The sequence below is a fragment of the Amblyraja radiata genome, chromosome 10 (assembly GCF_010909765.2).
Source record: "Amblyraja radiata isolate CabotCenter1 chromosome 10, sAmbRad1.1.pri, whole genome shotgun sequence".
In the NCBI taxonomy this organism is placed as follows: domain Eukaryota; kingdom Metazoa; phylum Chordata; class Chondrichthyes; order Rajiformes; family Rajidae; genus Amblyraja; species Amblyraja radiata.
Window position 1 is genome coordinate 61,940,305 of NC_045965.1, and position 144,179 is coordinate 62,084,483.

The 144,179-nt window shown below is 47.1% G+C and overlaps 1 protein-coding gene and 1 long non-coding RNA gene across 2 annotated transcripts; one reads left to right on the top strand and one right to left on the bottom strand.

Moving 5' to 3' along the window:
• Nucleotides 1–18,701: 18,701 nt before the first annotated feature.
• Nucleotides 18,702–110,179, top strand: st6galnac3 (ST6 N-acetylgalactosaminide alpha-2,6-sialyltransferase 3). Its single transcript, XM_033029024.1, has 3 exons — nt 18,702–19,120; nt 104,292–104,399; nt 109,628–110,179. Exons 1-3 carry the CDS (start codon nt 18,720–18,722, stop codon nt 109,857–109,859), a joined length of 741 nt encoding a protein of 246 aa, XP_032884915.1. The 5' UTR covers nt 18,702–18,719; the 3' UTR covers nt 109,860–110,179.
• Nucleotides 55,710–76,275, bottom strand: LOC116978029. The gene is made up of 3 exons (XR_004413356.1): nt 76,168–76,275; nt 63,401–63,405; nt 55,710–55,720 (listed from the first exon to the last, which is right to left on the bottom strand). It is a non-coding gene; the product is annotated as an uncharacterized LOC116978029 (long non-coding RNA).
• Nucleotides 110,180–144,179: the final 34,000 nt, after the last annotated feature.

Sequence of the window (144,179 nt, forward strand, 5' to 3'; positions counted from 1 at the left end):
GGGGGTAGAGGAACTGAAAGAAATTTTCATTAGGTGATAAATAGTATTGGGTAGGCTAATGGGACTGAAGGATGATAAATCCCCTTGGCCTGATGGTCTGCATCCCAGGGTCCTCAGGGAGGTGGCTCTAGAAATAGTGGACGCATTGGTGATCATTTTCCAATGTTCAATAGATTCAGGATCAGTTCCTGTGGATTGGAGGATAGCTAATGTTATCCCACTTTTCAAGAAAGGAGCAAGAGAGAAAACGGGGAATTACAGACCAGTTAGCCTGACTTCGGTGGTGGGAAAGATGCTGGAGTCAATTATTAAAGAGGTAATAATGGAACATTTGGATAGCAGTAAAAGGATTAGTCCAAGTCAACATGGATTTATGAAAGGGAAATCATGCTTGACTAATCTTCTGGAATTTTTTGAGGATGTGACAAGTAAAATGGATGAAGGGGTGCCAGTGGATGTAGTGTATCTAGACTTTATTCGGCGAACACCCGGCATCATTGACTGACATATCAGGTCATTGAAAAACTTGCGGCGTGATACGGCGTGTCGCGATGATGTATCGACGCGCGGTGTTTTTTCACGTTTAGCAACATTTTTTTGTCGCCGCTGGATTTTGAAATGTTCAAAATCGTTTGTCGACACTGATATGACGCCGGCAGTCGCCGAAAAAATCGCCAAGTGGGACAGGCCCATCACAAACTTCTTACAATCAAAGGTTGTTCGGGGAGAACTGAAATGTTAATGTTAAAGGAAATCACAGCTGCCTTCAAAATGGCCACATAATAAATGCAAATGCACAAAGTATTACCCAATCCTAAGTAGGTGTGATTAGCTTCCTCAAATCGGTGGCACAGCGGTAGAGTTGCTGCCTTACAGCGCCAGAGACCCAGGTTCGATCCTGACAACGGGGGCTGTCTGTATGGAGTTTGTACGTTCTCCCCGTGACCTGCGTGGGTTTTCGCCGGGATCTCTGGTTTTCTCCCACACTCCAAAGACGTACGGGTTTGTAGGTCAATTGGCTTCAGTAAAATTGTAAATTGTCCCTAGTGCGTGTGTGGGATAGTGTTAGTGTGCGGGGAGCGCTGGTCGGCGCAGGCTCGGCGGGCCGAATGGCCTGTTTCCGCGCTGCATCTCTAAACTGAACAATCACTTAGCCACTTCTATCTCTGGCATTTGTCCGACCGTTTTCTAATCAACCATCCTCCCTCAACGGTATCCACCTATCACTTACCAAGGTTTAGTGCCGCCCTCATCTCTCTTCCAGCTTTCTTCCCCCCCACCCCCCCCACCAGAATCAATTTGAAGAAGGGTCCCAGCCTGAAATATCATCTATCCATGTTTTGAGTGTCTAGTGTCTTGGATAGCGACCAGATCTGCACACAATAAAGTAATGGATGGATAGGAAACAATCATCATAATAATAATAATAATAATAATAATAATAATAATAATAATAATAATAATAATAATAATAATAATAATAATAATAATAATAATAATAATAATAATAATAATAATATCTTTATTATTAATGAATGTATGGGGAATGCAGCGTTAATTGTGGCCCTTAAAACAAAATTTGATAAGTATTTGGAGGTAACATACTTGCAGGACAGTACGAGAAGATTGAGAGGGCCTGGATAGAGTGGATGTGGAGAGGATGTTTCCACCAGAGGCCACAGCCTCAGAATTAAAAGGACATTCCTTTAGGAAGGAGATGAGGAGGAATTTTACTAATCAGAGGGTGGTGAATCTGTGGAATTCATTGCCACAGAAGGCTGGGGAGGCCAAGTCAATGGATATTTTTAAGGCAGAGATTGACAGATTCTTGATTAGTACGGGGTTATTAGTCAGGGGTTATGGGGAGAAGACAGGAGAACGGGGTTAGGAGGGAGAGATAGGTCAGCCATGATTGAATGGCGTAGACTTGACGGGCCAAATGGCCTAATTCTGCTCCTATTGCTTATGAACATAAGATAAAACTGAGTGGATTGTTGTGTATAGGACAGGCTGAATGGCCTTCTTTGCTTTAATGATCCCCTGACTCTGCTTCCAGTGTTTGGTGTTGCTCTGGTGATTTCAAAAGGCTTAGCTGAAAAGCTTCCAGTATCTTGGGGATTTAGAGGCTTCTAATAAAATATACATAATATGAGATTGTAAGGAGGTATCTTCAGTAACTTTGAACACAGCAAAATCAAAACCGTCTTAAAATGCAAATTGAAACGATCGTAAACTCAGCATTTACTTCAAATGTTTGAAAGGAGCGCCGGAGTTATTAAGGACATCTGACTGATGATACTGCAGTGAGTATTAACATGTGAGCTGGCGGAACTAAAAACAGAAACATTCAGAAGCAGAGTTCATGTTTCAGGTCGGATCCGATCCTAAAATCATTGAAACATAGAAATAGGTGCAGGAGTAGGCCATTCGGCCCTTTAAGCCAGCACCACCATTCAATATGATCTTGGCTGATCATCCTGAATCAGTACCCCGTTCCTGCCTTCTCCCCATATCCCTTGATTGGCGGGACTGTCATATGCTGAGAGAATGGAGCGGCTGGGCTTGTATACTCTGGAGTTTAGAAGGATGAGAGGGCATCTTATTGAAACATATAAGATTATTAAGGGTATGGACACGTTAGAGGCAGGAAACATGTTCCCGATGTTGGGGGAGTCCAGAACTAGGGGTCACAGTTTAAGAATAAGGGGTAAGCCATTTAGAATGGAGATGAGGAAACACTTTTTCACCCAGAGAGTTGTGAATCTGTGGAATTCTCTGCCTTAGAGGGCAGTGGAGGCCGGTTCTCTGGATACTTTCAAGAGAGAGCTAGATAGGGCTCTTAAAAATAGCGGAGACAGGAGATATGGGGAGAAGGCAGGAATGGGGTACTAATTGGGAATGATCAGCCATGATCACATTGAATGGCGGTGCTGGCTCGAAGGGCCGAATGGCCTTCTCCTGCACCCATTGTCAATTGTCTATTGATTCTGTTAGCCCCAAAAGCTATATCTAACTCTCTCTTGAAAATATCCAGTGAATTGGCCTCCACTGCCTCCTGTGGCAGAGAATTCCACAGATTCACAACTCTCTGGGTGAAAGATCATGTATCATGTGTGAAATCATGAGAGGAATAGATCGGGTGGATGCAGTCTCTTGCCCAGAGTAAGAGGGCGGCACAATGGCACAGCTGGTAGAGATGCTGCCACACAAGCGACAAGAGACCCAGGTTCGATCCTCACTTTGGGTGCTGTCTGTGTGGAGTTCGCACGTTCTCCCCGTGACCGCGTGGGTTTCCTCCGAGTGCTCCGGTTTCCTTCCCACAGCCCAGAGACGTGCAGGCTTGTAGGTGAATTGGCCCCTTGGAAATGTCCCCAGTGTTAAGGATAGGATAGGTTTAGAGGGATATGGACCAAGTGCAGGCTGGTGGGACTAGTATAGATGGGACATCTTTGTTGGTATAGGCAGGTTGGGCTGAAGGGCCTTTTTCCTTGCTATATAACCCTATGAGTCTATGAGCAGGGTGTGGATGAGACAACAAAGGGGCTGCACGCTGGCCCAGAAGACAATTGACTCTGGTAGCTCCAAGTTCCTTCATCCCATTGAACTTCAGCTGATTATCTTGTCCAAGTGTAAACCACACCGTCCATCAACCAAACAGCAGCAGGGTACAAGTTTGTATCCTTAGTATTGGATCCTCATTCCTAGGAGTTTAGTTTGGGAACAGCTGCATCCAAGACCATGAAGGTCCAAGACATTGCAGCGAATTGTGGATGCAGCCCAGACCATCACACTAACCAACTATTCCGCTCCTGGACGCTCAAGTTGCCGAACCAAGCCACGATGCAACCGGTCAGCATGCTTTCTACTGTGCACCTGTTGAAGTTCGAGAGAGTCCTCCTTGACAAACCGACTCTCCGTAATCTTCTCAGGAAGTAGAGGCGCTGATGTGCTTTCTTTATGATTGCATCAGTGATCTGGGAGCAGGAGAGATCTTCAGAAATATGCACGCCCAGGAATTTGAAGATCTGAGATCAGCATTGGCTCACAATGATGCTGCCTGAGCCGCTGAGTTACTTCAGCACTTAGTGGGGGTTTTTTTGTAAACCAGCTTCTGCAGTTCAATGCTTCTATCAGATAAACATTAGCTTTACTGCTTATACTCTGCGACAAAATTGATTTGATGCCAATGATGTTGAACTCCATTGGCGGAGTTCAAGCCACTGTTGCTGTAATGCATCAAGATGCATTAGTAGGTAGGATGTAATGGAATTATCAAATTGTTTTTATGGTCAGAAGGATGCCAATTAGTCTGTAATCTGTTCTTTCCTGGTAGTTTAGTGTTTAGCGCTTAAAGATAAAACATGGAAACAGGCCCTTCGGCCCACCAAGTCCGTGCCGACCAATGATCACTCCGTACACTAGCACTATCCTACACACTAGGGACAATTCATCATTTTACAGAAGCCAATGAACCTACAAACCTACACATTTTATGGGCCTGTCCCACTTAGACGATTTTTTAGGCAACGACTGGTTTGTCGCCACATGTTCGCCGGTGGTCACCGGGGGAGTAGTCTCCTCAGTCGTGGCGTCTTTCTGGTCACCGCTAAATTTTTCACCATGTTGAAACATTTTCGGCGGCAGTGGGTTTGACGCCAATGAGCGTAGCTCGACTTCTCCTGGCTGTCGTAGGCTGTCGCAAGGATGACGTAGGTTGTCGCCGGTTTTTCAGCGACCTTCTACGACTGTGACAGTCACCGGCAGTTGCCTAACAAAAAATTGGCAAGTGGGACAGGCCTATTAGGAATGTGGGAGGAAACTGGGGCATCTTGAGAAAATCCAAGCGTACAAGCTACGTACAGACAGCACCCGTAGTCAAAGGTCAAAAGGTCAAAAACTTTATTTGCCATTTGTGCTTACACACATAGGAACTCTTGTGCGGTTGTTCAAAGAGTCAAGTCAAGTCAAATTAAAAATTAAAAAGACACACAGAAGACACATAATCTATAAAAAGATATACTACTCTAGAAATTTTTTTAAAAATGCCTAAAACCCTATATAAAGGGGAAAGTGAGAGCATTGTAACTTGCACAAACCCTAAATCAGGACATCAGTTCATTTTGTTTTGTTTTGGCCAAGAGTCTCACTGGCAGGGAAGAAGCTCTTAAAAAAGCGTGTTCTGTTTGTGGCGATGCTGTCTGCTCGTCTGTGCCTGAGGTTGTATGTGCAGTTTTTGTGTTTGAGCAGGAAGTGAGCTGGATGTAGTGTGTCTCTGATGATTCTCTCTGCTCTTTTTTGACAGCGCTGTGTGTAGATTGTGTCCATGGAGGGGAGTTCCATTCTGATAATCCTCTCTGCAGTCTTTATGACTCTTTGCAGAGCCTTCCTCTCTGTCTGTGTGGTGTTTCCATACCACACGTGATGCCTGTGGTGAGGATGCTCTCTATCAGTCCTTTGTAGACCTGGGTGAGAGGGCGACAGTGCAGACCAGCTTTTCTGAGCAGCCTGATGATGTACAGTCTCTGCTGGGCTTTTTTCACTGTGGCTGCAATGTTCAAAGTCCAGTTCAGATCTGATGTTACTTGTAATCCCAGGTATCTGTAACTGTCAGCCCTCTCCACCACAGTCCCCTTGATGATGAGGGGCTGCAGGGGGGGTGGATTTTTTCTGAAGTCCATTATTATTTCTCTTGTCTTGTCTGTGTTGAGGCTTAGGTCGTTCACCTCACCATAGGCAAGAATGTCGTTCACCAGACTCCTGTAGCCCGACTCGTCCCCCCCCTTGATGAGGCCCAGTATGGTGGTATCATCCGCATACTTAATAATGATGGTATTTTCCTGGGTGGAGACACAGTCGTGTGTGTCAGGATCGAACTCGGGTCTCTGGCGCTGTAAGGCAGCGACTCTACCGCTGCGCCACTGTACCACCCCTACTGTAGCTCTGCATTGCTTTCTATACTGAAAACGGAACTCGTTAGGGCTAATAAAATATTTATTTTTTAATATTCAAAAGACCAGGGTAATGGGACAAAGCGGACATCTCTTTTGCAGAGTCAGCATCGGAATGATGGCCCAAATGGGGACAGGGCATGGAATTAGTACTGATGTGGATAAGCATTTCAGAGAGCTGGCATACCGTAAGTCTGGCAGGCCAATTATCCTCCTCTCTATATAGGAACATTTCTGCTGTTTGGAGTTTTGAAGTACTAGTGATTTCTTTTAATTTCCAGTTCACCGTGTTCCTCAGCCAGAGATGACGACATTATTGGCATACCTACATTCTACAGAATCTTGGGCATCCACAATCAGTAACCCGTGCCTGCCTTCTCCCCATATCCCTTGATTCCGCTAGCCCCTAGAGCTCTGTCTAACTCTCTTTTAAATTCATCCAGTGAATTGGCCTCCACTGCCTTCTGTGGCAGGGAATTCCACAACTCTCTGGGTGAAAAAGTTTTTTTCTCATCTCAGTTTTAAATGGCATCCCCTTAATTCTTAGACTGTGGCCCCTGGTTCTGGACTCCCCCAACATTGGGAACATTTTTCCTGCATCTAGCGTGTCCAGTCCTTTTATAAATTTATATGTCGCAGGGAGAACGTTCAAACAAACTCCGTACAGACAGCACGCCGTGGTCGGGATCGAACCGGCCGGGTCTCTGGCGCCGTAAGACAGCAGCTCTACCGCTGCGCCACTTATCAGCCAGATTGGATTGGTCCTGTTTTAATGAAGAGGAAAGAGCTGGCAAGTCGTCCGTATGTTTGTGTGCATAAACGGAGTCCTCAATGCCATTTTTTCCAATGACAGAAATGTTTTAAGTCGGACCAGATTATTAAACAGTACACTTCATCGGCAGTCCAAGGTCAGAGATTTGATCTCACCGGATTCTAATTTTGGTTAGTCATTCATCATAATTGAACGCAGGAACTATGCATTGCCCACAGCTGCTAGGAGGCGCGTTATTCCTGCAGTGCTTATTTCCATCAGGATTTTTATTAAACATAGAGATATTGGTGCTCAGACATCAGGGACTGTGGAGGAGCTGAGGGTAAATGGAATGATGTACGACATGTCACATTTTGCGTGGATCTGTGTTTCAGAGAGAGGTATTTCATGCATTAGTCTGGGGATGGAAAGAAATCTCTCTGTAAAATACAATTTCAAACTACTTTACAATGAGCTTACACCATACCCAAGGAAATCTACTTATTTATTATTGTCAAAATTCTAGTCAGCTGGAAAAAGGCGACTTCAAGCTTTCACACGCCCAGAGAGGCTTGCATGGAACTATTACCGCCCGTCCCACTCATGCTGATAGACCCCCTGTGTTCCCACACTCGACAAGGCTTACTGTTTACAGAAGGGAAAAGAAAATGCACGTCTACCACCCGGCGAAAGAATTTGATTGGGGAACTTAATACTGAGCTGAGGAAATATTAGGTGTTGCGTTTTGGGAAGTCTGACAAGGGCAGGACCTACACAGTGAATGGTCGGGCTCTGGGTAGTGTTGTAGAGCAGAGGGATCTATGGGTTCAGGTGCATGGTTCCTTGAAGGTCGAGTCGCAGGTAGATAAGATGGTCAAAAAGGCTTTGGGCACATTGGCCTTCATCAGTCAGAGTATTGAATATAGAAGTCGGGAGGTCATGTTGCAGTTGTATAAGGTATTGGTGAGGCCGCATTTAGAGTATTGTGTTCAGTTCTGGGCACCATGTTATAGGAAAGATATTGTCAAGTACGAAAGGGTACAGAGAAAATTTACAAAGATGTTGCCAGGACTCGAGCGTCTGAGTTATAGGGAGAGGCTGGGACTCCATTCCTTAGAGTGCAGGAGGATGAGGGGGAATCTTATAGAGATGTATAAAATCATGAAAGATATAGATCGGGTAGATGCATAGAGTCTCTTGCCCAGAGTAGGTGAATCGAGGACCAGAGGACATAGGTTCAAGGTGAAGGGGAAAAGATTTAAACGGAATCTGAAGGGCAACGTTGTCACACAGAGGGTGGTGGGTGTATGGAACAAGCTGCCAGAGGAGGGAGTTGGGGCAGGGACTATCTCAACATTTAAGAAACAGTTAGACAAGTACATGGATAGGACAGGTTTGGAGGGATATGGACCAAATGCAGGCAAGTGGGACTGCTGTAGCTGGGACATGGTGGCCAGTGTGGACAAGTTGGGCTGAAGGGCCTGTTTCCACACTGTATCACTCTATTTACGCTGGTGGTGATTTCCATAGACTTTAGAGATACAGCGCGGAACCAGGCCCTTCGGATCACCGAGTCGGCACCAACCAGCAGATACCCTGTACACCAGCACTACCCTACACACTAGGAAGATAGTCCCATGGGCAGCACAGTGGCGCAGCGGTAGAGTTGCTGCCTTACAGCGCCAGAGACCCCGGGTTCGATCTCGACTACGTGTGCTGTCGGTACCGAGATCTCACGTTCTCCCCGTGACCGCGTGGGTTTTCTCCGGGTGCTCCGGTTTCCTCCCACACTCCAAAGACATACTGGTTCGTAGGTTAATTGGCTTGGGTAAAGATTGTAAATTGTCCCTGGCGTGTAGGATAATGTTAGTGTACGGGGATCGCTGGTCGGCGCGATGGGCCTGTTTCCGCATTCTATATCTAAACTAAACTAAACTAAAATGTTACACAATTAACTACCAGTTAGCTCTACAAACCTGTACACCTTCGGGAATGTGGGAGGAAACCGAAGCATCCAGAGAAAACCCACATGGTCACAGGGAGAACGTACAGACTCTGTACAGACAGTGCCCGTAGGAATTGCTTTGAGAATCGGCATGCACTCATGTAAAAAAAAAATGTGGAAATATATCCTCTTAGTTGCTTTGTGTTTGAACTTTCCAAATGATGCATTGCTCTGTGGAACTTTCAGTAGCTCCACTGCTCCACTGAGTGCTTTAGTCAGACATCTGTTCCTCCTTGTCATTATACTTTAATGGAGAATTCGGCACACTTTGAAAGTGAAACATTGTGCAAAGTCACACTTGATTGATTTGGAACCAAATCAAACGACCTCATGGACTTCAGATGCCGATGTAACAGAATTGCAGCCATCAATGTTTGCTTTAGAGATACAGAGACACAGTGCGGAAACAGGCCCTTCGGACCACCGAGTCCACGCCGACCAGCCATCCCCGCACATTAACATCATCCTGAAGACGCTAGGGACAATTTACACTTATGCCAAGCCAATCAACCTACAAACCTCCACGTCTCTGGAGTGTAGGAGGAAACCGAAGATCTCGGAGAAAACCCACGCGGCCACAGGGAGAACACACTGTACAAAACTGTCAGGATCGAACCTGTGTCTCTGGCGCTGTAAGGCAGCAACTCTACCGCTGCGCCACCGTGCCACACTAAAATCCACCTCCAACCTCCTACCCATAACTTTAAATCTACACCTCTCGAATGTGTTTTCTCTTCTGCTAATAGAAATAATACTCTCCTGCTCACCGTATCTAGTCCCTTCAGAATTTTTTAATACGCTTTGGTTTAAGTCTTCCTCAACTTTCTGCAATGCAAAGAAAGTAGCCGTGTTCCTTCAGAAGTAAAACTTTGCTGTTTTGGCAACAACCTGGAAATATCTTGGCTGGGAAATAGCTTCATCTGCAGAAAGGTGCAATGAAAAGGTTTGAAGATGAAGACAAATGGTTTAGCATTATATACGAAAATGAATCAGCTGCATTCCAAACAAATGTACGTTGATGTCTGTTCAAGAATATATTGGCAAGTGTACCGCTCAAAGATAAATTAAACCCTTTGCACCGAGTCAGAGGATAGGGAACAAAGTGTTGAATGTGCATTTGGAACTGTACTGAGCAGCAGGCAGACTTGAGGAGACTGTGTTACACATTGTCCAAACCCTACCCCATGTGGATTTGGACCATGGCAATGATCAGTCTGTAGAAAGCATTGTACCGGGATGCATCACAGCATGGTTCGGGAACAGCTCCATCCAAAACCACATGAATTTGCAGAGAATTGTGGACGTGCGAACCAACCTCCCTTCTATTGACTCCATCTACACCTCGCTCTGCCTCCGCAGGGCCAGCAGCATAATCAAGGTCGAGTCCTGCCCCAGCCACTCCCTCTTCTCCCCTCTCCCATCTGGCAATGGGCACGGAAGTGTGAAAAACGCACACCTCCAGATTCAGGGGCAGCTTCTTCCCAGCTGTTGTCAGGCAACCGAACCATCCTATCACCGACTAGAGAGCAGTTCTGAGCTACAATCTACCTCATCGGAGACTCTCGGACTATCTCTGATCGGACTTTACTGGACTTTATCTAGCACTAAACGTTATTCCCTTGTCATGTATCTGTACACTGTGGATAGCTCGATTGTAATCATGTATTGTCTTTCCGCTGACTGGTTAGCACGCAACAAAAGCTTTTCACTGTACCTTGGTTTTCGTGACAATAACTCTAAACTCTAGGTAGACAAGATTAAAGTGGCAGTTCGCTAGTGAGGCTGATTTCCAGTTGGGAGAATTGGGAGCATATGGGGTGGTGGTGGGCACATACAATAGTGGGGTACAAGAGGCTTTTCAATAGACAATAGACAATAGGTGCAGCAGTAGGCCATTTGGCCCTTCGAGCCAGCACTGCCATTCAATGTGATCATGGCTGATCATCCCCAATCAGTACCCCGTTCCTGCCTTCTCTCCATATCCCCTGACTACACTATTTTTAAGAGCCCTATCTAGCTCTCTCTTGAAAACATCCAGAGAACCTGCCTCCACCTGCCTCCACTTCTCTGAGGCAGAGAATTCCACAGACGCACCACTCTCTGTGAGAAAAAGTGTTTCCTCGTTTCCGTTCTAAATGGCTTGCTCCTTATTCTTAAACTGTGGCCCCTGATTCTGGACTCCCCCATCATCGGGAACATGTTTCCTGCCTCTAGTGTGTCCAAGCCCTTAACAATCTAATATGTTTCAATGAGGTCCCCACTCATCCTTCTAAACTCCAGAGTGTACAAGCCCAGCTGCTCCATTCTCTCAGCATATGACAGTCCCGCCATCCCGGGATTTAACCTTGTAAACCTCCGCTGCACTCCCTCAATAGCAAGAATGTCCTTCCTCAAATTAAGGGACCAAAATTGCACACAATACTCCAGGTGTGGTCTCACTAAGGCTCTGTACAACTGTTTGGCACGTGTATATTCAAGGAATGGAGGGGTACGGTTCATGTGCAGACATAGGAGATTAGTTTAGCTTGACATGATATCTAGCACAGACATTGTTGGCTGAAGGGCCTGTTGTTCCTGTGCTATACTGTACTATATTCTGAGAGGGATCACTATCCCACTGCCCGCAAAAGGCATCCTAACCCAAGTCAATTCCCTGAGACTTGGATTGTTTTCTCTGGAATGCCAGAGATTAAGGAGAGAATTGATAGAAGATATAAAATTATCAGAGACACAGATAGGGTAGACAGTCAGAACCTTCTTCCCAGGGTGAAGATTTCCAACACTAGAGGGCGCAGCTGTAAGGTGAGAGGGGAAAAGTTTAATGGGGCAGGTTTTTTTTTACACAGAGGGTGTTGGAGGCCAGGGACGCATTGCCAGTGGTGAACAAAGTCACATGTGCATTTGGAAGTGAACCAAATTGCAATGAGAAGCAGACAGACTTGAGCAGAGCGTGCGTTAAACATTGTCCAATGTACGTAGTTAACATTGTCCTAACTGAAAGCCTCTTAAATCCCACTATTAGACAATAGACAATAGGTGCAGGAGTCGGCCATTCTGTGATCATGGCTGATCGTCCACAATCAGTGCACCGTTATATTGATCCCCATATCCCTTGACTCCACTATCTTTAAGAGCTCTATCTAACTTGACACCATTCAGATAATAATCTGCCTTCCTGTTCTTACCATTATTAAATCTGTCTGCGCCACCACCTCTTACGCTCCCTATCCTCCTGACTGGAATACCTCAGTGGTGGGGGGTGGTGATGGAGGCAGCTATGATAGTGGGGCATTTAGGAGGCTGCTAGATAAGGCACATGGAATTACACGGAATAGAAGGATATGGATCATGTGCAGGCAGATGAGGTCAGATGGAGATGTGCGGGGCAGGTTCTTTACACAGAGAGTGGTGGGGACCCAAAACCTGGTTGGAAATGGGTGGAGGCCTGTAAATGTAACCAGCATTAAGAGAGGCCATTCAGTCCAACATGCATATGCAAGACATGTTGCTCTTCTAACCCTTTTAGAGTCATATAGAGAAACAGCATGCAAACAGGCCCTTCATTCCATCGAATCCATGCTGACTAATCCTATCCTAACCTATTCTATTCTCCCTACATTCCCACCCACTCCCTCCTAGATTCTACCACTCATCTGCACTCGAGAGGCAATTGACAGTGGCCCTGTTAACCTTCTGACATGTTTTAGGATGTGGGAGGTAACTGGAGCACCCAGAGGAAACCCTTGCCGTCACAGCGGGAACATGCAAACTCCACATAGACAGCATCCACTTGCAACCGGGTTATTTCTTCTTCTCCCATCTCCTGTTGGGCAGAAGATACAAAACCTTGAAAGCATGTACCACCAGATTCAACATCAAATACTGAACACACATCTAATAATCTACTAAGGCTGCAGTCCCGATCTTCAGTTTAGTTTAGTTTATTGTCACGTGTACCGAGGTACAGTGAAAAGCTTTTGTTGCGTGCTAACCAGACAGCGGAAAGACAACACATGATTACAACGATCGATTTACATGGTGCAGATACATTTGAAATTTGAAATAATTTAATTGCCACACAACCAAGGTCGGTGGTATTTGGGTTGCCAGCAGCGGTACAATAATAAAGAACACAACCACAATAAAAATTTTACACAAACATCCACCACAGCATTCATCACTGTGGTGGAAGGCACAAAGCTTGGCCAGTCCTCCTCCATTTCCCCCCGTGGTCGGGACCACCACCCTCCACAGCCGTTGCTGCGGGCGTCCAGATGGTAAGGGACAAAGTCAAAGTCAAGGTGAGTCCAGGATCGGCTCTTCCCAACCAGAGACCGCGGCTTCAGGCTGGTGTAGGCCGCAGGCCGGCGGTCAAAGTTTTAAAAAGAAACATTAAAAACAGACTTTTAAACATACTATAAAAATAAAAAAAGTTGAAAAAAAGACGGACACGCTGCCGACAGGCTGCTGCCAGTGCAGCGCCCCCTACATGATAAGGGAATAATGTTTAGTGCAAGGTAAAGCCAGCAAAGTCCGATCAAGGATATTCCGAGGGTCACCAAAGAGGTAGATAGTAGTTCAGCACTGCTCTCTGGTTGTGGTAGGATGATTCAGTTGCCTGATAACAGCTGGGGAGAAACTGTCCCTGAATCTGGAGGTGTGCGTTTTCACACTTCTATACCTTTTGCCCGATGGGAGAGTGGAGAAGAGGGAGTGGCCGGGGTGCGACTCGACCTTGATTATGCAGCTGGCCTTGCCGAGGCAGCGTGAGGTATAAATGGAGTCAATAGATGGGAGGTACACAAACATGCTGGAGAAACTCAGCGGGTGCAGCAGCATCTATGCAGCGAAGGAAATAGGCAACGTTTCGGGCCGAAACCCTTCTTCAGAAGGGAGGTTGCTTTGTGTTTATGGTCCAACCTTCGATGTTCTACAGTGCATTCAGAAAGTATTCAGACCCCTTCACTTTTTCCACATTTTTGTTACGTTACAGCCTTATTCTAAAATGGATTAAATTCTTTTTTTTTAATCATAAATCTACACACAATAAATACCCCATAATAAAAAAGCAAAAACAGGTGTTTAGAAATTGGTGAAATAAAAAATGACTTTAATCCACTTTAAAATAAGGCTGTAACATAACAAAATGTGGAAAAAGTGAAGGTGTCTGAATATTTTCTGAAGTATATTCTATTTTTCTAGCCTAAAAAGGACTAATTTGTTTCATTAGAGAGATATGGAACAAATGAGTGAAAGATATGCTAAGATATGCTAAAAAGTAAAGGAAACTGGCCATTGTTAGCCATGGACCAAGTCAAATCTCGTTTCCACCTAGCCCACAGCTAACAATGTACCATTTATTTAATCATCATTATTTTTATTTGTGTGTCTTTCTATATTTGTTCTATATCTCTCTATATCACTGTCTATATCTTGTGTTTCCCTCTCCCCTGACTCTCAGTCTGAAAAAGTGTCTCGACCCGAAACGTCACCCATTCCTTTTCTCCAGAGATGCTGCCTACCCCACTGAGTTGCTCCAGCTTTTTTGTGTGTCTCTTCGGTTTAAACCAGCATCCGCAGTTCCTTCCTACTCATTTATTTCATGGTTCCAGTCGGGTGAATTTGACACTCTTGACTTGAATGGTGGATAAAGCACGAGAGAGAGAGTGTGACTGATTTCTGCTCCTGTACATTGTCTGATGTAGTTATGACCATCAGGGGACATGAGGAGCTTCAGTTATTCTCCTTGGAACACAAGATGTTAATGGGAGGGATTGTCCATCCTGTGCAGAACGGAAACCTCATCACTTCTCAAACTTTGAACGGAGATTTGGAGGAATTGCTTTAGCCAGAGTGTGGCGAATCTGTGGAGTTGACTGCCACTGACGGCAGTGGAGGCCAGGTCGTTGGTTATTTTTCAGGCGGGGATTGATAGGTTCTTGATTAGTAAAGGCGTCAAAGGTCACGCCCCTGATTTCATTATTGATTTAATTGTACGGAGTTTGGATGTTCTCCCCGTGATCTGCGTGCGGGTTTTCTCCAAGTTCTTCTTCTGTCCCCTCCCACACTCCAAAGACCAACAGATTTGTAGGTTAATTGGCTTGGTATAAATGTAAATTGTCCCTGGTGTGTGTAGGATAGTGTTAGTGTGCGGGGATCGCTGGTCGGCGCGGACTTGTTGGGCCGAAGGGCCTGTTTCCGCGCTGTATCTCAAAACTATATTAAACTACAGGGGGGGGGGGGGTAGTTTAATGGACCAAATAGAAACATAGAAACATAAAAAAATAGGTGCAGGAGTAGGCCATTCGGCCCTTCGAGCATGCACCGCCATTCAATATGATCATGGCTGATCATCCAACTCAGTATCCCGTACCTGCCTTCTCTCCATACCCCCTGATCCCTTTAGCCACAAGGGCCACATCTAACTCCCTCTTAAATATAGCCAATGAACTGGCCTCAACTACATTCTGTGGCAGAGAATTCCACAGATTCACCACTCTCTGTGTGAAAAAATCTGTTCTTATGTCTCATGGTCCCATGTATGATCTTTTGATCTTAGTTATACAAATTCCATGAGATACTTCTGATGAAGACCAAAATAGTTCTTCTCACCATTATTTTCTCTTATCCAAAATCCCTGTAAGAAATGACCTGCTGCTTATTACATTGCTATTTTTGAAAGCTTGCAGTGGGCAAATTGGCTGCAGTTCCCCAATATTACAACAGAGAACAAAATGTTCTTTTTTTTAAGGGATAAAGCATGGAAACAGAGCGTTTGGCCATCCAAGTCCACACACCGACCATCGATCACCCAATCACACTTATCCCACTTTTGCATCCAGTCCCTACACACATTAGGGCCAACTAGCCTATAAACCCATACGTTTTTGGGATGTGAGAGGACATTCTTGCTATTAAAGACATTGAGGGAGTGCAGCGGGATGGCGGGAACGTCATATGTTGATAGAATGGAACGGCTGGGCTTGTATACTCTGGAATTTAGAAGGATGAGTGGGGAAACTTATTGGAACATATAAGATTATTAAGGGTTTGGACACGCTAGAGGCAGGAAACATGTTCCTAATGTTGGCAGAGTCCAAAACCAGGGGCCACATTTTAAGAATAAGGGGTAGGCCATTTAGAACGGAGATGAAGAAAAACCTTTTCACCCAGAGAGTTGTGAGTCTGTGGAATTCTTGGCTTCAGGAGGCCAATTCTCTGGATGCCTTTCAAGAGAGAGTTAGATAGAGCTCTTAACGATAGCGGAGTCAGGGGATATGGGGAGAAGGCAAGAACGGGGTACTGATTGTGGATGATCAGCCATGATCACATTGAATGGCGGTGCTGGCTCGAAGGGCCTAATGGCCTACTCCTGCACCTATTGTATGTTGAAACCGGAGCACCCGGATGAAACCCACTCAGTCACAGGGAGAACGTGCAAACTCCACACAGGGCCGGAGGTCGGGATTGAACCCAGGTCTCTGGCACCGAGAGGCAGCGGCTCTACCAGCTGCACCATCATCGTTGCCTTTCACTGGCGTAGGGAAGCTTAAGGTAGGGGTGGAAATGGGTAGCGGCCTGAAGATGTACACAGCATGAAAAGAGGCTATTCAGTCCAACATGCACATGCAAGACAGTTTGCCCTTCTAACCCCTTTAGATAGCAATGTTACAACATTTTGAGATTTAAAAAATCAAGTCTGCAATTTATCCCATCAGATAAAGCACAAAAATAAGTTTAATTTGACACCTAATTCACTTTCATATCTTCAGTATTAAAAAAGTTATGGTCATTTTCATACTCGGAAATTAGCATTGATTTTCCTTTGACTGAACACAAAAGCTGTGATCGAGGACAGTCAAATGGCCATAACTTTCTTAAAAATTAAGAGAACTGAAAGAAATTTTCAGTTATTATAGATTGAAGCATTCTGAAACAAATATGAAACAATCTTACTTGGATGACCTGAAATTAAAGCATATAATTAGTTAGTTACCCAATTGTAGCTAATTCCAAATTTCAATTACTTGATCTAAACATCTATCCATTTCTTAAGAAAAGATTAACATTTTTAAATAGCCTAAGTGTCCAAATAACATTCACAAAGAATTCACAATAAAACATAATTTTTAAATCTCATTTACATTAATTTATAGGCCAAATGGAAGGAATTTAGTGTTCAATTGCTGTAAATTAATGGCCATTTAAATCAGCTTCCGAGTGGGATCCTGTGGAACTCTGTGGAACGCGCTGGTTTGGAACGTTCCCATTGCGGTGAATTTGTACCCCAAATGCAACTTAAAACTTTGTATAAAGGGATCTTAAGAAGCCCTTTTTAATGTAAAAATAAACAACCTACCTTCCGTTGTCCCCTGTATGAGATCCGTCCCGTTGTCGGCGGTCGCGGGTTTAGAGGATAATTTTGAACCTACTATAACAATTAAATTAACCATTTAAATTTAAAAATAGCTGCAGCGAATGAACCTCGCAGCGATTTTTCGTCAGCAACTAAGTAGGCTGAACAACTTCGATTTGAATAGCCTAGGGAAAATCGCGTTTTAAACCCGCCCTCTCTCAACGGCGCCAAAATCACGCACACGGGCTGGGACAGACCTGCAGCCCTGCTGAAGGTAGGTTTTGCAACATACCTACTTTAGAGTCATCTAGAGAAACAGAGTGCAAACAGGCCCTTCAGCCCATCGACCATCAAACAGCCCGCGCGTCTTTGGGATGTGGGAGGAAACCGGAGGAAACACATGCGGTTACAGGGAGAACATGCAAACTCCACACACACACACACACACACAGACAACACCCTTAGGTCGGGAACGAACCTGGCGGTGTGAGGCAGGGATCTACCGCTGCACCACTGTGCCACTGTGTCGCCACTTTTATTGATTCCAAAATAATTTGAGATGTCATGGGTTTGGGGAAGGCACTATATTGATTGAATGACGGAGTAGACTCGATGGGCCGAATGGCCTAATTCTGCTCCTATCACTTATGAACATATTACATAACAGGGCGGCACGGTGGCGCAGCAGTAGAGTTGCTGCCTCACAGCGCCAGAGACCCGGGTTCGATCTTGACCATGGGTGCTGTCTGTACGGAGTTTGTACGTTCTCCCCGTGACCTGCGTGGGATTTCTCCGGCATCTTCAGTTTCCTTCCACACTCCAAAGATGTACAGGTATGTAGGCTAATTGGCTTGGTAAAATTGTAAAATTAAGATTGTAAAACTGAACTTAGTGTGTGTAAGGTAGTGTTAGTGTATGGGGATCGCTGGTCGGTGTGGGCTTGGCAGGCCAAAAGGCCTGTTTCCGCACTGTATGTCTAAACCAAACAAAAATATTAATTCTCTCTCTCCCCCTCTCCCTCTCTCCCCCTCTCCCTCCCCCTCTCTCTCCCTCTCTCCCTCCCTCTCTCTCTCTCTCTCTCTCCCTCTCCCTCTCCATCCCTCTCTCTCTCTCTCTCTCCATCCCTCTCTCTCCCTCTCCCTCCCCTCTCTCTCTCTCTCCTTCCTGCTCTCTCTCCCTTTCCCTCCCCCTCTCTCGATCCCTCTCTCGATCCCTCTCTCTCTCCCACTCTCATCCCTCTCTCTCCCCCTCCCTCTCTCTCTCTCTTGTTCCTCTCCCTCTCCCTCTCTCTCTCCCTCTCTTTCTCTCTCCCTCCCCCTCCCTCTCTCTCTCTCTTGTTTCTCTCCTTCTCCCTCTCTCTCTCTCCCCCTCTCTCCCCGTCTCTCTCTCCATCCCTCTCCCTGTCTCACCATCCGTCCCTCTCTCTCTCCCTCTCCCTGTCTCTCTCTCTCCATCCGTCCCTCTCTCTCTCCCTCTCTCCCTCTCCCTCTCTCCCTCCCTCTCCCTCTCCCTCTCCCTCCCTCTCTCTCTCCCTCCCATCTCTTTCCCTCTCTCTCTCCCTCTCCCTCCCTCTCCCTCTCCCTCTCTCTCTCTCTCTCCCTCTCCCCGTCCCTCTCTCCCTCTCCCTCTCCCTGCCTCTCTCTCCATCAGCCTCTCCGCATGCACTGTGAGCTGTGCAGCATCGTGTCCAGCTCGGGGCAGATGCTGGGACAGAATGCTGGCGTGGAGATTGACCAGTTGCCGTGCGTGTGGAGAATGAACAACGCGCCCACGCTGGGTTTCGAGAGGGACGTGGGGACCCGGACCAGTGTCCGTGTGGTGTCCCACACCAGCTTCCCCCTCCTGCAGCGGAGGCAGCAGCATTACTTCGGGGAAGCCAACGAGACCGTCTACATCTTCTGGGGGCCCTTGCGGACAATGCGGCAAGATGGCAAAGGGGCCACGTACAACGAGCTGCGGAAACTGGCGCGCAAGTACCCCCTGGCCAAGATCTACGTCACTACGGAGGAACGAATGAACTACTGTGACCAGATCTTCAAGCTGGAGACGGGCAAAGACAGGTAGGCCTTCCATCCTTGTCGAAAACAAACCCTTAATAAACCAAAGGTAGACACAAAATGCCGGAGTAACTCAGCGGGACAGGCAGCCATGCCCTTCGGCCCAACTTGCCCACGCCAACCAACAAGTACCACCTGCCTGCGTTTGGCCCAGATCCCTCTAAACCCTCTGGAGAGAAGGAATGGGTGACGTTTCAGGTCGAGACCCTTCTTCAGAACTGTGGTTTCATCCAGGCGAACCCTAGGCCTCTCCATTAACCGGTTCACCGCCAAGTCTCTTTTTCATTCTTGGCCACGACCCGAGTGTACTCAAGGTTAAAGGGCCGCACGCTGGCGCAGCGGGTAGAACTACTGTTTTACAGTGGCCCAAGACCCAGGTTCGATCCTGACCTCGGGTACTGTCTGCACAGAGTTTGCACGTTCTCCCTGTGACCGCATGGGTTTCTTATTGAAACATATAAGATTATTAAAGGTTTAGACACGCTAGAGGTAGGAAACATGTTCCCAATTTTGGGTGAGTCCAGAACCAGGGGCCACAGGTTAAGAATAAGGGGTAAGCCATTTAGAACGGAGATGAGGAAACACTTTTTCACCCAGAGAGTTGTGAGTTTGTGGAATTCTCTGCCTCAGAAGGCGGTGGAGGCCAGTTCTCTGAATGCTTTCAAGAGAGAGTTAGATAGGGCTCTTAAAGATAACGGAGTCAAGGCATATGGGGAGAAGGCAGGAACGGGGTACTGATTGTGGATGATCAGCCATGACGACAGTGAATGGCAGTGCTGGCTGGAAGGGCCAAATGGCCTCCTCCTGCACCTATTATCTATTGTCTTCTCCAATTTCCTCCCACATCGCAGAAATGTACAGGTTTTTAAGGTTAATTGGCCTCTGTAAATTGTCCCAAGAGTGTAGGATAGAACTGGTGTATGACTGGTCTGGGTGGACTTGTTGGGCAGAAGGGCATGTTTCCACGCTGCATCTCTAAACTAAACTAAACAAAATAGATTCATAGTCCTACAGCATGGAAACAGACCCCTCGGCCCAACTTGTCCATGCCGACCAACTTACTCCATCTACACTAGTCCCACCTGCCTGCGTTTGGCCCAGATCCCTCTAAACCTGTGCTACCGTGTACCTGTCTAAATGTTTCTTAAACATTGAGAAACTATATTGACTATCAGACTCATCTGGGACCAAACGCATGCCCAGGGAGATAGTATGTCTTGCCGAGTCTGTATTGGAATATGAGAACATGGTTTAATTTAGTTTAGAGATACAATGTGGGACCAGGCCCATTGGCCCACCGAGTGCATGCCAACCAACAATCATCCGTACACCTAGGTCACTAGGTCATAAGAAATAGGAGGCAGAGAATTCCACAGACTCACAACTCTCTGTGAGAAAAAATGTTTCCTCGTCTCCGTTCTAAATGGCTTACTCCTTGATTTTGATATCCACTGACTTGGCCTCCACAGCCATCTTCGGCAAAGAATTCCACCGATTCACCACCCTCTGACCCTCGATTCATCCTTGAATTTGCTGCTGGCCTTCCCACAGAACCTGTTTCTGTGCTGTATCTTTCAATCAGAAAAAACATCCCACACCATTCCATGCTCTATGACTTGATGACTCTATATGACTACTACACCTACAACAAAAATACATTGTTTCCATCTTCAATTGGCCCTCCACTATCTTTATGTTTTTGTACAGTTGTTTTAGTTATTTAATGGCCCTGCCGAGGCTGAAGGAGAAATGTATTGGAATGACAAGAGGAATAGAGAACTTCAATTGTGTGCATAGACTGAAGTGGCTGTGCTGGCTCTATAAACAAGTGGTTCAGTACAAGGAATATTGTGTGGGAGGGTTCAGGCAGTGAAGCATCTCCTTTCCCTGAACTCCTCCACGCAGCCAACTCACTCAGAGTTCACTTTAATTTAGTTTAGTTTAGAGATACAGCGCGGAAACAGGCCATTCGGCCCACCGAGTCCGCGCCGACCAGCGATCCCCGCACAATAACACCATCCTACACCCACTAGGGACAATTCTACATTTACACCAAGCCAATTCTTGGTTCTTGGTTTCTTGGTCCTCCAAAATATTCCAAATGGAATTTAAACTGGAGGTGGTGAAGGGAGGGCTTAAGCCAAAAAGGGTTATTGGGAATGAGGGCAACAGAGGCCAATTAACCTACTCACCTGTATATCTTTGGAGTTTGGGAGGAAACCGGAGATCTTGGCGAAAACCCACGCAGGTCACGGGGAGAACGTACAAACTCCGTACAGACAGCACCCGTAGTCAGGATCGAACCCGGGTCTCTGGTGCTGTAAGTGCAGCTCTACCACTGCGCCACTATGCCGCCCTCGGTGTTATCAAGTTATCAAGCCTTGCCTTGAATTAAAGCTTAAATCTTCAGGATGCTGCTGCCAGCAACTCTGGCAGGAACATTATTGCTGCCTGGCCTGTTGAGTATTTCTCTCATTTTCTGGTGTTACCTTCGATTTACAGCACCTGCATCATTTTACATGTAAAACATAGATGAAATATTCACCACCATCTTCTCACCTTAACTTTTCTGTCTTCATCTGGTCATGGATCATCCTTACCTTTATATCTTTCCAGAGTTAATAAAATATTCAATGCCATTTAGGGGGATGTCTAGGATTTGGAGAGGGTTTAGGTTAGAGATACAGCGCGGAAACAGGCCCTTCGGCCCACCGAGTCTGCGCTGACCAGTGATCCCCGCACACTAACATTATCCTACACACGCAAGGGACATTTTGCAATTTTATCAAGCCAATTAGCCTGAAAACATGTACGTCTTTGAAGTGCGGGAGGAAACCACGGATTCAGGAGAAAAACGCAGGTCACGGTGGTTAAGGTTTGTTTTACTTCAAACAGACAAAAATGCAATAAAGTTAGTAATAAAGTAGTAAAATCTTTATTTCGCACAGGCGGGTGTGGCAGTAAACTCTGCCAGTATGTAAACTACCGACTATAGAATCACTCTATCCCCACACAAAGAGGTAATGTTCAATCAGATATATTTATACCCCAATAATCAGCAAGTCAGCAATACTTTATCTTACAGCGCATTGTACAGCCTGTTGCCTGATAGGATTGACAGGTTCTTCTGAGAGAGGAAAGGTTAGCCCATATATGGTTATTGCTGAAGAAGCTGTTTTTCTGCAGTTGAAGCGCTTGTTTTTTTTACCTTGTTGACGCACACGTACAAACTCCGTGCGGACAAGCCCACCCGTAGTCAGGATCGAACCCGGGTCTCTGGCGCTGTAAGGCAGCAACTCTACCCCTGCGCCACCGTGCCCGGGTGTGGAAGGGATAATGAGTTTTGTATCAGGTATTTGACTAACGCGGGGGAGAGGATGGAAAAGCATCTCTGGAGGGCAGTGGTCAAAGAGAAGCTCGTTAATAGTGTTCAAAATCATAAAGAGATTTATTGCCATAAATGAGAAGCTGTCACAAGGGGTCAGGAACTAAAAACAATTGTAGATAATTGGCAAAAGAGCTGGAGGGAGAGACGAGGGAGGAAGTTCGGACACGGACTTAAAATATAGACACTGCAAGGGGAAAGAGCAGAACTAGTCAAGAATATCACTGGGGCCAGAAGGATTCACTGGTTCAGGCAGCAGCAGTAGACAGAGCAGAGGCCACACCTGGAGTTTTGGTCCCCTAATTTGAGGAAGGACATTCTTGCTATTGAGGGAGTACAGCGTAGGTTAATTCCCGGGATGGCGGGACTTTCATATGCTGAGAGAATGGAGCGGCTGGGCTTGTACACTCTGGAGTTTAGAAGGATGAGAGGGTATCTCATTGAAACATCCAAGATTGTTAAGGGTTTTGGACACACTAGGGGCAGGAAACATGTTCCCGATGTTGGGGGAGTCCAGAACCAGGGCGAACAGTTTAAGAATAAGGAGTAAGCCATTTAGAACGGAGACGAGGAAACACTTTTTCTCACCGAGAGTTGTGAGTCTGTGGAATTCTCAGCCTCAGAGGGCGGTGGAGGCTGGTTCTCAGGATGCTTTCAAGAGAGAGCTAGATAGGGCTCTTAAAAATAGCGGAGTCAGGGGATATGGGGAGAAGGCAGGAACGGGGTACTGATTGGGGATGATCAGCCATGATCAGCTGGCTCGAAGGGCAGAATGGCCTACTCCTGCACCTATTGTCTATTGTCTATTGTCAGAGGCATCAGAAGGTGTGTCCTTTTTGTTCTATGATGTCTCAGCACAGCTGGACAGAGACTTCAAATGACCAGAAAAGGCTCAATGGCTTCATCTTCCTTCCATATGAGTTTAGTTCAGAAATACAGCATGGAAAAAGACCTCAGGCCCACCGAGTCCAGGCCCACCACCGATCACCAGTTCACACGACATAGAACTCGGAATATAAAACAGTACGGTATAGGGAATGGCACAGTGGTGCAGCGGTAGAGTTGCTGCCATACAGCGCTCGCAACGCCACAGGCCTGGGTTTGATCCTGACTACGGGTGTTGTCTGTGCGGAGTTTGTACGTTCTCCCTGTGACCGCGTGTGTTTTCTCCGGGTGCTCCGGTTTCCTCCAACACTCTAAAGACGTGCAGTTTGTAGGTTAATTTGCTTGGAAAATTGTAAATTGTTCTGAGTGTGTAAGATACTGGGCTTTATCTTGCACTAAACGTTATTCCCTTTATCCCGTGCCTGTACATTGTGGACGGCTTGATTGTAATCATGTGTAGTCTTTCCGCTGACTGGATAGCATGCAACAAAAAAGCTTTTCACTGTACCTTGGTACATGTGGCAATAGTAAACTAAACAAAATAAAACATATCTAATCGAAGATAGATGCAAAATTCTGAAGTAACTCAGCGGGTTAGGCAGCATCTTTAGAGAAAAAGTGACATTTCGGGTCTGAGGAAGGGTACCGACCTGAAACGTCAACTATTCCTTTTCTCCAGAGATGCTGCCTAGGTTTGCCAGCTGTCCCGTATTAGCCGGGACATCCCGTATAATGGGCTAAATTGGTTTGTCCCATACGGGACCGCTCTTGCCCCGTATTTGACCGCTACTACTCGGGTGGAGGGGACTGTCGGGTCAGAGCGCCGCGTCCGGACCCGCCTCACCCGTCCCGACGTAGTGCAACCCATGGAGTGCAGCAGCAGCAGCAGCAGCAGCAGCAGCAGCAGCAGCAGCGCCTCGCCCGTGGCCCCGTCGGTCGACACCCGGCCAGCTGTCCGACTTTCGGACCTTCGCTTACCGCCGACACCACCACCTTCTCATGGCCGATCATCGGTTCACGAGTTGGATGGGGTGCGCGGCCCGGGCAAAAACTCCTCAGCTGGCCCGCCGGCTGGGCTTTGTGTGCAGTCCAGCATCCGGTCCAACTCATCATTCACCCAGCCACGGCCGAGTCGGTCAACGAATTGCCGTCGGGAATTTGTCCCTTATTTTGACCTTTTGTCCCTGATTTGGGAGTGAGAACGTTGGCAACCCTAATACTGCCAGACCCGCTGAGTTACTCTGTGTCTATCTTCGGTATAAACCAGTATCTACAGTTCCTGCCTACGCACTATACCTGATGGAGGTTTGTTTTAATCTACAAGGAAATGTGTTTTTTACAGACATTACTGCTGTAAGAAATTGATTCCACATTTCTTGGTTCAGTCGTTAGAACCATTTGAGGTATCCATTACCTGTGGGAGTGCTGCAATCATTGAGAAACATCCCAGCTGATTAAGGAATAAAAATAACCATGACATTACAAGTGATGTATCTTGAATGGTGGAGGACAGATTCACTATTACAGTCAGACTCAATGTCAGTATCTCAATTATTAATATTCATCAAAAGATTTGCATTTGGATCATAATGCACAGAGCAACAATTAAGTTTTTCCTGCAAGGACTGCAGATGCTCGTGAGAAGATGGAGCTGCCATTTTGTAGCGAGCTCGATCCTACAGTCAAAGGAAGGATTTGTTTTATTTTATTTTAGTTTAGAGGTATAGCACTGAAACAGGCCTTTCGGCCCACCGAGTCCGAGCCGACCAGCGATCCCCGCACATTAACACCTTCCTACACTAGGGGCAATGTTTACATTTACACCAAGCCAATTAACCTGCGAACCTGTACGTCTTTGGAGTGTGGGGGGAAAGCCAAGTTCTCGGAGAAAACCCACGCCAGTCACGGGGAGAAGGTGTACAAACTCCGTACAGACAAGCACCCGCAGTCAGGTTCGAACCCGGGTCTCTGGTGCTGTATGCGCTGTAAGGCAGCGACTCTACCGCTGCGCCACCGTGCCATCCTGCAGCATTTTGTGTCTTTCCTTGGTAAACCAGCTTGTTTCTACATCATCGTGTAGACTTCAGTGGTTCAATCTCACCACTATCTCCTTAAAGTGTAGTTTAGTCTAGGGACATAGCATGGAAACAGGCCCTTCAGCCCACAGAGTCCACGGTGACCCCTCCACACAAGTTCCATGTTATCCCACTCTCTCATCCACTCCTTTCACACTAGGAGCGAATTACAGAGGCCAGTTAACCTGCAAACCCGCACGTCTTTGGGATGTGGGAGGAAACCGAAGCACCCAGAGGAAACCCACGTGGTCCCAGGGCGAACGTGCAAACTCCACACTGATAGCAGCCCGAGGCCAGGATCGAACCAGGGTCACCGGGACTGTCAGGCTGCAGCTCCACTGGCCGCGTGAGAAACCAAGAGGAAGGAGCAACAGAACAAGGCACCAACAGAGGATAAACACCATTGTCACATTTTATTAACAACAGCCACATGATGGAAAACTCCGCGCAGAGAGATGAAATATCTCCTCGCGTTACCTTTTAGCGCAGCCCGTCTGTTTGAGAGTCAGGAGGGATGCTCGTGATTAATTAGTTCAGTGTTCTAATCAGCGGATGTTGAATAATCTATTAATTGCATTGGCCACGCGCCAAATCAGTTGGACATGGCCCAGCGATGCACACACGTTTAAACATTGCCGAGTGCTGAAGATGGCGAAAATACTGATGTCCCCGTTCACAAAGTGCGTTTACAATGCCATGCAGACAAGATCTGAGCCAAAAGGGTGGCGCAGCGGTAGAGTTGCTGCCGTACAGCGCCAGAGACCCGGGTTCGATCCTGACCACTGGTGCTGTCTGTACGGAGTTTGCACGTACTCCCCGTTTCCCACAGCCATCAGGCTATTAAACTCAGCTCGGACAAAACTCTGAACATTAATAGCCCATTATCTGTTTATTTGCATTTTATCAGTTTATTTATTCATGTGTGTATATATTTATATAATGGTATATGGACACACTGATCTGTTCTGTAGTCATTGCCTACTATGTTCTGTTGTGCTGAAGCAAAGCAAGAATTTCATTGTCCTATCGGGGACACATGACAAGAAACTCTCTTGAATCTTGAATCTTGAATCTTGACCTGCGTGGGTTTTCCCCGAGATCTTCGGTTTCCTCCCACACTCCAAAGACGTACAGGTTTGTAGGTTAATTGGCTTGGTGTAAATGTAAATTGACTCGAGTGTGTAGTGTTGTGTTAATGTGCGGGGATCGCTGGTCGGCGCGGACTCGGTGGGCCGAAGGGCCTGTTTCCGCGCTGCATCTCTAAACTAAGCTAAACTAAACTCAAATGCAGCTGCCTTCAGTTTACCGCATGGTTCACTTATCCCTTTATCCAAGTGTTTAAGAAGGAACTGCAGATGCTGGAAAATCGAAGGTACACAAAAATGCTGGAGAAACTCAGCGGGCGCAGCAGCATCTATGGAGCGAAGGAAATAGGCAACGTTTCATCCCGAAACGTTGCCTATTTCCTTCGCTCCATAGATGCTGCTGCACCCGCTGAGTTTCTCCAGCATTTCTGTGTACCTACCCTTTATCCAACTCCACCCGTTCATATTTCACTTGGGCAGCATCCAACCTAGCGGTATGAACATTGATTTCTCTAATTTCAAGTAACCTGCATTCCCTCCTCACCCCCCCCCCCCCCTCTCTCTATCACCCCCCCCCCCACCCCCCACCCCACTCTCTCCCTCCCTAATCAACCTACCAGTTCCACTGTTCACATCTCTGTTTCCCACTCCAGTCCAACAGTGGACCAATATGGACTCCACTCTTCCTGAAGTCATCTGTCATTTTATACTCGCCTTCTCTTGCCTTCATGTGTTCATAAGTGACTGGGGCAGAATTAGGCCATTCGGCCCATCGTCTACTCCGCCATTCAATCGTGGCTGATCTATCTCTCCCTCCTCTCCCCATTCTCCTGCCTTCTCCCCGTAACCCCTGACGCCAGTACTAATCAAGAATTTATCTATCTCTGCTTTAAGAATACCCATTGACTTGGCCTCCACAGCCTTTCGTGGCAGCCTTCAGTTTCCACCCCCCCACCCCCTCTATCATTCAGTCTTGAAGAAGGGTCCCGACCTGAAACATCATCTGTTCCCTTTCTCCAGAGATGTTGCCTGACCCGCTGAGTTCCTCCAACAGTTTGTGTCTTCTTCTTTGTTTCCATTTTGTATCTACAATCCATTCTTCTTAATGAGATCTATATATTGTCACCAGACCTAACAAGAGTAAGACATTCAAGGCTTTTAATGTGGGCAGTCTGACTTCCACTTGGTTTCTACTCATTCTGCACCATTTTTTCGAACAGGTAGAGTCAAGGGTCAAGAGTGTTTTATTGTCATTTGTCCCGAAACAGAACAATCAAATTTTTACTTGCAGCACCACAGATATTTATTTAGTATATTTAGTTTAGAGGTACAGCTGTGGCCCACTGAGTTCACACCGACCTGCGATCCCCGCACGTTAACAAAATCATAGAAACATAGAAAATAGGTGCAGGAGTAGGCCATTCGGCCCTTCGACACACTTCAATCCCACACACACTATGGACAATTTTACATTTATACCAAGCTGCAAAACCTGTATGTCTTTGGGAGTGTGGGAGAAAACCGAAGATCAATTCTACTCGGCCCATCAAGTCTACTCCGCCATTCAATCATGGCTGATCTATCTCTCCCCCCTTACCCCATTCTCCAGCCTTCTTCCCCATAACCCCTGACACCCGTACTGATCAAGAATCTATCTATCTCTGCCTTAAAAATATCTATTGACTTGACCTCCATAGCCTTCTGTGGCAAAGAATTCCACAGATTCACCACCCTCTGACTTAAGAAATTCCTCCTCATCTCCTTCCTGAAGGAACATTCATTAATTCTGTTGCTATGACCTCTAGTCCTAGACTCTCCCACTAGTGGAAACATTCTCTCCACATCCACTCTATCCAAGCCTTTCACTATTTGGTGGGTAGTGCTCCGGCTTCCTCCCACATTCCAAAGACGTACAGGTTTGTAGCTAAATTGGTTTCTTTAAATTGGCCCTAGTTTTAGAGATACAGCGCGGAAACAGGCCCTTCGGCCCACTGGGTCTGCGCCTATCAGCGATCCCCGCACATTAACACCATCCTACACCCTCTAGGGACAATTTTTACATTTACCAAGCCAATTAACCTACAAACTTGTACGTCTTTGGAGTGTGGGAGGAAACCGGAGCACCCGGAGGAAACCCACGCCCACGGGGAGAACGTACAAACAAGCGCCCATATTCGGGATCGAACCCGGGTCTCCGGCGCAGCATTCGCTGTAAAGGGCCTGTCCCACGAGCATGCGACTCCATGCGGCAAGCGCAACCTAACGTGGTCGCTTGAGCCGTGCGGCCTCGCGGGGCCGGTCCAACTTCGATCGCCGGAGCCGTATGGAGTTGTGTGGAGCTGGTCCCGACATCGCGCGGGGCTCCGAAAAACTGACCATGTTCAAATATTCCGCGCAGCAACGGCCTGCTGGCCCGCAGCCGCCTCAACACCGTACGCACCGCCTCGACGGGCGTGCGCAGCGTCTCAATGCCGTACGTCACGCGCAAACTTCCAGTGGACTTCGCTCGAACTTCACGTCACTCACTCGACCTCCGCGAGGCCCCCGCTTCCGGTTTGGTCGCGCTCGCCGCATGCAGGTCGCATGCTCGTGGGACAGGCCCTTAAGACAGCAACTCTACCGCTGCGCCACCGTGACTGTGTAGAGAGGATAGAACCAGTGTATGCGTGATCGTGGGCCGGTGTGAACCCGGTGGGCCGAAGGGCCTGTTTCCACGCTGTATCTCTGAACTAAATGAAACTTAAATTAAAGTCAAAGTTCTCAGAGATGTTGAGATTGTAATGTAGATTGATATGACTTCATCCATTCTCTGACAGCACATCCTACAATTCTAGGGCATTATTTCCCCGCGTGCATTCAAATTAGAAAGGGAGAATGGGCATATATATTTATAGAATCACTTGCATCCCAAAGCTCTTCACAACCCAAAGTGTGAAATGAAACTTACTGGCGAACATAGTGAAGGGCAAATATTGAGCTTGTTGAAAGATTGGCGAGGCTGTAGGATGATGAATGGGGGAATAAGCGCAGCGGTAGAGTCGATGCCTCACGGCGCCAGAGACCCAGGTTCGATCCTGACCCTGGGTGCTGTCTATACGGAGTTTGTACGCTCTCCCTGTGACAGCGCGGGTTTTCTCCGGGTGCTCCGGTTCACTCCCCCATTCCAAAGACGTTGTCAGAGGGTGGTGAATCTGTGGAACTCTTAGTTTGGGTTAGTACGTGCGTCAGTGGTTGTGGGGAGAAGGCAGGTGAACCGGCCCGTTCGCGGAGCTCGGATTCAGCCGCGGGACTGACATTACTTAGCATCGCCCGGCGGGGTCACAACATCTGAAGTCTGGATCGCCTCGGCGCAGAGGGAGAATAAGAAGACAAGAGAATAAGAAGACAAGAGACAAAGACTTAAGACTTTTGCCTTCCATCACAGTGAGGAGGTGCCTGGTGAACTCACTGTGGTGGATGTTAATTTGTGTTTATTGTGTGTTTTTGTCATTTTGTACTATATGTAGGACTACAAGGCAACAACATTTCGTTCAGACCACAAGGTCTGAATGACGATAAAGGCTACTTTGACTTTGACTTTGACTTTGAATGGGGTTAGATAGATCAGCCGTGATTGAATGGCGGAGTAGACTTGATGGGCCGAGTGGCTTAATTCTGCTCCTATCACATGACCTTATGACGTACAGGTTTGTGGGTTAATTGGCTTTGGTAAAATTGTAAATTGTCCTCCATAAGTAGGATAGTGCGGAAATCACTGGTCGGTGCGGACTCCGTGGGCCGAAGGGCCTGTTTCTGCGCTGTATCTCAAAACTAAGTTAAACAAAACTGAACTAATTTTTGATTCATCGTGCTGATTTATTTTGTGTTATTATAGAACATAGAAAAGAGAATGCTACAGCAGAGAAACAGGTCATTTGGCCCACAATGTCCACACCGAACATGATGCTAAGTTAAACTAATCCTTTCTGCCTGCACGTGATCCAGTGTTAGTGTGCGGGGATCACTGGTCAGCGCGATCTCGGTGGGCCGAAGGGCCTGCTCCCACGTTCTATCTCGAAAAGTACAAAATAAAGAATGATGGGCAGGCCCTTGGATTGGAAACTAGTGACTGTTGGAGTCTCACGAGTATACCCGCTGAGGCATTAACTATTCATTCTTATTTGTTAAAAAAAAAACTATATAGCACAACAGAGTGCAACATGTAAAGCCCCTGTCCCAGTCTCCCAAGTTACTCACGAATTCTCCCGAGTTTTCCCCTTGATTCCAACTCGGAGAATGTCCGTAGCGAGTCCGTAGGAGTCCGTAGATATTTCATAGCTACTCGTAATGCCACCCGTAGGTACTCGGGGCATCAGGTAAGTCGGGACGTTTTTTCAACATTTTGAAAAATGTCCACGAGTAAAGAAAATTGCCCCGAGTACCTACGGCTGGCTATTATAGTAATTCTCCGAGTTGGAATCAAGGGGGAAACTCGGGAGAATTCCTGAGCAACTCGGGAAAGTTGGACAGGGGCTTAACTCAGCGGGACAGGCAGCATCTCTGGAGAGAAGGTATGGGTGACGTTTCGCTTCGAGACCCTTCTTCAGAAGGCTGAAGAAGTCTGATGAAGGGTCTCGATCCGAAACCTCACCCATTCTTTCTCTCCAGAGATGCTGCCTGTCCCGCTGAGTTACTCCAGCTCTTTGTGTCTCATCTTCAGTTTAAACCAGCATCTGCAGTTCCCTCCTATGCAGACTGCTACAGTGTAGACCAGTGGTTCCCAACGTGGGGCGTACGCCCCACAGGGGGGCAATTTGATTTTTAAGGGGCGCATCAGGTAAACATATGTAGTTTATGTTTCAGATGTTATTTTGAGTAAATTCCATTTTCTGAGAATTATTTCTTTGTCTGCTCGTGCTAAAATATGGGGGGGGGCATCAGGATTTTAGAGGTGATTAGGTGGGGCATGGCCAAAAAAAGGTTGGGAACCACTGGTGTAGACTGATCAGATCAGTGGCGCGCTAAGTAGAGTAGATGGGAGCGTAACATTATGAAGAGATATGAATTGGCCTCGTGAGTCGGAGAAATCGTAGCAGATGGCTTACAACTCGGGTAAGTCTGAAATCATCCACCTGATCAACTGTAATTGCGTTGGATGTTTATAAAATGGTGTGGGGTTGATTACAGTGAAGGTTTACAGGAACTTAAGGGACATTACCAGTTAACAAATACTGATTAACTGTATCATTGGAAAAAGGGTCTGAAGAAGAGTCCCGACCCGAAACGGCACTATCTTTTTTCTCCCGAGATGCTGCCTGACCCTCTAAGTTACTCCAGCACTTTGTGTCTATCTCTGGTATAAGCCAGCATCTGCAGTTCTTTGCTTCTACAACAAAAACTTACCGTTTAGGTAGAAAAGTAATCACAAACACTATGAAAATATTTGTAGAGAGGAACTACAGATGCTGGTTTACACCAAAGATAGACACAAAATGCTGGAGTAACTCAGCGGGTCAGGCCAGCATCTCTCGAAACAAGGTATAGATGATGCTTCAGGTTGGGACCCATCTTCAGATTCAATAGGTGATGTTTCGGGTCGAGACCCTTCTTCAGGCAGACTATCCATGAAAATATCAGCCTTTGTAAATAGCTAGTCGGGATGTAAATGGGAGAGAGCACTGCTGCATGTTATATGAGCAGAATTAGGCCATTCAACCCATCAAGTCTACTCCGCCATTCAATTATGGCTGATCTACCTTTCCCTCTCAAGCCCATTCTCCTGCCTTCTCCCCATAACCCCTGACATCCTTACTAATCAAATTGTGCGTTCTGTAGACACAGGCACGGGTGGCACGGTGGAGCAGTGGTAGAAGTGCTACCGTACAGGGTGATACCATACGATACCTGGGACAAATAAAGTTCTATTGTATCGTATCGTATCCTATCACCCTCGTTTCACCTTAATGGGCCTGTCCCACTTAGGCGATGTTTCAGGCGATTACAGGCGACGAGGCTGTTGCCACATGGTCGTCGGGGTGCCGCCTGTATGGTCGTGAGTAGTCTCCTCAGTCGCCCAAAGAGTCGTGGCGTCTTTCTGGATTTTCAACATGTTGAACATTTTTCAGCGACAGTGGCGAACGTGGGTTTGACGCCAATGAGTGTAGATTGACCTAGTTGCTGTCGTAGGTTGTCACCAGGTTAACGTAGGTTGTCGCCAGGATGTCGTAGGTTGTCGCTGGTGCTGACTTCCAATCCAATCCAACTTTATTTGTTAAGCACTTTAAGACAACCAATGTTGACCAAAGTGCTGTACAGAAGAAAAAACAAGACATCATAAACAGACAACATAACAGAACATAACATAACAGCTCACATAAGGCGCATAAATCACATATGAAATACAACAATAAATCAAAAGACATAAAACATGAGTAAAAATAATAGCCATGCAATAAGCAATCAAAATAAGAAACCAATCAAGCAAATAAAGTCGACATCTTACTGTGTATCAAAGGCCACTTCGGTGAATTCCATTGTCGTAGTCGCTGGCAGTCGCCTGAAAATCGCCTAAGTGGGACAGGCCCTTAAAGCTGCTATCTCATTGACCACAGCAATGGTTATCTGTCCTGACATCTTCTCCGGAGCCTGATTCCGTGATGCATCTTGCTGCTAATTCTTTATACATTACATCATTGCACATTGATGCCCATTGTTGAGCTCAGCATTGAGGTAACTCCACCCTACCCTGGTCTAGCCACAGGTTGGGAAACCTACTGAAGCTGAAGTGACCCACAACCCAGCAAGAATTGCAACGCAGCATGGTCTCCGAGCAAAGGGATGAAATTGCGCCGCACAACATCAGAGACATCTCACAGCGGTGAACCTCTGTCTTACTTCCCTCCTGCACAGGGAATCTTCAGAGAATGCATCTAAAATTCAATTTGATATTGACTACTTTATGCAACAAAAAAAAACCCTCTGAAAAATGGAAAAAAGTGAATAATAAAGTTGCCAATGAATAATATATTGCATCCATAATTTAATGAACTGATGCATAATATGTATACTAAAGTTTCCATTCTGACGTGCATATAAATTGCCGTTCTCTTGTAGAAATTTGGTTCCGTATGAGTTTAGCAGTGTGGTTGAACCTGAAGACCTTAGGACACTTGCGCGGAAATGTTTGAACGTGGCAGGGCTGGTTATCAAAGCAATTGGAGGATGTAGGGTGCTGATCTTTTTACGTAGGGGCAGAGTGTGAAAGGACAGCGAGTTTCTCTAATCCTGGATAAAACACTTGGTTGGCACTGGCAGTAGGTTGGCTTCAGTTCTGCTCACCATGCATTAGAGACCTGAAAGCTTTAGAGAGGGTACAAAGAAGATCTGCTCAAACGATTCCAGAGATCGGGGAATTACTCTCAGTGGGTAGACTGGAGAAGACGAGGGAGGTGTTTGGAATCATTAACGTTTTACATTTAGGAAGTACGGAGCGCTTGTAAGAAAAATAATTCCACTGACTGTGCGGCAATGAAAGCGCCATCGAACCATAAAGAGAAACAATTTCCATAGGCTGAAGGTTTGATAACCATGGGATAGGGATTAGGGTGATTGGCAAAAGACATGGGCGGCATGGTGGCGCAGCTGGTAGAGCTGCTGCCTCACAGCGGTTCGATCGTCACCTCAGTTGCTGTCAATGTGGAGTTTGCACGTTCACCCCGTGACTGCATGGGTTTCTTCCGGGTGCGGGTTAGCTGGCCTCTGCAAATTGGTCCGAGTGTGTAAGGGGTGGAAGAGAAAGTGGGAAAGAATTAGTGATGTAGGCTCGGTGGGCCGAAGGGCTAGTTTCCATGCTATATCTCTAAACATAGAAACATAGAAAATAGGTGCAGGAGTAGGCCATTCGGCCCTTCGAGCCTGCACCGCCATTCAATGTGATCATGGCTGATCATCCAACTCAGCATCCTGTACCTGCTTTCTCTCTATACCCCCTGATCCCTTTAGCCACAAGGGCCACATCTAACTCCCTCTTAAATATAGCCAATGAACTGGTCTCAACTACATTCTGTGGCAGAGAATTCCACAGATTCACCACTCTCTGTGTAAAAAATGTTTTTCTCATCTCAGTCCTAAAATATTTCCCCTTTATCCTTAATCTGGACCCTTGTTCTGGACTTCCCCAACATCGGGAACAATCTTCCTGCATCTAGCCTGTCCAACCCCTTAAGAATTTTGTAAGTTTCTATAAGATCCCCCCTCAATCTTCTAAATTCTAGCGAGTACAAACCGAGTCTATGCAGTCTTTCTTCATATGCATAAACTAAACGTGATCTAAACTAAATTTGGCTTCAAACGATATTTGCATCTGTTTATTGCGCTCGGTTTCATCCAAATTATCTGTGTCAATGATAGGTGTCTGTTTTTGAGTCAAGTGATTGTGGGGTTTAATCCTGGGCTTGGGTTGACGTTTACGTTAGTGTCCCGTGCACCGAGGTACAGTGAAAAGCTTTGTTTTGCACCGCTAGCGAATCAGGACGGCACAGTGGCGCAGCTGGTAGAGATCGGGGTTTGATCCTGCCCTCGGATGCTGTCTGTGGGGAGTTTGCACGTACATTCCTGTGACCGCACAGGTTCCAACCCACTTTCCAAAGAGGTGCAGGTTAGTAGGTTAATTAGCCTCTGTAAATTGTCCTCAATGTGTAGTGCGTGGATGAGGAAGTGGAATAACGTAGAACAAGTATGATTGATGAGCAGAAAGGCCTGTTTCCATGCAGTTGTACAGGGCCCTAGTGAGACCGCACCTGGTGTATTGTGTGCAGTTTTGGTCCCCTAATTTGAGGAAGGACATTCTTGCTATTGAGGGAGTGCAGCGTAGGTTTACAAGTTTAATTCCCGGGATGGCGGGACTGTCATATGCTGAGAGAATGGAGCAGCTGGGCTTGTACACTATGGGGTTTAGAAGGATGAGAGGGCATCTCATTGAAACATATAAGATTGTTAAGGATTTGGACACGCTAGAGGCAGGAAACATGTTCCCGATGTTGGGGGAGTCCAGAACCAGGGGCCACAGTTTAAGAATAAGGAGTAAGCCATTTAGACGGAGTCGAGGAAACACTTTTTCTCACAGAGAGTGGTGAGTGTGGAATACTCTGCCTCAGAGGGCGGTGGAGGCAGGTTCTCTGGATGCTTTCAAGAGAGAGCTAGATAGGGCTCTTAAAAATAGCGGAGTCAGGGGATATGGGAAGAAGGCAGGAACGGGGTACTGTTTGGGGATGATCAGCCAGGATCACATTGAATGGCGGTGCTGGCTCGAAGGGCCGAATGGCTGACACCTGTACCTATTGTCTATTGTCTATTGTGTCTCTAAACTAAATATCAGATAATACCATACATAAATCAATCCAAGTCAATCATGCACAGTGGCGCAGCAGTAGAGTTACCGCCTCACAGCACCAGAGACCCGGGTTCGATCCTGACTACGGGTGCTGTCTGTACGGAGTTTGTATGTTCTCCCCGTGACCTGCATGGGTTTTGCTCCGGGATCTCTCACACTCCAAAGACTTTCAGGTTAGGCTTGGTCGAATTGTAAATTGTCCCTCGTGTGTGTAGGATAGTGTAAGTGTGCGGGGTTCGCTGGTCAGTGCTGTCTTGGTGGGCCGAAGGGCCTGTGTCCGCGCTGGATCTCTAAACCAAACTAAAACAAGCTGAAGTAACGAGGACATTGCGGGAAACTGGAGAGGAAATTGCGGGAGCCCTGGTTGAAATTCACGAGTCGTCCTTAAATACAGGAGAGATGCCAGAAGACTGGAGGGTTGTGCCTCTTTTCAAGAAGGGCTGCAGGGAAAATGCTGGGAACTATAGGCCTTAACATCTTATAGGTGAGAATATCTTTAGTTGGAAAGTTACTAGAGAGTACTAGAGAGGGACAAGTTATACAGGCATTTGGATGGGCAAGGGCTGATTAGGGATAGTCAGCATGGTTTTATACATGGGAGGCCGTGTCTCACAAATCTTGATTGATTTTTTTTGAAGACGTGACCATAAAGGTCGATGAGGGCAGAGCTGTAGATGTTGTGTACATGGACTTCAGTAAGGCGTTCGACAAGGTTCTGCATGGTAGGCTGCTCTGGAAGGTTCGATCGCATGGGACCCAAGGAGAGATAGCTGAATGGATAGCAAATTGGCTCCATGGAAGGAAGCAGAGGGTGATGGTGGAAGGTTGCTTCTCAGACTGGATGCCTGTGACTAGTGGTGTGCCTCAGGGTTCGGTGCTGGGCCCATTACTGTTTTTTTTCACCTACATCAATGAATTGGATGAGAACATACAGGGCAAGATTAGCAAGTTTGCTGATGATACAAAAGTTAGTGGTTTTGCAGATAGTGAAGATGGTTGTGAACGATTGCAGCAGGATCTGGATCGATTGGCCAGGTGGGCGGAGGAATGGTTGATGGAATTTAATACAGAGAAGTGTGAGGTGTTGCATTTTGGGATGTCGAACAAGGGCAGGACTGACACAGCAAATGGTAGGCCTATAGGTAGTGTTGTAGAGCAGAGGGATCTAGGAGTACAGGTGCATGGTTCCTTGAAGGTCGAGTCGCAGGTAGATAAGGTGGTCAAAAAGGCTTTTGGCACTTTGGCCTTCATCAGTCAGAGTATTGAATATAGAAGTTGGGAGGTCATGTTGCATTTGTATAAGATGTTGGTGAGACCGCATCTAGAATATTGTGTTCAGTTCTGGGCACCATGTTATAGGAAGGATATTGTCAAGCTTGAAAGGGTTCAGAAAAGATTTACGAGGATGTTGCCAGGACTAGAGGGTGTGAGCTATAGGGAGAGGTTGAGTAGGCTGGGTCTCTATGCCATGGAGCGTAGGAGGATGAGGGGTGATCTTATAGAGGTGTACAAAATCAAAGGAATAGATCGGGTAGATGCGCAGAATCTCTTGCCCAGAGTGGGGGAATCGAGGACCAGAGGACAAAGGTTCAAGGTGAAGGGGAAAAGATTTAGAAACATAGAAAATAGGTGCAGGAGTAGGCCATTCGGCCCTTCAAGCCAGCACCGCCATTCATTGCGATCATGGCTGATCGTCCCCTATCAATAACCCCTGCCTGCCTTCTCCCCATATCCCTTGACTCCACTAGCCCCTAGAGCTCTATCTAACTTTAATTTAATAGGAATCCGAGGGGTAACTTTTTCACACAAAGGGATGTGGGTGTATGGAACAAGCTGCCAGAGGAGGTAGTTGAGGCTGGGACTATCCCAACATTTAAGAAACAGTTAGACAGGTACATGGAAAGGACTGGTTTGGAGGGATAAGGACCAAGCGTAGGCAAGTGGGACTAGTATAGCTGGGACAATGTTGGCCAGTGTGGGCATGTTGGGCCGAAGGGCCTGTATCCACACTGTATCACTCTATGACTCTAAGTACGTAAAAAAGTTAGAGCAAAGGGGAAGATACAGAGTGGAAACTGAAGTTGAAAGCGTTAAATCCTTCCACCACTCGACCTCTGTCTCCTCCATTAAGATGCTCCTTATGACTAATCTCTTTCCCGAAACCTTTGGCCTCTGATTGAAATTTGTCTTCACCCGTCTCGATGCCTGAGAGTTGCAGGCCAATGGAAATAATTAACTTGTCAAATCTCTTCATTCTTCTGACTAACATCTTCACTGGCCTCTTCACCCTTTTCCTCTTCATCATTCCAAGGGGAAAACCTTGAGTTGTACTGTTCTCCTCCGATAGTTCCCATTATAACTTAATTTGCACAAGATAATAAACCCTTAGCTTCTATTATAAGTCACTCCGTAATAATTTACAGATCAGACATCAACCGCAATTATTCATTTGTTCCAAATCCTGGCACGATTCCCAGGATACTCACTCGACGATATTATGTGGGAAGAAAGGAGTGCGGGAGACGGAGGAACCGGAGCAGACCATGTTACCCATGGAGTCTGATGCACGATCTCCCTCTTCATTCTTCTCTCGTGGTCTGAAGAAGGGTCCCCACCCAAAACATCGCCTGCCCATTCTCACCACAGATGCGGGCTGACCCGCTGAGTTCCTTCAGCACTTTGTGTTTTGCTCAAGTCTCCAGCATCTAAAGTTCCTTGTGTCTCCCTTGTTCATTTACCGACCTTCATCCTATATCCCCTGCTATGCATGCAATTAATGTCATATTGACAGCTTACAACCCAGCGGCATGAATATTGATTTCTCTAACTTCAAGTAACCCTTGCATCGCCTCTCTCTCTGTCCCCCCCCCCCCCCTCCACCCATGTTGTACTAGTTTCACTGTCGTCCCGTTGAGTTTCATTATCTGTATACCCCATTATCACCTAGCCCACAGCCAACAATGGAGCATTGTAGGCTCCACCTTTCCTTGATCCTCGTGACTTTTTTGCATATCTTTCATTCATTTGTTCTATATCTCTCTACATCACCGGCCATACCTCTCGTTTCCCTTTTCCCTGACTCTCAGTCTGAAGAAGGGTCTCGACCCGAAGCGTCACCCATTCCTTCTCTCCAGAGATGCTGCCTGTCCCGCTGAGTTACCCCAGTTTTTTTGTGTCTATCTTCGGTTTAAACCAGCATCTGCGGTAGCCTTCTGGCGAATCTCATATTAATCTCGGCTTTGAACATTTCTGTGGGATTTTCAGCCCCAATAACACTTGGCAGATTGGAGATGGGCAGCAGGTAAGGTTGGTGAGGGGAAGTGGCAGTACCTGTACTCCAGATTTCCGGTTTTGTGAAGAGATGTTTTGTCGCAGCGGGTAGAGCTGCTGCCGCACAATGCCCGAGACCTAGGCTCAATCCTGGCCTCGGGTGCTGTCTGCGTGGAGTTTGCACGTTCTCTCTGGGTGCTCCGGTTTCCTCCCACATCCCAAAGACCGTAGGTTAATCGGCTTCTGTAAATTGCCTCGAGTCAGAGTCATGGAGTGACACAGTGTGGAAACAGGCCCTTCGGCCCAACTTGCTCACACCGGCCAACATGTCCCAGCTACACTTGTCCCACCTGCCAGGCTTGGTCCGTATCCCTCCAAACCTGTCCTATCCATGTACCTGTCTAACTGTTTCTTAAATGTTGCGTAGGATGTGCAGGGAATGGATGAGAAAGTGGGGTAACGTGGAACTAGCATGAATGGGTGATCGGACTCGGTGGGCCGAAGGGCCTGTTTCCTAACCGTATCACTAAAAAGAATGATACCTATCATCTTGAACAGCCTGGATCTGATATAAAGCTCGTTCGTGTTCTGGATTTGCCGGCCAAACTCCGAATCAGTATTGTTCTCTCATTTACCTGCTAATATACAGGAGGGTAGATGATTAATGAAATTAACAAAACGATCTATTAAAACAAATAACCGAAGGCAGGGAAGCTGCATTTCTAACTGGTACATCCACTATCACACAGGCAGGCAGTTACTCTCCACAACCAGTTTCTGCAACAGCCGACCTTACAATAGATAATAGATGTAGACAATAGACGAAATGTTTTCTAGTGATATAGAAATCAACGCCATTGGCGCCTCTGAGAAGTAAAGGGGACCTGGCATGGGGGGTGAGGGGGGGCTACTGAGAACTAAAGGAGCCCCGGTGTAGGGGAGGGGCCACAGAGAACAAAGGGGTCACGGCGTGGGGGGAACGGAGAAGGGACCAACCTTTCTTAAATAGTGATGGACACAAAATGCTGGAGTAACTCAGCGGGACAGGCAGCATCTCTGGAGACAAGGAATGGGTGATGTTTTGGGTCGAGAGCCAAAATGAGACCCAGAGATAAGGAAGTGTAAGGTGTTAAAATGAGACAAAAGGGGATGTGGATCAAGGAACATGTAGAATAGATCACTGTTAGTTAGGAGAAGGTTTACAACAAAGCAAACAGAGATAAAATGTACTGTAAACAAGGACAGTCTGATGAGCCGGAGAACTAGGGGGGGGATGGAGAGAGAGGGAAAACAAGGGCTACTTGAAGTTAGAGATGTCAACATCCATACCGCTGGGGTGTAAGCTGCCTAAGCGAAATCTGCGGACAGAAAGGTCAGCGTGGGAATGGGAGGGGGAGTTAAAGTGTTTGGCAACTGACAGCCGGCAACCTCAGAGTATTTTTTGTAACTTTGTTGTGCCTTTGTGGCGCCTGTTTCGTGTACCCAGTATGCAAAAACAAAGACTTTCACTGTACCTTATAAAATATCATCACCGCATGGTATAATTCGTAGCGTGACACGGTATAATTGACATGGTATAATTCTTATTACATACCACACAAATGCTTCATTGTCCATCCCATCAATCATCTTAAGTATATCAATTAATCATTTACACTCCAGACACGATAAGCCTCGAATTTGTTATTTCGTTTTGCAATTTAAACAGAGAGGCACGGTGGCGCAGCGGTAGAGCTGCTGCCTTACAGCGCCAGAGACCCGGGTTCGATCCTGACTACAGGTGCCGTCTGTATGGAGTTTGTACGTTCTCCCCGTACGTGACCACCTGGGTTTTCTCCGGGTGCTCCGGTTTCCTCAAACACTCCAAGGACGTCCAAGATTGTAGGTTAATTGTCCGGTAAAAATAGATAATTGTCGCCAGTGTGTGTTGGATAGTGCTAGTGTATGGGGATTGCTGGTCGGTGCAGACTCGGTGGGCCGAAGGGCCTGTTTCAGCACTGTATCTCTAAACTAAACTAAATATTCAAGTATTGTATTATCTGAATGATTGGGTAGTAAACGAACAAAAAGCTTTTCACTGTATCTCAGTACACGTGACTATTAGATGTGAAGCCTAAATTTAGATGTGAACTTTGTGATGGTCATGATGAGCTCTCTTCTCCAGAGATGCTACCTGACCCGCTGAGTTACTCCAGAATGTTGTGTCCATCTTCTCAAACAGCAGTCTGTTTCATGAAGATACTCTCACAATGCAAATAGATACATTTTAGTTTAGACACAAGAAGCTGGAGTAACTCAGCAGGACAGGCAGCATCTGTGGAGAGACGTTTCGGGTCGAGACCATCTGAAAAATACTGAGTTAAGGGCCTGTCCCACGAGCATGCGACTGCATGCGGCAAGCGCGACCAAACCGGAAGCGGGGGCCGCACGGAGGTCGAGTGATCCCGTACGAGTTGACGTGAAGTTCGAGCGAAGTCCACGGGAAGTTCGCGCTAGGCGTACGCCGTCAAGACGCTGCGTACGGCATCGAGACGCTGCGCACGCCCGTCGAGGCGGTGGGTACGGCCTCAATGCGGCTGCGGGCCGGCAGGCCGTTGCCGCGCGGAATTTTTGAACACTGTCAGTTTTTCGGAGCCCCGCGCGATGTCGGGACCAGCTCCGCACAACTCCAGACGAGGCCGTACGGCTCAAGCGACCACGTTAGGTCGCGCTTGCCGCTTGCAGTCACACGCTCGTGGGGCAGGACCTTTACTCCAGCATTTTGTGTCTACCGTCCTATACAAGTTTAGTTTAGAGATACAGTGTGGAATCAGGCCCTTCGGCCCACCAATTCCGCGCCGACCAGCGATCCCCTCAGATTAACACAATTTACAATTACACCAAGCCAATTAATCTACAAACCTGCTCGTCTTTGGAGCGTGGGAGGAAACCAAAGGTCCCGGAGAAAACATACGCAGGGCACGGGGAGAATGTACAAACTCCGTACAGACAGCACCGGTAGTCAGGATGGAACCCTGGCCTCTGGCGCTGTAATGCCCCTGTCCCACTTAGGAAACCTGATCGGATACCTCTGAAGAATTTGCGCCCCACCCAAGGTTTCCGTGCGGTTCCCGGAGGTTGCAGGTGGTTGCCGGAGGTTGCAGGTAGTGGAAGCAGGTAGGGAGACTGACAAAAACCTTCGGGAACCTCCAGGAACCTTGCGTGCGGCGGAAAGTCTCCAGAGGTTTCCGTTCAGGTTTCCTAAGTGGGACAGGGGCTTTAGGCAGTAGCTCTACCCATTACACCACCGTGCCACCTAGCGTTCCAGTATTTTGACCCAACAGCTTAACATAACGGTAGGCGGCGCGACTCTCGTCTGCAGCGGCCTCTGCAGTCCGTCTGCGTTTTTATTATTTTATGTCTATGTTTTTATGTAGTTTTTGTTATTTTTTGTTGGGGTATGTGTGTGGGGGGGTGGGGGTGGTGTGGGGGGGTTGGGGGTAACTTTTAAATCTCTCCCTGCACGGGAGACCCGACCTTTTCTTTGTCGGGTCTCCGTTGTCGTTGGGGCTGCAACGAGGAGCGGCCTCCAACAGGAAGACCGGGGACTCTGGTGCCAACTACTCACCGTCGCGGAGCTGGCCGAGTCCAGAGCGGGTGGAGCTGTGGTGGACGCTGCTGCGGCCCGACCCCCGGGGATTCGGTGGCTGCAACTGCGGGTTTGGCGGACGGCACCGGGAGCCCGCGGGTACCTGGAGGGAGACCGCTTTTCAGGGCTCCCGCAATGGCGACTTCTCCCGCCCGAGTTGCGGGGTTGAAGAGCACCTGGAGTGGGGCCTACATCACCGCCCCGCGCGGCTTGGAATCGCGGCGGGTCTCTGCGAGCGCACGCCGGGGGCTCTAACACCAAGACCCGGTGTGCGACCTTGCATCACCCGGCGTGGCTTAAATGGCCACGGGACAATTCGCCATCGCCCGCCGGGGGCTTTGACTTTGACTCTGACATCGGGGGGGAGAGCGCAGTGGAGAGAGAAGTTTTTTTGGCCTTCCATCACAGCAATGTGATGGATGTTTATGTAAATTATGTTGTGTCTTGGGTCTATTTGTTTGTAATGTATGGCTGCAGAAACGGCATTTCGTTTGGACCTCAAGGGGTCCAAATGACATTAAATTGAATTGAATTGAATTGAATTGAATAACAAAGATATACATCTAAATAAGGGTTTTGCTGATGATCCAGAAGGATATCTGGATGTACATTGTTCCCAGACACCTGCTGTCAATAAGAAAATGTTGGATTGTAACAGAAATAGTTGAGAATGTAGTGTCAGGACTTTATGAAAATCACCATACAGTCAAGCAGAATCAACACAATTTTATGGAAAGGAAATTGATTTGATTTCTTCAAGGATGTAGCAAGCAGAGTGGTATTGATATTGGTTTATTATTGTTGTGTGTAACGAGTTACAGTGACATATTTGGTTTGCGTGCTATCCAGTCAAATCAGATTGTACATGAGTACAATCAAGCCACACAATAGACAATAGACAATAGGTGCAGGAGTAGGCCATTCGGCCCTTCGATCCAGCACCGCCATTCTATGTGATCATGGCTGATCATCCCCAATCAGTACCCCGTTCCTGCCTTCTCCCCATATCACCTGACTCCACTATCTTTAAGAGTCCTATCTAGCTCTCTCTTGAAAGCATCCAGAGAACCTGCCTCCACCGCCCTCTGAGACAGAGAATTCCACAGACTCACCACTCTCTGTGAGAAAAAGTGTTTCCTCGTGTCCTTTCTAAACGGCTTACTCCTTATTCTTAAACTGTGGCCCCTGGTTCTGGACTCCCCCCAACATCGGGAACATGTTTCCTGCCTCTAGTGAGTCCAAACCGTTAACAATCTTATATGTTTCAATGAGATCCCCTCTGGTCCTTCTAAACTCCAGAGTGTACAAGCCCAGCTGCTCCATTCTCTCAGCATATGACAGTCCCGCCATTCCGGGAATTAACCTTGTAAACCTACGCTGCACTCCCTCAATAGCAAGAACAGTACAGCAGGAAGTACAAAGAGAAAGAGCATAGTTTAGTTTAGTTTAGAGATACAGCACGGAAACAGGCCCTTCTTGCGCGTTCCCCCCGTGACCTGCGTGGGTGACGTTTCGGCTCGGGACCCTTCTTCAGAGTTAGTCTTGGCATCATGTTCGGCACAGACATTGTGGGCCAAGGGGCCTGTTTGTCTAAAGAAGGGTCCCGACCCAAAACGACACCCATCCGTTTTCTCCAGAGATGCTGCCTGACCCACTGAGTTACTCCAGCACTTTGTGTCTATCTTTGGTATAAACCAGTACCTGCGGTTTCTGACTGTTAGTTTAGTTTAGTTTAGAGATACAGCGTGGAAACAGGCCCTTCGGCCCGCTGTGTCCCCGCCGGCCAGCGATCCCCGCACACTAACACTACCCTACGCACACTAGGGACAATTTACATTTATACCAAGCCAATTAACTTACAAACCTGCACGCCCTTGGAGTGTGGAGGAAACCGGAGATCTCGGAGAAAGCCCACGCAGGTCACGGGAGTCAGGATCGAACCCGGGTCTCTGGCGCTGTAAGGCAGCAACTCTACCGCTGCACCATATAGTGTTACAGCATTCTAGATGCGCACCCATTCCCTCCCTTCCCCCTCCCTCTCGTCCCCTTCCACCGACGTTCCTTCCTCCGGCTTCACATTTCACGCCGTTTCTATCCTCATCTCACGCTTTTTGTCTCTTCGTCTCGGGCCTTTGTCTAATCAAAACCCCCCGTCGCCTGTATCCACCTATCGCTCGCTAGACTTTGTCCTGCGTCCACCTCTCTTCCAGCTTTCTTCGCCCCCTCTCCGGTCAACACCGCAATCAGTCTGATGACGGGCACATTCAGGGAGCTATGGACCTGGAGCCCGAGATCCCTCTGTACATTAATGCTGCGGTATAGTTGCTGCCTTACAGCGCCAGAGACCCAGGTTCGATCCTGACTACAGGTGCTGTCTGTACGTAGTTTGTACGTTTTCATCGTGACCTGCGTGGGTTTTGTCTGTTAGCTTCGGGTTTCCCCCCCACGCTACAAAGCCCGACAGGTTTGTAGGTTAATTGGCTTGGTATAAATGTAAATTGTCCCTAGTGTGTACTGGGTAGTGTAAATGTGCGTGGATCACTGGTTGGTGCAGACTCGGTGGGCCGAAGGGTCTGTTTCTGCTCTGTATCTCTAAAACTAAACTACGCTGACCACACGAGCCTCGGTAGAATTCACCTGCCGTATTTTGCAATTTGGCCGTGGGAATGGTTAGACCTAACCAGGAGGGGAGGGTGGGGGGAGCCATGGAGTGATACGGTGCGGGAACAGGCCCTTCGGCCCAACTTGCCCACACTGGCCAACAATGTCCCAGTTACACTAGTCCCACTTGCCTGCGCTTGGTCCGTATCCCTCCAAACCTGTCCTATCCATGTACCTGTCTAACTGTTTCTTAAACGTTGAGATAGTCCCAGCCTCAACTACCTCCTCCGGCAGCTCGTCCGTACACCCACCACCCTTTGTGTGAAAAAGTTACCCCTCGGATTCCGATTAAATCTATTCCCCTTCACCGTGAACCTATGTCCTCTGGTCCTTGATTCCCCAACTCTGGGCAAGAGACTCTGTGCATCTACCCGATCTATTCCTCTCATGGTTTTGAATCTTGATGTATGTCTCAACTGCAAGCTGGAAGCATCTGTTGCTTCTGATCCATGGCGCTCAGAGACAGAACCTCGTGTAATAGACAACAGAGTTGACGCTGTGGATTTCAAGGACATGAGAAATAAACTCAACAAATAGGTTTACTCACCTGAGCCCCGAACTTGCGTTTGGTTGTCAGCTCACTGGATCGGAATTGCACTCTTGAGTCCTTCGAAGCTGTCAGACTGTTGTATTAACATCAAGCTCGATGCATCCTTCAATGGAATGATATCCTACTTCCCAGACATGAGGCATTTAGAAGGGTAGGAAAGACAAGTTGCCTTTCCCGGCAATTTTTCGGAATAGTCCGTCAGCACTCCTGCCAGAAACGTCACCCGGATAGCTGTCAGCTGAGACAGTTACGGAGAGGTCAGTCTGCTAATGCGTGCGTGATTAGCTATTTCTCATTTAAAGCCAGATTGATCGGAGAATGCTAAATACACCCTCACCATTTTCCTCCTTTATTCAATCCTTGACGACTAGGGCACAGAGAGCGTCTCGGTGGTGCAGCGGGTAGAGCTGCTACCTCAGACACCAAAGACCTGTGTTTAGTCCTCTGGATTATTTGTACGATGGCATTAACATTATTGGCGGCATGGTAACACAGCTGATGGAGCTCAGTTTAGTTTAGCTTAGAGATACAGCGCGGAAACAGGCCCTTCAGCCCACCGAGTCCGAGCCGACCAGCGATCGCCGCACTCTAACACAAGCCTATACACACCAGGGACATATTACACCTATACCAAGTATACCAACCCAAGCCAATTGGCCTACAAACCTGTACGTCTTTGGAGTGTGGGAGGAAACCGAAGATCCCAGAGAAAACCCACGCGGTCATGGGGAGAACGTGCAAACTCCGCACAGACAGCGCGCAGTCCCACAGATGCGGGGATCAAACCTGCGTCTCGGGCGCTGTAAAGCCGCAACTCTACCGCTGCGCCACCGTGATCGCCCTAGCTTATGGAACGACCGTTCCGAAGCTTGATAATAGAGGGGAGGAAGCTGTTCCTCAGTCTGGTGGTGCACGCTTTCAGGCTTCTGTACCTTCTGCCGGACGTGAGCAGGGAGAGGAAGGAATGGCCAGGGTGGGACAAGTCTTTGTTTATGTTGGTTGCTGTGGGGATACTATGTGGGGGGGGGGGGGTACTCAGTGGGAGACTTGCTCACATGTAAACATCTTCACTACATGGCACTCTCTTAAGTACATCGCTGGAGTATCAGGTTGACTATGTCTTTAAGACTAGGATAGACCTGAACAAACCATTGGACTAGTTTAGTTTTGAGATAAGATTAGAAACAGGCCCTTCGGCCCACCGAGTCCAAGTCGACTATTATATTTCTGTGTGCGTGCGTGTGTGTGTGTGTCTGTGTCTGTGTGTGTGTTTGTGTGTGTGTGTTCTATTTGTTTGTGTGCGTTTCTGTGTGTGTGTTTGTGTGTGTGCTTGCATGTATGTCTGCATGCGTGTGTCTGCGTGTGTGTGTGTGTATGTTTGTACGTGTGTGCGCATGTGCGTGCATGTGTGCGCTTGTTGTGTGCGTGCGTGTCTGTGAGTTTGTTTATGTGTGTTTATGTGTATGTGTTTTGTTTGTGTGTGTGTGTATGTGTGTTTGTGTGTGTGTGTGTTTGTGTGTGTGTGCGTGCGTGTCTGTGTGTGTGTGTATGTGTGTGTGGGTGTGTGTGTGTGCATGTGCGTGCGTGTGTGTGCGGGTGTGTGTGTGTGTGTGTGTGCGCGCATGCGTGTGTGTGTGCGTGTGCGTGTGCGTGCGCGTGTGCGTGTGTGTGTGTGTGCGTGTGTGTGTGTGTGTGTGTGCGCGTGTGCGTGTGCGTGTGTGTGTGCGTGCGTGTGCACGTGCGTGTGCGTGTGTGTGTGCGTGTGCGTGTGCGGGTGTGTGCGTGTGCGTGTGTGTTTGTGCGGGTGTGTGCATGTGCGTGTGTGTGTGTGTGTGTGTGCGTGTGCGGGTGTGCGTGTGTGCGCGTGTGCGCGTGTGTGCGTGTGTGTGTGCGCGTGTGTGTGCGTGTGTGTGTGTGTGTGCATGTGTGTGTGTGTGTGTGCGTGCGTGCGTGCGTGTGTGTGCGCGTGCGTGCGTGCGTGTGTGTGCGTGCGTGCGTGTGTGTGTGTGTGCGCGTGTAAAACTGCTGTATCAGCACAATGTTGAAGGATGCCCGACAGAGCGTGTGTGCGGTAAATATAAAAGGGGCAGGAAGCTGGTGTGTCTGCGGACCCGACTGACCTGTGGAACAAACTAACGTTGATAGACGGAGCCTGTATTGATTTTGGGATTGATTATATTTTAATGTGACCTGTAGAAAGCCTGACACGTTGGCCATTAATCATCATCATTGGATTAAGCGTATGCCCTGCGAACAGCTTTTTGCCCTAATTGTGATGTCGGACTGTGAGCACATTGCTTGCATAAGCTTTTCCCAGCAAGTTTGGTCTAAGGAATTAAAGGATAATGTATGGAACTGGGCCGAGAATGCAGTTAATTCTATATCCTATTTTTAATGTCTCGCATGTACTTCAATTATAGTGATTTATGATGTGCGGAGGGTGGGTGGAGGTCAAAACGGGACCCATTAATATGCAAGAGCCCATTTAAAATATAATTTGACAACCGAAATTTTCATTAAAGTGATTAAACTTCACGAACTGCTCCAACGGCAAGAGTGATTTGACAAAATTGACTTTAATTCTGTGGCATTGCAGAGTCAGGGCTTCCGACGTTTCAGTTCAGATCAGTTCGGTTTAGTTTAATTTATTGCCACGTGCACTGAGGTACAGCGAAAAACTGTTTGTTGCCAGCTACGCAGTCACAGAAAGACAATGCATGATTACAATCGAGCCATTTACAGTGTACAGGTACATGACAAGGAAATAACGTTTAGTGCAAGGTAAAGCCAGCAAAGTCCGATCAAGGATAGTCCGAGGGTCATCAAAGAGGTAGATCGTAGTTCAGGACCACTCTCTAGTTGCGGTAGGATGATTCAGTTGCCTGGTAACAGCTGGGAAAATACTGGAGGTGTGTGCTTTTCCATCACATTCCCAACATGGAGCTTCCACACTTGGATAGAGTGGATGTGGAGAGGATGTTTCCACTAGTGGGAGAGTCTAGGACCAGAGGGCATAGCCTCAGAATTAAATCTCCTTCCTTAATAGGAAGGAGATGAGTAGGGATTTTTTTTTAGTCAGAGGGTGGTGAACCTGTGGAATTCTTTGCCACAGAAGGCCGTGGAGGCCAAGTCAATGGATACTTTGAAGGCAGAGATAGATGGATTCCTGGTTGGTACAGGTGTCAGGGGTTAAGGGGGAAGGCAGGAGAATGGGGTTGAGAGGGAAAGATAGATCAGCCATGATTGAATGGCGGAGGAGGCTTGATGGGCCTAATGGCTTAATTCTGCTCAGAGCATTTATGAATTTGTGAATTTCCAAGGAAGATCCACAGTTGCCATTCGGCTATCCCACCATAAGACGCCAGAACCACAAGAACGTTTTTAGTTTAGTGCGGCACGGTGGCGCAGTGGTAGAGCTGCTGCCTTACAGCGTCAGACCCGGGTTCGATCCTAACTACGGGTGCTGTCTGTACGGAGTTTGTACGTTCTCCCCGTAACCTGCGTGGGTTTTCTCCGAGATCTCCAGTTTCCTCCCACACTCCAAAGACCTACAGTTGGCTTGCTATAATTGTAAATTGTCACCTTGTGTGTGTAGGATAATGTTAGTGTGCGGGGATCGCTGGTCGGCGCGACTTGGTGGGCCGAAGGGCCTGTTTCCGCGCTGTATCTCCGAAATAAATTGAACTAAACCTTAAGGAAAAAAACAGACACAAAGTGCTGGAGTATCTTCGTGGGTCAAGCAGCATTTCTGGAGATAAAGGATAGGTGAGGTTTCGTTTCGGCACCTTTCAGCCCCCTCTGTAGTCCTGATCCAAAAGGTCACCTTTCCTATTTCTCCAGAGGTGCTGCCTGAACCGCTGAGTTACTCCAGCACTTTATGTCTACCTGTGGTATAGCCAGTATCTGCAGTATTTTGTTTCTTAAGAATTTAAGATATTTTATTTTAGTTAAACAAGAAATGAATGATTGATTGAATGAATGAATGAATGAATGAATGAATGAATGAATGAATGAATGAATAAGTTTATTGGCCAAGAATATTCACATACAAGGAATTTGCCTTGGTGCTCCACAAGTGACAACACGACATACAATAAACCATTAAGAATAAAACATAAAACATTAATCATTAATAATAAAACATTATAGTTTAAACATGTGAATTTAATAAAATACCAGAGTAAAAGGAGGCTACAGATTTTTGGTTGTTGAGTAGAGCTACTACTCGTGGAAAAACAAGCTGTTTTCATGTCTGGCTGTGACAGCTTTGACAATCCGGAGTCGCCTTCCAGAGGGAAGTGATTCAAAGAGTTTGTGGCCAGGGTGAGAGGGGTCAGAGAAGATCTTGCCCGCTCGCTTCCTGGCCCTTGCAGTGTACAGTTCGTCAATGGAGGGAAGGTTGCAGCCAAAAACCTTCTCAGCTGATCGGACGATTCGCTGCAGCCTCCGGATGTCGTGTTTGGTGGCTGAGCTGCAGATATTGACACAGAGTGTTGAAGGAACTCAGTGGGTCAGGCAGCATTTGTGGGGGGAAGTGGACAGAGTACATTTCGGGTCGGGGCCCCTTCAGCGATGAGATCGGATTACATTTTTCTTTCAAGGATTCAGTGATTCAACTTATCGATTCAATTCAATGATTCAGTGATACTTTATTAATACATGTACCTATGTACAGTGAAATGCTTTGTGTTGCACACAACCCGATAACATGATACAGCAGGCAATACGCCCAGACAATATGCAATACGTGGCTGGGTGAATGATGAGTTGGCCCGGGTGCTGGACTGCACACAAAGCCCAGCCGGCGGGCCAGCTGAGGAGTTCTGGCCCGGGCCGCGCGGCGTCACGCGCAAAGTCCGGCGCCCCATCCAACCCGTGAACCGATGATCAGCCATGAGAAGGAGGGGTGGTGGTGGTGTCGGCGGTAAGCGAAGGTCCGAAGGTCAGACAGCTGGCCGGGCTGCCGACCGACGAGGCCACGGGTGAGGTGCTGCTGCTGCTGCTGCTGCTGCTGCTGCACTCCATGGGCTGCACTACGTTGGGGAGGGTGAGGCGGGGCCGGACGTGGCGCTGTTTGCCGCCTGAAAGTGGAACTTCAACACTTTCCCCTCTCCTATGTAACCTCTCGCCCTGACAAAGGAATCAGGAAGTCGGGGCAATGTCAACAAACTTCAAGAGGCAAGAGCATTTTATTGTCATGTGTCCTAGATAGAACAATGACATTCTTACTTGCAGCAGCACTACTGAATATGTAAACATAGTACACTGTAAACAATATAATAGCCAAGAAAAAGTTCAGTATATGTATAAATACACATATACTCTCACATACACACATGCATATATATATATACACACATATACACACATACATACATGCATACAAACAGGCACATGCACACACGTATATATATTATTACACCATGTAATGACGAAGGGTCTCGACCCGAAACGTCACCTATCCCTTCGCTCCATAGATGCTGCCTCACCCGCTGAGTTTCTCCAGCATTTTTGTCTACCCCCGTAATGGCTTGCATCTTGGTGAACATTAATCTCTGCTGTTGCTTGGTAAGAACAAGGGAATTAGTAACAGGCTCTGTAGGACCGGAAGGACCCTCGCACCATTGCTAATTGGCCCGTTGGTGAGGCTGAGCACTAATTTAGTAACAGCATTCTCAGCAGGGCGTGCGTCGGGAACGGTGTGGGAATGAGAGCGATGCTTCACAGGGAAAGCACTCAGATGGTCGTGCCGATTAAAATCCCATTAAAAACAGATTAGTGACTATATTTGGCATTCCCTGCAGGTGTTATTTTTCCCCGTTTCCTACCGATGGTGGGCAGTCTTTTTCCAATCACGCACGGGACCTCAACCAACAGTACATTGTTCCATTGTGCCTCCCAAACTCAGCACTGTTCCGCAGCTCTCCTGATTATGGCCCATTCATCAGGTTGCAGTTCGACATGCCTTATTGCATTTTGTTCTTATCCCTTTGCTTAGGAGCAAAGAGGTCCTTCTGCAGTTGTACAGGGCCCTAGTGAGACCACACCTGGAGTATTGTGTACAGTTTTCCTCCCCTAATTGAGGAAGGACATTCTTGCTATTGGGGGAGTGCAGCGTAGGTTTACAAGGTTAATTCCGGGGATGGCAGGACTGTCATACGCTGAGAGAATGGAGCAGCGTGGTTTGTACACTCTGGAGTTTAGAAGGATGAGAGGGAATCTTATATGCCCCTGTCCCACTTAGGAAACCTGAACGGAAACCTTTGGAGACTTTGCGACCCACCCAAGATTTCCGTGCGGTTCCCGGAGGTTGCAGGTGGTTGCCGGAGGTTGCAGGTAGTGGAAGCAGGTAGGGAGACTGACAAAAACCTCCGGGAACCGCACGGAAACCTTGGGCGCAAAGTCTCCAGAGGTTTCCGTTCAGGTTTCCTAAGTGGGACAGGGGCATTATTGAAACATATAAGACTATTAAGGATTTGGACACGCTAGAGACAGGAAACATGTTCCTGATATTGGGGGAGTCCAGAACCAGGGGCCACAGTTTAAGAATAAGGGGTAAGCCATTTAGAACGGAGATGTGGAAACACTTTTTCACGCAGAGAGTGGTGAGTCTGTGGAATTCTCTGCCTCAGAGGGCGGTGGAGGCCGGCTCTCTCTTGGCGTTCCCCAAGGCTCCGTACTCGGCCCCCTCCTCTTCATCATCTACATCCTCCCCCTTGATCAGATACTCCACCACTTCAACCTGGACTTCTACTGTTACGCCGATGACACCCAGATCTACCTCGGCACCAAAACCCCCCACAACCCCCCCCTCTCCCATATCAACTCCTGTTTGTCAGCTATAAAAACCTGGATGCAACATAACTTCCTCAAACTCAACAGCGATAAAACAGAATTCCTACTCATAGGCTCCAAATCCACACTCAGCAAAATCAATAACCCCACTCTCTCCCCATCTCCCCAGGCCCGTAACCTTGGCGTGATCTTTGATTCCACCCTCTCCCTTGAGCCTCACATCCGCCATGTCATTAAAACCTCCTTCTTTCACCTCCGCAACATCGCCAAAATCAGACCCTCTCTCACACCTCCCGCTGCTGAAAGACTCATCCATGCCTTCATCTCCTCCCGACTGGAGTATTGCAACTCACTTCTCCTTGGCATCAGCTCCACCTACATCAACCGACTCCAGCTGGTCCAGAACGCAGCCGCCCGACTCATCACCCACACCAAATCCTGGCATCACATCACTCCAGTCCTCAAACAACTTCACTGGCTTCCCATCTCCCACCGGATCACCTACAAAATCCTGGTCCTCACCTACAAAGCCCTCCATCATCTGGCCCCCCCATATCTCACTGACCTCCTCTCCCCCTACCAACCCTCACGGTCCCTCAGATCCACATCTGCCAGTCTCCTCTCCATCCACAAATCCAACCTCCGCAGTTTTGGGGACAGAGCCATCTCCAGGGCAGCTCCCAGGCTCTGGAACTCCCTCCCCCAACTGATCCACAATTCCGTGTCCCTCACCATCTTCCAGTCCCGCCTCAAGACCCATCTCTTCACCTCTGCCTATCCTTAGCCCCACGTCCCCCTCCCTTTTCATCTGTGCTTGAATTGCCTCATATAGTGATTTGAATTGAATTCTGTCTTTACTTTGTGTACTAGTCATGTCTCTACTATTTATTTCATTCCGCTTACATGTTTTTCCTCTACTTGCTAAATTTTTGTAAGGTGTCCTTGAGACTCTTGAAAGGCGCCCATAAATAAAATGTATTATTATTATTATTATTATTATACTATCAAGAGAGAGCTAGATAGGGCTCTTAAAGATAGAGGAGTCAGAGGATATGGGGAGAAGGCAGGAACGGGGTACTGATTGTGGATGATCAGCCATGATCACATTGAATGGCTCAAAGGGCCGAATGGCCTACTCCTGCACCTATTGTCTATTGTCTGTTGTCTATTGTCATTCAGCCCCTTAGCAAACGTGTGTTCACTGGTCAAGATGTCCCATCCACTCCATTTTACTCAGTGCCCAACAGGTCCACCACCGATTTTCCGGCGCCCTTAGTTCCAGAGCCTCCGAGAACGATACGATACCGGAACGTTCCGCCTAGGCCGCCGAGGGGCCCAGATACCGGCCGGCAAAGTCGGCCTCAGGCGTCGGCTATGGGAACGGATCTGCCGGCTTGGGCCGGGCCGGAGTTCCAGAGCCCCGGCCGCAGGGGGGGGGGGCAAATTCCACCCGCCGATTGGCCGCGGAAATCCCGATGAGGCCGAGATCGGCCGCCTCACCCGACCTGGGGGACACATTTTCAGGGGGAGGAACTCTCAGAGAGGATTTCGAGTGCACTCTTGAAATGTTGTCCGGATTACAGGAGGTGACAGACCAGCACTTGCTGGAACATCGATGGTGGGCCTGGACTTAACAGGCATTGAATGTAAGAGTCGGAAAGACTAGATGGAGCATGATGCAGAGGAAGCACAGTTTATACAGAGACAATAGGGCAAATGTGCACAGTCCCCAGCATTCTGGAAGCAAGTACTTGAAGGCATATATGTTTTAGGGGATAGGGTAAAGAGGAACCTGCCGGGCAACATTTTCAACCCACAGCCACCCAGCACGCAGACTGTTCTCCTTGTTACCGCTGGAATTCAGAGGATTGAGGGGGGATCTTATAGAAACTTACAAAATTCTTAAGGGGTTGGACAGGCTAGATGCAGGAAGATTATTCCCGATGTTGGGGGAAGTCCAGAACTAGGGGGTCACAGTTTAAGGATAAGAGGGAAATCTTTTAGGACCGAGATGAGAAAATCATTTTTTACACAGAGGGTGGTGAATCTGTGGAATTCTCTGCCACAGAAGGTAGTTGAGGCCAGTTCATTGGCTAGATTTAAGAGGGAGTTAGATGTGGCCCTTGTGGCTAAAGGGATCAGGGGGTATGGAGAGAAGGCAGGGATGGGATACTGAGTTGGATGATCAGCCATGATCATATCGAATGGCGATGCAGGCTCGAAGGGCCGAATGGCCTACTCCTGCACCTATTTTCTATGTATGTTTCTATGTCAGGCAGACGATACAGGAGCATGGCTGCACGCACCACCAGACTTAAGAACAGCTTTTATCATCATGCCACAGGCTTCTGAACTCATAAACACATCATATATGTTTATTATTTGATTTATTATTGTCTTTTACCTACCATTGTAACTCTTATCTTAACCTTTTTTTTTTACCTTCATTTTATCCTTGTAATATCATTGCTGAGGCGGCCCGTTGTCTTGTCAAACACATTTCATTGCACCGTTGACCCTGTGTTAACCTACACATGACAATAAAAACTGAACTGAACTGATATATTTTTTCCCATTGTGGTGAACACCAAGGTCGGTGGGTGTATGGAACAAGCTGCCAGAGGAGGTAGTTGAGGCTGGGACTATCCCAATGTTTAAAGAAACAGTTAAGGGCCTGCCCCACGAGCATGCGACTCCATATGGCAAGTGCGACCTAACGTGGTCGCTTGAGCCGTATGGAGTTGTGCGGAGCTGGTCCCGACACCGTGCGGGGCTCCGAAAAACTGACCGTGTTCAAAAATTGCCGGCCCGCAGCCGCCTCGACGCCGTGCGCAGCGTCTTGACGCCGTACGTCACGCGCGATCTTCCCGCGGACTTCGCTCGAACATCACGTCACTCACTCGACCTCCATGCGGCCCCCGCTTCCGGTTTGGTCGCGCTTGCCGCATGCAGGTCGCATGCTCGTGGGACGGGCCCTATAGACAGGTACATGGATAGGACAGGTTTGGAGGGATATGGACCAAGCGCAGTGTTGCTGGGACACGTTGGCCACTGTAGGCAAGTTGGGCCGAAGGGACTGTTTCCACACTGTATCACTCTGTGACCCTATATGGAACAAGTTGCTGGAGGATGTGTCTGGGGCAGGTAGAATAACAAATTTGGAAGACATTTGTACAGATACCTGGAGAGGAATGGCTTGGGCAATCCCAATGCAGGCAAATGGGATTAGCATGGATGGGCATCTTGGTTGGCATGGATCAGTTGGGCCAAAGGGCCTGTTTTGTGCTCAATATCTGTATGATTCCAAGTGGGGGAATGGGACTGATATGAATGCACTGGGAACTAGTATAGATTTGACGGGCTAACCTAGATGTCTTAGGGATGTGGGAGGAAACCAGAGCAGCTGGTGGAAATCCACATGATCATGAGGAGAACGTGCAAACTCCACACAGACAGCGCTCGAGGTCAGGATGGAACCCAGGTTTCTGGCGCTGCGACGCCACAGCTCTACCGAGCCGTTTCCCCCACATTACAACGGTAACTGGAGTTTAGAAAAGTACTTTGTTGGCTGTGGAGAAAATTGTCAGTAACACCATAAAATTAATCTACAGTGTCAAACATAATTGCTGTAATAGAAAGTAAATTGCTGAATTGAATTCTGTCTAAGTGAAGTTTGGACTATATCCTAAAATTGGGAACTATTAAAGTGACCCACAATTAAAGACAGTAGAATAGAGGTTTCATTGAGAGTAAAGGACATTGATAAAATATGGCAGGATCTTGATCAGTAGGTAAGTGGGCCAAGGGAAGGCAAAGGGTGTTCAATTCTGAGAAGTGGCAGCACGGTGGTGCAGCGGTAGAGTTGCTGCCTTGCAGCGCTTTCAGTGCCAGAGACGCGGGTTCGATCCCGACTACGGGTGCTGTCTGGACGGAGTCTGTACGTTCTCCCCGTGACTTTTCTCCGAGATCTTCGGTTTCCTCCCCCACACTCCAAAGACATACAGGTTTACACAATAGACAATAGGTGCAGGGGTAGCCGCCATTCAATGTGATCATGGCTGATCATCCACAATCAGTACCCCGTTCCTGCCTTTTCCCCCACTATCTTCAAGAGCCCTATCTAGCTCTCTCTTGAAAGTATCCAGGGAACTGGCCTCTGAGACAGAGAATTCCACAGACTCACTTCTCTCTGTGTGAGAACGTTTTTCCTCATCTCCGTTCTAAATGGCTTACCCCTTATTCTTAAACTGTGGCCCCTGGTTCTGGACTCCCCCAACATCGGGAACATGTTTTCTGTCTCCAGCGTGTCCAAACCCTTAATAATCTTATATGTTTCAATAAGATACCCACTCATCCTTCTAAATTCCAGAGTGTACAAGCCCAGCCGCACCATTCTCTCAGCATAGGACAGTCCCGGAATCCCGGGAATTAACCGTGTGAACGTACGCTGCACTCCCTCAATAGCAAGAATGTCCTTCCTCAAATTTGGATACCAGAGCTGCACACAATACTCCAGTTGTGGTTACTCCACTAGGGCCATGTACAACTGCAGAAGGACCTCTTTGGTCCTATACTCAACTCGTCTTGTTATGAAGGCCAACATGCCATTCGCTTACTTCACTGCCTGCTGTACCTGCATGCATAGGTTAATTGGCTCGGTATAAATGTAAATTGTCCCCAGTTTGTGTAGGGTAGTGTTAATGTGCAGGGATCATTGGTCAGTGCGGACTCAGTGAGCCAAAGGGCCTGTTTCCACGCTGTATCTCTAAACTAAATTAAACTAAACTAAAGTAAAAGTGCAAGGTGCAACATTTTGGGAAGTCAAACCAGGGTAGGACTTTCACAGTAAACAATATGGTTTGAGGAAATGTGTAGAACAGAGGGACAGTTTTGGTTAATTTGCTATTGGAAAGATGTCATTAGGTTGGAAAGAGTGCAAGGAAGAATTAGAATGCCTCGGTTAGAAGGGCAGGTAGAGCAATCTAGGACTTTATTCCATGAAGTATAGGAGTCGCAGGGGTAACCTTGTGGAGGTTTAACCTTGTGGAGCAAAAGGATTTGAGTATAAGAGCAGGGAGGTTCTACTGCAGTTGTACAGGGTCTTGGTGAGACCACACCTGGAGTATTGCGTACAGTTTTGGTCTCCTAATCTGAGGAAAGACATTCTTGCCATAGAGGGAGTACAGAGAAGGTTCACCAGAGTGATTCCTGGGATGGCAGGACTTTCATATGAAGAAAGACTGGATAGACTCGGCTTGTACACGCTGGAATTCAGAAGATTGAGGGGGGATCTTATAGAAACTTACAAAATTCTTAAGGGGTTGGACAGGCTAGATGCAGGAAGATTATTCCCGATGTTTGGGAAGTCCAGAACTAGGGGTCACAGTTTAAGGATAAGAGGGAAGTCTTTTAGGACCAAGATGAGAAAATCATTTTTTACACAGAGAGTGGTGAATCTGTGGAATTCTCTGCCACAGAAGGTAGTTGAGGCCAGTTCATTGGCTATATTTAAGAGGGAGTTAGATGTGGCCCTTGTGGCTAAAGGGATCAGGGGGTATGGAGAGAAGGCAGGGATGGGATACTGAGTTGGATGATCAGCCATGATCATATCGAATGGCGGTGCAGGCTCGAAGGGCCGAATGGCCTACTCCTGCACCTATTTTCTATGTTTCTATGTTTATAAAAGCATGAGGGGAATGGAAAAGGCACAGTCTTTGCCTCAGGGAAGGGGAATCAAAAACAAGAGGGCTTATGTTTTAAGGTGAGAGGAGAAAGATTTATAAGAAACCTGAGGGGCAACTGCTTCACATGGAGGGTGGTGTGTTTATGGAAGAAGCCAACAGAGGGAATGCTTGAGGCAGGTACAATAACAACATTTAAAATAAGTTTGGGCAGGAACGTTCATGGATAGAAGAGGTTCAGAGATTTATCAGGATGCATCACAGCTTGGTTTGGGAACAGCTCCATCCAAGACCGCCCAGAGCATCACACAATCCAACCTCCCTTTCCATTGACTCCATCTACACCTCACGCTGCCTCGACAAGGCCAGTAGCATAATCAAGGACGAGTCGCACCCTGGCCACTCCCTCTTCTCCCCTCTCCCATCGGAGAAGAGGTACAGAAGTGTGAAAACGCACACCTCCAGATTCAGGGACTGTTTCTTCCCAGCTGTTATCAGTCAACTGAATCATCCTACCAACAACCAGAGAGCAGTCCTGAACTACTATCTACCTCATTGGGGACCCTCGGACTATCTTTGATCGGGCTTAACTGTATTTTATCTTGTACTAAACGTCACTCAGGTTATTTATTTTATCATGTATCTGTACACTGTGGACGGCTCGATTGTAATCATGTATTGTATTTCCGCTGACTGGTTAGCACGCAACAAAAGCTTTTCACTGTACCTCAGTACATCTGGCCTTAGTTTACTAAGCTCAAGTAGAAGGATATGGGCTTAACCCGGGGAAATGGGACCAGCTTAGATGGCATAGATGAGTTGGGCCTAAGATCCTATTTCCCTGCAGTATTAAGGGCCTGTCCCACGGCTATTTTTTCGGCGACTGCCGGCGTCATTGACTGACGTATCAGATTCACCGAAAGATTTTGAACATTTCAAAATCTAGCACCGACAAAAAAAAACGTTGCGACACTTGAGGAAAACGCCGCGCGTCAATACGTCATCACGCCGCGTCACGTCGGTGACCCGATACGCCGGTCAATGCTGCCGGCAGTCGCCGAAAAATTCGGCAAGTGGGACAGGCCCTTTATTCTTTGCCTCTATGACTCCAGCACTTTTTGTGTCTCTGTAGTTGGCATACAGATTGCTTTGCTTACAGGCATTACATTGCGGGTCAGAGTAGTGGATACTTTAATCTGGGTGTAATACAGGGAGGATCATGATTCTTTGCCCTTGTCGGCTCACAAAGAGGACGTGGAACCAGCCGGCAGAATGAATAAGAACATCGCAATCTCCCAGGAAAAAATGGGAGTGGAGGGGACAGGGAATAACCGATGCCTTCCCCAAACTCCTCTCCGCACCCCCTCCCCGCCACGCCACTGCCCTACCGATCTCAGCAATTAAACTCGGTAGACTTGCCTGGCTTAAAAAAACACAGCAAGAATTCTTGAAAGGCATTACATAATTATGGAAGTTTATAAATCAAAAGGTGGTGTAAAAGCTCGACAATGCGCTCTAGATTCCCACTGACAGGGTCACGTTAATGAGATGTTAATTGGATGTAAGGTGGAGTGATTCAAAAATAGAAGAACAAAAGGAACACGGGGGAAGGATGGCCTTGGAATGATCCCAATTTGTCCACAATCGTGCATCAGTTTATCCCACTCCGCAGTCCGGCACGATGGTGTGCTCTTTCACAGAAGTAGCCAGTTTGCTCCGCATGGTCTTTCTAGGAGGCCCTTCCTCTCACCCCAGCAACTTCTTCCAGCCATAGTCATAGAGTCATAGAGTGAGACAGTGTGGAAACAGGCCCTTCGGCCCAACTTGCCCACACCAGCCAGCCTGTCCCACCTGCCTTTGTTTGGCCCGTATCCCTATTCCTTCCTACAGGTCCATCTACCAGCATCTTCAGTATGTCATTGTTATTCACGTCAAACTTCTCTCCTGAGCTTTCAGCACAGATATCTGGACCAACTCTCCAGTGAAGAATGGAGAGCGTGCCTCGCTGTCTGTTGGATGGTATATTAAACACAGGCTTGTCTGCCCTCTCCCATCTCCGCCATTGCGGGGGGGGGGGGGGGGGGCACGGTAGCACAGCAGTAGAGTTGCTGCCTTATAGCTCCAGAGACCCGGGTTCAACCCTGACTACGGGTGCTGTCTGCACGGAGTTTGAACGTTCTGCCTGAGACCGCGTGGGTTTTTTATCTGGTTGCTCCAGATTCCTACGTGAAGGTTTGTAGATTAATTGACTCCTGTAAAATTGTTCCCAGTGTGCAGGACAGTCCTAGTGTACGGTGATCGCTGGTCGGCTCGGACTCGGTGGGCCCAAGGGCCTGTTTCTGCGATCTCATTGTATTCATGAAGTGCATGGCTTCCGGCCGATATCTGTTCTGCAGATATTTGGTGGCTCTCTCACCCTGAAGTCAGAACGTTGTCAATTCAGCTCTCAGCCCTGAGACAAATTAAGGTAGCAATGTTACAACATTAAAAAAGAAATTAAAAATTAAGTCTGCAATTTATCCCATCAGATAAAGCATAAAAAGAAGTTTAAATTTAACCTAATTCGCTTTCATATCTTCAGTATTAAAACAAAGTTATGGCCATTTTCATATTGGGAAAAGCATAAAAAGAAGTTTAATTTGACACCTAATTCACTTTCATATCTCAAGTATTTAAAAAGTTATGGCCATTTTCATACTCAGAAATTAGCATCTTGTTCCCTATTGCTTTTCCATTGACTTAACTCAAAAGCTGTGATCAAGGACAGTCAAAAACCCATAACTTTCTTAAAAATCAAGAGAACTGAATGAAATTTTCAGTTATTATCGATTGAAGCATTCTGAAACAAATATAAAACATCTTACTTGGATGACCTGAAACTAAAGCATATAATTAGTTACTTACCTAATTGTAGCTAATTACAAAATTGGCCGTTGTGACGGAAATAGTAATAAACACACAGACTGTCTTGAAAATTCAAAAATGTGATATTCTCAAGATCAGAACTTTAATATTGTTGTATTATATGCTGTGTCTGTAACAGACAGGTAAATACATTACAATTTCTAGCAAAAGACCAAGTCTTTATGGAGAAGATCAGTTGCTAGCTGGTACATTGGCATATCATAATCAGTAGCATCATCATACTCCTCAGATTGTAACCAATAAGCAACTCTGTACACCTTGTTTTTCCTCAACTTTTCAATTTTGGCATTGTAAACTACAGGTTTTTGCTCTTCAAACCACGCATGACATGCCTTTCTGCCCACTACTTTCCCATTAACAATGTCCTGTAGATTCCATTTCTTAAGAAAAGGATATATTTTTTAAATAGCCTAAGTATCCAAATAACAAACTAATCCCATTCACACAAGTATAGCCCGAAAGTCACCAATGAGGTAGATAGTAGTTCAGTACTGCTCTCTGGTTGTGGTAGGATGATTCCGTTGCTGTGTGACTCTATGTTAAGTTTAGTTTAACGATACAGGCCCTACAGTAACTTCGGCCCACCGAGTCCGCGCCGACCAACAATCCTCGCAAACTAACACTGTCCTACACACACTGGGGACAATTTGCAATGATACCAGGCCAATCAACCTACAAACCTGTACGTCTTTGGAGTGTGGCGAGGAACCAGAGATCCCGGGGGAAAACCCGCGCGGTCACGGGGAGAACGTACAAATTCCGTACATGCAAGCACCCGTCGTCAGGGTCGAACCCAGGTCTCTGGCGCTTGTAAGGCGGCAACTCCACCGTGCCGCCCCAATGAATTTATGTCTCCATGACACGATGAGGAATTTGGGAGAAATATCTTTCCCGACAATGCTGGGAATGTGGAACTTGTTGGAACGGAGTGACTGAGGTAACGTGAGTGTCGATGGCCTTCGGGGTAAACTGTGTGAGTGATTGAGGGAGACAGCAACGCAAGGATCTGATGTTAGGATGACACACAGTGAATAGCAACGAAGGATCCCGTGGAGCCAAATGGCTCATTTCCCTGCAGTAAGTTCTTCAATTGCTGAGGAGCTCAGTGCCTGCGAGAACTAATATTGCAGTTACCGCACATTCTCAAGCACTGGGAGCCTGGTTTCGCTTGAGTAGGAGGGGGAGCTCATACAAACAACATAATTACACAATTAAATGTGGAAACTGCTGGAAACACACAGCTAGTTCTGTCAACAGGAGAGTGAGACAGGCATATTAGTACAGGGCCCGATGAGAGCTCAGCTATGCCCTAAAGCTCCTCACAGTCTAAGAAGTGCTATTGAAATAATAAGAGACTTCTTCAATGCCAGTCATCCACCCAGGGCAAGTGTATCATTCTTTGCTACTGCTGATTGTTAATTTATTGTTTAGTTTAGTTTAGAGACACAGCGCGGAAACAGGCCCTGCAGCCCACCGAGTCCGCACCGACCAGCGATCCCCCCTGATTTACACTTACACCAACCCAATTAACCTACAAACCCGTACGTCTTTGGAGTGTGGGAGGAAACCGAAGGTCTTGGGGAAAACCCACACAGGTCACGGGGAGAAGGTACAAACTCCGCACGGACAAGCACAGGGAGTCAGGATCAAACCCGGGTCTCTGGCGCTGTAAGGCAGCAACTCTACCACAGCGCCACCCACATATTGTGTTATAGGTTATTATATATTCATGGGGGGGGGGGGGTTTTGTTTAGTTTTGTTGCATTAAAGCTGCAGAGAGAGAGAATTTCACTGTGTAGGAAGGAACTGCGGAGGTCGGTTTACACCGAAGATAGGCCCAAAAGGCTGGAGTAACTCAGCGGGACAGGCAGCATCTCTGGAGAGAAGGAACGGGTGACATTTTAGGTTGAGACCCTTCTTCAGACCCTGTAGGAATTTCACTGTTCTGCTACTGGGACTTATGACAACTAAACAAACACTCTTGATTCTTGTATGTGTTGTGATAAACTATGGGGTGATGAGGTCACAATGATATGAGTAAAACCGCCTGGTGAAGCAGCATCTCTGGAGAAAAGGAATGGGCGACATTTCGGGTCGAGACCCTACTTCAGGAGAACAAGGGTTTCGACCCGAAACGTCGCCCATTCCTTTTCTCCAGAGATGCTGCCTCACCCGCTGAGTTAATCCAGCATTTTGTGTCTACCTTCGATTTAAACCAGCATCTGCAGTTCTTTGTTACACACTTAATATAGTCTATTTATGTTTTATATATAGACTTAATATTAATGTATAAAACAAAACATAAATAGACAATAATAAGTGTGTAAGAAAGAACTGCAGATGCTGGTTTAAATTGAAGGTAGACACAAAATGCTGGAGTAACTCAGCGGGTGAGGCAGCATCTCTGGAGAGAAGGAAAGGGCGACGTTTCGGGTCGAAACCCTCGTTATATATATATATTAACTTTTTTTGTTTAGTTTAGTTTAGAGATTCTGCAAGGAAACAGACTCTTCGGCCCACCGAGCCGCCCGTACACTAACGCTATCCTACGCACTAGGGACAATTTACAATCTTTACCAAATCCAAATTAGCTTACAAACCTGTACATCTTTGGATTATGGGCGGAAACTGGAGCACCTGGAGAAAACACACGCTGGTCACGGGGAGAACGTACAAACTCCGTACAGACAGCACCCGTAGTCAGGATCGAACCCGGGTCCCTGGCGCTGTGAGGCAGCAACTCTACCGCTGCGCCACCTTGCCATCCCTTTATTATGGGTTTTACAGACTACTAATCTAAATTTGAACTGAACTACTGTGTTGAGATACCTGTTGTGCTGCTGCAAGGAAGAATGTCATTGTTCCATTGCTGGGCGATTTTATCATTTAAAAATAAATTGGATAGGTATAAGGACGGGAAAGGAATGGAGGGTTATGGTCTGAGTGCAGGTAGATGGGACTAGGGGAAAATAAGTGTTCGGACTTGAAGGTCCCAGATGGCCTGTTTCTGTGCTGTAATTGTTATATGGTTATATGGTGTTTGCTCTGAGATAGACACAAATGATGACTCCGTACAGGCAGCACCCGTGGTCAGGGTCGAACTCGGGTCCCTGGCCCTGATAGACAGCAACTCTACCGCTGCGCCACCATGCCGGCCTATTCCTTTTCTCCAGAGATGCTGCCTGACCCGCTGAGTTACTCCAGCACTTTGTGCATGTCTTAGTTGCAATGCAAAGCCCAGCTCCCCGTGCGACCATTTCAAACGTACTCTGACAAATCCCAGACAGTAGTTACAAGCAGAGGTGAGAAAAGCTACGAGTCCCCGTAGAACAGACAGGGAAAGGTTGGGTCGCGTGAGGATTTCATTTTTAAAGGTAGATAACGAGCAACTGTAGCTGGTGGGGCTATTGTCAGTGACTGGTGAACACAAGTAGATGATAATTGACACAAGCACCAGGTTGGCGAGGAGAGGCCTGAGTAATTCTATTGATTCCTATCACCTGATGCCTTCAGCGTCTGAAACTCGATTGACCTTGGCTTTGAACATGCTCAGGCGACTGGATGGGGGTCGAGAATTCACAGGATTCAAGCTCTGTGTGAAACCCATTCTCCTCATCACTCCTCGTAATGGAAAACTACTGCGGAGGAACAGGCCCTTCAGCCCACAAGATTTGTGCCGAACACAATGCTAACTTAAGCTGAAGAAGGGTCTCGACCCGAAACGTCACCCATTCCTTCTCTCACAGTGGCACAGCGGCAGAGTTGCTACCTTACAGCAAATAATGCAGCGCTGGAGACCCGGGTTCGATCCCGACTACGGGCGCTGTCTGTACGGAGTTTGTACGTTCTCCCCGTTACCTGCGTGGGATTTCTCCGAGATCTTCAGTTTCCTCCCACATTCCAAAGACCTAGGTTAATTGGCTTGGTAAATGTAAAAAATAAATAAAAAATTTAAAAATGTCCAGTTTAAAATTGTCCAACTTCCAGTATAGTCCCTGGTGGACTCTTCGAAAGGTACAAGGTGCAAGGTCCAGAGATGCCGCCTGTCCCGCTGAGTTACTCCAGCTTTTTACGTCTATTAAAGTTTCAGTGATTTAGTTTACATAGAAACATAGAAAATATGTGCAGGAGGAGGCCATTCAGCCCTTCGAGCCAGCACCGCCATTCATTGTGATCATGGCTGATCGTCCCCTATCAATAACCCGTGCCTACCTTCTCCCCATATCCCTTGACTCCACTAGGCCCTAGAGCTCTATCTAACTCTCTCTTAAATCCATCCAGTGACTTGGTTTAGTTTAGAGATACAGCGCGGAAACAGGCCATCGAGTCAGCGCTAACTATCAATCCCCGCACAATGACACTATCCTAAGGGCAATTTCAAGATTCAAGATTCAAGAGAGTTTATTGTCATGTGTCCCTGATAGGACAATGAAATTCTTGCTTTGCTTCAGCACAACAGAACATAGTAGGCATGAATACAGAACAGATCTGTGTGTCCATATACCATTGTATAAATATACTAGCCCAAGTGCAGACCCGTTGGGTCTGCTCCCCCAACGCAGCTGTTCCCTACCCGTAGCCCCCACGGGAGACGTGGTCCTCCAACTCAAGCGGCTCAGGAATCAGCAGTGCGGCTGTTTTTAAATGGCGTCTTTGAGGCGAGATGCGGGCGCCAGCAGCCGTTATGGTCGTTGGCCAGCAGGAGGCAACAAAATGAGTGAGTGGGGGGGGAGAAGGATTTGATTTTAAAAAGTGTACATAAACACGACGAAATTTAATGAGGAGTGGATACTTGGAATTAAAAGTGAAATCTCTACCGAAATGGAAAAAATCAGGGCGTTTCTGGGTCAGGTGTTGGCGTAGCAATGAATCAAATGCTGGCAGCCACGTCAGGCAGAAACACACACAACCAGCCGGCAGCCACACAGTTTTATATATATATAGATATAGATATAGATAGATATAGATTGAAGATAGATAGATAGATATAGATACACACATGAATAAATAAACTGATAAAGCACAAATAACAGATAATAGTAAGATTAAACGAGAATTTACCAGTTTGAAGTTTGATCTTGATTTTATGAGGAGTTACGATGAGCGATTACGTGAAGGGCCGTCCGTCTGCGTGCGCGTCAATCTTCAAAGCAGCGGTGTTAAATCACAGATAAAAGAAGACCTGAGAATAGTAAGATTGAAGAAACTAGAACTTCCATGTGACCTTGATAGTATGAGGGTGGGAGCGGTGGGCACGTAATCGCTCATCGTAACTCCTCATAAAATCAAGATCAAACTTCAAACTGGTAAGTTCTCGTTTAATCTTACTATTTTACTTCGGAGTCACGTGAGTGACTACGTGAAGATTACAAAGCTCTGTGATTTTACGCCGGTTACGAATCCAGGCGTCACACACTGAATGGATTGACCATGGATGCGTGTAATCATTAAAGCATTCAGACATTACGTAGTTAAGTAAGGACACTGATGCTTTAAATGAAAGAAAAGTTTTAAAAACTAGTTTCCCCTCCCAACCTTGGGGGGTAAACTATGGGACAGAACTTAAAATGGTACGTGCAAACACCCCCAGTCCGGTAATAGGTTGTTATAAAACCGGTGGACCGTTATTTCATTCGTCCATCCTGCAGCCACTAGGATGTTGTCAAGAGGCACGTCCATTGCTCTTGCTGCCGACGTAGATGCAGCCCTGGTGGAGTGAGATTTAACCATATGAACGTTCACTCTGTTACCGCCATTACCCCCTTTGACCATCTGGAGATGGTTTGTGTTGACACCTTCTGGTCTGTTCTGAGCCTCTGTGGTTCTCCGTAACTCTCAGATAGTGGTGTTAGTATGTTACCACACACACAACCGTAGGTCCTCTGGCTATGCCAAGAACTGGATCTCCATCCCTGGCATTCATAGAAACATAGAAAGTAGGTGCGAGAGTAGACCACCAGGTCCGTCGAGCCCGCACCGCCATTCGCTCATGGCTGAACACTAAACAGACACACTTACCCACAAACAGTAGACACAAGACACAGAACACAAGACACTACCCTCCCCTTTATACCGCTATCACCCCTCTCCACCCCAAGAACCGCGTGATCTCCTGGGGGAGGCAAAAAAACGGATATAAACCCAGGTCCAATTCGGGAAAAAAATCCGGGAAATTCCTCTCCGACCCCAATCCAGGCGATCGACACTTGTCCAGGAGATCACTCAGGTCTTACTATACTAACCATACCTAGGTCCCTATCCCTGCCCTCTCCCCGTAGCCCCTTATCCCCTTGGCAGCTAAAAAAACATCTATTTTAGACTTAAATATATTTAACGTTTCTGCTTCCACTGCTCCCTGGGGCAGTGAATTCCATAAATTAACCACCCTCTGGGTGAAGAAGTTCTTCCTCATCTCAGTTTTAAAAGAGCCCCCCCTTATTCTGCAACTATGTCCCCTCGTTCTAGTTTCCCCGATCATTGGGAACATCCTCGGTGCATCCACCCGATCAAGGCCCCTCACGATCTTATATGTTTCAATGAGATCGCCTCTCATTCTTCTAAACTCCAAAGAGTAGAGTTCCAGCCTACTTAACCTTTCCTCATATGTCAATCCCCTCATTGCAGGAATTAATCTTGTAAACCTTCGCTGCACTGCCTCCAGGGCTAGTACATCCTTTCTTAAGTATGGACCCCAGAACTGTACACAGTATTCCAAATGTGGTCTCACTAATACTGTGTACAGCTGCAGCAAGACCTCCGTGTTTTTATACTCAATCCCCCTAGCAATAAAGGCCAAAACTCCATTGGCCTTCCTGATTGCTTGCTGCACCTGCATACTAACTTTTAGTGATTCATGTACTACTACCCCTAGATCCCTTTGCGTTGCATTACAACGCAGCTCCTCCTCATTTAGAAATAACTTGCCCTATCATTTTTTTTCCCAAAGTGAATGAGTTCACATTTATTAGTATTAAATTTCATCTGCCAAGTTGTTGCCCACTCACCTAGCCATCTATATCCTTTTGCAGACTCTTCCTATACTCCTCATCCCCTACTTTTCCTCCCATTTTTGTATCGTCCGCAAATTTTGATATATTACACTTGGTTCCCTCCTCCAAATCATTTATATAAATTGTGAACAACTGGGGTCCCAGCACCGACCCTTGCGGAACCCCGCTAGTTACCGGTTGCAATCCCGAGTATGAACCATTTATCCCCACTCTCTGCTTCCTATTTGTTAGCCAATCCTCTACCCATGCTAATATATTACCCCCAATCCCATAATTTTTTATTTTTAGCAATAGTCTCTTATGTGGCACCTTGTCAAAAGCCTTTTGGAAGTCCAAGTATACCACATTCCTGGCCTGCTATGTTTATATCAGGTTCCTGATTATGAATGTTATGTTGTTCATATTGGTGGTCATGTGGTCCAACCGTAGCTTTTGCAGTGTCTGGACTCTTTGTCAGCATACCACCTTCAGGGTTAGTTATAGGCGGTCCCCACTGTCAAAGTAGGGTTAGTACCATGCTCACATCCCATGTCCGTGTACCTTGGTCTTAGAGGTATTAGATTGTAAATTCTCTTCATGAATTTTGTTGTAAAGGGGTGCGTTCCTATCGACCCGTGCCCTGCTTGCAGCATCAGATAGGAGGAAAGTGCGCCTCTGGCACTATTGATTTCCCTATAACTTTGTTTATAGTTATAGTACAGAGTTGATAGGAAACTCCAAGACATCTGTTATCCGAATTGTGTTGTATTTGTTCGGACAGTCCTATGCCTTGAAATGGCCTCCTCAGAATCTGCAGACCAACAAGTTAATACGTTCGTGTAGTGGATGATTACTCCCTGTAACTGGGTTCACTAGGAGGTTCCTGCTATTGGGTACAGCCATAACTGTCTGGACTATAGTTCCCAACATTTTTGGGGACCAGGCTTGAGTAGGCCAATCTGGCACTACCAATATGCCTGTGGCTTAGTCTTGCTTGATTTTGGTCAAGCATCGGTTTGTGAGACAATTTTGCGGAAAGCATGCATAAACAATCCTCCCCATTTGAGGGAGAAAGCATCCACTGCCTTTGTTCCTGGATCCTGCTTGCAGGACACATATCTGGGTAACTGATGGTTTAGTCTAGATGCAAATAGATCAAATCTGGTATGCCAAATCGTGTAGTTATTTTGTTAAATACTGCCTGATTCAACATCCATTCTGTGTTGTTATTAAACATTCGTGATCCAGCATCTGTCACCGTGTTATATCTACCTCGTAGATTTCCCAAATATTCCTCTTGATACACCAGTGCCAAATGAGGTTCGACAATCTATCGTAAGATACAGATTTTACACCACCCTTGTTAGTGGATATGTGCCACCGCAGTGGTGTTATCAATCTGAATTTGAACAAGCACCGGTTGCATATTGCTACAGAACCCCTTGAGTCCAAATTGTGCCCCCAACAATTCTGGGTAATTGATTCCATGTGTTGGGGAATTACAGACTCCTGCTCGTTCCATCTGCCCCCACAGCTCTAGACTGTGTTAGTGGCTCCCCATCCTTAGCCGCTAGCATAGGTCTGAAGAACCACTTGATGGCTTTCAAGCAAATTTACTTTGAGCTTTCTCTCATTCGTTATCCACCGTAGTTATTCAACAAAGGCCTCTCCATAGTTTTGCCAATTTTGCCTGCATGGAATCTAAGTGTTCGTTCCTTTACTCGCTGTAATTCTGGTAATGCAAAGGCCCGTACGTACTGCTGGAAATGCGGCTACTATTTGCCAATTACACTCGCTGTTTACCTGATAGATGGCTAGTGTTTGACTATCAGGTCATAGCAGGCTTGATTAATATAGTCGTTTGCCCCTAGGCAAAGTCACCAACATATTTACTGTTTTTGATAGTAAATTCTAGGTAATCAATTACCCTTGTAGGTGTCAATTTTGATTTAACTGGATGGATGAGGTAACCAATTCTATCAAACAGGGTTTTGGTTTGCTTTGACTGATGCTTCTGCCAACTCTTGGTGCCTCCAAAATGAAATTGTCCAAATATGCCATTACTATGTGGTTCTGAGACCTTTGTAGACCCAGAATTGGTTTCCGTAGTTTTGTCAATAGTCTAGGAGCTGATGTCAACCCATTTGGCAGATTCATACCATCCAGTTAAACTTCAAATATCTCCTGTTCTTAGTGAATAGACACCGAATAGTATGCATCTTTGAGGTCAATGCATGCCATGTGACCATTTTATAGGAAGCTCCTATAAAACAGTAGTTAGACCGTAACAAAATTACTGTTTCTAAAAGTCTATACTGCACAAATGAGTTAAACCTGGATGAAGTGACATCCTCCATCTGTCACATGTCCTGAATGGCAATCCTGCCCAAAATTACTGGGCCTGCCTTGAAGACAATTCCGGTCCGAGTTCCAGGTCTGCTTGGAACCTGTGTATGTTGTGCAGTAAAATTATCACGTTATTATCTGGTTTTTTTTGTTGTTTTTAAAAAAAAACAGTTCTGAAATTTCATGTTATTGTCATTTTGAACAAGAACACAAGAGTAAATTACCAACATGTAACTGCTCCACAATCCCTTGTTTCAATAAACCCAGACCCACCTACCTCCATGGCTACCGGTGGTCTTGTGGTAAGCCCAAAGGCCCCTGATGCAGATTCCTTTTCTCTCCTTGATTGGGAGTAGGACTGGTAAGGAGTGTGGATTCCATGTTTCTCCCGACCTCTGCTTGGGTCTGGTCTGAAAACCTCATCATACTGAGCCTGCCTTGTAGGACAATTCTGGCCATTATTTTGAGTCTGCCTTGAAAGACAACTCTGATCGTATTTCCGTGCCCAGCTTTCAAGCTACCACCGGATTCAGTGAACCGCTTACCCCCTATGGAGGTGTGGGGTGTGTTGTTGCCTATGCGGATATTCTGCCAACTGCTGGCTCTTGAGGCCATATGCATGCTTCAGTATGTTCATACTTTAAATTCGAGATCAGTTACCTTCTGATCATTCACACTCCCCTCCACTGAGAGTGAGGTTCGTAGGCAGCCCTGAAAACAGGTGCTGCCGCAGGCTCCTGAGGATACCTGTGCTGACATGGCCCTTCCAGTGGACCTAAATGAGATTCTAGCTTTGGTCAGACTGAAATGGACCATGAATGCTCCTCTCCTCAGAGCAGGAGACATTTGTGCAGCCCTGAAAACAGGTGCTGTTGCCTGCGGGTTCTCCATAATACCCGGGCTGTCAAGAGCTAGATTCCATCCAGGGAAGCACCCAGTGGAACCTGGATGATTGCAGAAACACTTATTTTCTGTTTGTTTGTATGGAAGCTTATTATTCCTTTTATGTAAAGCATTTTGGTGTTGACTTAAACAGTGCAATATAAGTAAAACTTACTTACTTACTTCCTTTCTCCTGCTTGTCCTTGGGAAGGTTCCCCCCCCCCCCCCTCTTCTTTGTACTCTGATTCAGAGTGGTTTCTTCCACATGTAGTTCCCCCTCCAATGGGGAATACATTGGGCTGCCCCATGTGCGAGGCTCCCGGCACCGGCACTGCTGTAGGCCGTGCTGATACTGCTCCCTCCTTTGGAGCAGAACATTGTTGGAGCAACTTCTCCATAAGTTGCTCCATGTGGGAGAAGTCGTCCTCAGACGCTCTCCGTTAAGGGAGGGTATCCCTCTTCCCCGGACTCATCTGAGTCAACGGGTTTGTTAGACTTGCGGGTGGCATTACGTCCCGCAGGACAACCATGGAGCTCCTGCTCCCGCGCAACGTCTCCTGCCGATTCTGCTGTCGGCGCTAATGTCGGGAACAAGACCGTCGCCCGCTATTTGGAAAGCTGCGGTCTTCGGCAGCCGACATCCCCGATGGCCGTCTCCTCGACATCTGGGCTCTGAAAAAAACTTCAAGCCCGAAAGAACGCAGGTAAGTGATTCAACTTTCCTTACCTGCTCATCCCGACGGCCTGGGAGGACTCAGTGCCTGCCAGTCCGTCGTGCGTGTTGCGTTCAGACGTAATGACGCGCACGCAGACGGACGGCCCTTCTTCACGTAGTCACTCACGTGACTCCGAAGTAAAATGGGCTATTAATGTTCAGAGTCTTGTCCGAGCCAAGCTTAATAGCCTGATGGCTGTGGGGAAGTAGCTATTCCTGAACCTGGTTGTTGCAGTCTTCAGGCTCCTGTACCTTCTACCTGAAGGTAGCAGGGAGATGAGTGTGTGTTGGTGACACTTAACCAACCCAATTAACCTACAAACCTGCACGTCTTTGAAGTGTGGGAGGAAACCGGAGATCCCGGAGAAAACTCACACAGGTCACGGGGAGAACATGCAAACGTTGTACAGACAGCACCCGTAGTCAGGATGGAACTTGGGTTTGTGACGCTGTAAGGCAGCAACTCTATCGCTGCGCCACCGTGCCGTTGCAAAGTATCTTCGATTTCCTCCCACACTCCAAAGACGTACAGGTTTGTAGCCTAATTGGCTTGGTATAAATGTAAAATTGTCCCTAATGTGTGTAGGATAGTGTTAGTGTGCGGAGATCGCTGGTCGGTGGGGACTCGGTGGGCTGAAGGGCCTGGTTCCGCGCTGTATCTCTAAACTAAATTAAACTAACCTGAACACACACGGAGACTTCCAACATCTATCTCATCGTGACGCTCGGTGGCATGATCTTCACAGAGTCCCCCCCATGGATAAAATGATCCACAAATCCAAAGAAAACATCGTCTCTCTGTCCTAGTTACACACATTTCTCCTCAAGCACGTCTTCATTAAGTACCTTATTTTCAAGTTGTCTGTTATACTTACGTTGAAAAGTCTTTGATCAGCTCAACACCTGTCAAGGGATGGAATGATCAGTATTTTTGTGCAGAATCCTCTCAGACGCTGAGAAGAAACCAGCACTGGTTTATGATCATGGAGTGTACAACACAAGAGATGGATTGCAGCCACTAAACTCTCAGCGAGATTGCATACAACTTACTCAATACACGATCTGTTAATCCTTTTTTCTCGGCGGGCTTAGCCGTGGGTGTGATACCAGTCAACTCCGTGCTCCTTTTATCATGTTGTCACCAGCATTCGTTGAGCCACGCATCTGAGCCTCACAAGTTCCAGGAGCAGGTCATAAGATCTCGGAGAAAACCCACGCAGGTCACGGGGAGAACGTACAGACTTCCTACAGTCAAGCGCCCGTGGTCAGGATCGAACCCGGGTCTCTGGCGCTGTGTGGCACTAGCTCTACCGTGCCACCCTGTTATAAGTGATATAAGTTCGTAAGTGATAGGAGCAGAATTAGGCCATTCGGCCCATCAATGTCTACTCTGCCATTCCATCATGCTGATCTATCTCTCGCTCCTAACCGCATTCTCCTGCCCTCTCCCCATAGCCCCTCACACCCGTACTAATCAAGAATCTGTCGATCTCCACTATAAAGGTATCCATTGGCTTGCTCTCCATATCAGTCTGTGGCAATGAATCCCACAGATTCACCACCCTCTGAATAAAGAAATCTTCGGCAAATGTTGCATTCTCTCGTTGCACTCTCATCTAAAAGAAAAGATTTGTGGGTCCCATTCACCCTCCAGCGTATGATCCAGGGGATTAAATTATGGAGTCCCTAGTCCGTCTCTACCCACAGATCCAGCATGTGCCCCATTCACCACCTTCCATTAGCTGCCTCCTCGTATGGACTTTGTTCGCTCTCCCCGTGACCGCGTGGGTTTTCCCCCGGGTGCCCTCGCACACTCCAAAAGCGTGCAGGTTTGTAGGTTAATTGGCTTCTGTCACTTCTAAACTGTCTCTAGTGTGTCGGATAGTGCTAGTGTACGGGGTGATCGCTGGTGGGCGCGGACTCGGTGGGCTGAAGGGCCTGTTCCTGCACTGTATCTCTGAAGTGAACTAAACTGTGCTGAATTGGGCACCATTTGGAAGATGCACTGAAGCAATTTGCCAAGAATGTTTTTATAGATGCACAGCAATGAAACGCTCTTTAAACGCTCAATTCAAGAAAAAGCTGGCTGTCTTTGCCAAGGCTGCCTGCAACCTATGGTCAAATAAGAAGAAAATGGATTGAGCAATCAAAGGCATCTTGAACCATTGACTGCCTTCCTGGTTAAGGTTGTAAGGTCATAAGTAATTTGAGCAGAATTAGGCCGTTTGGCCCCATCAAGTCTACTCCGCCATTCAATCATGACTGATCTATCTCTCCCTCCTAACTCCGTTCTCCAGCCTTCTCCTCATAACACCCATACTAATCAAGAATTTATCTATCTCTGCCTTGACTTGACCTCCACAGCCTTCTGTGGCAAAGAATTCCACAGATTCACCACCCTCTGACGAAATAAATTACTTCTCATCTCCTTCCTAAAGGAACACCCTTTAATTCCGAGGCTAGGTCCTCAAAGTCCCAGACTCTCCCACTAGTTGGCATAATGGATTAAAAATAGTCTCATCTCCAGGAGCACCATCCCAGAGGCAACCTCTGAGATTCAAAGGTTCAAAAGTCTTTTATTGCCGCATGTACCAATTAAGGTACAGTGAACCTCGATTGTGCTAGGCAGTCTGAAGAAGGGTCTCGACCCGAAACATCACCCAAAATGACCACCTCTCCAGAGATATTTACGAAGAAACTGCAGATGCTGGAAAAATCGAAGGTAGACAAAAATGCTGAAGAAACTCAGCGGGTGAGGCAGCATCTATGGAGCGAAGGAATAGGTGACGTTTCAGGTCGAGATCCTTCTTCAGACTGCTGAAGAAGGGTCTCGACCCGAAACGTCACCTAGTCTGAAGAAGGGTCTCGACCCGAAACGTCACCTATTCCTTCGCTCCATAGATGCTGCCTCACCCGCTGAGTTTCTCCAGCATTTTTGTCTACTTCTCCAGAGATGCTGCCTGTCCCCCTGAGTTACTCCAGCACTTTGAGTCAATCTTCGGTTTAAACCAACATCTGCAGTCCCTTTCAACGCATTTCATCTGAGATTCTGCCGATGTCTTTGGGTCTTTGGATGCTAATTGAATATCATCCCCAAAAGAGTGCCCCATCCAGCATCCTCAGAGGGAATTGGTCATCAAACAGATCAGAATAAACTTTTATTTCATCATGAATGCTGAGCAATGGAAGGTTTTAACTGATTGAAGGGAACCATCCCTACTGATAAAGGTATCTGTAACTGGAGGACTTTAGATTCAACATTATTAGTGAAAGAGCCGGAGGCAAGCTGGGGAGAAATTGGTTTAAATCCAGCAATATGTAATTACCAGTAAGGAGAGTGGAGACAGGTTTGGCCATAACTTTCTAAGAGAAAATTGGACAAATGCTCTATAGAAAGAAATACCTGTGGCTCTGAGGAAGGAACAGTGCCAGTAAAGAGAAGATAGAACAGCACAGCACTGGAACAGGCCCTTCGGCCCACGATGTCTGTGCAGAACATGATGCCCCATCCATGACCAACTCTTATCTGTCTACACATGATATCCCCCCATTCCCTGCATATGCACGTGTCTTCTAAAAGCCTCGTTAACGCCACCAGCATATCTGCTTCCACCACCACTCCTTGCCCAACTCATCCATGCCGAACAAGATGCCCCATCTAAGTTAGTCCCACCTTGCCGCGTTTGCCCCATACCCCTCTAAACCTTTCCTATCCAAGTACCAAATGTCTGTTAAATGTTGTTATAACACCTACCTCTCCTCTTGCAGCTCTTGGGGCTAACGGGATTAAGGGATATGGGGAGAAAACAGGAACAGGGTACTGATTCTGGGTGATCAGCCATGATCATATTGAATGGCGGTGCTGGTTCGAAGGACCAATTGTCCTACTCCTGCAACAATTTTCTATGTCTCCATGTTTCTTCCATATCCCCTCCACCCTTTGAGTGAAAAAGTTGCTCCTTGGGTTTCTTATTTTATCTCGCCTCTTTCACCTTAAACCTATGTCGTCTGGTTCTAGATTCCTCTGCTCTGGGGAAACGAGGGCCACGGAGGCCATCGTCCATGGTTATTGCCTGGGTCACCTCAGTTTTATCACCCCTCCTCGACCATCTCTGCAACTGCCATCTTCGATTTCACTCTTTCCCAGCTCCAATAGAGGGGCTAAATTGTTGACACTGTTCCTCTTCCCCCAGACTTGGCCCAGGCCTATTTGAGGCCTATTTTTTTTAAATAAGTTTAGGTTAGAGATTCAGTGAGGAAACAGGCCTCTTTGGCCCACCGGGACTGTGCTGACCAGCGATCCCCAACCATTAGCAGTACAGTCCCTTACACACTAGGGAGAGTTCACAATCTACAAGCATGTACGTCTTTGGAGTGTGGGAGGAAACCGGAGATCTCAGAGAAAACCCACGCAGGTCACTGGGAGAACGTGCAAACTCCGTTCAGACAGTCCGGATCGAGCCCAGGTCTCTGGCGCTGTAAGGCAGCAATTTAAATATGTACTTTCATGTTTTATTTCAGATTTCGAGCATTTGCAGGGTTATTTTTATGTCCATTAAGTAGTTCTCTCAAAGAGATAAATAGCCTCCTCTTGGGTGGTAAGATTTTAGAATTTCAAACGATCATGAAGTCTGGATGATTTTCAATGTAAAGTGACATCAAAGGCATGGAAAACAGAATTACTCTATAATTAATTAATTAATCTAATCTTCACGCATTGCCGCTGACTGATTAAAATTGTAATGATCACATCATCAATTGTGTATGATTGAAAGCACTCCCTATTTAATGTGCAGTCTGCAACATTTAGTTATGGCCATGTGAGAACCTATTTCAGATTGGTTTTAAGGAGTCAAGAGTCAAGTGTGTTTTATTGTCATATGTCCCAGACAGAACTAAGAAATTTTTACCTGCAGCAGCACAACAGAATATGTAAAAAATAGCACTCTGTAAACAATACAATGTCATAAGTGAGAGCTGCAGAAATAGGTCATTCGGCCCATCAAATCTATCCCTCCCACTGATCTATCCCTCCCACCTAACCCCATTCTCCTGCCTTCTCCCCATAACCTCTGACACCCGTACTAATCAAGAAAAAAAGTTGTGTGTGTGTGTGTGTGTGTGTGGGTGTATATATACATATACACACATGCAAGTACAGCAGGCAGTGAAGAAAGCAAATGGCATATTGGCCATCATAACAAGAGGAGTATAGGAGCAAAGAGGTCCTTCTGCAGTTGTACAGGGCCCTAGTGAGACCACACCAAGAGTATTGTGTGCAGTTTTAGTCCCCTAATTTGAGGAAGGACATTCTTGCTATTGAGGGAGTGCAGCTTAGGTTTACAAGGTTAATTCCCAGGACGGCGGGAATGTCATATGCTGAGAGAATGGAGCAGCTGGGCTTGTACACTCTGGAATTTAGAAGGATGAGAGCGTATCTTATTGAAACATATGAGATTATTAAGGGTTTGGACACGCTAGAGGCAGGAAACATGTTCCCGATGTTGGGGGAGTCCAGAACCAGGGGCCACAGTTTAAGAATAAGGGGTAAGCCATTTAGAACAGAGATGAGGAAACACTTTTTCACACAGAGTTGTGAGTCTGTGGAATTCTCTGCCTCAGAGGGCGGTGGAGGCCAGTTCTCTGGATACTTTCGAGAGCTAGATAGGGCTCTTAAAGGTAGTGGGATATGGGGAGAAGGCAGGAACGGGGTACTGATTGTGTTTGATCAGCCATGATCACATTGAATGGCGGTGCTGGCTCGAAGGGCCGAATGGCCTGCTCCTGCACCTATTGTCTATTGTCTATATATATTAGAAGATAGACACAAAAAGCTGGAGTAACTCAGGGGGTACAGGCAGCATCTCTGGAGAGAAGGAATGGGTGGCTTTTCCGGACAAAACCCTACTTCGGAAGGGTGTGTGTGTGTATGTGTATATATATGTATACACACACACACACACACACACACACACACACACACACACACACACACACACACACACACACACACACATGCATACACATAAAAACAACCAACAAACAATAATAGTGCAAAAAGACGAAACCAATGCCCCCAAGTCTGTGTAGTTCTGAGCATATTTGGAGGTCGTGGTGTTTAATAGCCTGACAGCTGTGGGAAATAAAGACAAGATCTTGGCTGATAATGGTTCGCTCTTCGTGAGGGCCTTAACCTTGTTTCTTTTTTAAATGTCACGGTTCAATAGGCCAGCGACTTCACAAACTGGACCTCCCGACAGGCAAGCTGTGAACGTGTGAAGATTTGCAAGCCGCGGTGTTTTGCCAGATCGATACACTTTGCTTGCCTCCCAGAGTCAGGCGCTTCCCTGTTCATCGTCTCCGCTGTTATCTGCGCGTTACTTAAAGCTAACACCAAGTGGGCTCGCCCAGGTGTGACATTTAGTCGCACTATCAAGCCGCAACAGGAGTATTGTGTTGTGACTTTGCCAGGAGCAGGGAAGGTGGGGAGGGGGGCGGGGATTAAAAAAACGGGCCTGTGTTTGAATAAAGCCTCTCAGGATCTCAGGATGTACTCCAACCTGAAGCAAAATGAAAAGCAATTAGCTCCTAAGCTAGAGTTACCATCAGGGAATTGGAAAGGCAATAGCTTGCCCACTTAATATCTCATTGCTGGCAGTAGGAGCTTATTGTGAGCAGACTGCTTGCGGTCCTCCCCTAGATTCCACCAGTGATTTCATTCTGAAAGCACTTTGTTGGATGCGAAGGGCATTCAGACATCCTGCGGATGTTTTTCATTCATTTATTATTTGTTTCAGGCACGGTCTTTAATTGCCCACCACTAAGTGGGTTTGCTGGGCCATTTCAGAGAAGGCACGTAATGGGGCAAACATATTTATGGAGTCACCTATAAGTGAGGATAGACACAAAAAGCTGGAGTAACTCAGCGGGTCAGGCAGAGTCTCTGGAGAGAAGGAATGGGTGATGTTTCGGGCCGAGACCCTTCTTCAGACTGAGGATGGATGTCTAGGTTAGGGCGGTGGAGTTTTCCCCAGTGAAGTATATTGGTGAACTGGACAATTTTTTGCAATGATCCAGTAGTTTTGTGTTTACCATTACCAATGACCAGGTCACAGAGTCACACCGGACGTAAACAGGCCCTTTGGTTCAACTTGTCCATGTCCCATCTACACGAGCCCCACCTGCCTGCATTTTGCCTCTATCCTTCGAAACCCTTCTTATCCATGTTCCTGACTAAATGTCATTATAAGTCATTATAGTGCCAGCCTCAACTACCTCCTCTGGCAGCTTGTTCCATATACCCACCACCCTTTATGTGAAAAAGTTGCCCCTCCGATTTCCGTTAAATCTTTCCCCACTCACCTTAAACTTAAGTCCTCTGCATCTTGATTATCCTACTCCAGGTAAAAGACTGTGCATTTACCTATCTGTGTATTTGCCCTGTCTCTCCCCCTCATGATCTTTTACACCTCTACATGATCACCCCTGATCCTCATGCACTCTTAAGAATAGAGCCATCCCAGAAAGTCCTGGGATGTCAGGACTTTCATATGAAGAAAGACTGGATAGACTCGGCTTGTACTCGCTAGAATTTAGAAGATTGAGGGGGGATCTTATAGAAACGTACAAAATTCTTAAGGGGTTGGACAGGCTAGATGCAGGAAGATTGTTCCCGATGTTGGGGAAATCCAGAACAAGGGGTCACAGTTTAAGGATAAGGGGGAAATCCTTTAGGACCGAGATGAGAAAAACATTTTTCACACAGATAGTGGTGAATCTCTGGAATTCTCTGCCGCAGAAGGTAGTTGAGGCCAGTTCATTGGCTATATTTAAGAGGTAGTTAGATGTGGCCCTTGTGGCTAAAGGGATCAGGGGGTATGGAGAGAAGGCTGGTACAGGATACTGAGTTGGATGATCAGCCATGATCATATTGGATGGCGGTGCAGGCTCGAAGGGCCGAATGGCCTACTCCTGCACCTATTTTCTATGTTTCTATGAGTCCTAGCCTGCTCAAACTCTCCCCATAGCTCAGCCCCTCAAATCCCGGCAACGTCCTCGTAAATCTTCTCCGCATTCTTTCCAGCTCGACAACATCAAACAGCAGCGGTCATTAAACTGTGGAGACTTTAAGTCAGGATCAATGGTAAGGAAATCAAGAGTCAGGAGTATTTTATTGTTATGGGTCCCAAAATGGAACAATGAGATTCTTACCTGCAGCAGCACAACAAGATATGCACTCAGGAGATACTGTAATTGACAACAAATATTTCGATAAATTAATCAAAACAATTGTTATTTAGTATGATAATTAGTGGAAAAATAAAAACTAAGCCAAAAGTCCTAGTGCAATCCAGGCAGTTCAGAGTTCAGAGTTCAGTTTGAGGTCATAGTGTTCAATAGCCTGATGGTTGTTGGGATGTAGTTAATGTATCAGGTCAGAGATTGATCATATGATCATCTGGATTAATAATATAACTGCTCTACCACCCTTGTACCCATTTCCTGGGTTCTGTGGACTGGGGGGGTGGGTAGATGAAGCTTAACTGGTTAGCCATTGTAAGAACCAGCACAGACATGGTGGATTCAATAGATGTTGGATTCACCGGCCTGAGGTAACCTGGCTGACCTTCTGAAAGAAAAGGAATAAAATTAACTTTCCGAAGATGGACGCAAATTGCTGGAGTAACTCAGCGGGACAGGCAGCATCTCGGGAGAGAAGGAATGGGGGACGTTTCGGGTCGAGACCCTTCTTCGGACTATCCTCCAGGCTGGTGGTAGCTCACCTGAAACCTCATTCATTTCAATCAGCAGCCGTAGTACATCTGGACGCACAAGGAACTGCAGATGCTGGTTTACAAAACAAGACACAAAATACTGGAGTAAGCTAGCGGAACAGGCAGCATCTCTGGAGACCATGGAATAGGTGACGTTTCAGGTCGGGAGCCTTTAGTTTTAAAAAGAGATGGGGGGGATGGGGGGGGGGGGGGGAGGGCTATGGTATGCTGCCTTTCATCGTGCCAGTGTGGGTCGTTTTACCTGCAACAAGTGATAGGAACATAGAAACATAGAAATTAGGTGCAGGAGTAGGCCATTCGGCCCTTCGAGCCTGCACCGCCATTCAATATGATCATGGCTGATCATCCAACTCAGTATCCTGTACCTGCCTTCTCTCCATACCCTCTGATCCCCTTAGCCACAAGGGCCACATCTAACTCCCTCTTAAATATAGCCAATGAACTGGCCTCGACTACCCTCTGTGGCAGAGAGTTCCAGAGATTCACCACTCTCTGTGTGAAAAAAGTTCTTCTCATCTCGGTTTTAAAGGATTTCCCCCTTATCCTTAAGCTGTGACCCCTTGTCCTGGACTTCCCCAACATCGGGAGCAATCTTCCTGCATCTAGCCTGTCCAACCCCTTAAGAATTTTGTAAGTTTCTATAAGATCCCCTCTCAATCTCCTAAATTCTAGAGAGTATAAACCAAGTCTATCCAGTCTTTCTTCATAAGACAGTCCTGACATCCCAGGAATCAGTCTGGTGAACCTTCTCTGCACTCCCTCTATGGCAATAATGTCCTTCCTCAGATTTGGAGACCAAACAAATTAGGCCGTTCGGCCCATCAAGTCTATGCCATTCAATCATGGCTGGTCTATCTTTCCCTCTTAACCCCATTGAAACTTACAGAATAATGAAAGGCATAGATGGAGTGGATGTTGAAAGAATGTTCCCACTGGTAGGAGAGTCTAGGACCAGAGGTCATAGCCTCAGAATTAAAGGGCGCACTTTTAGAAAGGAGGTGAGGAGGAACTTCTTTAGTCAGAGGGTTGTTAATCTGTGGAACTCATTGCCAACAGAGGGCTGTGGAGGCCATGTCAGTGGATATTGTTAAGGCAGAGATAGACAAATTCTTGATTAGAACGGGTGTCAAGGGTTATGGGAAGAAAGCAGGAAAATGGGATTAGGAGGCAGCGATGAGCCATGATTGAATGGCGGAGTGGACTTGATGGGCCGAATGGCCTAATTCTACTCCTATAACATGAACCTCATTCTCCTGCCTTCTCCCCATAACCCCTGGCACACGTACTAATCAAGATCTATCAATCTCCACTTACAAACTCTAATTTGACTTGGCCTCCACCAGCCATCTGTGGCAATGAATTCCACAGATTCACCACCCTCCGGGGTGGGAGATTGCAACCTTCGCGTGGTCCGCCCTGTTTCGACGAATGCAATCAACCTGGCGTGCACAATCAAATAAGATCAATTGGAAGAGGTTGTCCTACAACTTTAGGCTGTGCACACCATACGCAAGAAGAAGAAGAACCACCCTCCCACTAAAATTCCTTCTCGACCCCTTTCTAAAGGTACATCCTTTAATTCTGAGGCTACGACCTCTGGTCCTAGACTCTCCCACCAGTGGAAACATCCTCTCCACATCCACTCTATCCAGGCCTTTCACTTATTCGGAACATTTCAATGAGGTCCCCCCCTCATCCTTCTAAACTCCAGCGAGTACAGGCCCAGTGCATAATCACAAGTTTTTCATTACTTGTGTAAGAGTCAGAATTGAGAGTGACACCAAGTAGCTGCACATTTTGGCCTAGATTTCTTGACTCATTATTGCGACTAATAAGGAACAAATACACACTAAGCAGCGAGACTGTTGCACCCTTGGGCAAACCATAACAATCAGGAGGAGAATTCAGAACTAATTTGCGAGGCATCTGAAGGGAAATTGATTTAGCCAGCCATAAATTACAGGTCATTTGTCTTGGCAGACAGCTCTTAGTGGCTGATCAAACCCAGAGAGGAATTCCGTTGCCGTGTAGGCACATTGTTCCCGTCTGATTCCTCAGTCCCAACACTAAGGAGAGAACCAAGCATTCAGGATGTAGCCTGCGGCTCAGTGCACAGCTGAGTTGTAACGTTCTGGCTCCAAGTCCCACAGCAAACACTTCAGTACCAAATCAGTTCATAATTTTAGAGACAGGTCCACCATTTTGTGTCTCCTTTTTGTAATCGGGCAACTGCAGATCCTTGTTTCCATACATGATCCAAGGTTTACAACATGGAAACATAGAAACATAGAAAATAGGTGCAGGAGTAGGCCTTTCGGCCCTTCGAGCCTGCACCGCCATTCAATATGATCATGGCTGATCATCCAACTCAGTATCCTGTACCTGCCTTCTCTCCATACCCTCTGATCCCTTTAGCCACAAGGGCCACATCTAACTCCCTCTTAAATATGAACTGGCCTCAACTACCTTCTGTGGCAGAGAATTCCACAGATTCACCACTCTCTGTGTGAAAAATGTTTTTCTCATCTTGGTCCTAAAAGGTTTCCTCCTTATCCTTAAACTGTGACCCCTTGTTCTGGACTTCCCCAACATCGGGAACAATCTTCCTGCATCTAGCCTGTCCAACCCCTTAAGAATTTTGTAAGTTTCTATAAGATCCCCCCTCAATCTTCTAAATTCTAGCGTGTACAAGCCGAGTCTATCCAGTCTTTCTTCATATGAAAGTCCTGACATCCCAGGAATCAGCCTGGTGAACCTTCTCTGTACTCCCTCTAGGGCAAGAATGTCTTTCCTCAGATTAGGAGACCAAAGCTGTCTCCTAATTACGATCGACTCTGCTGTCAGCGACCGAAGGACTAGTGACGGGATATAGGGAGTGGGCAGGGCTGAAGATGGCCTGGTTGGGTTGCTCCTAGGCCTGGCCAAGCTGGCCATCCGCGAGTCACGACGCCAGGCGGAAGAGGGCTTTGCCCGAGTCGGATGCTTGCCCCTTTTCCGGGGTTACGTCTGCGCCCGGGTGGTGTCAGAGAGGATGGTGTTATTTGTCACGTAGGTGTTTGTAATTTAATGTCTGAATAGTTTGGTGATTCTGTAAAATGGTGGTGGGTGTGTCACCACGGTTTTGATTTTTTTTGTTTTTTTTTGTATCGTGGTGGTATTTAAACAAATTATTTTCCGATACAAAGAAAAAGAGATGAGCGATTTACAATGAAACAGACAGTTTTTATTTGGGTTCTGCTCACCTTTTCTCTTGACTTATCGTGCATCCGAAGGACATCTGCTGAGGGAAAAGGTGTTGGGAAAACCAATAATAAAAAGCTGGCACGCAAATGTTGGTAAATCAAGTGGAAAATTACTTCCTTGGGAATTCAAAGGAGTTAACAGACCACTGAAGGATTTAATAATGTTCATATTTCAGTTTATTTTAATTCAATCTGGAGATGTGGATGTCACAGTATGGACAGCGTTTTCTAGGAGTTTTTCCAGAGGAGTAGATTGGGCCATATTCTTAAATTAGAGAACATGAAATATTAAATATTATACCGTGTAGGAAGGAACTGCGGATGTCGATTCCTATCGACGAGACACAAAAAGCTGGAGTAACTCAGCGGGTCAGGCAGCACCACCGGAGAAATGGACTCAATGAAAGATATGCAAAAAGCAATGATGTTCAAGGAAAGGTGGAGCCCACAATGGTCCATTGTTGGCTGTGGGATAGAAACATAGAAACATAGAAAATAGGTGTAGGAGTAGGCCATAGGTGTAGGAGAGCCTGCACCGCCATTCAATATGATCATGGCTGATCATCCAACTCAGTATCCTGTACCTGCCTTCTCTCCATACCCCCTGATACCTTTAGCCACAAGGGCCACATTTAACTCCCTCTTAAATATAGCAAATGAACTGGCCTCAACTACCTTCTGTGACAGAGAATTCCAGAGATTCACCACTCTCTGTGTGAAAAATGTTTTTCTCATCTCGGTCCTAAAAGATTTCCCCCTTATCCTTAAACTGTGACCTCTTTTTCTGGACTTCCCCAACATCGGGAACAATCTTCCTGCATCTAGCCTGTCCAACCCCTTAAGAATTGTGTAAGTTTCTATAAGATCCCCCCTCAATCTTCTAAATTCTAGCGAGTATAAGCCGAGTCTATCCAGTCTTTCTTCATATGAAAGTCCTGACATCGCAGGAGTCAGTCTGGTGAACCTTCTCTGTACTCTCTCTTTGGCAAGAATGTCTTTCCTCAGATTAGGAGACCAAAACTGTATGCAATACTCCATGTGTGGTCTCACCAAGACCCTGTACAACTGCAGTAGAACCTCCCTGCTCCTATACTCAAATCATTTTGCTATGATTGCTAACATACCATTCGCTTTCTTCACTGCCTGCTACACCTGCATGCCTACTTTCAATAACTGGTGTACCCTGACACCCAGGTCTCGTTGCACCTCCCCTTTTCCTAATCGGCCACCATTCAGATAATAGTTTACTTTCCTGTTTTTGCCACCAAAGTGGATAACCTCACATTTATCCACATTATACTGCATCTGCCATGCATTTGCCCACTCACCCAGCCTATCCAAGTCACCTTGCAGCCTCCTAGCATCCTCCTCACAGCTAACACTGGGATGGGTGAAAACGAGTTAGACAGACAGTGAAACTCAGCAGGGCGACAGTGAAACTAGTATGACCACTAGTAGTGTAGTATTTGTTTTTTTCCCATCCCGGGAAAAAGGCTCTGGCTGTCGACCCTATCAGGGCCTCTCATAATTTTGATTACTTCTATCAGGTGTTCCCACAATCTCCGGCATTCCGGAGAAGGATTCAGTTGAATCTTTCAGGAAATAAGTCGGTACTGTACTGTCAGTTCAGGCTTGTGGAGTCAAGTCTCTGGAGTGTAGGTTTGAACACAGACGCTCAGCGTGCCACCATTTATACCCTGTACCTAGAATGGCACAGTGGGCTGAGCTGCTGCCTCACAGTGCCAGAGAGCCAGGTTCGATCCTGACCTCAGGTGCTGTCTGCGTGGAGTTTGCACGTTCTCCCTGTGACCGTGTGGGTTCCCTGCGGGTGCTCCGGGTTTCCTCCCACATCCCAAAGATGTGCGGGTTTGTAGGTTAATTGGCCACTCTAGGTTGCCCCAAGTGTGCAGGGAGTGAATGCAAAACTGGGATAGCATTGAACGGTGGTCGGCATGGACTCGGTGGGCCGAATGGCCTGTTTTCAATCTGTATCTCTCAACTAAAACTAATCCTTGAGTCTGCAGACGATGGGTTACAAAAAAAGACACAAAATGGTGGACCTGTCCCTGGACCACCTGAAGATAGACACAAACTGCTGGAGTAACTCAGCGGGACAGGCAGCATCTCTGGAGAGAAAGAATGGGTGACGTTTCGGGCCGAGACCCTTCTTCAGACTGAGAGTCAGGGGAAAGGGAAACGAGAGATATAGAGAGTGAAATAGAGAGATATAGAGCAAGAATGAATATGAAAAGTTTTTTTTACTATAATATGTAACTACATTTTATAATATGTCTACTTCTAATAAATAAATTTAAAAAAAATAAATAAAATTTTAAAAATAAATAAATAAACAAATAAAAGAAAAAAAGGAAGAAAAAAGAAAAAAAAGAATGAAAGATATGCAAAAAAGTATAGATTATAAAGCCATTGTTAGCTCGACAAAAATGCTGGGGACACTCAGCGGGTGAGGCAGCATCTATGGAGCGAAGGAAATAGGCTATGCTTTGGGTCGAAACCCTTCTTCAGAACCCTTAGTCTCGAAACGTTGCCTATTTCCTTTGCTCCTTAGATGCTGCCTCACCCAGCTGAGTTTCTCCAGCATTTTTGTCTACGTTCGATTTTCCAGCATCTGCAGTTCCTTCTTAAACACAGGTCATCGTTAGCTGTTTGCTAGGTGAGAACGAGAAGCTGGTGCCACTTTGGTGGAGGAGGGATGGAGAGAGAAGGAATGCAGGAGTCACTTGAAGTTAGAGAAATCAAAACTCATACCAGGGGGCTGTAAGCTGCCCAAGCGAAATATGAGATGTGTTTAGCCTCCCTCTGACAATGGAGGAGGCCTGTCCTATTTTGCAATAGGCATTTTGAGAAAAGTAACAACTAATTTAAAGGGTGCAAAATCAATATGACTTTCCGGAGATGGATGCTAGTTTCCTCCCAGTGTTTCTCCTTCAGTGAAAAAATCAGCTTGGACTTTTGCCCAAAGTCATTCTTGCCCAAAGAATATGGTCCATTGACTTCCTGGGACAATCTAATTCATTTGACTGCACTGCTGTTGTTAAATCTAATGTGGTTTGCAAATTACTGATGCAGGTTTTTAAACATTGGCCATTATTTGCAATTAATCATTTCTTCCTTAAACACAGACTGAATTGGAAGCTTTTTGTCACATTGCCATCACAAAAAAAATATGTAGTTAAAGTAATGGATTGATGTATTGCGAGATCTTACATTTCCTTAATATGATGTGATTGTATTATTAATGGGGGTGTGTAGCTCCCCTGATGGTTCAACTCTGCTGTGGATTTCACAGAGCCCGTAGAACATAGAAACATAGAAACATAGAAAATAGGTGCAGGAGGATGCCATTCGGCCCTTCGAGCCAGCACCGCCATTCATTGCGATCATCGTCCCCAATCAATAACCCGTGCCTGCCTTCTCCCTATCTCCCTTGATTCCACTAGTCCCTAGAGCTCTATCTAACACTCTCTTAAATCCATCCAGTGATTTGGCCTCCACTGCCCTCTGTGGCAGGGAATTCCACAAATTCACAGCTCAGTCTTAAATGACCTCCCCTTTATTCTAAGACTGTGGCCCCTGGTTCTGGACTCGCCCAACATTGGGAACATTTTTTCCTGCATCTAGCTTGTCCAGTCCTTTTATAATTTTATATGTTTCTATAAGAACCCCCCCCTCATCCTTCTAAACTCCAGTGAATACAAGCCTAGTCTTTTCAATCTTTCCTCATATGACAGTCCCGCCATCCCAGGAACATAGAAACATGAATGAATGAATAGGAATGAATAGATGACCCAAATTTCACTGTACCAATTGGTGCATGTGACAATCAATGTCTCTTGAATCTTGAATCTCTTGGTTTATTGGCCAAGTATGTACACATACAAGGAATTTGCCTTGGTGCTCCACTCGCAAGTAACAACACGACATATAGTAAACAATTAAGAATAAAACGTTAAACGTTAAACCATTAACAATTAAGAATAAAACATTATAGTTTAAACATTGAAACATTATAGTTTGAACATTGAATACAGAACATAGAACAGTACAGTATAGGTGCCCTTCAGCCCACAATGTGGGGCAGCACGGTGGCGCAGCGGTAGTGTTGCTGCCTTTACAGCACCAGAGACCCGGGTTCGATCCTGACCATGGCTACTGTCAGCAGGCCCTCTCATAGATGAACTGAGGCCCAGGCCAATTTCAATTTTAGAGGCCCCCAAATCAAGATCCCTTTGAAGCAGACAGGCATGAAGCCCGTGCCAAATGGCACTGGTTGCCCACCCTCTGATAGGGCCTGGGTCAAGCAGCATCCTTGGAGAAATGCAGAAACCAGGAACAGCAGACGCTGGTTTACAAAAGAAGACAGTAACTTTTCCACCCTAGGAAAAAATACTCAGCGGGTCAGGCAGCATCTCTGGAGAAAAAGGATGCATGACGTGACGGGTCGGTCCCTTCTTCAGACTTCAGACTCCAGAGATGCCTCGCTCTGGCCCAGAGGAGGTGAATCGAGGACCCGAGGGCATAGGTTTAGGATGAAGGGGAAAATATTTAATAGGAATCTGAGAGGTAACCTTTTCACACAAAGGGGGTTGGTGGGTGTATGGAATGAGCTGCCAGAGGAGGTGGATGAGGCTGGGACTGTCCCATTGTTTCAGAAACAGTTAGACAGGTACACAGATAGGACAGGTTTGGAGAGTTATGGACCAAATGCGGGCAGGGGGGACTAGTGTAGCTGGGACATGTTGGGCAGAAGTGCCCGTTTCCACACTGTATCTCTCTATGACTCTATCCTACACACTAGAGAGGATCATTTACAATTTTACCGAAGCCAATTAACCTGCAAACCTGGACGTCTTTGGAGTGTGGGAGGAAACCGGAGCACCCGGAGAAAACCCACGCGGTGACATGGAGAATGTACATACTCCGTACAGACAGCACCCGCATTCAGGATCACACCCGGGTTCCTGGCGCGGAGAGGCAGCAACTCTACCGCTGCGCCAACGTGCGCCCATGTTCTATCGAAACCAGGTCCGTTTACAATCTGTTTGAAACTGGAAACGGAAACGTTTTATCCAAGTTGAGAGTTCATGTTGCAGATGTACAAGACGTTGGCGAGGACGCATTTAGAATATTGTGTGCAGTTCTGCGCACCATGTTATAGGAAAGATGTTGTCAAGCTGGAAAGGGTACGGAGAAGATTTACGAGGATGGTGCCAGGATTGGAAGGTCTCAGCTATAGGGAGAGGTTGAGGAGGCTGGGACTCTATTCATTGGAGCGCAGGAGGATGAGGGGTGATCTTATAGAGATGTATAAAATCATGACGGGAATAGATCAGGTAGATTCACAGAGTCTCTTGCCCAGAGTAGGGGAATCGAGGACCAGAGGACATACTATAGATTTAAGGTGAAGGGGAGAAGATTTAATAGGAATCTGAAGGGGTAAAGGGCCGGTCCCACGAGCATGCGACCTGCATGCGGCGAGCGTGACCAAACCGGAAGCGGGGGCCGCTTGGAGGTCGAGTGAGTGACGTGAAGTTCGAGCGAAGTCCGCGGGAAGTTCGAGCGTGACGTACGGCGTCAAGACGCTGCGCTCGCCCGTCGAGGCGATGCGTACGGCGTCGAGGCGGCTGCGGGCAGGCAGGCCGTTGCCGCGCGGAATTTTTGAACACGGTCAGTTTTTCGGAGCCCCGCGCGATGTCGGGACCAGCCCCGCACAACGCCATACGGCTCCGTCGATCAAAGTGGGACCGGCCCCGCGAGGCCGTACGGCTCAAGCGACCACGTTAGGTCGCGCTTGCTGCATGGAATCGCATGCTCGTGGGACAGGCCCTTACCTTTTCACACAAAGGGTGGTGGGTGTCTGGAACAAGCTGCTGGAGGAGGTAATTGATGAAGGGACATTAAATCCCAACATTTACTGTAAGAAACCAGTTAGACAGGTACATGGATAGGACGGGTTTAGAGGGATATGGGCCAAATGCGGACAGATGGGACTAGTGTAGGTGGGACATGTTGGCCGGTGTGGGCAAGTTGGGCCGAATGACCTGTTTCCACACTGCAAGACTCTAAGACTCCATGACTCTATAAAGATCACATCGTTTTTGTTAGATGGACCAGTTAAATAGTTTATGAAGGAATAGAGAATCATAAAACCGCTCCAGTGTGGAAGAAAAATCTCTACGCAGTGAAATGGGTATGAAATGAATGCAGAGGTAGATGGTCACAGCTGAATGAGTCTCCATCCCATCTTTAGATTGTGTGAAAAACACCATTGCTTGCTATTAATACAGCACTGGCCTCTCTGCGTGACAGTATCTTCATAGAGTGTTGAGGACATGCCTTACGTATGAGTTCTAAATTATTCTTTAAGCCATAAATCGTGCTACTGATGGCTGTCTTGGGTCTTGTTGCGCTGTGCAGATGGTTGACCTGCTGAGAGTGGCTGTGTGTACCAACCGCTCAGACACATCACTCATCACAGCCCGAGATGCTGCATTCACTCACTGTTTGCAACATAACAGCTGCACAGTGTATCCAGTCCGCACCCCGACCATTCATTCATTTCCATCCCCCCCCCCCCCCCCCCCCCCCCCCCTCTCAAACACCCTTAACAACCCAAAACCCCACCTACTCCATATCCCACGCCATCCCCGCTACCTTGCCCAGAGTAGGAGAATCGAAGACTGGAGGACATAGGTTTAAGGTGGAAAGGGGAAAAGATTTAATAGGAATCTGAGGGGTAGCTTTTTCACACAAAGGGTGTTGGGTGTATGGAACGAGCTGCCAGAGGTGGTAAGTGAGGCTGGGACTATCCCAACGTTTAAGAAACAGTTAGACAGGTACATGGATTGGACAGGTTTGGAGGGGTAGGGCCAAATGCAGGCAGGTGGGACTAGTGTGAAAGAAAGAACTGCAGATGCAGGTTTAAATCGAAGGTAGACATAAAATGCTGGAGTAACTCAGCGGGTGAGGCAGCATCTCTGGAGAGAAGGAATGGGCGACGTTTCGGGTCGAGACCCTTCTTCAGTAGTGTAGCTGGGACATGTCGGCCGGCATGGGCAAGTTGGGCTGATGGGCCTGTTTCCACGCTGTATCACTCTGTGACACTATGACTATTTATAACGTTAGCTGAGTGTCTCTTCACTTTCCTAATTCCTTCCAAGTAGAATCAGGCCGTGAGCGGCACGGTGGCACAGCGGATGGGTTGCTGCGTTACAGTGCCAGAGACCCGTGTTCAATCCTGACTACGGGTGCTGTCATAGAGTCATGGAGTCATACAGTGATACAGTGCAGAAACAGGCCCTTTGGCCCAACTTGCCCACACGAGCCAACATGTTGCAGCAACACTAGTCCCACCTGCCTGCGTTTGGTCCATAAGCCTCCAAACTTGTCTTATCCATCTACCTGTCTAACTGTTTCTTAAACGTTGGGATAGTCCCAGCTTCAACTACCTCCTCTGGCAGCTTGTTCCATACACACACCACCCTTTGTGTGAAAAGGTCACCCCTCAGATTCCTAGTAAATCTTTTTCCCTTCACCTTGAACCTATGTCCTCTGGTCCTCCCCTTCTCTGGGCAAGAGATTCTGTGCATCTACCCGATCTATTCCTCTCATGATTTTATACACCTGTACAAGATCACCCCTCATCCTCCTGCACTCGGAGGAATATCGACCCAGCCTACTCAATCTCTCCCTATAGCTCAGGCTCTCTAGTCCTGGCAACATCCTTGTCTATACGGAGTTTGTACGTTCTCCCTGAAACCGCGTGGGTTTGCTCTCAGTGCTCCGGTTTCCTCCCACACTTCAAAGACGTACAGGTTTGTAGGTTAATTGGCTTTGGTAAAATTGTAAATAGTCCCCTAGTGTGTAGGAGAGTGCTAGTGTATGGGGCGATCGCTGGTTGGCACGGATTCAGTGGGCCGAAGGGCCTTTTTCCGCGCTGTATCTCTATAATCCAAAGTCTAATGTTTTCATGGCGATTTACAGACAAGACGAGCACCGGCACTCTCTCCAAATCAACCATCTTGTGCTTTCTGCTGCCGGTCGTTTTAACTACCCTTCCAACTCCCTTGACAAGCTGCCTGCCCTTGGCCTTCTGCATTTCAATGGAGAGGTCCAACACAAACTCCAAGTACAACATGAAGGGGGATCTCATTGAAACTTACTGAATTATGAAAGTCCTGGGTCGAGTAGGTGCGGAGAGGATGTTTCCACTCGCGGGAGAGTCCAGGACCAGAGGCCACAGCCTCGGAATAATAGGACGTACTTCTAGAAAGGAGACGAGGAGGGATTTCTTTAGCCAGAGGGTGGTGAATCTGGAGAGAATTAATTATTGGATTATGGATAAAGTGCCAACTAGGCTGTTCCAGTGTGGGTACTGTACAATGAGAATGGGTTGGTTGACAATCTTGGACAACAAGGAACTGTAGATGCTGGAATCTTGTGTCGAAGACTGAGTGCAGGAGTAGCTCAGTGGATTGGGCAGCATGAATGCAAGGATGTAATGTCGAGGCTTTACAAGGCGTTGGTCAGACCACATCTGGAGTATTGTGAGCACTTTTGGGCCACATATTTGTGGAAGGAAGTGCTGGTTTTGGAGAGGGTTCAGAGGTCATTTTGTGAGAACGATCCCAGGAATGATTAGGTTAAAATATGATGAGCCTTTGACAACTCTGGGCCTGTACTCATTTAGACAATAGACAATAGGTGCAGGAGTAGGCCATTTGGCCCGTCGAGCCAGCACCGCCATTCAATGTGATCACGGCTGATCATCCCCAATCAGTACCCTGTTCCTGCCCTCCCCATATCCCCTGACTCTGCTATTTTTAAGAGCCCTATCTAGCTCTCTCTTGAAAGCATCCAGAGAACCTGCCTCCACCGTCCTCTGAGGCAGAGAATTCCACAGACTCACCACTCTCTTTGAGAAAAAGTATTTCCTCGTCTCCGTTCTAAATGGCTTACTCCTTATTCTTAAACTGTGGCCCCTGGTTCTGGACTCCCCCAACATCGGGAACATGTTTCCTGCCTCTAGCGTGTCCAAGCCCTTAACAATCCTATATGTTATCTCATTGACACTTACCGAATAGTGAAAGGCCTGGATAGAGTGGATGTGGAATGGATGTTTTCACTAGTGGGAGAGTCTAGGACCAGAGGTCGCAACCTTAGAATAAAAGGACGTAGCTTAGAAAGGAGATGAGGAGGAATTTTTTTAGCTAGAGGGTGGTGAATCTGGGGAATTCACTGCCACAGACGTCCGTGGAGGCTGTGTCATTGGGCATTATTTAAGGCGGAGATTGATAGGTTTGTGATTAGGAAGGGTGGCCAAGGTTACGGTGAGAAGGCAGGAGAATGGGGTTGAGAGGGAAATATAGATCAGCCATGAATGAATAGTGGAGTAGACTCGATGGACTGAATGGCCCAATTCTGTTCCTGCGACTTAATAAACATAACATCACTTATTATGCTCGGGTTGCTCACATCCCAATGGTATGAACATTGAGTCAGCTGCTCTACATCGGTGAGACCAAGCACAGGCTTGGTGATCGCTTCGCCCAACACCTCCGCTCGGTTCGCACTAACCAACCTGATCTCCCGGTGGCCCAGCACTTCAACTCCCCCTCCCATTCCAAATCCAACCTTTCTGTCCTGGGCCTCCTCCATGGCCAGAGTGAGGACCACCGCAAATTGGAGGAGCAGCACCTCATATTTTTCACTTGGGCAGTTTACACCCCAGCGGTATGAACATTGACTTCTCCAATTTCAGGTAGTCCCTGCTTTCTCCCTCCTTCCCCTCCCCTTCCCAGCTCTCCCACAGCCCACTGTCTCCGCCTCTTCCGATCTTCTTCCCGCCCTCCCCCCCGCCTCCACATCAGTCTGAAGAAGGGTCTCGACCCGAAACGTCGCCTGTTCCTTCGCTCCATAGATGCTGCCTCACCCACTGAGTTTCTCCAGCATGTTTGTCTACCTCCGATTTTTCCCGCATCTGCAGTTCTTTCTTAAACATTGAGTTTAACAATGTCAGTTAACCCATACTGCTTGGTGCTCTCCTCCCACACACACACTTGTCTGCCCAACCCTTTGTTCACCTCTTCACCCCTAACCATCGCTTACCCCCCCCCCCCCCCACCCCCTCGCCCACATCAGGTACCACCCACTACCTACCAGCCACAGGCACTATCCTAAGTTTAGGCTTATTATCATCTCATGTACCGAGGTTTGTTCTTTGTTCTGCATCTTACCCGAGCGGATATACCAGACAGAAATAAAACAAGATCAAACTCAAGTGCAACAGACAGAGCAAAGGAGAAGGTGCAGAGTGCAGAATAAAGTTCTCCCATCGCACTGTGAAATGCAGTACCCATTCAAAACCCATGCGGTCACAGGGAGCACGTGCAAACTTCACAAGGACAGCACCCGGGGTCAGGATCGAACCTGGGTCTCGGCGCTGTGAGGCAGTGGCTATACCAGCTGCGACACTGTGCTGGTGATGTAGTGCTTTTACAGTTTATACTGGGCTTTTGTGTGGATATAGGAGAGAGGACCTGAGGTTCTTCAGTTCAGTTTAGTTTATTGACACGTGTGTCGAGGTACAGTAAAAAGCTTTGGACGTGGGGGTTCTCAATACCCCCCTTTTTCAGGCTCTGGGGATATTCCACCTGCTCAAGAAAACTTTGAATCATTTCAAAGCCGACTGATATTTACACTTCTTCTTTCTACCATCACTCTAGCGTCCGTCCCATTTACATTTCCTCCATCTCATCATACACTCTGTCCTCTTGAAGCCAATTACTATTCCACTCACTCTTTAATAGATTCACAAATTGCTTGTCATCTCCAGACTATGAAATCCTATCATCTAAAGCAGTTCAATACAACTCACGTCAGCAAACTCTCTTGGGACTTTGGTAATACCAGATTAACGAATGAATGAATGAATAAATTTATTGGCCGTGTATTCACATACAAGGAATTTGCCTTGTTGCTCCGCCCGCAAGTGACAACATGACAGTTAGGAAATGACACATAAAACATTAAACTTTAAACAGATCTTCCAGACTATTGGGCATTATTAAAACTACACTTGTTTTGGCGAACCCGGGTCTCTGGCACTGTAAGGCAGCAACTCTACCACTGCGCCACCATGCCGGCCAGTGTGCGTCTTATGACAGATTTGTTATGGTACTAAGGCTCATTGAGTCAGCAAAAATAATATGCCTTTGCCCATCCCATAGTTTAGTTTATTCTGTGAAGGAAGGAACGGCAGATGCTGGTTTAAACCGAAGATTGACACAAAATGCTGGAGTAACTCAGCGGGACAGGCAGCATCTCTGGAGAGAAGGAATGGGTGACGCTTCGGGTCGAGACCCTTCTTCAGACTGGTCTATTTAGTTTACTTTAGAAATACAGCTCTGAAACAGACCCTCCAGCCCACCGAGTCTGCACCGACCAGCGATCCCCACACATTAACACTATCCTACACATACGAGGGACAATTTACACTTATAAGCAAGACAATTAACCTACAAACCTGCACGTCTTTGGAGTGTGGGAGAAAACCTAAGATCTCGGAGAAAACCCACGCAGGTCACGGGGAGAACGTGTAAACTCCGTACAGACAGCACAGATCGAACCCGGGTCCCTGGCGCTGCGAGCACTGTAAGGCAGCAACTCTGCTGCCGCGCCACCGTGCCCCTTGAAGAACCTCTGACACCTGAACATGCCTTTCCAGTGAAACATCTTTGCTCAGGAATGTTAAGTGAGCCACTACTGCAAGAGACCATTCAACACTAGGCCGCAGTGCACGATTCTGGTGTAAATACAGTCCAACGTTTTGATTTAGTGGTTCGAATAAACTTGAATTTATACTTTGAATTTCATGCCTCGAGGACCACTTAGGTCGTGGTGAAACGTGATCTAGCAAGGAGCGCGCGGCACGGTGGCGCGGCGGTAGAGTTGCTGCCTCACAGCGCCGGAGACCCGAGTTCAATCCTGACCACGGGCGCTGCCTGTATGGTGTTTCTACATTCTCCCCATGACAATAGACAATAGACAATAGGTGCAGGAGTAGGCCATTTGGCCCTTCAAGCCAGCACCGCCATTCACTGTGATCATGGCCGATCATCCCCAATCAGCCCCCCGGTCCTGCCTTCTCCCCATATCCCCTGACTACGCTATCTTTAAGAACCCTATCTAGCTCTCTCTTGAAACTATACAGAGAACCGGCTTCCACCGCCCTCTGAGGCAGAGAATTCCACAGACTCACAACTCTCTGTGTGTGAAAAAGTGTTTCCTAATCTCCGTTCTAAATGGCCTACCCCTTATTCTTAAACTGTGGCCCCTGGTTCTGGACTCTCCCAACATCGAGAACATGGTTCATGCCTCTGAGGTGTCCAAACCCTTAATAATCTTATATGTTTCAATAAGATACCCTCTCATCCTTCTAAATTCCAGAGTACATGCGTGGGTTTTCCCCGGGTGCTCCGGTTTTCTCCCACACTCCAAAGAGGTACAGGTTTGTAGCTTAATTGGCTTCGGTAAAAGTGTGAAATAGTCCCTTGTGTGTAGAGTGTACGGGGTGATCGCTGGTCGGCACGGACTGGGTGGGCCGAAGGGCCTGTTTCCGTGCTGAATCCATGCTGTATAGGTGACACTAATAAATTAATGCCCCTGTCCCACTTAGGAAACCTGAACGGAAACCTCTGGAAACTTTGCACCCCACCCAAGGTTTCCGTGCGGAGGTTCCCAGAGGTTTTTGTCAGTCTCCCTACCTGCTTCCACTACCTGCAACCTCCGGCAACCACCTGCAACCTCCGGGAACCGCACGGAAACCTTGGGTGGGGCGCAAAGTCTCCAGAGGTTTCCGTTCAGGTTTCCTAAGTGGGACAGGGGCATAAAGTAAACTATTCTCGAAAGTCGAAAGCCTGTGAGGCAGCTGGTGCGAGGCATCTATAACATGCTGGCCTTCCTGCGTTTCCCTGCAGTAGAGCACAGAGCTGTGTTTGTGATGGGAGATGTCCGTGAGGTGACACTAAGGGTGATAACGAGACTCCTGTAATAATCCTGGTGATCTGTGTTGAGAAGGGTGGTGACAGCCAGCACTGAGAGATGCAACACACTCTTTCCCGTCTCGCAGAATCCCTTTCATTTTCTCTGACAACTTGAGTTGCTCAGTTCATTAACGACTTGTACTTAAATAGCACCTTGTCCACCCTCGGGATTTTGTAAAGCATGTTGCAGACACTGAACTGAAGAGGCGGCACAGTGGCGCAGCGGTAGAGTTGCTGCCTCACAGCGCCAGAGACCCGGGTTTGATCCTGACCACGGGAGCTTCTCTGTACACAGTTTGTGCGTTCTCCCCGTGGACCGCGCGGGTTTTCTCCGGGTGCTCGGGTTTCCTCCCACACCCCAAAGACGTGCACGCTTGTAGGTCAATTGGCTTCGGTAAAAATTGTAAATGATCCCCGGTGTGTAGGATAGTGCTAGCGTACAGGGATCGCTGGTCGGTGCGGACCCGGTGGGCCGAAGGGCCTGTTTCCACGCTGTATCTCTAAACTAAACTAAACTAAAATAAACTAGAAGAAAGCTAACTTATTTGCACCAAGCATCCATAAACAGCGATGTAATAATGATCACAGCTTTCAAACTAAGATAAATATTAACTGAGACCTCTTCTCTCTTTCAAAACGGGATAAGTCAGTGGATATTTTTAAGGCAGAGATAGATAGATTCTTGATTAGTCCGGGTGTCAGAGGTTATGGGGAGAAGGCAGGAGAATGGGGTCAGGAGGGAGAGATAGATCAGCCGTGATTGAATGGCGGAGTAGACCTGATGGGCCGAATGGCCTAATTTTACTCCAATCACTTATGACCTTATGAACTGTGATGACCTGAACAGCCTTTGTTTAGCTTCTCATTCTAAAGATTGAATGGCGGCACGATGGCGCAGCGGTAGAGTTGCTGCGTTACAGCGCTTGCAGCGCCGGAGACCCGGGTTCGACCCCGATTGCGGGTGCAGTCAGCACGGAGTTTGTACGTTTTTCCCGTGACCTGCCTGGCTTTTCTCCGAGATCTTCGGTTTCCTCCCACACTCCAAAGACGTGCAGGTTTGTGGGTTAATTGGGCTTGGTGTAAGTGTAAATTGTCCCTTGTGTGTGTGTGTAGTAGGTATGTTGCAAAGCCTACCTGAAGCGTCGCTGAAAATCTGTCGCTGTGGGTGTGCGCGATTTTGGCGCCGTTTAGAGGGGGGCGGGTTTAAAACGCGATTTTCTCTAGGCTTTTCAAATCGAAGATGTTCAGCCTAGTTAATTATTAACGAAAAATCGCTGGAAGACCCCGTCGCAAAAGCTATTATTAGTTTTAAAGGCCTCGTATAATAGTTATAGTAGTTTAAAAATCAATCTCTAAACCCGCGACCACCAGCAGCTGTCAGGGTCGCATAGAGCAAATAATAGAAGGTATGCTGCTTATTTTTACATTAAAAAGGGCTTCTTAAGATCCCTTTATACAAAGTTTAATATTGCGAGTAGCTCATTTTGGGCCCATTATATCCCGCAGTATTTTTCTGGGCATTTGGGGCACAAATCTAGCGCAATGTGAACGTTCTAAACCAGCGCGTTCACAGGATCCCACTAGAAAGCTGATTTAAAATGGACTTTAATTTACAGCAATTGAACACTAAATTCCTTCCATTTGACCTATAAATTAATGTAAATGAGATTTTAAAATCATGTTTTATTGTGAATTATTTATGAATATTATTTGGACACTTAGGCTATTTAAAAATGTTAATCATTTATTAAGAAATGGATAGATGTTTAGATCTAGTAATTGAAGTTTGAAATTAGCTACACTTGGGTAACTAACTAATTATATGCTTTAATTTCAGGTCATCCAAGTAAGATTATTTTATATTTGTTTCAGAATGGTTCAATCTACGATAACTGAAAATTTCATTCAGTGCTCTTAATTTTTAAGAAGGTTATGGGCTTTTGACTGCACACGATCACAGCTTTTTTGTTATGTCCATAGAGAATCAATAGGGAACAAGATGCTAATTTCTGAGTATGAAAATGGCCATAACATTTTAAATACTTGAGATATGAAAGTGAATTAGGTGTCAAATTAAACTTCTTTTTATGTTTTATCTGATGGGATAAATTACAGACTTGATTTTTTAAATCTCAAAATGTTGTAACATTGCTATGTGTAGGATAGTGTGCGGGGATCGCTGGTCGGCACAGACTCAGTGGGCCGAAGGGCCTGTTTCCCTGCTGTATCTCTAAACTAAACTAAACTAAACTAAACTAAAGAGTGTGAGTTGGGACTGTGTGCTGGGAACCTCGAATGGACTTAACAGCCAGCCAGCTAACTGCGAGACAGTTTGAGTGGGTGAGCTTCCACTCTGCTTTCCTCCCACGTCCAAAATCGTGCTGGTAGATTGACGGCTATTTAGTCTTTGTGTCGGTTTGTGGGAGGCGAATAAAGAGGAAACGTGGGTAGTTTATGCAGAAATAAGTGGGGTGATCGGGTTGGTGGGACTACTCTGGGTGCCAGCTATATTTAGTTACTCAGGCAGCTTCCATGGTGGGAGTAACGTTTCATCACTGATGTAATTACCATCAAGGTGGAACATTCACTCTTCCACTCTCTGTTGATTGTGCCTGACCTACTGAGTATTTACAGATGAACTGTTTTTAATATCATGGAAATGAGCAACTCTGCCTCAATACACCCCTCTTTCTCCATCTCCCTCTCCCTCCCTCCCTCCATCCCTCCCCCCCCCCCCTCTCATAGAAACATAGAAACATAGAAATTAGGTGCAGGAGTAGGCCATTCGGCCCTTCGAGCCTGCACCGCCATTCAATATGATCATGGCTGATCATCCAACTCAGTATCCCGTACCTGCCTTCTCTCCATACCCTCTGATCCCCTTAGCCACAAGGGCCACATCTAACTCCCTCTTAAATATAGCCACTGAACTGGCCTCGACTACCCTCTGTGGCAGGGAGTTCCAGAGATTCACCACTCTCTGTGTGAAAAAAGTTCTTCTCATCTCGGTTTTAAAGGATTTCCCCCTTATCCTTAAGCTGTGACCCCTTGTCCTGGACTTCCCCAACATCGGGAGCAATCTTCCTGCATCTAGCCTGTCCAACCCCTTAAGAACCTCTCTCTCCCTCCCTCTCTCCCACTCTGTCTGTCTGTCTCTCTCTCTCTCTCCCTCTGTGTCTCTGTCGTTAGTTTTCTTTTTCTCTCTCTCGCTTTCTCTCTCTTCCTCTCTCTCTCTTTCTCTCTCTCACCCTCCCTGTGTGTGTGTCTCTCTCTCTATGTGTCGGTGTTTGTCTTTAGTTCTCTCTCTCTCTCTCTCTCTCTCTCTCTCTCTCTCCTCCCTCCTCTTTCTGTCTCTCTCTCTCTCTCTCACCCATCCCTAACTTATTCATTTGATATATATGTGACAATTGCATGCCCCATTAATCTAATACACTGAACTAAATGTAAACCTGGGGTTTGTACACTTATCCTCATAATTTTATAATTTAAGCCCCCGGTGTCATTCTGGTAACCAGATGCTGCATCTCTTCTGCGATCAACTGGTTTGAATGTCCACATGCTTGCCATTTGCCCACCTGTTGAACACACTCTTAAGGGCCTGTCCCACTTACGCGACTTTTTCGGCGACTGCCGGCAGCCGTCATAGGTTGTTCGCCGAAAATGTTCAACATGTTGAAAATCCAGCGGCGACCAGAACAAGGTGCGACTCTTTGGACAACCACTCATGACCATACAGGCTTCACACCGCGCCATATCGCCAGGGTGTCGCCTGTATGGCCGTGAGTCGTCTCCTCAGTCGCCCAATGAGTCGTAGCGTCTTTCTGGTCGCCGCTGGATTTTCAACATGTTGAAAATTTCGGCGACCTGCAACTACCTATGACGGCTGCCGGCAGTCACCGAAAAAGTCGCGTAAGTGGGACAGGCCCTTTACCCTCAGCTGATACCCACTGTGGGTATTCCTCAGTGGAGTTGCCTCCAAGCTGATCAGCAGGGGCTTTCTGATCATCAGTGAAGAAGAGTTGCTGCCTTATAGCACCAGAGACCCGGGTTTGATCCTGACTACAGGTGTTGTCAGTACAGTTCTCCCCCGGGACCGCGTGGGTTTTCTCCGGGTGCTCCAGTTTACTCCCACATTCCAAAGATGTGCAGGTTTGGAGGTTAATTGGCTTCAGTAAGTTGTCCCTAGTGTATAGGATAGAACTAATGTACGGGTCGGATTGTTAGTCGGCGCAGATTCGATGGGCCGAAGGGCCTAATGTTTCCACATTGTATCTCTAAACAAAACTGCCAGAAGAAGATGTTTTAGTTTCACTTAGAGATACATCGCAGAAACAGGCCCCATGGCCCCCCGAGTCCACGCCGACCAGCGACCCCCGCACACTAACACCATCGCACACACACTAGGGACAATTTACACTTACACCAAGCTAATAAATCTACAAACCTGTACGGCTTTGGAGTGTGGGACGTAACTGGAGGTCCCAAAGAAAACCCACGCGGGTCACATACAAACTCCGTACAGACAGCACCCGTGGTTGTGATCAAACATAGGTCTCTGGCGCTGTAAAGCAGCAACTCTACCGCTGCACCACCGTGCCCGCCTGACCTGAACAAGTGTCTCGACCCGAAACATCACCTATTCCCTTTCTCCAGAGTTGCTGCCTTGCATGCTGAGTTACTCCAGCATTTTGTGTCTATCTTCTTAAACTATCTTCTTTTTTTTTTTTTTGTTTTTTTTTTTTTTTGTTTATTTTATTAGAAGTTAATACAATACAAAACAATACAGTGGCACCTAATTTTAGGTGCCAACTATGTCATACCGTAATCCATTCCATGTACAACCTCTGGTTTTATGTTATGAGAAGGAAGTAAGCAAGACAAGAAAAAGAAATAAACTATCTTCTTACACGGAAATGCCAACTGTTCTGAGGAAGGTTTAATAACAAGGAACATCCTGGTTTGCCAAAGAAAGGCTCAAACTGCTGAAGTAACTCAGCAAGTCAGGCAGCATCACCGGAGAATTGAGTATATAGGTTGTGATGTTCTATTACGATTGTACAAGGCATCGTAACATCGCCACATCGGTTACAGTTGACTTGCCCACATTCTCCAGAGATGTTGCCTGACCTGCTGAGTTACTCCAGCAATTTGTGTCCTTTGGCGTCATACTCCAAATGAGGCCTCGCCAACGAAATTCTGGAGTAACTCAGCGGGTTAGGCGGCATCTCTGGAGAGAAGGAATAAGCGACGTTTCGGGGTTGAGGCCCTTCTTCAGAACTTCTTCTGGCAGTTCAGTTTTGTTTAGTTTAGAGATGCAGCGTGGAAACGGGCCCTTTGGCCCATTGAGTCCGCACCGACCAACAATCCAACACTAGGGACAATTTGCACTAAGCCAATTAACCTACAAAAAACCTGTATGTCTTTGGAGTGTGTGAGGAAACCGGAGCGCCCGGAGAAAATCAAACGCAGGTCACGGGGAGAACGTGCAAACTCCGTACAGACAGCACCCTGTTGTCGGGATCGAACCCGGGTCGCTGGCGCTGGAAGGCGGCAACTCTACCGCTGCGCCACTGTGCCGGCCTTCTTGAGGCAGTGCCTTCAGGCTGGGTACCGTGGCTTCACGGAATGGTAATGTTCTCCTCTTCACTGATGATCGGTGGGCGGCGCGACTCTCGTCAGCAGCGGCCTCTGCAGTCCGTCTGCGTTTTTATTATTTTATGTCTATGTTTTTATGTAGTTTTTGTTATTTTTTGTTGGGGTATGTGTGTGGGGGGGTGGGGGTGGTGTGGGGGGGAGGGGGTAACTTTTAAATCTCTCCCTCCACGGGAGACCCGACCTTTTCTTTGTCGGGTCTCCGTTGTCGTTGGGGCTGCAACGAGGAGCGGCCTCCAACAGGAAGACCGGGGGCTGTGGTGCCGACTACTCACCTCACCGTCGCGGAGCTGGCCGAGTCCAGAGCGGGTGGAGCTGTGGTGGACGCTGCTGCGACCCGACCCCCGGAGATTCGGTGGCTGCAACTGCGGGTTTGGCGGACGGCGGCACCGGGAGCCCGCGGGTCCCTGGAGGGAGACCGCTTTTCGGGGCTTCCGCAATGGCGACTTCTCCCGCCCGAGTTGCGGGGTTGAAGAGCTCCTGGCGCGGCTTGGAATGGTGGCGGGTCTCTGCGAGCGCACGCCAGGGGCTCTAACACCAAGACCCGGTGCGCGACCTTGCATCACCCGGCGTGGCTTTAATGGCCGCGGGACAATCGCCATCGCCCGCCGGGGGCTTTGACTTTGACTCTGACATCGGGGGGGGGGGGGGAGTGCAGTGGAGAGAAAAGTTTCTTTGGCCTTCCATCACAGCAATGTGATGGATGTTTATGTAAATTATGTTGTGTCTTGGATCTATTTGTTTGTAAAGTATGTCTGCAGAAACGGCATTTCGTTTGGACCTCAAGGGGTCCAAATGACAATAAATTGAATTGTATTGTAATTGTATTGTATTGTATGAGGTTCGTGCCAGTGTGAGGTGGGTGCAGAGCCCCCCCGATGAGGTCTAAGCAGCTCTCTGTGCAGGTGTAAGAGAACGCCCGCACCTCCAAGCTCAATACATCCTATTTGTCTTTTAATTTGAACAGCATTTCACGCCTTGCTTGGCAAATTGCATTGCGCGCATACTGCCGGCTGGAAACTGTCATGAATTGCAAGCTGGAGATAAGTAATTCAGACGGCCTGTCAACGGTTGTGGCACTTATACTCGCTACGCTGCAAGTGCTTTGTGATGTGGCTTTGACAAAGTGCTAATGCTCAATCATTTTTAAGAGATTTCTCCTGTTCTCATTCTGACCAGGAAGCTGTCGGGCACGTACCTGAGTACTGGCTGGTTCACTCTCGTGCTCGCCATGGAAGTCTGCCCCAAAATACACATCTTTGGGATGATTAACAACACCTACTGCAGGTAAGATCACTGAGGGAGGATTATTTTTTTCACACGTTTCACAAGGTGACTCTGAAAAATATAAAAGGATTCAATCACGGTTTAATTTACCTTAGAGATACAGCGTGGAAACAAGCCTTGAGGCTCAGTGGGTCCACGCCGACCAGCGATCGCATTTAGTTTAGTTTAGTTCGGCGATGCAACGTGGAAACAGGCCCTTCGGCCCACCAAGTCCGTGCCGACCAGCAATCGCCCGTACACTAACACTATCCAACTAACATGAGGGACTATTTATAATTTTATTTATAACATTTTATTTATTAATAACATTTACAACACCAGGGACAATTTATAATTTTACCAAGGCCAATTAACCTACAAATCCGCACGTCTTTGGAATGTGGGAGGAAACCAGAGCACCCAGAGGGAACCCACGCAATCACAGGGACAACTTACAAACTCCGTACAGACAGCACCCCTGGTCAAGATCGAGCCCTGGTCTCTGGTGCTGTAAGGTCAGATGTAAGGTCATAAGTGATAGGAGCAGAATTAGGCCATTCGGCCCATCAATTCTACTCCGCTATTCAATCATGGCTGATCTATATCTCCCTCCTAACCCCATTTTTCTGACCTCCCAATAACCTGAGAATCTATCTCTGCCTTAAAAATATTAATTGATGGCCTCCACAGCCTTCTGTGGCAAAGAATTCCACAGATTCACCAACCTCTGACTAAATAAATTCCTCCTCATCTCCTTCCTAAAGGAACGTCCTTTAATTCTGAGGCCATGACCTCTAGTCCTAGACTCTCCCACTAGTGGAAACATCCTCTCCACATCCACTCAATCCAAGCCTTTCAGTATTCGGTAAGCAGCAGCAACATTAGTTAGCTGTCAGTAAGGCAGCAACTCTACCGCAGCACAACTGTGCTATCCATCTCAGGGTAGATAAAGGCACAAAGTGCTGGAGTAAGTCAGCGGGTCAGACAGCCTCTATGGAGAAGATGAATAGGTGACGTTTCAAGTCGTGACCCTTCTTTTGTTGGCGGGGATAGTGGAGAGGGTGTGGGAGAAAGCTGGATGAGAGTTGGGGGCAGAACAAAATCTGGCAACTAATAAGTGGATACAGGTGAGGAATATTTTTGTTAGGCAGATGGTTCGACAAAGGTTAATTATTATCTGAATGGTGGCCGATTAGGAAAAGGGGAGATGCAACGAGACCTGGGTGTCATGGTACACCAGTCATTGAAAGTAGGCATGCAGGTGCAGCAGGCAGTGAAGAAAGCAAATGGTATGTTAGCATTCATAGCAAAAGGATTTGAGTATAGGAGCAGAGGTTCTACTGCGGTTGTACAGGGTCTTGGTGAGACCACACCTGGAGTATTGCGTACAGTTTTGGTCTCCTAATCTGAGGAAAGACATTCTTGCCATAGAGGGAGTACAGAGAAGGTTCACCAGACTGATTCCTGGGATGGCAGGACTTTCATATGAAGAAAGATTGGATAGACTCGGCTTGTACACGCTAGAATTCAGAAGATTGAATTGAATTGAATTGAATTTCCTTTATTGTCGGTCTGAACGAAATTTCGTGCCTGCAGTCATACATACAATAATACAATAATAAACAACAGTAAACACAAATTAACATCCACCACAGTGAGTTCTCCAAGCACCTCCTCACTGTGATGGAGGCAAAAATCTTAGGGCTGCTGTCTCTTCCCTCCTCTTCTCCCTCTGCGCTGGGGCGATACCCCACCGGGCGATGGTAAATCAGTCCCGCGGCTCACCGAACCCCGCAACGGGCCGGTTCAAACACCGCGGCCCGGGGTGGTCGAAGCTGCCGCCCTCCAGTCCAGCGGACGCAGCTGCTGACGACGTCGTCCACTGGCCCGCGGCTGAACCCCGGACTCAGGTCGCCGCCGCCAGAACGCCGCCTCAGCAACCGGAGCACCGTTCCAGCCCCGAGCCGGGTCGCCCTCACGTGAGTGCCGTTCCACCCTCGGGCTGGGCCACTCCGATGGGAGCGCCGTTTCCCTCGGGCTGGGCCGCCCTCACGGGAGCGTCACAGCCCCTCACGGGAACGAGCCCAGGGCAAGTCCTGACTGGCTGCCTCCGGAGCCTCGAGGTCGCCAGCTCCGCCATTAGGCCTCAGCGCAGACGGAGGCAGAGAAGGGGGATACGACAAAAAAGTCGCATTCCCCCGAAGGGAGAGACAGCAAGCCCTGTTTCAACCCCCCACCCCCCCACATTGAGGGGGGATCTTATAGAAACTTACAAAATTCTTAAGGGGTTGGACAGGCTAGATGCAGGGGAGATGTTCCCCATGTTGGGGGAGTCCAGAACCAGGGGTCACAGTTTAAGAATAAGGGGTAGGCCATTTAGGACTGAGATGAGGAAAATCTATTTTTCTCCCAGAGAGTTGTGAATCTGTGGAATTCTCTGCCACAGAAGGCAGTGCAGGCCAATTCACTGGATGTTTTCAAGAGAGAGTTAGATATAGCTCTTAGGGTTAACGGAATCAAGGGATATGGGGAAAAAGCAGGAACGGGCGTACTGATTTTGGATGATCCGCCATGATCACATTGAATGGCGGTGCTGGCTGGAAGGGCCGAATGGCCTACTCCTGCACCTATTGTCTACGTTTCTATATAAATCTAATGACCCCAGAAATACACAGTTGCACTTTGAGGTGAATTGTGGTAATTAAACTGTCCCACACAGTCTAATCAATCTGATTATTGCTCTTGAACCGAGTACCCTCGTGATTCTGCAGAACATTACGTACTTAATGAAACTATCTGTCACGTTTATTTGTTCTCAATATCAGCGCAGAGGTACTGGAGGAATTTAGTCTTTTGGTCACATGTGTTTGTGTAAAGAGTGTCAACGTTTATCAGTTAGAGTCTTAGTTTAGAGATACAGCGCGGAAACGGGCCCCTTCGGCCCACCGGGTCCGCGCTGACCAGCGATCCCCGCACATTAACACTACCCTGCACACACTGGGGACAATTTTTACATTTACCAAACCAATTAACCTACAAACCTGCACGTCTTTGGAGTGTGGGAGGAAACCGAAGATCTCGGAGAAAACCCACGCAGGTCAGGGGGAGAACGTGCAAACTCGGTGCAGACAGCACCCGTAGTCGGGATCGAACCCGGGTCTCCGGCGCTGCATTCGCTGTGAGGCAGCAACTCTACCGCTGCGCCACCGTGCAGTACAACAGTCGCAGAGTTGTACTGCACAGAACAATGGAGACACACAGACTATTGATGCTGGAAGGCCAATATTTCACTATCATCTTCAATTAATAGAAGACATTAGATTTACATAGAAACATAGAAAATAGGTGCAGGAGTAGGCCATTCAGCCCTTCGAGCCAGCCCCGCCATTCAATATTATCAATTAAGTATAGGCAGTAAATGGTTAGGACTTTATTCCTTGGAGTGCAGGAGGATGAGGGGTGATCTTATAGACGTGTACAAAATCATGATAGGAATCGATCGGGTAATGCACTGAGTCTCTTGCCCAGAATAGGGGAATCGAGAACCAGAGGACATAGGCTTATGGTGAGGGGGGGGGGAGATTTAACAGGAACCTGAGAGGTAATTTCTTTACACAAAGGGTGGTGGGTGTATGGAACGAGCTGCCGGAGGAGGTAGTTGAGGCAGGGACTATAGCAGCATTTAAGAAACATTTCGATAGGTACATGGATAGGACGGGTTTAGAGGGATATGGGCAGGTGGGATTAGTGCAGATGGGGCATGTTGGTCGGCGTGGGCAAGTTGGGTATGGCTATGACTCTATGATATAGGTCTTCTTAGATTTAGGTTCAGGGTTTATCATTGTCACATGCACGTGCGACCCAAACAGATCATATAGGCCATACAAAAATCAAGTCAAGTCAAGTACAATAAGTAAAGCAAAGGGTAAGACACAGAGTGTGGTTCTCAGCATTGTAGTGCAGCAGTTGCAGATACAAAGTCCAATGTCCGCAATGGGGTCGAGGTGAATCGGACAGTACTCTAGCATATGGAAGGACCCTTCAGAAGCCTGATAACAGAGGGGAAGAAGCTGTTCCTGAGTCTGGTGGTGCGCACTTTCAAGCTGCTGTACCTTCTGCCAGACGGGAGCGGGGAGAAGAAGGAATGACAAATGTTTAACGGAAATACATGGGCTGCGGAACTGGGGGGGGGGGGGCTGGGGGGGCTGCACCCCCTCCACTTTTTTGGCGAAGGCATGCTTCATAACCCGGAATTATCCGGCCCGCAGGCGTATTTTTCTCTTCTTCTGATGACCTCCGACATCCAGAATCTCAGAACGAGCGCACGGCGAGAGCGGCAAAACCACGGCCAGCAGTGGCGGAAACCGACTGCCCCCCCCCCCCCCAAAACCCTCCCTCCCTCCCTCCCTCCCCTCCGCTCAACAGCCGCTCAATCACAGCCCGGTTCACAGTCAATATACGGGGCTGTGATTAGCTGCCGAGACCCGAGAGAGAGAGAGAGAGAGAGAGAGAGAGGGGGGGGGGAAGGTGGGGATATAAATATTGTAAACAATGAAGGCACAGTTGTACTATAATGATACTTGATATAGTGTAATTCTTGGTTATGATTTGATGTGTTGTATCGTATGTTTGTATCGAATAAAGTTTTTGAGTTATATAAATTATATCCCCCCACTTTTTGAGTTGGGGGGGTGGCCTGTACCCCCAGGAGGTCGAACAACAACAAAAACTAATAATTGTGCCACTTTCAGAAACGTTCCGCGGCCCCTGTAATAGACACCTCAAACCCACCCTTAGAGAGTTTGCGTTGTTATGCCCCCTGTCCCACTTAGGAAACCTGAACGGAAGCCTCTGGAGACTTTGCGCCCCACCCAAGGTTTCCGTGCGGTTCCCGGAGGTTGCAGGTGGTTTTTGCCAGAGGTAGTGGAAGCAGGTAGGGAGACTGACAAAGACCTCCGGGAACCGCACGGAAACCTTGGGTTCAGGTTTCCTAAGTGGGACAGGGGCATAAAGCTGTTTGCGGATGTAATGAGTTTAAGAAGGAACTGCAGATGCTGGAAAATCGAAGGTAGACAAAAATGCTGGAGAAACTCAGCGGGTGCAGCAGCATCTATGGAGCGAAGGAAATCCTTCGCTCCATAGATGCTGCTGCACCCGCTGAGTTTCTCCAGCATTTTTGTCCACCTGCGGATGGGCTGATCAGCCCTGGCAGTGCCACAGTCACAATGTCACTGACGTCTTCCCTTCAGTCTCCACAGGTCCAGATCACCCAAGAAAATCCCCTACCACTACTACGAGCCGCGGAGTCGGGACGAATGCGCGGAGTACACCATTCACGAAAAAGCCATCAAAAGCGCCCACCGGTTCATCACGGAAAAAGCCGTCTTCGCCAAGTGGGCCAAGCAACACGACATAATCTTCTCACACCCGAGCAGCGTCTCCCTCGACACAAGCTCGCAGCCCCACCTGAAGAATGACTGAACCACTCCCAGGTGTGGGATTGGTGGTCTACCTCTTGAACCCCATCCACTGTGTGCCACCTCCGTTCTGTGACTGCGCGGGGAGCGTGGCAGCGTTTCTACTTCAAACTTTTTGTACTACCATAGGAGGAAGAAAGAGCAAAGATTCAGTAACGACTTAAAATATTTTACTGGGGGTTTTTTTCTTAAATTCCCACAAAACGGTGCACTGCATATTGAAAAATGGCACTAGAACACTTTGACGAGGGGACGTTCGATCCTGGGCTTTTAAATTCCCCCAACGTCCCAGCTCCAGCTTCCTCGGGAAGAACGCTTTCCCACTAAAAGTCCTGTCCCACTGAACAAGTTCATCCCAAGAGCTCTCCCGAGTTTAAAGAAAAATCAAACTCGTGGTAAGCACGTAGAACGTAGCGGGTGCGTCGGAGCTCGGGGACGTCTCTTAGCGACTCGTAACGCTAACGGCAGGTACACGGGAAGACTCGCTAACGGCAGGTAAGCTCGGGAAGACGCGTGAAGATTTTTCAACATGATGAAAAATGTACACGAGAGCCCCGAGTACCTGCGAGCGGCCATTACCGTAAATCTCCGAGTTTGAATCAGGGCAAACTCGGGAGAACTCTTGGAATGAACTCGTACTGTGGCACAGGGCTTTTACGATGGCCGCACAGGACCTGCGACGAGATACGTTGGAGTTCAGCGCTGCAGGAGTGCATGGCCATGCAACGAAGTCGCAGGAGAAGATAGAGACAAAATGCTGCAGTTATGCTCCTGTCCCACTTAGGAAACCTGAACGGAAACCTCTGGAGACTTTGCGCCCCACCCAAGGTTTCCGTGCGGATCCCGGAGGTTGCAGGTGGTTGCCGGAGGTTGCAGGGAGTGGAAGCAGGTAGAGAGACTGACAAAAACCTCCGGGAACCGCACGGAAACCTTGGGTGGGGCGCAAAGTCACCAGAGGTTTCCGTTCAGGTTTCCTAAGTGGGACAGGGGCATTACTCAGTAGGACAAGCAGCACCTCTGGAGAGAAGGAATGGGTGATGTTTCAGTTCGAGACAGAATAGTGAAAGACTCCAGTGCCCTAGTGAGACCACACCTGGAGTATTGTGTGCAGTTTTGGTCTCCTAATTTGAGGAAGGACATTCTTGCTATTGAGGGAGTGCAGCATATGTTCCCCAGGTTAATTCCCGGGATGGTGGGACTGTCATATGCTGAGAGAATGGAGCAGCTGGGCTAGTATACTCTGGAATTTAGAAGGATGAGAGGATATCTTACTGAAACATATAAGATTGTTAAGGGTTTGGACACGCTAGAGGCAAGAAACATGTTCCCGATGTTGGGGGAGTCCAGAACCAGGGGCCACTGTTTAAGAATAAGGAGTAAGCCAATTAGAACGGAGATGAGGAAACACTTTTTCTCACAGAGAGTTGTGAGTCTGTGGAATTCTCTGCCTCAGAGGGCGGTGGAGGCCAGGTCTATGGATACTTTTAAGAGAGAGCTAGATAGGGCTCGTAAAAATAGCGGAGTCAGGGGATATGGGGAGAAGGCAGGAACGGGGTACTGATTGGGGATGATCAGCCATGATCACATTGAATGGCGGTGCTGGCTCGAAGGGCGAAATGGCCTACTCCTGCACCTATTGTCTATTGTCTATTGCTTGGATAGAGTGGTTGTGGAGAGGAAGTTTCCACTAGTGGGAGAATCTAGGACCAGAGGTCATAGCCTCAGAATTAAAGGACGTTCTTATAGGAAGGAGATGAGGAGAAATCTCTTTAGTTAGAGGGTGGTGAATCTGTGGAATTCTTTGCCAGAAGGATTTAGAGGCCAGGTAAATGGATATTTTTAACGCGGAGATAGATTATTGATTAGTACTGGTGTCAGAGGTTATGCTGAGAAGGCAGGAGAATGTGGTTAGAAGGGAGAGATAGATCAGTCATGATTGAATGGCGGAGTAGACGATGGGCAGAATGGCCTAATTCTACTCCTATCCCTATTGATCTTATTAGACCCTTCTACAGGGTCTCGACCCGAAACGTCACCCATTCCTTTCCAGAGATGCTGCCTATCCCGTTGAGTTACTTCAGCATTTTGTATCTGTCTTCAGTGTAAGCCAGATTCTGCAGTTCCTTCCCACGCAGAAGTTGTAACGGAAGCAGCTGTTAATGTACCGATGTCATTGAAACATATAAGATTGTTAAGGACTTGGACACGCTAGAGGCAGGAAACATGTTCCCGATGTTGGGGGAGTCCAGAACCAGGGGCCACAGTTTAAGAATAAGAAGAATAAGGAGTAAGCCATTTAGAACGGAGACGAGGAAACACTTTTTCCCACAGAGAGTGGTGAGTCTGTGGAATTCTCTGCCTCAGAGGGCGATGAAGGCAGGTTCTCTGGATGCTTTCAAGAGAGAGCTAGATAGGGCTCTTAAAAATAGCGGAGTCAGGGGATATGGGGAGAAGGCAGGTTGGGGATGATCAGCCATGATCACATTGAATGGCGGTGCTGACTCGAAGGGCCAAATGGCCTACTCCTGCACCTATTGTCTATTGTCTATTGATGTCCGAATGCAACGGGCCGTTGTGGTCAGTGGGGAGCTGACTGCTTCCTGACATGCCAAGCCCTGTGAACCACTGGCAAGGCAGGGGAATGTGTGTGCGGAGTGTGTACACAGCACTAACAATGCACAAAACGTACCAGCCCACCCAGGAGGAAACCTGCTGACAATCCATCCATCAGTTCAAAACATAGAAAGTAGGCATAGAGTGTCGAAACAAGGAACTGCAGATGCAGGTTTACACATAAGGATACGGTGGCGCATAGCGTTAGAGTTGCTGTCTTACAGCGCCTTACAGAGCCAGAGACTCGTGCTCAATCCCGACTCCGTACGTTCTCCCCGTGACCTTCGTGGGCTTTCTCCGGGCGCTCCGGTTTCCTCCCGCACTACAAAGACGTCCAGGTTAATTGTCTTGGTATAATTGTAAATTGTCCCTCGTGCGTGTAGGATAGTGTTTGTGCGCGGGGGTCGCTGGTCGGCGCGTACCCGGTGGGCCGAAGGGACCTGCTTCCGCGATGCATCTCTAAACGAAACAAAACTAATTTTCCACCAATGCTAATTCCCTTTCATTCTTCCTTCTCATTAGAGTGCATCTCTTTCCCAGCATTTCTGGAGTATAATTTGTGTCCTCCAGCAGTGTTTTAATAGCCTTGCACTTTGTTGTTCCCTGGTGTAAATTCTCCTGGTCCTCATTCAAGGAACCTACATTTGTCTTCACCAATTTTTCTTTCACTAACGGAAGCTTTTACAATCCTTTTTTATGTGCCTTACAAGTTTGCTCTCACGCTCTGTTTTTCCTCCCTTAATTAAACACTTGGAACCCTTTTTGTCTCAGAAGGGTTCTCGGAAGAGAATCTCATCTGATTCTCTGGATGCTTTCAAGAGAGAGTTAGAGACTCTTAAAGGGCCATTCCCACTTGGGCGACCTAATCCGCGAGTTCTGGCGAGTTTGCCCTCGACTCATACTCGCACCGTGGTCGACATGAGGTCCTAGGAGGTCTTCGTAACTCTCCTTCATGCTCGAGAGTGGTCTCCGCGTACTCGAGGCCTCGCGGCGTTTTTTTCAATATGTTAAAAAATGCCCGCGAGTAAAAAAAAGGGTAGTCGTAGATAGCCTTCATCATAGTCGAAGGGAGGTCGAAGGAGATCGAAGGAGGTGGTCTTCACTCTCCACTATTCGGTGTCCAATTTTCCTGAAGTTAGTCGTAGCTAGTCATAACTAGTCTTCAACATAGTCGAAGGAGGTCAAAGAAGGTCTTCAACATGTCATTTTTTCAAACTCTTCTAAACTCGCCAATTAGGTCGCCCAAGTGGGACAGCCCCTTAAAGATAGCGGAGTCAAGGGATATGGGGAGAAGGCAGGAATGGGGTGCTGATTGGGGATGATCAGCCATGATCACGGTGAATGGCGTTGCTGGCTCGAAGGGCTGAATGGCCTACTCCTGCACTTATTGTCTATTGTCTATTGTTAGCTGAAATCCCAATCCCAATCCTCCAGGCAGCCACTTTCCCTGGCAGCCTTCTATGACTTTTCTTTGGATCTTATACAACCTCTGAACAATTTTGGAAACCACAACTGGCATGCTCTCTCTTTTGTGGGGGGGTGGGGGAGTTGCATCAGAAAAGTACATATAAATGTTGCAGTTCCAGCACCCATTATTTAAATGTCGATTAATCTTCATTTGCTTTCGTCAAGCTGCCCAATTCATCATTTCCAACTCACTTCTCACAACCTTTTTGTTTTACTTTGTTTCAGTTTAGGGCATTAGTTTTAGATCGAGCTCCATCATTTTCAACCTTAATTATGCCATATTCACATCTCTGAAAAGGACCGACCAGATTAGGAACCCGAGTACTGGAGTAACTCAGAGGGTCAGGCAGCATCTCTGGAGAACAGGGATAGATGATGGACGCAGAAAGCTGGAATAACTCAGCGGGCCGGACAGCATCTCTGGAGAGAAGGAATTCCTCAAAGGAATAGGTGACATTTCGGGTTGAGACACTTCCGAGGGTTCTTTTCTCCAGAGACACTGTCTGACCCGCTGAGTTACTCCAGCTTTTTGGTTTAAACCAACATGTTCCATACATGGATAGATGATGGTTCGGTTCAGGAATCTCGTTCAGTCACGATTCTGAAGAAGGGTCCCGACACCAAATGAGCTCCGTAATCATGACATAGAAACATAGAAACATAGAAAATAGGTGCAGGAGTAGGCCATTCGGCCCTTCGAGCCTGCACCGCCATTCAATATGATCATGGCTGATCATCCAACTCAATATCCTGTACCTGCCTTCTCTCCATACCCCCTGATCCCTTTAGCCACAAGGGCCACATCTAACTCCCTCTTAAATATAGCCAGTGAACTGGCCTCAACTACCTTCTGTGGCAGAGAATTCCACAGATTCACCACTCTCTGTGTGAAAAATGTTTTTCTCATCTCGGTCCTAAAAGATTTCCCCCTTATCCTTAAACTGTGACCCCTTGTTCTGGACTTCCCCAACATCGGGAACAATCTTCCTGCATCTAGCCTGTCCAACCCCTTAAGAATTTTGTAAGTTTCTATAAGATCCCCCCTCAATCTTCTAAATTCTAGCGAGTAGGTCGTAGCAGGCCGTGATGCTAGTCGTACAAGCTATGTCATAGGACATAGGATTCTAGCGAGTACAAGCTATGTCATAGGACATAGGATTCTAGCGAGTACAAGCTATGTCATAGGACCTAGAACCAGAATTGGGTCATTCAGCCTATCGAGTGTGCTCCGCCATTCGATGATGGCTGGTCTATTTTTCGCTCTCAGCGCCATTCTCCTGGCTTCTCCACATCACCGTACACTCCCTTAAGGGCCAGTCCCACTCGGGCGTAATTTGCGTGTCATTTACGCGGCATCATTTACGTGACGCGCAAATGACGCCCAGGTGGGAAGGCCCTTTACTAATCAAAAACCTGGCAAAAAATACCTCATGATTTGGCCTCCACTGACGTCTGTGGCAATGAATTCCACAGCTTCAACACCCTCTGGCCAGAGAAGTGCCCATCATCTCCATTCTAAAGATACGTGGATATGAAATCGTTCTCCAGTATTGACAGTGTCTAAGTTGGTGAGCATAAAACCACAATTCATCAAAGGAGACAATCAAAAAATAACAAGAAGATCGACACAAGCATGGCATCAATCAATCTCTTCTTCAGGTTTACAATCAATATCAAGAGCCAATTAACGCAGCCATTTAATGCCTTTCACAAGACAGTGCCTCTCGCATCCTTGATCTGTTGTGTTATATATAATGACTGGGGCCTCTTCTGTTTAACATCTACATGCTTCCACTGGCTCAGATCATGAAAAACATCAAAATATGTTACCATAGTTACGCAGACGACACACAAATCTACATAACAATATCACCAGGAGACTATAGCCCAATACAAGCACTGAGTAGATGCATTGGGCAAATCAACAATTGGATGAACCAGAATTTTCTCCAATTAAACAAAGAAAAAACTGGAATCATTGTTTTTGGAGCCAAGGAAGAACGATTAAAAGTTAGCACCCAGCTTCAAATGGTAATGCTAAAAACAACAAACCAAGCCAGAAACTTAGGAGTAGTCATGGACTCAGACCTGAACTTCAACAGCCACATAAAAACAGTCACAAAGTCAGCCTACTATCACCTAAAGAATATATCAAGGATTAAAGGACTTGTGTCTCAGCAGGATTTGGAAAAACTTGTCCATGCATTTATCTTCAGCAGGCTCGACCACTGTAACAGTGTCTTTACAGGTCTCCCTAAAAAGTCGATCAGACAGCTGCAGTTAATTCAGAACGCTGCTGCTCGAGTCCTCACTAAGACCAAAAAAGTAGATCACATTACTCCAGTTCTGAGGTCTTTACACTGGCTTCCTGTCTGTCAAAGAATTGATTTCAAAATACTACTGTTGGTTTACAAAGCACTGAATGGTTTGGGGCCAAAATACATTTCTGATCTTCTGCTTAGCTACGAATCACCCAAACCTCTCAGATCGTCTGGGACAGGTCTGCTCTGTGTCCCCAGAGTCAGAACTAAACATGGAGAGAGGCAGCATTTAGTTTTTATGCACCACATATTTGGAACAAACTCCCAGAAAACTGCAGGTCTGCTGCAACTCTCAGCTCTTTTAAATCTAGACTGAAGACTTTTCTGTTTGCCGCTGCCTTTCAGTAAACAATACAATGTATTAATTACCTATACTGCACTGTAACTTCTATTCCTGGTTTTATTCTATTTTAAATATTTTATTTGATTGCTTTTAATTTTGTTATTATTTTATCTGAATAATCTAATAATCGTTTTACATCTAAATGTCATTTTATATGTGTTTCTTTCCAATGCTTTTAATGTTTTATGTAAAGCACTTTGAATTACCTTGTTGTTGAAAGGTGCTATACAAATAAACTTGCCTTGCCTTGACTGAAGTTTTCAAAAGTTTAATTAAGTTGCTCGTGAAAATAAACAGGTAAATAATTGACTGTCAAAGATAATAATTGACAGATTCAATGATCGCTGGTATTATGCAAACATGTCACAAATTCAAGTTTTGATTTAGTTATACTGCTCTTGGTGCATTTATCCGGTAACAGGCTTATGCACCTCACGGTCAAGACTGTGTCCAAACACTAGTATAACTCTGAAGGTGCTGCATAGGTCGGTAGGGTGGTGTGAACTTTATAACTTTCCAGAAGATCCAGAGAGAACCTTGTCAGTATTTTCAAAGGAAGACTGCGATGATACTGCAGGTGCAGCAGGCAGTGAAGAAAGCGAATGGTATGTTAGCTTTCATAGCAAAAGGATTTGAGTACAGGAGCAGGGAGGTTCTACTGCAGTTGTACAGGGTCTTGGTGAGACCACACCTGGAGTATTGCGTACAGTTTTGGTCTCCAAATCTGAGGAAGGACATTATTGCCATAGAGGGAGTGCAGAGAAGGTTCACCAGACTGATTCCTGGGATGTCAGGACTGTCTTATGAAGAAAGACTGGATAGACTTGGTTTATACTCTCTAGAATTTAGGAGATTGAGAGGGGATCTTATAGAAACTTACAAAATTCTTAAGGGGTTGGACAGGCTAGATGCAGGAAGATTGCTCCCGATGTTGGGGAAGTCCAGGACAAGGGGTCACAGCTTAAGGATAAGGGGGAAATCCTTTAAAACCGAGATGAGAAGAACTTTTTTCACACAGAGTGGTGAATCTCTGGAACTCCCTGCCACAGAGGGTAGTCGAGGCCAGTTCATTGGCTATATTTAAGAGGGAGTTAGATGTGGCCCTTGTGGCTAAGGGGATCAGAGGGTATGGAGAGAAGGCAGGTACGGGATACTGAGTTGGATGATCAGCCATGATCATATTGAATGGCGGTGCAGGCTCGAAGGGCCGAATGGCCTACTACTGCACCTAATTTCTATGTTTCTATGTTTTTATGATACATAGTTCAGTTTAGTTTTGAGTGGAAACAGGCCCTTCGCCCCCCCACCCCCGCCCCCCCTTCCCCAGGTCAATGCCGACCAACGATCACCCATACACTAGATCTATCCTATATACTAGAGACAATAGACAATAGGTGTAGGAGTAGGCCATTCGGCCCTTCGAGCCAGCACCGACATTCAATGTGATCATCCAATTTACATGCCAATTAACTCATTTCAAGAGAGAGTTAGATTTAGGTCTTAGGGCTAAGGGAATCAAGGGCTATGGGGAAAAACAGGAACAGGGTACTGATTTTAGATGATCAGCCATGATCTTATTGAATGGCCGTGCTGGTTCGAAGGGCCGCATGGCCTACTCCTGCTATTTTTCTATGTGTCTACAAATCTGAATGTCTTTAGAATGTGGGAGGAAACCTGAGCACCCAGAGAAAACCCCACATGGTCACAGGGAGAAACTCTGCACAGACAACACCCGTAATAATAATAATAATAATAATAATAATAATAATAATAATAATAACTTTATTAATCCCCTTTCCAGAGGAAATTCAGATGTTAGGATCGAACCCGTGTCTCTGGCGCTGTGAGGCAGTAACTCCACTGTGCCACCCCTAATTGATGAACTGAAGCACGTATGGAGATACAAGGACCTGCAGATGCTGGTTTACAAAAAAAAACACAAAGTGATGGAGTAACAGTAAGTCAAGCAGCATCTCTGAAGAACATGGACAGGCAACCGGTCTGAAAAAGGGTCCTGACCCAAAACCTCGTCTATCCGCAGATGCTGCCTGACCCGTTGAGTTACTCCAGCACTTTGTTTTTTTCTTCAAAAATATGTATGAATGGTTTAAGATGAGTTAATGTGCAAATTTGGGATGATCAGCCATGATCACATTGAATGGTGGTGCTGGCTCGAAGGGCCAAATGGCCTACTCCTGCACCTATTGTCTATTGTCTACTGAATTATGCTTTGCTGGGTTGGTGGTGGAGGCAGATACAAAAGTTGCATTGAAGAGGTTTTTAGATAGGCATATGGAAGGGCAAGGAGTGGATGAGACCAGTTTAACGTGGCACCTTGTTCGGCACAAACGTTGTGGGCCAAATTGGCCTCTCCTGTGCTGCAGTTTAGATTAATTTAGTTTAGTTTAGAGATACAGCGCAGAAACTGGCCATTCGGCCCACCGAGTCCACGCCGACCAGCGATCCCCGCACACTAACGCTATCCTACACGCACTGGGGGACAGTTTTAACAAGCCCATCAGCCTACAAACCTGTACGCCTTTCAAGTGTGGGAGGAAACCGGAGCACCCGGAGAAAACCGGAGCAGGTCACGGGGGGAGAAGGTACAAACTCCGCACAGACAAAGCACCCGTTGTCGGGATCGAACCTGGATCTCTGGCACTGTGAGGCAGGAACTCGACCACTGCGCCACCGTGCCGCCTCAACTGTGTATCGTTCTGTGTTAAATTGCATCGGTATTTGAGACAGGCTGAAGCGAGAACAATCAGATTTACATGATGTAGCATTGTACAAAACAACAAGCATGTTTCCCCACAAGTCATTCGCTTGATTTTAGCAAGGTAATGTTGACACACACAACTCTTCAGTTTTGTGTATCCCTGAGTGTGGGAGCATGATGGAAGCTTGACTTCACAGCAGTATCTTAAATGCCAAACAGTATTTGCATTGCAGTTGTTTTCCCCTTCCTGACTGAGGGATTAAACCAGACTGCTTTTTTGCCAAGAACTCAGGATTAGAGGCCTCCCGAGGGCCTGATGTATTTAACGGTTATCAACTCCAGCTAATGAATTGGAAACTCTTCACCATCTTGTGCTTAAAGAATCCAAGTCTGCCTCATCAGCATCTTTTTTGTATCAGCATACGAACCTCGTCTGAATGTCTCTCCCTCCAAACTTTATTCGTGGAAAGTTACCCATATTTTCTATGAAGATAATAAAAATGGCCGAAAATGAAAAATGAGGTTGCATCAGAAAATCGTTTATGGGTATCTACCTCACCACTGCCTCTGGAGGTTATGGGTTCAAATCTCTCTGCAAAGACTTGAGCCCTTGGGGCAGCACGGTGGCGCAGCAGTAGAGTTGCGGCTGACAGCGCCAGAGACCCAGGTTCGATCCTGACAACGGGTGCTGTCCGCACGGAGTTTGCACGCTCTCCCTGTGACCCTGTGGGTTTTCTCCGGGTGCTCCGGTTTCCTCACACACTCCAAAGACGTACAAGTTTGTAGATTCATTAATAATAATAATAATAAATTTTATTTAATGGGCGCCTTTCATACATCTCAAGGACACCTTACATAGTAATCGGAATAAAAACATATAATCGGAATAAAACAAGTAATTAAAGACATCACAGTGACACAAATTAAAAACAGAATTCAATCCAAAAACAGAAAATCAAAAACACAGTGTGAAAAGAGAGCAGCGGCAGCCAAAGCGCGCCAGCGTCCACTCTCTCTTCACGGCAGCCCTAGCGTGTAGGATAGAACCAGTGTACGGGGTGATTGTTGGTCGGTGCTGACTCGGTGGGCCGAAGGGCCAGTTTCCATGCTGTCTCTCTACACTAAACCAAACTAAACTACAAGATCTAGGTTGGTAATGTGCTGTACTGAGGGAATGATGCACTATTGACACTGGTGGCTTTCAGATGGGAAGTTAAATCATCTTGGACCAGCAGATGAGATCAGGTTAACGTCGCATCATGTTTAGCGCAAACCAGTTGTACTCAATAGTTTGAGTTTAGTTTATTGTCACGTGTACCGAGGTACAGTGGAGATGCCTCAGGTACAGTGAAAAGCATTGTGGGCTGAAGGGCCCGTTCCTGAACCCTACTATTTCCATGTTCCAGTTCTAGGCATTATAACGTTACTGTTTGTGTGTTCAGCTCAAACATTGGCTACCATGTTCCCTGAACGACTACGCCTCATCGGCTAAAGTGTTCTTTACGCTGCGAAGGTTTTTGAAGGTATTATAGACATGAAAGTTAGCTCCTTCAGAACCGTTTCAATTGGCATTAATTTGACAAGCATATGAATTTCTTAAAACCCATTTAATCTTTCGCTATGCTGCTCATTCCTCTTGTGAAGTGCGGCAGATTGACGTGTGCCATTAAATCATGGGATTGGAATCCACAATCAATCAAGTCCAACATTTTTGACAATGCACCACCAACAGAAAGACCGAGTTTTCAAGTTTTCAACTTGACGTTTTGGCTCAGATTCGTTTTTTATTTGGTTTACAGATACAGCATGGAAAACAGGCCTTCCGGCCCACTGAGTCCACGCCGGCCATCGATCGTCCCTTCACATTATGTTATCCCACTTTCAAGAGTCAGGTTACGTCAAGAGTGTTTTATCGTCATGTGGCCCAAACAGAACAATTACATTCTTACTTGCAGCAACGCAGCAGAATATGTAAACATAGAATCAGCCATGATTGAATGGCGGAATAGACTTGATGGGCTGAATGGCCTAATTCTACTCCTATCACTTATAATCTTATGTTTAAGAAGGAACTGCAGATGCTGGAAAAAGAAGGAACTGCAGAAGGTAGATAAAAATGCTGGAGAAACTCAGCGGGTGAGGCAGCATCTATGGAACAAAGGAATAGGTGACGTTTTGGGACCCTTCTTCAGAACTTATGAACTCTTTAAACAGTATAGTAATCAAAAAGCAGTGTTTATATATATATTATATATAGCATAACATATATAAAATCTATATAAGATACCCACTTGCGACATAATTGGGGCAATTTACAGAGGGCCAATAACCCACACATATTTGGGATGTGGGAGGAAACCGGAGGAAACCCAGTTACAGGGATAACGTGGAAACTCCACATAGACAGAATCCGGGTCTCTGCCACTGCGAGTTCAGTTCAGTTTGGTTTATTGTCACATGTACCGAGGTACAGCGTGAAGCTGTGAGGCAGCAGCACTACCCGCAGCGCCACCGTGCCACCTTTAAATGTAATATTTGCGAGATGTGAGCCTACCCATTGACTTTGCAGCTGACTGAAGCTTTCTATATTTAGTTTAGTGATTATGATAATATGTTTATTCAGTTTTCTACCTGAATTCAGAACATCCTTCAAGCGATCTCCAAAGGAATATTAATCAGCCATGAACTGATCTGATTCTTCCGTCCTGCACTTTGATTCTTCTCATCTCTCCTTGATGACTCCGTCAGAAAGTCATACAGCAAAGAAACAGGCCCTTCGGCCCAACATTCCCAACAAGGATAAACTATCTCGATTCAAAGGTCATAAGGATTAGGAGTAGAATTAGGCCATTCGGCACATCAAGTCTACTCCACCATTCAATCATGGCTGATCTATCTCTCCATCCTCAACCCCATTCTCCTGCCTTCTCCCCATAGTCTCTAACACCTATACTAATCAAAAACCTATCTCTGCCTTAAAAATATCCACTGTGCAGTACCCTCCACTCCAAGTCCCCGATGTAGAGGGGGAGAATCCCTGCATAGAGGGACCCCCACGGGGGGCCCCCCTCGCGACCGGAGGGCAACACCGACCGCCACTTGGTGCCCGGACGGTGGACCAGGACGAGGAAGTGCAGGGTGTGGGGGAGGAGCCCGTACAGGACACGCCTCCGGTACGTCTCAGAGGGAGATGAAGGGTGTCGAGGAAAGGCGGCTCAAGTTGTGTGGGACCGGCTCCCGGGAAGGATTACGGCGCCTGGGTCCGTACGAGTACTGAGCGGGGCTTTGCGCAGCCGCAAGTACTCCACACGTTTGAGCCCCCCCCCGACACCCGGTGGGGCGGGACAAGGGCCGGCTGCTCTCACGACCGGGCTGCAGTGGGGGGGCTCGGTCAACGGCAACCAGGTTCCAGACTCTCAACAAGTCCCGGTAGAAGCCGGCAATCCCCAACTGGTTGGCACGGCTGACACCCACATTCGGGATCCGCGTACCACCTTGAAGGCAGCAGTCCCGTTGTTCTTCCTACATATTGGCTGTGTGAAAAGCTAGTAGGCATGTGAGTGCACTGAGGGAGGTATAGTAATGTCAGAGGGGAAGGATAACCACACTTGGACTATTGTGTGCAGTTTTGGTCCCCTAATTGAGAAAGGACATTCTTGCTAATGAGGGAGTGCAGCGTAGGTTCACAAGGTTAATTCCCGGGATGGCGGGACTGTCATATGCTGAGATAATGGAGCAGCTGGGCTTGTACACTATGGAGTTTAGAAGGATGAGAGGGCTTCTCATTGAAACATATAAGATTGTTAAGGCTTGGACACGCTAGAAGCAGGAAACATGTTCCCGATGTTGGGGGAGTCCAGAACCAGGGGCCACAGTTCAAGAATAAGGAGTAAGCCATTTAGAACGAAGACGAGGAAACACTTTTTCTCACAGAGAGTTGTGAGTCTGTGGAATTCTCAGCCTCAGAGGGCGGTGGAGGCCGGTTCTCTGGATGCTTTCAAGAGAGAGCTAGATAGGGCTCTTAAAAATAGCGGACTCAGGGGATATGGGGAGAAGGCAGGAACGGGGTACTGATTGTGGATGATCAGCCATGATCACATTGAATGCCGGTGCTGGCTCGAAGGGCCAAATGGGCTACTCTTGCACCTATTGTCTATTGTCTATTGATAACAATACTGATTGGACTAGCGTAGGTGGGTTGAATGGCCTACTTTATAATACGGGCTAATTGTGTGGATATATTCATTACTGCCAAGGGCTAACAGCAGTCTGTATGTTGAAATCTTAACCACGTTGCATTGGTGTCCTGACCAGTGTTCCCACCTCAGCCTAATATCACAATCCATTCCTTACCTCAGTTTAGTTTATTGCCACGTGTACCGAGGTACAGTGAAGAGCTTTCGTTGCGTGCTATCCAGTCAGTCTAAAGACAATACCTGATTACAATCGAGCCATTGGCAGTGTAGAGACACATGATAAGGGAGTCAATGAAAAGGAGATAGACACAGCAAGCTGGAGTAGCCCAGCGGGACAGGCAGCATCTCTGGATAGAAGGAATGGGCGACGTTTCGGGTCGAGAGCCTTCTTCAGACGTGAGACCACTCTTTAGAGCGGAAGGGAGGTTGGTTTGTATGATGGTCTGGGCTGCGTCCACGTTCAATATCCAGTATAGGAACACTTAGTTTTGCTGTCTTATTACAGTAACTGTGCCTCAATGACTGCGTTGGTTCCCGACATAAAAGCAAATCTTTGGAATTCACTGTTTATTGTAAGTCATACATTGTTAATGTAACTTTAAACATTGTACATTTTGAGATATTATTTACATTACATCTCTTAGGAATTCTCTGCAGCCTTAAATCTACAGTTTTTCTTTTCAGTTACCAGATGATAAGTGTTTAACTTTAACTGTTAATACAACTGCCTTCGTGTTTATATATCATTAATTTTGAATATTGTCAAATCGTCCTGTTCCGTATTTTTCACTCCTGATACTTTTTCCTAACCCAAGATCATTATTTTGTACCTCTGTATTAAACACTGCACTTGTGAATTTACATTGATGTAATAAAATGCCATTTTCTCATATATTGTCTTGCCCTCACTTCAGATTCAAAATAGTTGAAAGTATTTAAAGTTGTATAACATACCATTTTCAGTAGACTTTGTGATAATAGGCAATAGGCCAGAGACAATAGGCGCAGGAGTAGGCCATTCGGCCCTTCGAGCCAGCACCGCCATTCAATGTGATCATGGCTGATCATCCACAATCAGTACCCCGTTCCTGCCTTCTCCCCATATCCCCCGACTCCGCTATCTTCAAGAACCCTATCTAGCTCTCTCTTGAAAGTATCCAGAGAACCGGCCTCCACCGCTCTCTGAGGCAGAGAATTCCACAGACTCACAACTCTCTGTGTGAAAAAGTGTTTCCTCATCTCCGTTCTAAATGGCTTACTCCTTATTCTTAAACTGTGGCCCCTGATTCTGGACTCCCCCAACATCGGGAACATGTTTCCTGCCTCTAGCGTGTCCAAACCCTTAATAATCTTATATGTTTTAATAAGAATCCCTTTCATCCTTCGAAATTCCTGAGTATACAAGCCCAGCTGCTCCATTCTCTCAGCATATGACAGTCCCGCCACCCCGGGAATTAACCTTGTAAACCTACGCTGCACTCCCTCAATAGCAAGAATGTCCGTCATCAAATTTGGAGACCAAATCTGCACACAATACTCCAGGTGTGGTCTCACTAGGGCCCTGCACAACTGCAGAAGGACCTCTTTGCTCCTATACTCAACTCTTCTTGTTATGAAGGCCAACTCTTTCTTCACTGCCTGCTGTATCTGCATTGCTTACTTTCATTGACTGATGAACAAGAACCCCCAGATCCCATTGTACTTCCCCTTTTCCCAACTTGACACCATTTAGATAATAATCTTCCTTCCTGATTTTGCTACCAAAGATAACCTCACATTTATCCACATTAAACTGCATCTGCCCACTCCCCCAACCTGTCCAAGTCACCCTGCATTCTCATAGCATCCTCCTCACAGTTCACACTGCCACCCAGCTTTGTGTCATCTGCAAATTTGCTAATGTTACTTGTAATCCCTTCATCTAAATCATTAATATATATTGTAAATAGCTGCGGTCCCAGCACCGAGCCTTTCGGTACCCCACTGACTTGCAGATCCATTGATTTATCATCTATAGACACATGTCCTTGTGAAATCAGCTGTGTTTAACTTTTATGTGTTTAGTTTTAGTTTAGTTTAGAGCTGCACCGCAGAAACAGGCCCTTCGGCCCATCGAGTCCGCGCCGACCAGCAATCCCCCCGTACATTAGTACTATCCTACACACTAGGGACAATTTACAATTGTTTCTGAAGGCAATTAACCTACAAACCAGTACGTCTTTGGAGTGCGGGAGGAAACCGGAGCACCCGGAGAAAACCCACCTGGTCACAGGGAGAACGTACAATCTCCAAACCTGACCTCGGATGCTATCTGCGTGGAGTTTGCATGTTCTCCCTGTGACCACGTGGGTTTGCTGCGGGAGTTCCGGTTTTCTCCCACATCCTAAAAGACACATGGATTTGTGAAATAATTTGCCTCCCTGGTTTATAAGGAGTAACGGGATAGAGGTACTGTGAACCAGTTATCATTGGTCATTGTGAACACTAAACACTTGAGTAACTCAGCATCTGTGGAGAGAAGGAAAAGGTGATGTTTCAGGTCGAGACCTTTCTTCAGACTGAGAGTCAGGGGAGAGGGAGACTAGAGATATGGAAGGGTAAGGTGTGAAAATGATGGATCAAAGCCAATGAAGTCAAGGAAATGCAGAATGTTAGCTGAGGGGAAGGGGACAATGAGGCATACATCAGTCATATTTAATCAGGAGGACATTAGAACTGGTCGGAGAACTAGGATGGGGGAGGGACGGAGAGAGAGGGAAAGCAAAGGTTACTTGAAGTTAGCAAAATCATATTGATTCCACTGGCTTGTAAGCTGCCCAAGCCAAATATGAGGTGCTGTTCCTCCAATTTGTGCTGGGCCTTTCTCGGACAGTGGAGGAGGCCCAGGACAGAACGGTCAGTGTGGAATGGGAGGGGGATTAAAGGGCCTGTCCCACTTTCACAATCTAATTCACAACCTTTTTTACTTGTGGACATTTTTCATCATGCTAGAAAAAACGCCCCGACCTACTTGATGCCACGAGTACCTACGACTAGCATCACGGCCTGCTACGACCCACTCGCTAGAATTTAGAAGATTGAGGGGGGATCTTATAGAAACTTACAAAATTCTTAAGGGGTTGGACAGGCTAGATGCAGGAAGATTGTTCCCGATGTTGGGGAATTCCAGAACAAGAGGTCACAGTTTAAGGATAAGGGGGAAGTCTTTTAGGACCGAGATGAGAAAAAAAAATTTTCACACAGAGAGTGGTGAATCTGTGGCATTCTCTGCCACAGAAGGTAGTTGAGGCCAGTTCATTGCCTATATTTAAGAGGGAGTTAGATGTGGCCCTTGTGGCTAAAGGGATCAGGGGGTATGGAGAGAAGGCAGGTACAGGATACTGAGTTGGATGATCAGCCATGATCATATTGAATGGCGTTGCAGGCTCGAAGAGCCGAATGGCCTACTCCTGCACCTATTTTCTATGTTTCTATGTTACCTACAACCTCCTACGACCTCGTGACGACCATGCTGCGAGTATGAATCAAGGGCAAACTCGGCAGCTGTCGTGAGTTAGGTCGTGAAAGTGGGACAGGCCCTTTAGAGTGTTTAGCAACCAGGAGGTCAGGCATGTAATGGCCTAGGCGGACTAAGTGGGCTGACATTGTGGACTTGGAGGGCCGAAGGGCCTGTTCCCATGCTGTGTCTTTCAATGAATCTCCCTGTGTCAGGTTTACCTGATCTGTGGTAGTTAATATTCATTGAGTGAACTGTTTGACACCAATGCAACTCGGCTATGTTCTGTACAACCGTGTTATCTGTAAAATAGTCACTTTATAAAGTAATGAGAATGGCTTGGCTCCATGAGTTGATGTTCGGGAAATGGACAGGCTATAATTCAACACGGCACTTTGAAATAGCTCAGCTTAAGTGCAATTGCCAGGAGAAACAAATTTTTCTCTCTCCCATCTCATTTTTGATTGAAGTGCTGTATCATCACAGACAGATATCACGAGGAACTCGTCTGAGCTAGATGTTACGAGCTGCCTTTATTTATCTATATTTTCATATTACCAGTCACTGATGCCTCGTAACTAAAGCAGCAATTACTATTCAGAGATCACAGAGCATGTGAAGCAGTATCTGATCCTCAAACTCCATATCTCAGACAGGTGTGATTGTATTTCCGAAGCTTGTTTAATGCAGTCAAGGCTCCAAGGTCAGTCCACAGAGCTACGTAATTGGGCAAAATTTCACAAGAGGCCAAATAGAGAGACATACATGTTCACAAGTGATAGGAGGAGAATTAGACCATTCGGCCCATCAAGTTTACTCCGCCATTCAAATCATGGCTGATCTACTGTATCTCTCCCTCCTCACCCCATTCAAGTTCAAGTTACATTTATTGTCACATGCACCAATTGGTACAGTACATTCTCCTGCCTTCTCCCCATAAGTCCTGACACCCGTACTAATCAAGAATCTATCTATTGCTGCCATAAATATCCACTGTCCTGGCTGCCACAGCCCTCTGTGGCAAAGAATTCCACAGATTCACCACCCTCTGACTAATGAAATTCCTCCTGCGTTCCTTCCTAAAGGAACGTCCTTTAATTCTGAGGCTGTGGCCTCTGGTCCTAGACTCTCCCACTAGTGGAAACATCCTCCCCACATCCACTCTATCCAAGCCTTTCACTGTTCGTGAAAGTCACATTAGCCAAATTGACTGGAAAATTGATCAAAGAGTTCACAAGTTCACAGGTTATAGGGGTAGAATTAGGCTATTCGGCCCATCGAGTCTATTCCACCATTCAATCATCTCTGCTTCCTAATACCATTTTCCTGCCTTCTCCCCATAACCCTTGACACACATTCTAATCAAGAATTTGTCTATCTCTGCCTTAAAAATATCCACTGACTTGACCTCTCCCACCAGTGGAAACATCCTTTCCACATCCACTCTATCTATGTCTTTCATTATTCTGTAAGTTTCAATAAGGTCCCCCTTCAACCTAAACTCCAGCGAGTACAGGCCCAGTGCTGTCAAATGCTCATCATAGAAACATAGAAACATAGAAACATAGAAAATATGTGCAGGAGTAGGCCATTCGCCCCTTCGAGCCTGCACCGCCATTCAATATGATCATGGCTGATCTTCCAACTCAGTATCCCGTACCTGCCTTCTCTCCATACCCCCTGATCCCTTTAGCCACAAGGGCCACATCTAACTCCCTCTTAAATATAGCCAATGAACTGGCCTCAACTACCTTCTGTGGCAGAGAGTTCCAGAGATTCACCACTCTCTGTGTGAAAAATATTTTTCTCATCTCGGTCTTAAAAGATTTCCCCTCTATCCTTAAGCTGTGACCCCTTTTCCTGGACTTCCCCAACATCGGGAACAATCTTCCTGCATCTAGCCTGTCCAACCCCTTAAGAATTTTGTAAGTTTCTATAAGAACCCCCCTCAATCTCCTAAATTCTAGCGAGTACAAGCCGAGTCTATCCAGTCTTTCTTCATATGAAAGTCCTGACATCCCAGGAATCAGTCTGGTAAACCTTCTCTGCACTATGGCAATAATGTCCTTCCTCAGATTTGGAGACCAAAACTGTACGCAATACTCCAGGTGTGGTCTCACCAAGACCCTGTACAACTGCAGTAGAACCTCCCTGCTCCTATACTCAAATCCTTTTGCTATGAATGCTAACATACCATTTGCTTTCTGCACTGCCTGCCGCACCTGCATGCCTACTTTCAATGACTGGTGTACCATGACACCCAGGTCTCGTTGCATCTCCCCTTTTCCTAATCGGCCACCATTCAGATAATAGTCTACTTTCCTGCTTTTGCCACCAAAGTGGATAACCTTACATTTATCCACATTATACTGCATCTGCCATGCATTTGTCCACTCACCCAGCCTATCCAAGTCACCTTGCAGCCACCTAGCATCCTCCTCACAGCTAACACTGCCCCCCAGCTTCGTGTCATCCGCAAACTTGGAGATGTATGCTAGCCCACTCATAAGTGGATTCATTCTTGTAAAAGAGATTGATTTAGAACACCCCTCAAAAGCTGAAGATGGCAGTGGGGAGAATTAGGGGGAGAATTTGGTAAGTGCAGGGAAAGTGGTCAAGGACACAGAGGCAGGACGTCAGTGCAGAATTGGAAGTGGGCCATAATCATGGACAAAAATTAATTTTAATTGATTAAAATTAATTTTCGTATTCTGTGCATTTTGAATGCAATTACTCTGTGCATTCAAAATTAATTATTTTTAATAAAATCAATTAATTAATTAACCAATTTTGAGTCTTTTACCAAGAATAGGGGAATCAATTCCATGGAGGCCATAAGTTTAAGGTGAGGAGGGAAAGATTCAATAGGAACCTGAGGGGCAACTTTTTCACACAGAGAGTAGTGGGTGTATGGAATGAGCTGCCAGAGGAGGTACAGTGGCTTGCAAAAGTTTCCATACCCATTGAACTTTTCCACATTTTGTCACGTTACAACCACAAACGTAAATGTATTTTATTGGGATTTGATGTGATAGACCAACACAAAGTGGTGCATAATTGTGAAGTGGAAGGAAAATGATACCATGGTTTTCAAATTTTTTTACAAATAATAAACTGAAAAGTGTGGCGTGCAAAAGTATTCAGCCCCCCTGAGTCAATACTTTGTAGAACCACCTTTCGATGCAATTACAGCTGCAAGTCTTTTGAGGTATGTCTCTACCAGCTTTGCACATCTAGAGACTGAGATTTTTGCCCATTCTTCTTTGCAAAATAGCTCAAGCTCAGTCAGATTGGATGGAGAGCCTCTGTCAACAGCAATTTTCAAGTTCCAGAGATTCTCAATTGGATTTAGGTCTGGACTTTGACTGGCCCTTCTAACACATGAATATGCTTTGATCTAAACCATTCCATTGTAGCTCTGGCTCTATGTTTAGGGTCGTTGTCCTGCTGGAAGGTGAATCTCCGCCCCAGTCTCAAGTCTTTTGCAGACTCTAACAGGTTTTCTTCCAAGATTGCCCTGTATTTGGCTCCATCCATCTTCCCATCAACTCTGACCAGCTTCCCTGTCCCTGCTGAAGAAAAGCATCCCCACAGCATGATGCTGCCACCACCATGTTTCACAGTGGGGATGGTGTGTTCAGGGTGATGTGCAGTGTTAGTTTTCCGCCACACATAGCGTTTTGCATTTAGGCCAAAAACTTCAATTTTGGTCTCATCTGACTAGAGCACCTTCCTCCACATGTTTGCTGTGTCCCCCACATGGCTTGTGGCAAACTGCAAACGGGACTTCTTATGGCTTTTTTTCAACAATGGCTTTCTTCTTGCCACTCTTCCATAAAGGAAATCTAATCTAAAAGATTCTCCCACCTGAGCTGTGGATCTCTGCAGCTCCTCCAGAGTTACCATGGGCCTCTTGGCTGCTTCTCTGATCAATGCTCTCCTTGCCCGGCCTGTCAGTTTAGGTGGACGGCCATGCCTTGGTAGGTTTGCAGTTGTGCCATACTCTTTCCATTTTCAGATGATGGATTGAACAGTGCTCCGTGAGATGTTCAAAGCTTGGGATATTTTTTTATAACCTAACCCTGCTTTAAACTTCTCCACAACTTTATCCCTGACCTGTCTGGTGTGTTCCTTGGGCTTCATGATGCTGTTTGTTCACTAATGTTCTCTAACAAACCTCTGAGGCCTTCACAGAACAGCTGTATTTATACTGAGATTAGATTACACACAAGTGGACTCTATTTACTAATTAGGTGACTTCTGAAGGCAATTGGTTGCACTGGATTTTATTTAGGGGTATCAGAGTAAAGGGGGCTGAGTACTTTTGCACGCTACACTTTTCAGTTTTTTATTTGTAAAAAAATTTGAAAACCATTTATCATTTTCCTTCCACTTCACAATTATGCGCCACTTTGTGTTGGTCTATCACATAAAATCCCAATAAAATACATTTACGTTTGTGGTTGTAACGTGACAAAATGTGGAAAAGTTCAAGGGGTATGAATACTTTTGCAAGCCACTGTATATGAGGCAGGCATTACAACATTTGAAAGACATTTGGACAGGTACATGGATAGGATAGGTTTAGAGGGATATGGGCAAAACGCGGGCAGATGGGACTATTGTGGATGGGACATGTTGGTTGACATGGGCTGCAAGTTGGGCCGAAGAACGTTTGTAGGTTAAATGGCTTGGTATAATGCCCCTGTCCCACTTAGGAAACCTGAACGGAAACCTCTGGAGACTTTGCGCCCCACCCAAGGTTTCCGTGCGGTTCCCGGAGGTGGCAGGTGGTTGCCGGAGGTTGCAGGTAGTGGAAGCAGGTAGGGAGACTGACAAAAACCTCCGGGAACCTCAGGGAACCGCACGGAAACCTTGGGTGGGGCGCAAAGTCTCCAGAGGTTTCCGTTCAGGTTTCCTAAGTGGGACAGGGGCATAACTGTAACTTGCTCCCAGTGTGTGTAGGACAGTGTTCGTGTGCGGGGATCACTGGTCGGTGCGGACTCGGTGGGCCGAGGGGCCTGTTTCCGTGCGCTATGACTCTACAACACTATGATCGAATAATTGTGGAAGCATTTAGCAGGTCAGGTAGAATCTGGGGATGATAGAAACAATATTAATATTATAGGCTTTTCATCAGAGCTGGGAAAGAGGGAAACAAGTAGGTTTAGGTTCCCAAGAGAGATAGGTTTCCATGGTGATAAAACCAGGAGATTAACAAGGGTTTACAGAGAGGGCGAAAAGAAAGGGTATAAGTTGTGGAATATGGGTCATGGCTCCAAGAAATATCTAACAGTCGAGGCAGTGTTTTTACAGATGGATAACCAATAGAACTGACCTATTCTTGTACGGGGAAAGTGAGTTATCGCTAGGTGTTGGATTTGATATTGAAAACCAGAAGGCCGCAGTATGGAAGATGAAGTGTTGTTCCCCAAGCTTTAAGTGCGCAGCATCATAGAAACATAGAAACATAGAAAATAGGTGCAGGAGTAGGCCATTCGGCCCTTCCAGCCTGCACCGCCATTCAATATGATCATGGCTGATCATCCAACTCAGTATCCTGTACCTGCCTTCTCTCCATACCCCCTGATCCCTTTAGCCACAAGGGCCACATCTAACTCCCTCTTAAATATAGCCAATGGACTGGCCTCAACTATCTTCTGTGGCAGAGAGTTCCAGAGATTCACCACTCTCTGTGTGAAAAATGTTTTTCTCATCTCGGTCCTAAAATATTTCCCCCTTATCCTTAAACAGTAACCCCTTGTTCTGGACATAACAGTGTTGGAGGCCACAGGGAGAAAGGCCTGACTGAGTGGGGGGGGGGGGGGGGGGGAGGGAGAATTAAAGTTACAGGCGACGGGAAACGTACGGCCACAAAGCGATCACCCAATTTTAGTGTGTAAGAAAGAACTGCAGATGCAGGATAAAATCGAAGGTAGACACAAAATGCTGGAGTAACTCAGCGGGCGAGGCAGCATCTCTGGAGAGAAGAAATGGATGACGTTTCGGGTCACAACCCTAAACGTCGCCCATTCCTTATGGCCGTAGATGCTGCCTCGCCCGCTGGGGTACGCCCAATTTTTGTATCAGTTTAGTTAAGTTTAGAGATACAGCGCGGAAACAGGCCCTTCGGCCCACCGGGTCCGCAGCGACCAGCGATCCTCGCTTTATGTCCACAAAGCCCTCAATGGGCTTGCCCCCACCTACATTAAAAGTCTGCTCACCCACCACACCACCTCCAGGTCCCTCAGATCGGCCGACTGAATATCCCGCGGTCTAGGCATAAGCTCAGGGGCGGTTGCAGCCCCTAGACTGTGGAACAGCATCCCTCTTCCAATCAGAACTGCCCCCTCCATCGACTCTTTTAAGTCGAGACTAAAAACTTATCTGTACTCCCAAGGCTTTCTTGACGTCCTCTGAGTGAGGGCTATATGTATATATGTATGTAGTTTGTTTGTTTATACTATTCGTATACCACTTTAGCCAACGAGAGTTGTTTTTTAAATGTGCTATATAAATAAATTTGACTTGACTTGACTAACACTATCCCGCTCACACACTAGGGACAATTGTTACATTTACACCAAGCCAATTAACCTAGGGACCCGCACGCCTTTGTAGTGTGGGAGGAAACCGGAGATCTCGGAGAAGACCCCGCGCAGGTCACGGGGAGAACGTACAAACTCCGTACGGGCAGCACCCGTAGTCAGGATCGAACTCGGATCTCTGGCGCTGTGAGGCAGTAGCTCTACCAACTCTGCATTCGGTTTCTTTAATGTAATGCATGGTTTTTGTTTACTGCAGAAGTCTCAGAAACTTGGAAAGCTGGAGGAGGTGACAGAGACAAGCAAGGGGGAAGTGATTCTCTGCAGGAATGTGAGTTTTCTTTCAAGTCACTAAAAGAACTGCCAAGTAGCACATCGACATGCCAATGTTGGCTTGTTTCAAATAGAAATGAGCATTGGGGCAGAGACAATGACATATATTCTAACAGCAGTATTGTGACAACATTTGTGTTTAAGTTACCTCAGGAAATGTTAGGACAGATGACAATTTCTTCACTGAAATAGGTTTTATGTTGCACTTTAAAACAATAAACTCACAGTTTTAGGTTTAGGTTCATTATTATTGTCACATGTATTTATTTAAGGGTGGCACGGTAGTGTGGCTGCCTTCCAGCGCCATAGACCCGGGTTCGATCCTGACTACGGGCGCTGCTGTACGGAGTTTGTACGTTCTCCCCGTGACCTGCGTGGGTTTTCTCCGGGATCTCCGGTTTCCTCCCACACTCCAAAGGCGTATAGCTTCGTAGGTCGATTGGCTTGGTATAAATGTAAATTGTCCCGAGTGCGTTTTTGAATAGTGCTAGTGTACGGGGTGATCGCTGGTCGGCGTGGACTCAGTAAACCGAAGGGCCTATTCCCACGCTGTATCTCTAAACTAAATTATACTATTGAGGTACAGCGAGAAGGTGTGTTTTGCGTTCTATCCAAACAGATTATAGACAACAGACAATAGACAATAGACAATAGATGCAGGAGTAGGCCATTCGGCCCTTCGAGCCAGCACCGCCATTCAATGTGATCATGGCTGATCATCCCCAATCAGTATCCCGTTCCTACCTTCTCCCCATATCCCCTGACCGCTATTTTTAAGAGCCCTATCTAGCTCTCTCTTGAAAGCATCCAGAGAACCTGCCTCCACCACCCTCTGAGGCAGAGAATTCCACAGACTCACCACTCTCTGGGAGAAAAAGTGTTTCCTCGTCTCCGTTCTAAATGGCAGATTAGATATACTATACATAAATACAATCAAGCCAAACTGAACATAATAAGTAGAATAAAGGGGAAGATACGGAGTTCACAATATATAGTTCTTAGCATTTTAGAGCATCAGTACCGTAGACAAGGTCCAATGTCCACACTGGGGTTGAGGTGAACCAGCCCACAAATGATGGCTGCTCCTGGCCTTTGTGGCCAGTTGCTGCTGGGACTGTCCAATGGCATCAAAATTGAAACCGATTTCGCATCGACCTGCGATCTCCGCATATCAACACAAGCCTACACATACTAGGGATGATTTACACTAAATACTAAATACACAACCCCAAGCCAATTAACCTACAAACCTGTACGTGTGGGAGGAACCCAAAGATCTCGGAGAAACTCCACGCGCTCAGAGGGAGAACGTACAAACTCCATAAAGACAGCACCCGGAGTCGGGATCGAACCCGGGTCTCCGGCGCTGTAACTCTGTAAGCGTTGTAAGGCAGCAGCAGACGTTGCGCCACCATGCCGCCAATATACGGTGGACGGTGATAGTCTTGCTGAGCTGTATGCAAAAAATGTATTTCACTGAACCTTGGTGCAGATGATAATTACGAAGCCATTGGACCATGGAACCGAGGTGTAGTGAATCACAATCAAGCCGTCCACAGTGTACAGGTGCAGGATGAATGGTAGAACATTCAGTGCAAGATAAAGTCCAATTAAGTCTGATTAAACATAGTTCGAAGGTCTCCAATGAGGTAGATTGGGGGACACGACCACTCTCTAGCTGATGAGAGGACGTTTCATTTGACTGATAACAGCAGGGAAGAAACTGTACCTGAATTTGGAGGTATGTGTTTGTACCTCTTGACTGATGGGATAGGAAAGAAGAGGGAGTGACCGGGGTGAGACTGGTTCTTGATTATTCTTTAGTTTAGATTTACTTTAGTGATACAGCACGGAAACAGGCCCTTCGGCCCACTGGGTCCGCGCCGACCAGCGATCCCCGCACATTAACACTATCCTACACACACTAGGGACAATATTTACATTTACCAAGTCAATTAACCTGGCCTTGCCGAGTGTGTAGATGGAGTCAATGGATGAGGATTTGATTTGCGTGATGGTGTGGGCTACGTACACAACTCTCCACGATTCCTTGCGGTCTTGGACGGAGCTGTTCCCAAACCGTGCGGTGATGCGTCCCGATAAAATGCTCTCTGAGTTGCATCTGCAGAGGTTGGTGAGAGTTGTTGGGGACAACTTCTACAGAAACAAAGGAACATTCTCAAAGGAATTTGGCCTTGCTATCAACTCCCACATCATATTAGTGAATCCAAACAACCTTCCCTTGCATCCTCTCCAAGGTTTCGCGATCATTACTTCAGTGTGGTGTCAAGATTTGGGCACCACACTCCAGCTACCTCACCAGAGAAATTATCTCAAAGAATGCTGTGATCAGATGTTAAGCACTAGTTTAGTTTAGCTTAGTTTAGATATACAGAGTGGAAACAGGCCCTTCGCCCAAGGATTCAGAGCCGACTTGCGATCTCCGCACACTAACACTATCCTACACACACACTGGGGACAATTTTCACTTATACCAAGCCAATTAGCCTACAAGCCTGTACGTCTTTGGAGTGTGGGAGGAAACCTTAGCTCCGGTAGAAAACCCCACGCAGTCACGGGGAGAACGTACAAACTTTGTACAGACCAGCACCAGTAGTCAGGATCAAACCCGGGTCTCTGGCGCTGTAATGCCCCTGTCCCACTTAGGAAACCTGAACGGAAACCTCTGGAGACTTTGCGCCCCACCCAAGGTTTCCGTGCGGTTCCCGGAGGTTGCAGGTGGTTGCCGGAGGTTGCAGGTAGTGGAAACAGTTAGGAAGACTGACAAAAAACCTCCGGGAACCGCACGGAAACCTTGGGTGGGGCGCAGGGTCTCCAGAGGTTTCCGTTCAGGTTTGCTATGTGGGACAGGGGCATAAGGCAGCAACTCTATCGCTGCGCCACCGTGCGGACTAGAAATGCTGTCACATCAAGAAATACAGGATATTCGCACAAAGCTGTGAATGAAGAGAAGAAATAAATGAGTCTGGCCCTAAAATGAGTTCTAGTTCACTGCATAGTCATTTGATAAAATGCCTTCTCTTTGCTGTCCAAATTTTCTGTGTTAAATAGTAGCTAACAGCATGATTTGCATTCGATGTTCAAGCATTCCATTAACCTCCTTATCACTTCAATATGCTTCAAGATAAGACAAAGGAGCAGTTAGAAAGTATTTGCCTTTCGGCAATATATGCAGGAAATGAATTAAATATTTAAATACATATTTAAATAAATAAATTATATATGTATTTAACTATCTATAAATATATCTGATAGATTGTTTAATATTAGGTCCAACTATGAATATTCGTTAAATTGACATTACAACAAATGTATGTACGTTTAGTGTAGTTTAGTTTAGGGATGCAGTGCGTGCAGGACGGGAACAAAGTCCTCAGTGCAGCCAAAGGCAGTAAATATTTTGTAATTGAGGTTAGTGTTCACAGTTCATAAGTCATAGGAGCAGAATTAGGCCATTCTGCCCATCAAGTCTACTCCCCCATTCACTCATGGCTGATCTATCTCTCCCTCCTAACCCCATTCTCCTGCCTTCTCCCCATAACTCCTTACACCCATACTAATCAAGAATCTATCTATCTCTGCCTTAAATATATCCACTGACGTGGCCTCCACAGCCGTCTGTGGCAATGAATTCCACGGATTCACCACCCTCTGACTAAAGAAATTCCTCCTCATCTCCTTCCTCAAAGAATGTCAATTAATTCTGGGGCTGTGATCTCTGGTCCTAGACTCTCCCCTTAGTGGAAACATCCTCTCCCCATACACTCTATCAAGGCTTGTTGGTGTTGGCGCTGGTGTTGGTGGTGTTGGTGTTGTTGATGGTGTTGGCGCTGGTGTTGGTGTTGGTGTCGGTGTTGGTGTTGGTGGTGTTGATGGTGTTGGTGTTGGTGTTGGTGTCGGTTGTGTTGGTGTCGGTGTTGGTGTTGGTGGTGTTGATGGTGTTGGTGTTGGTGTCGGTTGTGTTGGTGTCGGTGTTGGTGTTGGTGTCGGTGTTGGTGTTGATGGTGTTGGCGCTGGTGTTGGTGTTGGTGTTGGTGTCGGTGTTGGTGTTGATGGTGTTGGCGCTGGTGTTGGTGTTGGTGTTGGTGTTGGTGTTGGTGTTGGTGTTGGTGGTGTTGGTGTTGGTGTTGGTGTTGATGGTGTTGGTGTTGGTGTTGGTGTCGGTGTCGGTGTCGGTGTCGGTGTCGGTGTCGATGCTGGTGGTGTTGGTGTAGGTGTTGGTGTTGGTGTTGATGGTGTTGGTGTTGATGATGGTGGTGGTGTTGGTGGTGTTGGTGTCGGTGTTGGTGTTGATGGTGTTGGTGTCGGTGTTGGTGTCGGTGTCGGTGTCGGTGTCGGTGTCGGTGTTGGTGGTGGTGTCGGTGTCGGTGTCGGTGTCGGTGTCGGTGTCAGTGTCGGTGTCGGTGTCGGTGGTGGTGTTGGTGTTGATGTCAGTGTTGGTGTTGGTGTTGGTGTAGGTGTCGGTGTCGGTGTCAGTGGTGGTGTTGGTGTTGGTGGTGGTGTTGGTGTCGGTGTCGGTGGCGGTGTCGGCGTCGGTGTCGGTCGGTGGTGGTGTTGGTGTTGGTGTTGGTGTAGGTGTCGGTGTCGGTGTCAGTGGTGGTGTTGGTGTTGGTGTTGGTGGTGGTGTTGGTGTCGTTGGTGGTGGTGGTGTTGGTGTTGGTGTCGGTGTTGGTGTTGGTGTCGGTGTCGGTGTCGGTGTCGGTGTTGGTGTTGGTGTTGGTGTCGGTGTCGGTGTCGGTGTCAGTGGTGGTGTTGGTGTTGGTGTTGGTGTCGGTGTCGGTGTCGGTGTCGGTGTCAGTGGTGGTGTTGGTGTTGGTGTTGGTGTCGGTGTTGGTGTTGATGTCGGTGTCGGTGTCGGTGTCGGTGTCGGTGTCGGTGTTGGTGTTGGTGTTGGTGTAGGTGTCGGTGTCGGTGTCAGTGGTGGTGGTGGTGTTGGTGTCGGTGTCGGTGTCGGTGTCGGTGTCGGTCGGTGGTGGTGTTGGTGTCGGTGGTGGTGTTGGTGTTGGTGTTGGTGTCGGTGTCGGAGTCGGTGTCGGTGTCGGTGTCGGTGTCGGTGTAGGTGTCGGTGTCGGTGTTGGTGTCGGTGTTGGTGTCGGTGTCGGTGTCGGTGTCGGTGTCGGTGTAGGTGTCGGTGTCGGTGTTGGTGTCGGTGTTGGTGTTGGTGTTGGTGTCGGTGTCGGTGTCGGTGTCGGTGTCGGTGTCGGTGTCGGTGTTGGTGTTGGTGTTGGTGTCAGTGCTGATGCTGGTGGTGTTGGCGCTGGTGTTGGTGTTGCCGTTGGTGTTGGTTGAGCACATGAGCTCAAGGCTTTAGACTGCCATCTCTCTCCTCCCTGCGATTTCTGACATTCTTTCCCTATTAATCCAAATGCTGATTTCAGAAGTGATTGATGCTCCCATAGTGCACTTTACTCCTCGAGCATTTTGTTTGTAAAAATCACATTAATCTCACAATAACGTTCAAGCTACTCCTGAAATTAAGTTACTGCGTCCACCCATTGGAAGCATTGGCTCAAAGTTAATAACAGGTTGTTATAGAGACATTACTCTCTTGGAAATGTAATGAGATTTGCTCACAGAACCCGTGTCAAGAACTGGTTGTAAGGAATGTGCATTCCCTGACAGATGGAACAGTGACAGGTCCAGAGGAGGTGTGTGTGTGCATGATTGGTTTAGTTTAGTTCCGAGTCCGAGCCCACCGAGTCCGCACCGACCAGTCATCCCTGCACATCAACACTATAGGGCCTGACCCACGAGCATGCGACTCCATGCGGCAAGCGCGACCTAACGTGGTCGCTTGAGCCGTACGACCTCGCGGGGCCGGTCCCACTTCGATTGACGGAGCCGTATGGAGTTGGTCCCGACATCGCGCGGGGCTCCGGAAAACTGACCGTGTTCAAAAACGCCGCGTCTCGACGCCGTATGCAGCGTCTTGACGTCGTACGTCATGCTGCGCACACCCGTCGGACTTCGCTCGAACTTCACGTCCACTCGACCTCCGCGCGGTCCCCGCTTCCGGTTTGGTCGCGCTTGCCGCATGCAGGTCGCATGCTCGTGGGACAGGCCCTTTACTTACAATGGGGACAACTGCTTTACATGTAGACCGAGCCAATTAACCTACATACCTGTACGTCTTTGGAGTGTGGGAGGAAGCTGGAGTTCTCGGAGAAAACCCACGCGGTCACGGGGAGAATGTACAAACTCCGTACAGACAGCGCCCATAGCCAGGATCGAACCCTAACCATGATGTGGAGTTATTAAATTGTCAGTCCCTCCTCAGCGGTAAAAAGGCTCTGCCTCAGTAGTAGCAAGCTTCCTTCTAGATCAAAAGGTGAAGGGTTCAAGACTCACTTCAGAGACTTCAGCACAACAAACTCCGCAAACATTTCAGTGCCGATAAAGCTGTACTTCGCTTTGCTATGTTACTTTAGTTTAGAGATACAGCATGGAAACAGGCCCTTCGGCCCACCCAGTCCATGCCGACCAGCGATCAGCCCGCCCACTGGGGACAATTTACAGAAGCCTAGTAACGTACAAACCTGTACATCTTTGGAGTGTGGAAGGAAACCGGAGCACCCGGAGAAAACCCACGCAGTCACAGGGAAAACGTACATATTACACACAAACAGCATCCGTGATCAGGATCGAACCCGGGGTCTCCGGCGCTGTCAGGCAGCAATTCTACTGCTGCGCCCATGAGAGGAATAGATCGGGTAAACATGAAGAGTCTTTTGCCCAGAGTAGGGGAATCGAGAACCACAGGACATGGGTTTAAGGTGAGGGGGGGGATAAAATACAAAGGGGAACCATTGGGGAATAAATGCAACACTTTGTAACTTTGTCAGTGCCCTGTATGTGGCGACTCTTTGCAAACCGTGTGTATACAAAACAAAGAATCTCACCGCACTTGTTACATGTGATAATAAAATATCATAATGGATCATAAAGCAAAGTTCCTTGCTTTTCATCATCGGCGGCCACTCGAAACGAGTATGACTGTCCTCTCGTGGAGGACGTCTGTGCGTGACTTTGTTTAACGTGGGGAGACTGGTGCACAGACAGCCACCCCGCGGTCCTTGACAGATCTGGGTCAGGATCTAGTGGCATGTAGTCCAAGACGACCGGAGACCCTTTTCTGCTGCAGCCATCGTCCTCCGCCTGTTCCACCGTTGAGGTCTTGGTTGGAACGCTCTTTGTCAGAGACCTCCCCCTCGACCTTACCGCCATGGGTGACCCTACCAGGAGCACAGCTCCAGATGCCACCTTGCTTTCATACTTTCAAAATTGATATAAAGATACTGCATTGTTTGAACCTGCAGCATCTTCTCTTGTTTGACTGTTCTCCTTGTCTGACATGTTATTGCAAACAAAAAAAAGACCACCAGGGGCGTCGGGGAGATGGCAGCCTTGCCGGCAGTCCATTCGTATTTTTCATCTTTTGTTATTTTTAGTGTTTGTTAAAAGTTTGATTTAATGTACTTTGGTTTGTTTTATGTGGGGGGGAGGGGAAAACTTTTGTCCAGGTTCTTACCTTCCCGGAGATGGGATCATTTTTCGGATCACATTTTCCGGGCTCTGCGGCCTACCATCGCTAGAGCTGGAGGCCTCCTCGGACTGTCGTGAGCCCCACCGCGGGGCTCGGACTTAACATCAGAGCGGATCCCTTGCCTGGGATTGCTTCCACCGTGGCCTGCAGACTTACCATCAAGGGCTCGCAGTCTCGGGACTGGCAAGTAGGGAGTTCCAACGCCGCAGAAGTTTCGACCAGCCCCGACACGAGGTTTAATTACCTGGCGCGGGGGAGCTGACATCCCCCGATGCAGGAGCTGATCGCCTCGAGGCGGAGGGCCCGAACGCCACCGGCTACAGGAGTCAAGATCATCCCGTTAACAGGGGCTCGAGGCCCCCGACCAAGGAAGAACACAAGGGAAGGACTTGAACTTTTTTTTGCCTTCCATCACAGTGAGGAATGTGGAGGAGTCACTGTGGTGGATGTTCATGTTAAAATATGTTTTTGAGTGATTGGTTGCTTTTAATTGTATGATTGATGTGGCCAGTGAAATTCCTCGTATGTTGCAAAACATACTTGACGAATAAAATCAGATTCTGATTCTGATTCTGATAAAGTTTACCATAACTCATATCGCACGCAAATTATTCCGTTGGGTCCACAGTGTTCTGTTGTTGGGGTAGGATTCGAGTTCAGTTTAGTTTAGTTTTGAGATATAGCGCGGAAACAGAAACTTCGACCCACCGAGTCCATGCCGACCAGTGATCCCCGCCCATTAATATCATCCTACACACACTAGGGACATTTTTTTCACATTTATACCAAGACAATTAACCTACAAACCTGTACGTCTTTGGAGTGTGGGAGCAAACTGGAGCTCCCGATGGAAACCCACGCAGGTCACGGGGAGAACGTACAAACTCCGTATAGACCGCGCCTGCAGTCGGGATCGAACCCGGGTCACTGGTTTTCCAAGTCGGTTCAAGAACCTGATGGTTGGAGGTGGAGTGTTCCTGAACCGGTTGGAGTGGGACTACAGGCTTCACATATTTGCATCAATTTGGCCTTTTCTCCCTGGAGTATTGTGCACACATCATTCCCGATGAGATCCAACCTGGACCTCGTGTGTCAGGATTATTTCTTTACACTTTAAACTTTAAAGATACGGTGTGGAAACATGCCCTTCGGCCCACCGAGTCCGTGCCGACCCGCGATCACCCTGTACACTAACACTATCCTACACAATAGGGACAATTTACAATTTTACCGAAGCCAATTAACCTACAAACCTGAACGTCTTGGGAGTGTGGGAGGAAACTGGAGCACAAGGATGAAACCCACGTGGGCCACGTGGAGAACGTACAAACTCCGTACAGACAGCACCCGTAGTCAGGATCAAACCCAGGTCGCTGGACAATGCCCCTGCCCCACTTAGGAAACCTGAACGGAAACCTCTGGAGACTTTGCGCCCCACCCAAGGTTTCCGTGCGGTTCCCGGAGGTTTTTGTCAGTTTCCCCACCTGCTTCCACTACCTGCAACTCTACTGCTGCGCCACCATATCGATCTGTCCACATGTTCTCCATTGGGTTAAATAAATAGTGTCCTTTAGTGTTACCTTTTAGTGAATATTTTCCATTCTTTTCCCTGAAATGTTGCTTCTCTATGAATGTGAGCTCCTAAGTCTCTTTCAACTTGTCTGCCAAAAGTCTTCTGATGAAGTTTTGTAAAGATCGATGTTGATTAGAGCCTGCAAAGTCTACATCAAAAGAGAGAGACAACGTTGCATTTGTGTAAAGCCTCCGACAACATTAGAACTCCCTTCCAGGCGAACAAATTACATTGCGATCGTGGATGGGGTTGCAATGTAGAGAATGTAGCAGCCAATTTGGGCACAGCAAGCCTCCTCAAACAAGGAGGAGTAATTGGCGTGAGTTCAGAGAGGAGCAACACTGATCTTTAATTATCACATCTGAGGGGTTCAACAGTGTTTTAATTCAGAAAAAAATCTCAGGAAAAAATTGGGAACTCCGACAATCATTATTCTGCAGCGATTGGTTTTAGTTTTAGAGACACAGCATGGAAACAGGCCCTTTGACCCAATGAGTCCACGTCGACCTTCCATCCATCACCCGTTCGTAATAGTTATATGTTATGCCACTTTCACACTTGGGGCAATTTACAGAGGGCCAATTCACATTCAAACCCTCCCCCCCACTCACCATCAACAACATCACATTCACATCTGTGGAGTATTTTATGTTCCTTGGAACCATCATCTCCAAGGACCTTAAATGGGGGGCTACCATCGACTCCACGGTCAAAAGGGCCCATCAGAAGATGTACTTCCTGCGGCAGCTGAGGAAACGCAATCTGCCACAGGCAATGATGATCCAATTCTATACTGCCATCGTAGAGTCTGTCCTCCCTTGTCCGTCATGGTCTGGTTTGGCTCATCCACCAAGCACGACATCCGGTGAACTGTACCCTGCAAGGGCCAGGAAGCGAGCGGGTCAGATCATCTCTGACCGCTCTCATCCTGGCCACAAACTCTTTGAATCACTTCCCTCTGGAAGGCGACTCCGGACTGTCAAAGCCGCCACAGCCAGACATAAAAACAGCTTTTTTCCACGAGTAGTAGCTCTACTCAGTAACCAAAAGTCTGTAGCCTCCTTTTGCTCTGCTATTTTATTTAATTCACATGTTAAGACTATAATGGTTTAGTATTAATGTTTAATGCTTAATGTTTTATTCTTAATTGTCTA

What these genes read in the sequence shown, in the direction of transcription:
- st6galnac3 (XM_033029024.1), top strand. Translation starts at nt 18,720, where the DNA reads ATGCACTGTGAGCTGTGCAGCATCGTGTCCAGCTCGGGGCAGATGCTG. An exon ending in CTGGAGACGGGCAAAGACAG is followed by an intron (nt 19,121 to 104,291) that starts GTAGGCCTTCCA and finishes CATTCTGACCAG; the next exon opens with GAAGCTGTCGGGCACGTACC. An exon ending in ATTAACAACACCTACTGCAG is followed by an intron (nt 104,400 to 109,627) that starts GTAAGATCACTG and finishes TCTTCCCTTCAG; the next exon opens with TCTCCACAGGTCCAGATCAC.